Consider the following 143,660-nt stretch of genomic DNA (forward strand, 5'->3'; position numbering starts at 1 on the left):
CTACTTTCTATATGGGATGCCTACCACAGCAGGGCGTGCCATGCTGTGCCATGTGCACACCCAGGATCCGGACTGGCGAACCCCAGGCCACCGAGAAGCAGAACGTGCGAACTTAACCAGCTGTGCCACTGGGCCGGCCATGAGTGAGCTTTGAATGGAGTCTTGAAGGATGAGGAAGATGGAGCAGGTGAAGAAGAATGTTCTAGACTGAGAGGCCTGCATGAAGACTTGACAGTACAGGGCGTTGGGTGCATGGTCTGGTGTGCCCAGATGTGTCAAGGGGCATAGTGTGAGATGAGATTAGAAAGATAACTTGGGAGCAGATCACAGAGCACCTTGAATGCATAATAAGGGTTTGGATCAAATTCCATAATAACAGGGAGTCATTGAAGGTTTTGGGAAAAGGAGACTGACATGATGTATAAACTTCCTGTGTTTTCACATGATGCCACTCACAGGAGTATAATTTGCCCAAAAGATGTCCTGGATGGGCAAAAGCGAGGAGACAGGGTGGCTGGTGGGAAGCTATTGAGTAGTTCAGCAAGAGCGACAATAAGAGAAAAAGCAAGGCTGTAGACTCAAGGGAAGTGGTGGGATCAAATGAACAGGACTTGGCAGCTGAGTGGTGCAGGAGAGGGAGAAGAGGAGGGGAGTCAGGAGCAGTTTTTCAGCCTGAGTAATTGCCACGGGTGGCGGCAGAAACACAGCCGAGCTGATCTGAACACGGTCAGTGCTCTAGGTGATTTCCCTACCAGCCTCGTGGTTCTGGTTCCGGCATCTGCTCTCTGACACACTCTGGCTGGTCAACTCCAGCTTGGACCCTTTTCTCCCAGTGTTGCCAAGACCTCAGGGAGGTCCATTGAGTGCAGTGACAGGCCCTTCCTCTTAAAGGAGAATGCCAGCTACTTTCAAAGGAATGGGGCACTAATTTTTTGGTACTCCCTTCTCTATTTGCATCCTCATGGCAACAGAGAACACACAGATCGCTCCTGCCTACAGCTCTGCCCTTCAAGATTCACAGAGCTGCTGGGTGGGCAGTCTTTGAATACAGCATTCAGTTTTTGTGTTCCTTTTCCTTCTTGGCCCGGCACAACTAGTTAAATGCAGGAAATTAAGATCACATTGTCCGAGTGCTCACTGACTGAATCCTATTAGATTGACAAGCTCTAAGCCGTGATTTTGTTTTTAAGTTGTCTTCATATGCATAAAAACACATCATTACCAGCATCAAAAGGTGTGTCTTAACAGTTCATATGAGACTGGTGCTGGGTTATGCTCACTCAAGGTAGTCGTTATGAAACCGTCATACCATGTGCCACAGAAGGGATGCTGAATTCTATACAGGAAGTTTTCCAGTTTCCCTGTTTCTGCCTGTTGGGAGGGGTGGAGTAGGAGGGCAGTGTTGGCTAGAGGCTCAATAAAGATGCCTCTTCCTGCTAAAGAAAGCCCATTGAAACATTCCTCTCGTTACAAGTAGAACGAATAGAATTTTGCAGAGGATGTTGGAAGGAGCAAACCTCCTCAGCAATGTAATTACTGGAGATTGTACTTGAAGTGCTTCTAACAGAATGGGAGGTTTATTCTCCCATGGGGGTTTTGCCCTAGGCACTGTCAAAAGCGAAGCAATCCATCTTTGATCTATAGGAGTTTATGATCTCAGAAGAATAACAGAAGAACAGGTTGAGAATGTATAGAAAAAGGGTAGAAACATTAACACAGAAATTATACATAACATTCATGTTATTTGCTTCATGATAACCAAAAAACAAATAAAAGCAAATGTTTTGTGTAATCAAGAGGTTGAAAAACTGCCTGATGATTTATTTATCCAATAGCCTTTCATTGAGTGGCTACGAGATGCCAGGTAGCGTCTGATGAACTGGAGATATAAACATGTAAAAGACACAGTTCTACCTTCAGGGAGGTCCTGGTGTGCAGGGGTTATAGAAGGGTAACCATTCTGATGCTATCAAATAAGAGCAGAGGTGGAAGGGTGCCTGAGGCTTTCTGGGCGTGCAGAGCGGTCACTTTTCTATGAAGTTAAGGGAAAGCTTCACAGAGGTGGCAAAGCTCCGGCTGAGTCAGTAAGGATGAGTGGTTTAAGTGACAATTCCAAGCAGAGGCTAGTGGAGTGAAAGGGCATAGAATGAGTGAGAATATATGATTTAATCAGGAAAATTACCACTGAGGCAGAAACTATTTGTCATCATTCCCCTTCTTGCTGAGCAAACCTAAATTCCAGCCAAGAATTGGCAGCCATATGCCCCAGACGACATGAGGCCCTTCTCCAGCCCATGCGAGTCATCTTTAATAGTCTAAGCCACTCGCTGTACCCCAGCTCCCCTTACCAAGGGCTGCTTTTGGCATAGGCTGATGCTGAGTTGAACTGCGTCCCTTAAAAAAAATGTTGAAGTTCTAACCCCTGGTACCTGTGAAAGTGACCTTATTTGGTAACAAGGCCTTTGCAAATGTAATCAGGTTAAGATGAGGTCATTAGGGTGGGCCTTGATCCAACATGACTGGGTCCTTATAAGAAGAAGAGAACTCGATGTGAAATGCAGACACACTCAGGGAGAACACCATGTGACAGCAGAGGCAGAGACTGCAGTGTCACATCTATAAGCCAGGGCATGCCAAGGATTTCTGGCAACACCAGGAGTTCAGAGACAGGCATGGAACAGATTCTCCCTGGAGGCTTCAGAGAGGGCACGGCCCTGCCAACACCTTGACTTTGGCCTTCTACCCTCCAGAACTGTGAGATAATAAATGTCTGTTGTTTTAAGCTGCTCAGTTTGTGGTACTTTGTCACAGCAGCCACAGAAACTAACAGAGCCGGTTAATAAAACAAGGAGGGAAGCAGCTGGGGACTTCTGGGAAAGGGTGCCTCCCTCTCCCTCTTAGAAAGGAATCAAGATGGGGCATCTCCCCATCTGTCCACTACAGTCTTGGAGTATGGAGCAGCTGTAGCCATTGTGCAGGGGGACAAGCCTGAGGACAAAGGCCAACACGCAGAGCCTGGAAGAACAGAATGTCCAGGCCCACGATGACGTCATAGAGTGGGTGAATTATCTTGGAGTTTCCGGATTTCCTATCATATAAAATACTAAAATTTGCTCATTCCTTGTGCCATTTCTAGTGAGGTTTTCTGTTACCTGCAAACAACATCTCAACTGATACATAAAGGGTTAGCAGTATCTAGAGGAAAATGCTGAAGTCAGGAAATCTTTTACTTCCTACCAGCTTCTGACCATGGCCACCATTCCCAATAAGTCCTATGTAGACAGGATACTCCCCACAGAGGAGATACTCCTTTATTACTGGCCAGTCCCAAATTCCCATAAGGGCTTCTTCCTTGGTGAAGTGGATTGGACCACATGTGAGTGTTGATGTCCCCCTGGCCTTTGTACACGTTTCCCATCCTGGAGACACTCTCCCACTCTACATTCTCCTCCATCTAACTACTCTCTACCTAGGCTCTGGGTTTCAGCTTAGAGACCAATGCCTTGAGAAGACTTCACTGACTCCTACGTCAGGGTTAGGTGCCCCCTTCATGGCTTTCTGGGCTCCCTGGACTGCCCCATCCAAGCATTACCACCCTGGACCACCGGGTCTATTTACTGTCTTTGTCTCTCACTAGACTCTACAGTCTTGGTGGCAGAGACTGTGAGTGTCCTGTTTACTGTTTCAGGCCCAGTCTAATACCAGGCCTGCCTCATCGTAGGCACTTGATAAATAAGCATCAAGTGAAGGAAAATAAGAAGCATGGCAGTGCTGATCTTCAGCAATCGAGAGTTCATCTGCTACATTCTGACTATGGCCATGAAAAAGTGGGAACTGGGCTGGGCCTGGGGGAAACACAAAGTAGGCAAATGAGTCTTTGCCCCTGGCCCCAGGGTCCCAAATGGGATTTTGTCCACACTCCTGACCTTTCATTTTCCTCTCATCTTCTACTTCTCTCTCCAGTTCCTTTGAAAATTTTCTAGGTCTGGGCCATGCTTGACGCTATAGGTGAAAAAACCCACAAAAACCAAAAACATAAAACTAACAATAATGGGTTACCGAGAGTGATAAACTAATCTATTACTTCTCCTCGGGGAAAACACTTAAACTACATGGAATTTCGTATCCAAAAATCTCCTAAAAACTAAACTAACGTCAAGAACTTATGATAGGGCAGGGGGCAGGAAGCAAGTGGGACTTTCAGTATCTATACAACATAGTAGGCAGGTGCTTGCCTACTTTGGTCCCTAGTGTTGGTAAGAACTTTTGGACGATCATCCCATCTTTGATACTTGAAAACATTTTCCCAGAATAATCTTGGTGTGGTGTTAACTCAATCTAAGGTCATTGATTCTTTACGGCTGGCCATGCATTTGTTTTGCAGATTTTTCTCCTATAGAGGAAATTTTGCAGTGTTCTGCTAGTTATAAAAATTCTAACAGTAATTTTTTTTCCTTTATGGTGTTTATTCATTTATTGGACAAACATGTGGGTTCTTCCCATGTATGCACCAAACACTGTGCAGTACTAGTCAGTAACCGGTAAGACAGACACGAGCCCCATTCTAGAGGCGCCTATAGTCCGGTCGGAGAGACTACAAATAAATATATATATTAAAAATTTGCTCCAAATGTTGCGAATGAAAGTATAGATTGTTGAACAGACGGTAAGGTGCGGGGGGTGGGGGGACTGGAGAGGAGGTAGGGTGAACAGGGACAACTTCCCTGAGAAGGTGACACTTGGCCGGAGACTTAACGGATGAGAAGGAGCCGGTCTCGGAAACGGGGTCAAGTTCACTGTAAGTCAATTAAAAATAGCCCCCAGTCGCTCCGACAGCAAGGTGGGACCTACGGGCGAGAAGGCGTCGCCGCCAGCACTAAAGATGGCGGGCGCGGGGGCGTCCCCGCGCGGTGATTGGCCGGCGGGAGCGGCGTCACGTGGCGGCAGCCGAGCATCCGGGCTCCCGGCGGCAGTCTGCGAAGGCTCCCGGGAGCGGGTGGCGCGGGGCGAGAGCGGCGAGCGGACGGCGGCGGGGCCTCTCGGGCCGCCCGCGTGGCCGAGCGGCGCGGGTGCCGAGCATGGCGGGCTCCCTGCCTCCCTGCGTGGTGGACTGCGGCACCGGGTAAGAGCCGCTGGCGCCCGCCCCGCTCCCGCCGCGGCCCCGCTCCGGCCCCGGCGCCGAGCACCTGCCCCGCGGCGCGCCCTCTCACCTGGAGGCCGACCCGCGCCGCGCCCGGCGACCACCTGTGCAGGTGGAGGCGGCCGCCCCGCCCCCGGCCCTGTCCCGCGCGCCCGCCGGGGTCACGCGCGGAGGTCGCTCCCCTGGACAGGGAGGGAATGAGGCGGGGGAGCCCGCCGGCTCGCCTCGCCCCCGACCTCTGCCCTCGGCCGGGCTCCCCCGATCCCGCAGCCCCCCCGGGATGCCAGCTTTCAGGCGGGTTTCTGCAGACCCTCTGACATGTCTTCCTTTTACCCACCCAACGGTGCCCTTGCCTTCCTTCCAACATTCTTAAAACTGGCCCTCGTTCCGGGCCCCCCGTGCATGTCGTTTCCCCCTGCTGATGTTTCTTGACCACTTGTGGAGGCTTTTACATCCGTCTCCCCACTTGACATCTTTTTGCAGTCCAGTCTGCTCACTTCCAGTATGAATGGCTCACTCAGGCTAAGCGCTTGCTTTAATTTGCGTAGACTGGCCTTTGCACTTAAAAAACGATGCTAAAAAGACTCCATTTTGAAAAACAGTCTAAATTTGGGGAAGCCTATTTGTGGTGTAGTTTTTCCCCCCTTTACTTTTTGGGTGTGATTGCATTTTGATGTTGCTAAGATATGCATGACACCATAGGGAAATTCTCTGTACTTTGAGTGGCCCAAACTTAGCTGGTTTTAGGAAGGTGCTTACTCAATCCGTCTAGCTGGTAGTTTGGAAATTCAGGCTTACCTGCTCCCATTACAGGTGAAGTACTTAATAAAACAGCCTGTAAGTAAATTTAGCCTCGTAAAGATTTTTCAAGACGGGATTTTAATCATTTTTGCTTCAGAACATTCCATAGCATGTTCACCTTAGCCTCGATTCTTTTCCATAGAAAAATGGACTTGGTTTGGTTTCCTTGACAACCTTGTGGGGGTGTCTTTAGTTTGCTCCACTCCGTCTCCTCCTGATGGTTCTTTTCTTTTGCTGCTGAAGCCACTAGTAGTGGTTACAGGCTGGAAAAAACTGCCTCTTGGTTTGTGCTAATTCTTCTTTTTGAAATACATATTGTAGCAGAAGTTTTGTGGCTTTTTATTTTGGAAGTTGCTTTGCTACCCAGAACACAAGCCAAAATCAGTATTGATATGAACAACTCCCAATGGCTGGCTCTCTTATGCATCCCCTCCCCTGACAATCTATGTTCACCCCATGCCCGCCTGAGGTCTGCTTGTGCCGAGAGTGAAGGCACCGGCTAAAAGTGTTTTTCATTTCCACATTTGCATGTGAGATTTCTGTTTCTGTGTTTTTGGTCTTGTAAAATGATTGAAATATAAAAGCATTTCTTGGTACTAGCAGTAAGATAATGCCCACAGAGTTTGTCATCCCTTTAATATTAGTAAGCCGGGGGCGTTACTCATCATTCTTGCTATAAATATCTAAAATGTGGTGCTCAGTTTTGACCTTTTGAGGTGAGTGATAAATGTAACTGCTCACTTGGAGATATAACATCAGTATATCGTTGTTTTTTTGGCCCAAAGTCATGTTATTGTCTTCAGGCTGTCATAGGCCTTGGACTTAGAAATGCTGGCAGGGAATCTTCCAGAGGGTTTTTCCTGGACATAGTCTGTCCTGGAGAGGACTCTGGTTAACCTGAGTCCCAGTGTTCAGTGTATAGCCAGAAGGAGCAGGCGAGAAGAGCCTAAATTTATTTAGGCATATTAGTAGTTCTTATGTTTCCCAGAGAGCTAAATGGTTTTTGGGTTGACTTTTACCTCAAAATAGGATAAAAAGAGGTAAAATGCAGGTAAAAATAACCAGGACCAAGGGCAAGAATGGGCCTGGGGAGTCGCCCTCGACTGTAGGCCAGTGGTTGCTGTAGTGGGACCTCTCATTGGCCCTAGTCTTTCTGTCTGACAAAATTCTGAGAGTCGTTGTCAGTTATCTAATTCCCGTCATCTGGGAGGAAGAGAAATAGCTGTTTCTCAGGGAAAAACGCTTTTTCTAATTTTTAAAAGAAAAATTCATGTTGAATTATACATAATGGACATTAATGATTTAGTAGAAAATGCACTAAAATAGCAGATTTCATCCTGGTGGTTTAGCATCCTCTAATAAACCCTGAGACCAACTCAGTGAGCACAGGTGTGCTGGGGGCTGGGATAATACAGACAGAGGGATCTGCTTGATCCAAAGATAAAGCTTCGTTTATTTAGAGGAATTGCTAGGTTGCATAGTTTTCAGGGAATATTCCACAAATACTAGTCTCACTTCTCTTTTTTTTTTTGAGGAACATTAGCCCTGAGCTAACATCTGCTGCCAATGCCCCTCTTTTTGCTGAGGAAAACTGGCCCTGAGCTAACATCGTGCCCATCTTCCTCTACTTTATATGTGGGACGCCTACCACAGCATGGCGTGCCAAGTGGTGCCAGTTCCGCACCCGGGATCCGAACCGGTGAACCCCGGGCTGCCGAAGTGGAATGTGCACACTTAACTGCTGTGCCACCCGGCCAGTCCATAGTCTCACTTCTCTTAACCAACCTTTTTAGATGAGAACTTTTGTATTTTTTAACTACTGAAAAGCTGCAAGGAGCGTACTGAAAAGACAACCATATATTCTTCATCCAGTTTCACCAGCTATCAACCTTTGCTTTCTCATTCTCTTTCTGTCTATACCTATTATTTTTGTAAACTGTTTGAGAGTAAGTTACATTGTGCTGTTTTATACCAAAATACTTCAATGTATACTTTCTGAGAACAAGGACGTTTTCTTTTATAATCACAGACCAATCATCAAAATCAGAAATTTAACATTTCTACAATGGTGTTATCTAATATGCAGTTTGGATTCACACGAACAGTCCCTTTTGTATCTTAAGGACTCTCACCTCCCTCCCTCATCTGCCACCATACCTGTGTTTGGTTGTCCTCACATCTTTTAAGACCACTTCCTTAGCTTTTTCTTTCAAGACATTGACATTTTCGGCAGCCAGTTGTTAGGGATAATGCCCCTCAATTTAGGCTTGCTGGTGTTTCTCCGTAATAGATACAGCGTATGCATTTTTGTCAGGAAAACCACAGAAGTCAGGTTGATCCTTCTTTGTGCCTCCCATTGGAAGGCTTCCCCCGACCCTCAGCTTTGTTGAGAGGTAATTGACGGGCGACATTGTGTAAGTTTAAGGTGTACAAACACAGTAATTTGGTACATTTCTGTATCTCAAAATGACTATTGCCATAGCATTAGCTAACACCTCCAGCACGTCCCATAATTACCATTTTTTGTGGTGAGAACGTTTAAGATCTACTCTCTTAGGAACTTTCAAGTATATAACACAGTATTTTAAGTAAAATCTCTATGCCGTCCATTAGATCCCTAGAGCTTATTCATCTTCTCAGAAGGCTTAGCATAGTGATTTGCCTCATTCTTGGTGATGATCTGGATGGGGCGGCGTCCACCAGATTCCTCCACCATGTGGTTACTGTCCTCTTTGTAATTGATGTCATTTGTGGAGAGAGACTTTGAGATTGTGTATATACTCTGTTCTTTCTTAAACTTTCCCCCATTAGCTTTAGTATCTGTTGGTGATTTTTGCCCTAATTGATTATTACAGTGATGGTTGCAAAATTGTGATTTTTTTTAAAAACTCCAGCGTTACCTGTATTTATTAATATTTTACCATAAGGATGCACTTTTCTATAGCCTCTGTCATCTGAGATATGGGTTATTATTTTATCCCAAGGGTTATAATCTAGTACGTCATTCTTACTCTAATCAATGGGTGATTATCTACTGCCATTATTTGTGTTGATGCTTAAATTGTTCCAGATTTGCACAACAGAAGCTCGTTCTAGATGTTTCTGGTGTTCTTTAGACATGTCTCCATCATTTTTTGAGCATTTTGCTTTTATCGAAAGACTGCAGTGATAGCCTGTGCCATGCATACATCTTTTTGTATTTTTTGCTGCAGTGTCTTTGGAATAGATTTCCAGAAGTGGGATTTCTGGGTCAAAAAGTAAATGCATATATACTTTTGCTGGACAGTTTCAAATCCCCATTAGTAGTATGTATCTTCACCAGCAATGTATGGAAGTGATGTCTTCTTACAGACTTACCAACAGAGTATATTGCCTTTTTTAAAAAAAGATTTTTACTAATCTAGAGAGTAAGAAATGATATCTTAGTTTAGTTTTAATTTGAATTTCTTATATTATTATGTGGGAAGATGAGCATCTTTTTGTATGCTTAAAAGGTATTTGCATTTCTTTTTTCTGTCTTGTCATTTCTCTAGCCCATTTTTCTGTGGGTTTTGGTTTTCTGTTCTTTTATTTTTATTTATTTTTTAAATTTCAGTAACATTGGATTATAACATTATATAGCTTTCGGATGTACATCATAATATATTTTGAATTCTGTGTAGATTACATTGTGTTCACCACCCAAAAACTAATTGCACTCCATCCCCTCACATGCGAGCCTAATCACCCCTTTTGCCCTCCCCTCTTCCCCTATGGTAACCATGAATCCAATCTCCAGTGCTATGTGTTTGTTTGTTGTTTTTTATTTTTAGAAGCTCTTCATATATTAGGATGTGTTTAGGGTCCCACAGACCACTTCCAGGTTCAGTGATTTGCTAGGAACAATCACGGAACTATTGCAAAAAGGTACAAAGCAAAAACAGCCAAGGGAAAGGCACATGAGGCAGAGTCTGGAGGAAACCGGGAGCAAGCTTCAAATCCTCTCCCAGTGGAGTCACACAGAATGCTTGCTCAGCATCCGGTTGTGACAGCACAGCTGGGAAAGCTCTTTAGAGACTCAGTGCCCAGTATTTTTAATGGGCTGGTCATGGCACCCTCTGCCTAGCGTATACCAAAATTCCAGAGTCCCAGAGAGGAAGCAGGTGTTCAGCATAAATGGTATTGTTTGCATGGCTTAGGCAGAGTGAACCACTCTTACCATTTAGGGAACAGCAGGAACCCTCCCGAAATCTAAGTTCCCAGAAGCCAGCCAGAGGCCAAGCTTGCAGGTAGGCCTTTCTAAGGATGGCAGTCTTAGGCTTGTTCACTCTTTTCTGCACATAGGGGTATTAACCCTTTATGATATAAGTTGCAAATATATTTTCCCTATGTATCATTTGTTTTTTGCCATGCAAAGATTTTTTTTTTTAAAGCAATTTTTAAAGATTTGTTTATTTTTCCCTCATTGTTTCTGGATTTTGAGTCATAGTTAAAGTCCCCACCCCCATTCCCAGATTGTATGGTGGTTTGTAAAAATGGTTTCATTTTTTCGTTTAGATCTCCATTTGGAACTTTTCCTGGGGTATCGTATGAGGAATGGACCCAGTTGGAGCCAATTCTGTCTTTTTTCCTTTTAGCTATCCTGTTTATCTCAACATCATTTATGAAAAAACCCCCAGTGCTCGGAGATGCTGCCTTTATCTTGCACAGATTTGTCCATGCAATTCTGTTTATTTCTGGATTTTGTTTAGAGTTGCATTAATCTGTCTGTTCATACACCACCACAGAGTTTTAATTACTGAGGCTTTACAATGATTTAATATCTCATGGGGCTGGCCTCCCCTGCCCATCCCATTCTTTTTTTAGGGTTTCCCCATCTGTTCTTGCTTCTTGTTCCTCCAAATGAACTTTATAATCAGCTTCTCTTGTTCCAGAGGGAAACACCTGATGGCATTTTTATTTGGATTGTATTAAATTTATAAGTAGTTTAATGAGGACTGTCATCTTTATGATGCTGAGTCTTCCCATCTAAGACCATGGTATTTTTCCGTTAGTTCAAGTCTATTTTGTGTCTTTAGGAATATTGTGTTTACCTCAGGTAGACTTCTGAAGGAGTCTTGTGTTTGCCTCAGGTAGACTTCTGAAGGAGTCTTGTGTTTGCCTCAGGTAGACTTCTGAAGGAGTATTGTGTTTGCCTCAGGTAGACTTCTGAAGGAGTATTGTGTTTGCCTCAGGTAGACTTCTGAAGGAGTATTGTGTTTGCCTCAGGTAGACTTCTGAAGGAGTATTGTGTTTGCCTCAGGTAGACTTCTGAAGGAGTATTGTGTTTGCCTCAGGTAGACTTCTGAAGGAGTATTGTGTTTGCCTCAGGTAGACTTCTGAAGGAGTATTGTGTTTGCCTCAGGTAGACTTCTGAAGGAGTATTGTGTTTGCCTCAGGTAGACTTCTGAAGTTTACACCTAGGTATGTGGTTTTCTTTTTTGCTATCATAAATGATGTCTTCTTTTTCATTATATTTTCTGTTTTTCTTGAATACATTGACTATTAGTTTTTTTATGTTGATTTTATAACCTGCTACTTTACAAAATGCTCTTTGTTTGTATGAATTTTTCTCTTGACTTTTAGGGTTTTCCAGAAACAAAATCTTGTCATTGGCAAGTAGAAATTGTTTACCTCTTCCTTTCCATTTCTAGGGACTCTAACTGCTTTTTTGTGGACTCACTGCGGTGGCTGTTACCTCCAAAATAATGTTAAATAGGAGTGGAGTTAGTGGGCATTATTCTTTTGTTCCTTGCTTTAGTCGGGTAGCTTCTGGTATTTCCAAAATAAGTAAGATGCTGGCTTTCAGGCGGCTGTGTGTGTGTTGCATACATGCATGCATACACACAAATATACAAACATATGCATACATGTGCATATGTGTATATATAGCATGTTAGGAAAGTACCCACCAGTTTCTGTTTTTTGGAGTGTTTATAACATGAACGAGTGTTGGATATTAGATACCTTTATCTTAAATGGAATGTGGTTTTCTTCCTTAACCAGTTAAATATGATGAATTAGATTAATGAATTTCCTAATATTGAGCCACTCTTGCATTCTGGAATAGTCCCCACTTGGTCATGATGCATTATTTTTTGATGTGTAGGTAGATTCTGTTAATATTTTATTTAGGTTTTTTTTTTAGGTATTTTTTTGGTGGGGAAGATTGACCCTGAGCTAACATCCGTTGACAGTCTTCCTCTTTTTTTTTTTCCTCCCTAAAACCCCAGCACATAGTGGTACATCCTAGTTGTAAGTCCTTCTGGTTCTTCTATGTGGGATGTTGCCACAGCGTGGCTTGATAAGTGGTGCTAGGTCCGCACCCAGGATCTGAACTGGTGAACCCTGGGCCGCCGAAGCAGAGCACGTGAATTTAACCGCTCCACCACTGGGCTGTCCCTCCTTTGTTTTGTTTTTGAGTAGGATGTTAAATTCACTTTTATTTTTCCTTTATATTGAAAAGGTATTTAATACTGAAAAATTTTTGCTGTTGCACCTTTACCTTTATGGATCTGTTAGATTTGGGTATATTTTTGCATTATTATTTTCAAGAAATTTTTGTATTTCTGTTTTGAATTTTTCCCTTAACTCAATATTTCTTTTCTTTTTTTCTTTTAAAGATTAGCACCTGAGGTAACAGCTGTTGCCAATCTTTTTTTATTTCCCTGCTTTTTCTTCCCAAATCCCCCCAGTACATACTTGTATATTTTTTTTAATTGTGGGTCCTTCCAGTTGTGGCATGTGGGACGCCACCTCAGCATGGCCTGATGAGTGGTGCCATGTCTGCGCCCAGAATTCGAACTGGTGAAACCCTGGGCCGCTGAAGCAGAACCTGCAAACTTAACCACTCAGCTGCAGGGCCAGCCCCCCTTAACTCAATGTTTCTGTACCAGCATGTTTTAAAATTTTCAGATGGAAGGGCCTTTTAAAAAAAATTTTGTGTGTGTGTTTTTTTAAGGAAGATTAGCCCTGAGCTAACTGCTGCCAATCCTCCTCTTTTCACTGAGGAAGACTGGCCCTGAGCTAACATCCATGCCCATCTTCCTCTACTTTATAAGTGGGATGCCTGCCACACCATGGCTTGACAAGCAGTGCCATGTCCGCCCCCGGTATCTGAACTGGCGAACCCCAGGCTGCCGAAGTGGAACGTCTGCACTTAACTGCTCCGCCACTAGGCCGGCCCCCCAAATTTTGTTTTTAATTTCTCGGTTTATTACATCGTGGTCAGAGTGCTGTTTGCAGTTAATTTCTATTCTTTGGACTTCACTGAGTCTAAGATATGGTCAATTTTGTGAATGTCGTGTATGTACTTGAAAAGAGGTATGTTCTCTGTTAGTGTGTTCAAAGTTCAACATATATCCACATGAGCTATCTTAGTAATGATGTTGTTTAGGTCTCCCGTTTGTCTTTTGTCCACTTATCTCTCTGGGAGTGAGAATGGTGTCTTAGGGCCTCCTGTCATTAGTGCGTTTCTTGTTTATTTCTCCTTGCGTCTCTTGTAATTCTGCTTTATGAAAGTTACTGCTCTCTCACTGAGTGCCCCCATGCTAAAACTTGTATCTTCACTGAGTTGTTGCTTTAGCATTGTGAAGTGTCCTCTTTTCAGTGGTTTTTAGTGTGAATTCTACTTTGTCAGAAAGTCAAAGGATGGTCAAAAATATGCCAAACAAATGCAAACTGAAAGAAAGGAGTATTGTTTACATGCAATGCAAAAAACTTTAAATGAAGCAAGTGGCTCATTTATTTATCTTTTGATTCACTTAAAATTTGTTTATTTTATCAAAGTAATATGCACACTACTTAAAAAAGTCAAATACTGTTCAAAGGCTTTTGTGAAAATACACGGGACTGTTCTCCCTACTTTTTTCTGTCCTTCCCCAGAAATAACTACTTTTACCTTTTAATTATTTGTCTTCTGGCATTTATAGATTTCCATATTTCTAAGTAATATGCAAATAATGTGTCTTTGATTATCAGTTTTTTGCATTATGTGTTGATTTACTGTTAGCTGAGGATTTAATTCTCTTCACTACCTTCCCCCCTGTGTCTCCCTCCCCGTTCTCCCAGTAGAGATGTAGTTTTACATTTCCCAGTGAAATCTGCGATCAATGTTTACATTATTATGCTTATGCAAATGCACTTCCTTACTCATTGAAGTGCACCATAATGATTTTTTCTCTTAAATTTTGTTTTTACTGAAGTTAACAATTACCCTATTTGTTTGTGCGTTTTGTTTTCTGTGTCCATTGCTAATTATTTTCCATGTTTTCGAGTAGCCGACCTCTCAGTACAAGTTTCTACAAGGTTAGTCACATTCAAGACTCTGTCAGAGTTTGTTTTCGGAGTCATCACTTTTGCAGACATCTGTCCTTCTGTCTGGCTGGTGGCATTCCAGCCCTGCCACACAACTGGGACTTCCCTTGCATTCTTCTGGGTATTTTCTGTGCCTGTCTCCTGGCCTGAGTCTCTGTTGCCTGCTTTCCTCCCTTGTGCTGGTGGTCCCCCTGTAAGCAGCTTTGTTGGGTGAAAAAGGTGACTCAGTGGTACAAGGCATCTTGGTGGCTGTCTTTGACATGTCTGTTCCCTGAGTCTCACGTCCTGTCTGGGGCACCTCTGTCATCCTGGGGTCTCCTCCACCATCATTCTGGGGGTTCACGAACACCTCTCCTCTTTAGTTCATGTCTTCTTCTTCCCTGGTTTTAGCCTTTGTTTTGGTAGAGGGCATCCTCTGGTAACTTTCTGAGAACTGCTATGTGGGAGGGAGGTAAATTGTTTTATTTCTTGTTTGTCTGAAAATGTTTTTTTTCTACTCCCTCGCTTGGTTGATCGTTGGGTGTAGTATTCAGGGTTGGAAATAATTTTCCTTCAGAATTTTAAGACACTGATTCTTTGTCCTCTTGCCTCTGATTTTGCTGCTGAGAAGTCTGAAGCCTGTGTGAATGACTGACTCCCCCACCCCTTTCCAGAAGCTTGTAGGGTTTTTTTGGTTGCTGATTTCTGATATTTCACAACAGTGTGCCTTGAAGTGGGTCCATTTTCCTCCATTTTGCTGGGCATTTTGTAAGCTCCTTCCATCTGAAAACTAGTGTCTTTGAATTTGGGGCAATACTTTTGAATTACTTTTTCCTCTCCTCTGTGTATCTTTGTGTTGTCTTTCTGGAACTCTTGGATTCATGTGTTGAATTCTTGGGCTGTTTCTCTGATTTTCTTGTCTTTTCTGCCTTATTTTCCCTCATTCTTTCTTTTTTCTTTACTTCTAGGATATTTCCTCACTTTATCTTCTAGCCTTTCTCTTCAGTGTTTTTCATCCTTGCTCTGAATTTTTAATTCAGAGTTCTTTTTGTTCCCTAAATGTTCTTTTTTTATAGCATCTTGTTCTTGTTTCTTGGACATAATATCTTCTCATTGGCATGGATGCTAGTGGTGTTTGTGTGTGTGTGTGTGTGTGTTGGCATTGGTGGGTTTCCCCACGTGGCTCCTGTCTCCTCCAGGGTGACTTTGATGTGTGTGTTTTCCTCCCTGTGTTCCCTGGTAGAGGCCTTCCTCAGATGTTGGTAATCTCTGGCTGCCTGCTCATGGTTAAAAGTCAGGAAATTGAAAAGCTTGTTGGACTCCCTGAATGTGTGGGTTTGCCTTCTTGATTTTGAGCTTCACAAAGGGTGTTACAGGTGGGCTGTTTGCAGGGGACTCTCCTGGTCTTAGGGTCTTTAGGTGTTTCCTCAGGAACTGGCCAGTGCCCCTGCGAATATACCTCTGATCTGCTTGGAGCGGCGGGTCCGGTGCTGGTGTTCTGAGAGCTGAGTGGGGGAGAGAGGGGCCTGCGAGAGGGTGTCTTAGTTGTCAGCTTTTGTTGTGTGTTTGGTGAGGTAATCCCTTTGTTTTCAGAATGGTACTGTAGACTTCGAGTCCAAAGACACTTTGCTTTACACTCTGCAGAGAACTGACTTCTGGAGAATGCTGGGGTCAGGGAGGAGCGGTACCCTATCGGTGTGGGGCAGGGGAGGGGAATCTCCCCGAGGCTCCATGGCTTGGGCCCTCCACCCTTGCTTCTCGGCCCTTTAATCCCAGTTCCACAGGTGCAGTGCAACTGCCAATTCCGGAGCCTTTAAAGATCCCGGGTGTGTGTGGGGCTGGCTGTCAGCTTTTGCCTCTGCTGGTTTTCTTACATCTCCAAAGTCAGTTACCACCGAACCTCAACTATCCAGGGGCAAAAATTTGCTATTGCTTCATCTTCTTTTCTCTCTATTGCTGTGGTTTAATATATCTTAAAAAAAAATCATTTTGCAGTTTTAATGGGGCCTTGGGACAGAGTGAAATTAGATTGTATGTTTAATCCACCATTTTAACCTGGAAGTCTGAGTTCACTTGATAATGCTCAAAATCCACAAAGAGGCCATACCTCGTAATCTTATATTTACCAAACAACATAGAGCAAAAAATGCTGCTTATAGAAGGAGAAGTGGACAAGTATATTAGGTAATGTAAAATTTACAGATGAAATAGACCAAAAAAAGGGTACTGATAAAATAATTAATAAATTTGAACTTATACAGTGAACTCTGTGTCCTATAAACAGAGACTGCCCTTCTCTATACGAAAACCCAAGGAACATTTGAAGAACTTGATCATGCATTAATTTACAGTGTGCAGTGTAGGGAGTGTGTATAATTTAGAAGTCTATCATTGGGATCTGGGAACAATTTTAGTTGTGTCAAAATCTTATTCTAAGGCAGTTGTCACATTTTTTTTTAACTGAGAAAGTCTTGGGATGGAATAGAGCTATTCTGGTTGCAGTTTGGGGTTTGAGACTGGACCTCCTAAGGGGTCTCAATCGAAAGGCTCTCCGTGCAGGATACAGTTTGGAAACACTGTTGTTCTAAGATGTGACATTTCCACTTTCAAACATAAATTAATTGAGCTTACATTGTCACCTTCTGCTCTAAACACATGGTTGTAGGAGGAATTTCAACTGTATATAGATATGTTTAGTTGACAGTAGTCAGATTAATTCTCCTGACTGCAGAACCGAAAAGTCTATGTCTGCTGCTGTTGCAAGATAGTGGCATTTAGCACGAAGAATTAAAGAAGCTTTGTAGAAGGACTGTTGAGAATGTTTGAGGCAAATAAGGATATATTGTATTTACAGAAAGTGAAATGGGAAGGATCCACGAGAAAAGGAGGTGGGTGGAAGGCAGAAATGGGGTGGCCGGGCGTAGGAGAGCACGTGAGACTTCTTGACTCCCTTTTTATAGTGTTTTGAGGTTTGAATTATGAGAACATATTGGTTTAAAAGGAAAATAGTTGTAAACCATTGGTATTGCTTTATCAGCTGTTGATTCTGTTTCCATATCTTCTGTCTGTCCTGATTTCTATATGAGAAAAGGTCTCAGGTCAGAGGTTGCCTGGAAGGGGGCGTTGAGTTCGAGAATGTGGCTGGCAGGCTGTAAGTATAGTTTATGTATTTTTGAGAACAAAGCCTGCCTCCACCATGCTGCCTGTCCTTTTGGAAGATAGTATTCAAACAAAAAAACAAGGGCTTTTAATGTAAAAGTTGGTCTTGATTCCTTATGTACACATGTTTGGGAAAATGTGGTTGATAGAGCTCTGAGTGAAAGATATACATAGAGCTGGAAGAGAAACAATTCGAAATTTTGGTATAACGAGGGACTTCAATTTAGAAATGATGAAGGAAATTATTCAGGAAAATAATTGGTAGATTTATCACCTAAACTGTTTAAAACTTATCTTTCAGAAAATGTATAATTGAAGGTAAACCACAAAGTGGGAAAAATTAATGACACATATGAGCAAACATTAATATCCTCAGTATGTGAAAGTGCATACAAATTGATAAGATATTAAAACTCTAGTAAAGGGGCCGGTCTGGTGGCGCAGCAGTTAATTCGTGTGTTCTGCTTTGGCGGCCCAGGGTTCGTTGGTTCGGATCTCGGGTGCGGACATGGCATTGCTTGTCAAGCCATGCTGTGGCAGGTGTCCCACGTATAACGTAGAGGAAGATGGGCACAGATGTTAGCTCAGAGCCAGGCTTCCTCAGCAAAAAGAGGATTGGCAGCAGATGTTAGCTCAGGGCTAATCTTCCTCAAAAAAACCCAACCAAACAAACAAACAAAACTCTAGAACAGTTCATGCAAGAAATACAGATCTCTAGTATACATCAGATAACATTCAGTAAGTAGTAAAGTAAATAAAATTATTGAATAATGAGATCCCTTTGCTTTTTTTTTTTTTAAGATTTTATTTTTTTCCTTTTCTCCCCAAAGTCCCCCAATACATAGTTGTATATTCTTCGTTGTGGGTCCTTCTAGTTGTGGTATGTGGGATGCTGCCTCAGCATGGTTTGATGAGCGGTGCCATGTCCGCGCCCAGGATTCGAACCAACGAAACACTGGGCCTCCTGCAGCGGAGCGCGCGAACTTAACCACTCTGCCACGGGGCCAGCCCCCCCCTTTGCTTTTTGAATTAGGAAATATTGTCCAGAAGTGGTAATGTCTAACATCGAGATAGGGATCATTATTATTCACCTTTCATGGATGCAGAGAGTGAAGTATGGAGCGATTAATTTACTTGCCTGGAGTCACGTGGGTAGTGCTGCATTTTGAACTCCCTCAGACCGTAAATATATACCACTTTGCAACTACTTTCAAGCTATATTATAAGCTATTTATGGCAGTAACTATAAATTGGCTTCATTTTTGATGGTTGTATAGCATTTTATTGAATGGCTATAATATAATTTATTTAATATATCCTCTATTGATGGCATTTGAAGGTTGCCAGTTTTTTGTTGTTGTTTTGCTGTTCTGTGCTGTAGCCAACATCTGTTGTGCATATCTTAGCATACATGTAAAATGCTTCTGTGGGTAAATTCCTAGAAATGTGCTATTGGGGCAGAGGCCATATGCACTTAAACTATTTGGACTATGGGTATGTGCACTTAATATTTTGATAATGTGATACTTTCCTTTATAATGACTCTTCAACCTTTTACTAACACCCGTTTACTACCACCTTCTTCAGTATTGGCCCAGATTTTGAATGGTTTTGCATTACATTTATAGATAGATTTAGTGAAATTTGATGTTTCTTTTAACATATTGACTCTTCCTATGTAAAAGTAAGGTATGTCTCAGTTTATTTGACTCCTATGTGGAGCTTTCTTCACACATATCATATAGTTTATTCTTAAGGGTAATATTGTTCTGTGTTGTTGCCATTGTGAATGGTTCTTTTTATCCAGTATATATTCTTACTTGTTATTGTTAGGTAGGAAAGTTGTTGATTTTTGTGTCTTTGTTTAGTAACTGGCCATCTTACTGAATTCCCTGTTGCTTTTAGTTTTTCGCTTAATTTCCTTAGATGTTCCAGGTGTGAAATGATCATTTACAAATAAATTTTTGTCTCCTACTTCCCAGTATTATTCCTTTTATTTAGTTCTTTGTGATTTGTATTGTCTGGTTTTTCTAAAACAGTGTTAAATGGGAGTAATGATAGTGGGTCTCCTTGGCTTAATTCTGACTTTAATAGGGATCCTTCTAGTTTTTCTCTATCTTTTGGTTTGAGAGATTTTTTTCCCCATGATCATCTCTTCCTAAGGATTGAATGTTTTTGTTTTGCGCCTGGGTGTTTTTCACTACTCTATAGAGCCTAGTTTTTTTTTTTTTTTTTTTTTGCCAAGCATTTCCATTTGTTTCATAGGTGACCCAAATACACAGTGTTCTAAATAATAAGACTATAGTGGTACATTTGAGTACTTTCTTCTGAACTTCTGACTAGTATTAAACTTCAGTATTGTCGGTACATTTTATTTGGTAACGTGGTGGTGGTAGGTGATGTGGTTAGAACATGGACGTGAGGGTGGGGAGCTTGGATTCTATAGAACTTTTAAAGTGGTCGCATGTGGTGGAGTGCAGTCAGCGATTCCTGAGTGCGGTGGTCGACCGTCAGAACCATGTGGGGACAGGCAGGGAGTGTTAAAGATACGGATGCCCAGATTCCCCTTAGTGATTCAGGCTCAGGCCCTGGGAATCTGTTGAGAAGCTTCCTGGGGGATCTGATCAGCCAGGCTTGTTGCGTTCTTTCTAAAAGCCTAATCTTAAACATGCCTGCCAGATAAAGTAGGTCATGCTACAATGAAAAACTCCATTTGAAATCATGTTTCTAATAGGTGAACGTTTGAGGAATACTTCGAGGCTTGGGGCCATGCCCCCCCCCCCCCCCCCAGTATCCTGGGTATCCTCCCAGTATGCCTGCTACATTGTTTCTAGCTAGTAAACTGGTGGAAATAAAGAATGCTTCTTTGTTTTTATAAATGGCGTTTTGAACGGCTTTCCACATTTACAAGTTGTGTTTTACTTGTTGATTTTGTTTTGGCTCTGCTCTTCATGTCGTTGAGCTGTTGTAAGGCCATCTCTAACGAGGCACGCCAGACTCACACTGGACCGTCTGCCGAGGAGACAGTTTAGGATGAGCACTTGTTAGGTCTCATTGACAGTTTTTATTTAATAGGCTCTCAACTAAGTTTGATAGGAGCCTGTATTGATGAAGATTTATTAAAATTTTAAATTTGAATGTCTCTTTTTAAAAAATCTTGTTAGACATTGATTACATTGTGGTCACTCAAAGTAACAAAACCTCAGCTGTATTTGATGCTGTTTAAGGAATGGCACAGGAAAATTTAAAGATAGTAAATCACCATTAGGTGATCTGAATAGTTTGTGCTTTTGCTAGTGGCTTTTTTTTTGTTCTTGTTCTTTTGGTGAGGAAGATTGGCCCTGAGCTAACATCTGTTGCCAGTCTTCCTCTTTTTGCTTGAGGAAGATTGTTGCTGAGCTAACGTCTGTGCCAGTTGTCCTCTATTTTGTATGTGGGGCACCACCACAGCATGGCTTGATGAGCAGTGTGTAGGGCTCCTCACAGGATCCAAACCCCTGAACTGGGCCGCTGAAGCAGAGCATGCGAACTTAACCACTACGCCACCAGGCTGGCCCCTTTGCCAGTGTTTTTAATAGTTTCAGTTTTGCTGGGAGAGTAAGGAAAGATCTCACAGTAGGTTGTTAATACATAAGAATATTAATATATCCCAGCGTTAGTTTGCCTCAGTCATGAAAATCATTGTTTGCTTACTGTTACTGGTGCTACGGTCCCCGAGTGACTCTGACAGAAGGCCTCCTTTGAGGGCTGTGCTGTCTCAGGGGTCACTGCGGCTTCAGCATCTGAACGCCCCAGCAGCTGGTGCAGAGTGGCGGGTGGTAGTGGCATCCTCAGCATTCAGTTGAATTTTAGAGCTGTGGGGCTGAACACGCCCCCGTCCACTTCTGCAGTGTGACCGTGTGCTGCTGTGGGCCTTTGCTCATGACATCAGGGTCCGAAACTTTGAGATGGAGATGAGACGTGGTTGTTGAAGGATGTCTGGTATTTACTAGGGTCACCATTTGTGCATTTTATTTCCACCGCTTCAGAAATCAGTGTGTCTGTGGTGTATGGAGTGGTGTATGACAGAAAGACTGAACAATATGACTTGGGACACAGGGCATACTGTTTTTTTTTTAACTTTTCAAAATTTTAAATTTTGAAATATTTCAAGCACAAGAAATAATAGTAAAAAAATAATGAAAACATATAGATAGCACTCTTCTAGTTTTTTCTCTATATATTTACTTATATATTATAGATATTACTCACTAACCCCTAGGAGGTAGGTTGTATTATTATCTCCATTTTACAGATGGAAAAACTAAGATAGAGATGAGTAAAGTAACTTGCCCAAAGTTATACACCTGGCAAAATAACAGAGCTGGGATTCTAAGCCAGGCAGTTTGGTGCCAGAGTGCATGGTCTTAACAATGCAATACACTCGTTTGCCTTTCAGAAATGCAAAAAGTTATATAACAGACATGAGTGATACTTAGCACCTAATTTTAATAAATGTTAACATTTTTCTGTATTTGTTTCAGGTTTTTTTTTTTTAACTGCATTACACAAAATAAATATTTTCTCATGTGTAAGTGAGAGATTGTATTAGACAATGTCTTTGGTCTTTTCTGGTTCCATCAAATTGGTTTTCTGACTTTCAGTGTCCCCCTTTCAAAGCTGGTCCTTTCCCCAGCACTTTGACGGTGATGACCTGTCCTTACATTTGGTAACAACTCATTCAGCAGATACGTATGGAGTGTCTGCCACGTGCCAGGTGCAGTGCCAGGAGTGGAGATATAATCAAGAGAAAGGACCCTATTCTGGTCGTCATGCAACTCATAATCTAACACCCTGGGAAGGTGGATTTATTTAAGTGCAAGGTGCATACTTCTTTTGGTGAGTGGGTAATGTGGCCTGTTAAAAACCCAGACTTAGATCTGGGGTTTTTAGTGACTTCTGGCCTGCTCATTACATTTTGTAGGCTTCTTTAGCCTTGGGTCAGTAATTCAGTTTATTTATATTTATTGTCTGGAATATACTGCCAGAATGATGGTTGAATTGGGGATGATGCAGAATTTTTAAAGTCTGGTCTGTGTTGCCCTCCTGTAAAGCTCCGGTGCCCTGGGTTGGCTCTGAAACCTCCTGGTGAGTCTGGAGAGCCCTGGAGTGGGAACTCGTGGGTCTACTTGGTTTGTGTACTCTGGTAGCTTGTGGGGCTTAGGGGGGCTCTCAGATGGGTCTTGCCTTGTAGAAACTCCTTATAGGGCCCAATGGGTCTCAGGGCCTGGCCTTCCCCAGGGTCTTGTGGCACAAAGACTTCAGAGCCTTAGAGACACAGCAGTAAGGCATGATTTAAGTGGAGCTGATTTGTTCTTTTTGTCTCTTCAGACCTTACGTTCACTCTGTGTTCAAAAATAGTAAAATTAGCATATGGTAAGCTATATTTAAATATCATAAAATTAATTTATTAGAATTTGGAATGTATTACCACATCAAAACATGTAGTATCAAGCATCTTGACATAATTTGTAAAATAGAGTGAATTAATAAGTTACTTTCAACACCGCCAGGAAGTGTTTTTATCCACTGAGGCATTGCTGAAGAAGGCTGGCGAGCATGCCTGCTGCTCGGCCGGTGCGGTGGGCCTGGGAGGGAGGAAGGGCCCACGGGTCTTTTCAGTTTTTAGTCTCCAGCAGATGGTTCTGAGTGGTGGTCCCTCCCCCCCTTTTTTATATATTTAGGAGATTAGCAGATGCTTTTGGAACAGATACTAGTATTTTGGCATTTGTTTTAGTTAAGACTTTTGGAATTCATCATACAGACTGTCTTGACAGAAAATGGGCTCGTTCTGAAATGAGATGATAAAGAGATGCTCCTGTCAGATATTCTCAGGAGGTGGCAGTAGCTGTTTCTAGACATATGCCATGACATTTTAAGAAAATTATATAATCATTTCCTAACCCCCCCAAAAGTTCATGAAGTTTCAGAAGTAAGTGCACTTCTCTGAGCGCCAGCCCTGGAATTAGAGCCTGCATATTTAGATTTGGGTTCTTTTCCTGTTCACTGGCTGGCTGGCTTCGGGCAGCTTAATGAACTTCTCGGGGCCTCATTTTTTTCTTCTGCAAAATAGAGATAGTATTTACTTTCTTCACAGCATTTTTGTACAGATTATGAGAGTATAAAAGCACTTTTAAAGTTATTAGGGATACACGAATGTCATTTATGTATTAATATATGTGTGCAAGAATTTTTCCAAAAGAACCAAGCATAGTATTTTAAGTTTTAGTAACTGCTTGCTTATTTGAAATTAGTGTTTATTCTTAGTCAACAAGTGTTTTCTCTTTTTTTAAAAATTTCAAGGGACTATTATGAGGCTTGATGTTTGAGAACTTGGAGAGCTTATAATAAATGACATGAGTGGGATACAGAGGCGAGTATTATTGTCTAAACCTGTGTTGATGACTTTGTGCTTTTAGGTACACCAAGCTTGGCTACGCAGGCAACACTGAGCCCCAGTTCATTATTCCTTCATGTAAGTAAAGCTGCCCCCCGGGTTTCTCAGGGATGGTGTTTCTCGGAACTGTTCTAAGCATTCTCATTCTGTTTTTCAAGGTCTATTAATTTACTTGCCGTCTCCTTTTAGAAGATTGTTCTGGTTACCGGGGAGGGTTATTTATTTTGACACCTCGTTCTTGAATATTGCAGTAGACTGTTGCTGTTACTAAAAACCCCACCTTTGTAATCCTTGGATTTTCTCCTGACACAGCCGTCTGTCACTGACACTGGAGTGTGAGCTCGGGTGGTGAGCAGGGGCCTGTCCGTCCGTCATCAGTGTCTGAGCTGCTTTGAAGGAGTGTGTCTGGTTCTTTAAGGTTGATTTGTAATTTTAAGTACGCTCAGTTTTTTAAGTTAGCCGCTTTGTGGACTGACCGTCCATTGTCCTGACTGTTTACTCTCTTGAAGGACTTTTTTTTTTTAATTGAGAGGGCTGATGACTGTTTTATTATGTTCAGAAGTGTTCTGTTTTTGTTTAAATTTTAGTCAGTAGAGAATGATAACCTTAAAAGAAGAAATGTCCTCACATTGGCAGGAGTGCACCCTACCCACTCCTTATTTCCCACAGGAGTCTCCAAGGTCAGGTCAGTTTTTTCTAGGGTAGAATGCTTCTCTGAAACTATTTACATTCTGGGTCACTATTTGGAGACAGTTTACCGAACAGTAGTGTAATCAAGAGTCAAGTGAAACCCTGCCTCCTAAATGTACCTCTGGTAAGATAAATCATGCTCTTAGAATCTGTAAGCTGTTATAGGGCTGGTGACATTGTAATGACAGGCTCTTGTGACCAGTGTGGAACCTGGACAACTGAGGAGAGGCGGAGGGAGGGAGCTTAGCAGGTATTTATTCACGGGAAGACCGAAGCCTTATTTGGTGACTATGGGTGTTCAGATCACTAGAAAGTGTACTCCAGATTCCTTGAGAGCATTTAATTCACCTCATTCCAGTCCTTTCTTGCCGGATAGCTGATCCTGAATTTGATTTTCTAGATCTGAATGCTTTGATCCTCCACAGCAGGCATGATGGTCTGCTGCATTTTAAATTCGTGGCTGGGTACGTTAGTTGCTAGGGCTGCCGCAGACTGGATGTCTTCAACAACAGAAATTTATTTTACCACAGAATGGAGGCTCCAAGTCCAAGACGAATGTGCCATCAGGATTGGTTTCTGGTGAGGCCTCTCTCCTTGGCTTGCAACTGGTGCCTTCTCACTGTGTCTTCATGTGGCCTTTTCTCTGTACAGGGCCGAGAGAGAGCTCTCTGGTGTCTCTCCCTCTTCCTGTAAAGACATTAGTTCTGTTGCATTGAGGCCCCACCCTCGTCACCTCATTTAACCTTTATTACTTCCCGATAGGCCTTATCTCCACATGCAGTCACACTGGGGGTAGGGCTTCAGTATGTGAATTTTGAGGGGACACAATTCAGTCCGAAACAGTTGGCGTTCTGTAGGAGAGATCAGTCATTTGTGAGTTTTATTATTGCGAATGTCACAGAACTTGATCATTCCACAATGAATCGATAAGTTGGACTTTCTGACTTTTCAAAGCAGATGAGATTTTAACCTTGTTAGGGCCCACAACTCTGAAAGGCTGACCTTGCACCTTTTGCCTTAGTGCTTTGCTGTGTAAAACTGTCAGCAGCGTCAGCTGGCTGCCCCATTTACCCTGTCATCATTAATAGAGGGGAACCGAAGTCAGTTATTAGCAGGGTTTCATTCAGTGTCAGGAGGCACGGCAGCTCTCAGATTGGCGCTGTCAGAACTTCAGCGGTGGCAGAAGCTGGGAAGATAATGAAAATGTCAAAGAGGTGGGAGTAAAAGAACAGTTATGTTGTTGGCTGAATTTGTTACAAGAGATAGAGAAGCCCCAGGAGGCAGGGTTAGAAGACGTTTGGGCAGAAGCGGGGGTGTTGGCAGGTAGGGGGCCCTGGTGACCTTGGGCAGTTGTCCACTGCTTGTCCTCGTGCTGAGAGCTGAACCGTTTTTCTGGTTATGAAGGCTCTGTTCGCAGTGTGACGGTCAAGACGTATGTGCTAAAGTGGCATCCACGGAGAAAAGGTGGTGCTTTTGTGGATGTGTGGATGTCTGGCAAGTGCTGGAACAAGACTTTTTTTTCTTTTTTAAAGATTTTATTTTTTACCTTTTTCTCCACAAAGCCCCCGGTACATACTTGTATATTCTTCGTTGTGGGTCCTTCTAGTTGTGGCATGTGGGACGCTGCCTCAGCGTGGTCTGATGAGCAGTGCCATGTCCGCGCCCAGGATGCGAACCAACGAAACACTGGGCAGCCTGCAGCGGAGCGCGTGAACTTAACCACTCAGCCACGGCCACAGGGCCAGCCCCAGGAACAAGGCTTTTTGACTCCCGTGGGCATGGAGGCGAGGTGCACCCGGGGCATGTGAAGAATTGCCACACTCTGACGGTACCGGACTCACGGCTCCCAGTAGAGAGTGGCAGGGGATGTGGTTGGAAACCTGCGGAAGGGCCAGATGACAAAGGCCTTGGAACTGTCCTCTTAAGGAATTTTAATTTCATTTTGCATAGCAGGAATTTTCCTGTTGTTTCTGAGGCTCCCTTGGGGGCCTGGTCCCCAGACCAGAGAGGCGCTGAGCCCCGTGCCGCCCCACCAGGGCAGCTCTGCTTCCACCTGATTTCTTGAGCTTCTGTGCAGAATTCGCTTGATTGTTTTGAGAAAGTTTTTCCCTTCCTTTTTTTTTTTTTTAAAGTTGTTGGAGAACATTAGGAGTCGTTGAGAAGTTTCAGGCAGAGGAGTGTGTGTGTGTCCACAGAAAGAGGATGTGGGGGGCAGGGAGGGGTCAGGAGAAAGGAGGGACACTTTAGACGTTGAGCGTTTGAAGAGTTCAGGAGAAAAGGTCCGGTGTGCAACCGGATGAAAGGCTGAGGGCTCTGGACAAGGGTCTAGGCTGGACATGGAGGTTGAACCCAGAGGCATTTGTGTTTTTTTTATTAAACAGAATTCTTTAAAATTTTTGTTCTGGCCAAAAAACAAAAGCAAAAGATAATGTAACAAAGACCCACGTACCCCTTATCCAGAATGAACCAGTGTTGACATGATTCCATCTTGTAAAGGGTAAACACATGTGTCCATCGGCATGGGTGTCAGCCCCGTCTCCATCTCCCGTCCTGCTTCTCTGTCGCTTGTCTCCCTGCCCTGGTCGGTGTCTCCTCTGTCCAGTCCGTGTTGTATCCTTACCTTCCAGATACGAGCCCACAGTCATGATACGTGGCATTGTTTTGTGAGTTTAAACACTTCCAAAGTGATACCATACTGCAAATAGTTTTCTGCATTGTTGTTTTAAAAAACCCTCAGTAGTGTGATTTTCAGACTCATCAGTGTTGATACAGATCTGGATCAGAATTCTAATATGTGAATCTGCAACAATTTTTTTTCACCTGGGCATTTTCCAGTTTTCTCCATTACCCAGATAGTGCAGTAACTATCTCCTTGTCCACGTGTGCTAGTTTCTAAAGAGAAAATAATGAGAAATGGGGTCGTTTCGTCTTTCAGGTGTGCACCCCTTCAGCTGTATCGGGTGTTGCCAGGTTGCTCTTCCCGGTGCCTGCACTGACTTGAGTGCCTGTTGCAGTGGATGGGAGCATCTGTTTCCGCACCTCCTTGACAAATGGATGTTGTTAGACTTCAGTTTCTGTCAGTCTAATGAATGTAAAATGAGGTCTCATTTTAGAAATTTGCATTTCTCTGATTACTGGGAAGATGGAGTACCTTTCATTGCCTGTTCATGTCTTTGCACATTTTTCTAACACATCTTTTGTCTTTTTTATGGAGTTATAAGAACTTGTGTACTCTGAATACTAATTCGTGGCAAATATCTTCTATTCTGACATCTTTTTTAAGTGATTTCTTTAAATCTAGAAACTTAAAATTTTGATATAGTCAAAATTTTGTAATATATTCCTATTTTAAAAAATGCATTTCTACTCCAAAGTCATAAAAACTTTGTGTTTTCTTCTAAGAAAATTTGAAGTGTTTTTGAATGTATTGTGAGAGAGATAGTTAATTTTGTTTTCCAAATGGAAGGCCAGTTGTCCCAGCACCATTTATTGAAGAGTGCATTCCAATTTGACATGCCTCTTCAATCATATTGAGGTACTGTATATGGTTGGGAATATTTGTGGTGTTTTAATTTTGTTTCATTCATGTGTTTGTCTATCTCTGTTCCAGATTTGCACTATCTTAAGTACTATTGCAGTAGTCCCACCTTATCTGCAGAGGATATGTTCCAAAACCCCCAGGAGGTCCTGAGACCACAGATAGTTCCGAAATCTACGTATACTGTTTTTTCCCATATATACACACCTGTGATAAAGTTTACTTTATAAATTAGGCACAGTAGAGGATTAGTGGCACTTTGGGGCCATTATTAAGTAAAATTAGGGTTACTTGAACACAAGCACTGTGATACCTTGACAGTTGATCTAATAACCAAGAAGGATGCTAAGTGACTAATGGGCATGTAGCATATACAGTGTGGATACGCTGGACAAGGGGTGATTCATGTCCAGGGTGGGACAGCAAGGCATGGAATGAGATTTCATCCTGCCACTCAGAATGCCACGAAATTTAAAACTGATTGTTTATTTCTGAAAATTTCCGTTTAATGTTTTTGCACCCGGTTGACTGCAGGTAACTGACATTGCAGAAGGTGGAGCCTTGGATGAGGGGGGCCTGCTCTATGTTAGCATGTGGCTCGAGATCTGGGATGGCCGATACCTCCTCCCTCCTCTTTCCTTCTCAGAACAACCTTGGCCACTCATAGGCCCTTACTCTTTATTGTAAGTTTTAGAATCAGTTTAAGGTCCATGAAAAATTATAATGGGGTTTTGATTAAAGACACATTCAATTTATAGATGAATTTGGGAAAAATTTGACGTCTTCATGAATTGTTTTCCTTTCCATGAATACGATAATGTGTTTTATTGTTTATTCATGTCTCTTACGTTTTAGTGGTGTTTTGTAATATTCTTCAAAAAGCTCACACACTCCTTTTGCTAGATTTGTTTTTAGGTACCTTTATGTTTTTGATGCTCTTGTGAATTTTTTTAAATTACATTTTCTAATTAATAGTTGCTAGCATGTGGGAATGCTAGTGAGTTTTTAAAGTTGTTTTTGAATCCAACAACCTTGCTGACCTCTCAGTTTTGTTGTAATAGTCTGCAGATTCTCTTAAGTTTTCTATGCAGACTATTGTATTAACTGCAAATAATGGTTATTTTGTCTCTTCCAATCCCGGTTCTTCATAACTTTTTCTTGGTCTTTTTGCACTGGCTGGAACTTCTACTGCAGTGACTAAAACTGGAGGGAGCAGGTGCTTATCTCTCTGACTTTAAAGAGAATGGTGTTACTGTTTCTCTAGTGATTGCTCTAGGTTTTTGTGGAAATGCTTTTTTCAGGTTAACACAGTGCTCTTCTGTTCCTAGTTTACTAAGAGTTTTTTTTTTTATTGAGTTATTGATAGGTTACAATCTTGTGAAATTTCAGTTGTACATTAACGTTTGTCAGTCGTGTTGTAGGTGCACCACTTCACCCTTTGTGCCCATCCCCCACCCCACCTTTCCCCTGGTATCCACTAAACTGCTCTTAGTCCATAATTTTAAATTCCTCATATGAGTGGAGTCATACACAGATTGTCCTTCTCTCGCTGGCTTATTTCACTTAACATAATTCAAAGAGTTTTTTTTTTTTTTTTTAAATGATGAATGGATATTGACATTTAGGGCGCTCTGTGTATCTATTGAGATGATCATATGGTTTTGGACATTTAAACTCCTAATATAATGAATTACATTAATATACTTTCAAATATTGAACAGTCATTTATTTCATTCTTGAGGTAAACCCTACTTGGTTATGAGATATCAAGTACATGCTGAATTGTATTTTCAAGTTTTGAGGGGGGGATTTTTTACATCAGTGTTCAAAAGTGGATTGGTCTATAATTTTCCTTTTTTGTACTGTTTTTGTCTGGTTTGTATATCAAAATTGTACTGGCTTTCTAAAATGAGTTTGTTAGCTTGCTTTTTCTCTTCTCTGGAACAGTTTATATAAGATAGGAATTATTCCTTGAATGTTTAGTAAAATATATGACCTTTTTTTTTTTTTTACTGAGGAAGATTCACCCTGAGCTAACATCTATGCCAGTCTTTGTCTGTTTTTTAGTATGTGGGCTGCCAACACAGCATGGCTGCTAACAGGGGTGTAGGTCCGCGCCCAGGAACTAAACCCGGTCCATTGAAGTGCAGTGAGCGAACTTAACCACTTGGCCAGGGGGCTGGCCCTATACTGGATATTTTTATTTTAAAAATTAACATTATCTGTCAACTGCTATAACAAGTGTTCTTAACATACAGAATTTATATCTAAATCTTTATGCATGCTCTTCCTTAGATATGCTCTCCCTGATAGTCTTCTTTAGCTTGCCCTCAGGTGAATTTTTAGCATTTGGAAAATACCCTGTCTCTTCTGTTGCACACATTTCTGTACCCATACAATTTTTTTTTTAATCTGTAGAATATTTACATTGTTCTTTATTACGTTTAATCTTGTTATTTTTGATTCATAATTACAGCTAATGGAAATGTTTTATTTTTTAATTTGTTTATTTACAAACTATATTCATCTTTAAACTATTTTATTTTGAAATAATGATAGATTTACAGGAAGTTGGAAAGACAGTTTAGTGAGGTCCTATGTACCCTTCTTCCTGCTTCCTCCAGAGGTCACATCTTATACAGTTATAGTACAATGTCAAAACCAGGAAGCTGACATTGGTGCAGTGTGCACGTGCAGTTCTGTGTCGTTTTGTCCCATGTGTGGATTCCTGCAACCATGGCTGCAATTGAGGTTAGAACTGTTTCATCACCACAGAGATCTCTCCCATGCTGTTTTCTTATAATTACACTTACTCATCTCCCCTGCCCCATTCCTACCCTCTGGCAGCTACTAACCTAGTTCCATCTCCGTAATTTTGTTATTTTGAGAATGTTATATGAATGGAATCATACAGTATGTACCCTTTTGAGATTGTCTTTTTCATTCAGCATAATGCTCTTGAGATCCATCCAAATTGTTGCATGTGTCAATAGACTGTGCCTTTTTATTGCTGACTAGTATTCCAGTGTGTGGATGTACCGTAGTTTGTTTAAACATTCATCTGTTGAGGAACATCTTAGTTATTTCCAATTTTCAGCTGTTAAAAATGAAGCTGCTATAAACAGTTGTGTACAGGTTTTTGTGTGGATGTAATTTTCAATTCTCTGGGTAACTACTGTGTAGTGCAGTTGCTAGGTTTAGTATTTTGAGGAAATTCCCATAATGGCTGTACTATTTTGCATTCTCACTGGCTGTGTAGGATAAAGCCAGTTGCACCACATCCTTGCCAGCATTTGGTAATGTCACTTTTTAATTTTAGATGTTTTAATAAGTATGTAGTGACGTCTCAGCGTGGTCTTAATTCTCATTTCCTTAATGGCCAGTGATGTTAAACATCTTTTCGTGTGCTTATTTGCCGTCTGCATATCCTGTTCCGTGAAACGTCTCTTCATTTCTTCTGCTCATTTTCTAATTGGATTGTTTGTGTTTTGCTGTTAAGTTTTTAGAGTTCTTTATGTATAGTAGATAAGAGTCCTTTGTCAGGTATGTGGTTTGCAAACAATTTCTCCCAGTGTGTAGCTTGTCTTTCATCTTCACAGGGTCTTTTACAGAGCAACAATTTGAACTTTTGATGAACCAGCTTTTTGATTCATGGATTTTTCTGTTTTAAATTTTATTGATTTCTTCTCTTTATTTCTTTTCCTTTTTCTTGTTTTGGGTTTGTTTTGCTCTTTTTTTTGGGTTCTTAAGGTGAGAACTTAGGTTATTGATTTGAGACTTTTTCTCTTTTCTAAAGTATGCATTTAGCATTAAAATTTTTCCTGTTAGCACTGTTTTAGCTGTGTCCCATACATTATGATATTCTCTATTCTCATTGTCATCCTGTTCATGTAGATTTTAGTTTCCCTGAGACTTCCTCTTTGATCCATGGATTTTTTAGAACTATGTTGTTTAGTTTCTAAGTGTTTGGGTGGATTTTCTCGTTATCTTTCTGTTACTGATTTCTGGGTCAATCCCATTGTAGTCAGAAAGCACACTCTGTGTGACTTCAGTTCTTTTAAACTTTTTGAGGTTGGTTTTATGGCCCAGTATAAGGCTTATTGGTTGCATGGATGCTTGAAAACAATGTGCATTCTGCTCTCGTTGGGTGGAGTGTTCTATACATGTTGATTAGATTCCGTAGTTAATGGTGTTGTTGAGTTCTTCTGTGTCTTTGCTCATTTTCTGTTTATTTGTTGTTTTGATTGAGAGAGAGGTGTTGAAGTCTGCAGCTATAATTGTGGATTTGTCTTTTCTCCTGTCAGCTTCTGATTCATGTATTTTGCTGCTCTGTTCTTTGGTGCATACACATTTAGGATTGCTCTGTCTTCTCGATGGATTGACTTTTTATCATTATTTAGTGTCCCTCTCTATCAGTGGTAATTTTCCTTGCTATAAAGTTTACTTTTTCTGATGACTGTATAACCACCCATGCTTTCTTTAAGGTTTGCATAGAATATCTTTTTCCATCTTTCTACTTTCAGCCATCGTATGTCATTACATTTGAAGAGAGTTTCTTGTAGACAGCGTAGAGTTCAGTCATTTTTTTTAATCCCCTCTGCCAATGTCTGTCTTTTAATTGTTATGTGTAGACCACTTATGTTTGTTGTAATTATTATTATTATTATTTTAAAGATTAGTATCTGAGCTAACAACTGTTACCAATCTTCTTTTTTCTTTCCCTGGTTTTTCTCCCCAAATCCCTCCAGTACATAGTTGTATATTTTAGTGTGAGTCCTTCTAGCTGTGGCATGTGGGACGCCGCCTCAGCGTGGCCTGATAAGTGGTGGCATGTCCACGCCCAGGATCCAAACCGGTGAAACCCTAGGCTGCTGAAGCGGAGCGCTCGAACCCCACCGTTCAACCATGGGCCAGCCCTGTTTATTGTAATTATTGGTCAGTGCTTTTTCTGTTTGTTCTGTTTTTTATTTCTTTGTCTTGTTTTACCTAACTTCCCGTGGATTACTTGAGCATGTTTTAGAATTTCATTTTGATTCATCTGTGGTGTTTTTGGATACATGTATGTATAGCTTTTTAAGTGGTTGCTCTAGCTATCACGTTAAAAAAACATAACTTCTTAGTCTGCTGGTGTCAACATTTTACCAGTTTCGGTGAAATATAGAAACCTTACATCTCTTTATGTCCCTTTCCCCTCCCCTATTTCTGATATAATTGACTTTATTTCCTCTGCATATGTTGAGAAGCACATCAGTGTTATAATTTTTGTTTCAACTGCCAGACGTAATTTAGAAAACTCAAGAGAAGCAAAGTAATTGTGATTACCCATTTTTTTTTTTTCTTTTGCCGAGAAGGATTAGCCCTGAGCTAACATCTGTTCCCAATCTTACACTTTTTTTCTCCCCAAAGCCCCAGTGCATGGTGGTGTATCGTAGTTGTGAGTCCTCCTAGTTCTGTGTGAGCTGCCACCACAACATGGCCACTGAGAGGTGGTGCCGTTCCACAACCGGGAAGCGAACCCAGGACTCCGAAGTGGTGAGCGCCCAACTCCAACCACTGGGCCGTCGTGGCTGGCCATGATTACCTGTATTTTTGCTCTTTCCATTGTTTGTTCTTCCTTCCTGATGTTCCAAGATTCCCTTTTTTTGTTTTTTTATCATTTCCTCCCTGTTTAGAGAACTTTCTTTAGCCCTTCTTTTAGAGTTGATATGCTGGTGAGAAATTCTGTTAGTTTTTGTTGTTCCGAGAACGTCTTGATTTGCTCTTTACTTTGAGGGATATATTTGCTGAATATGGGTTTCTGAGTGGCAGCTCTCTCAGCACTTGGTAGATGTGCCCTTTCCTTCTGGGCTCCCTGCTTTCTGAGGGAGATTTGCAGGAGGCTTTCAGAATTTTCCCCTTGGTCTTCAGTTTTTAGAAGTTTGACTGCAATGCATCTTGGCATGGATTTCTTTGGTTTTATCCTTTTTGGGGTTTGTTCAGTCTTGAATCTTTAGGTTTATTTATTTTTTTTTCCAAATTTGGCAAATTTTTAGTGAGTATTTCTTTGAATACTTTTTCAGCCCTGCCTCCCTTCTCCTCTCCTGGGACATGGAATGTATGAATGTTAGAGCTTTTGTGTAGACCCCACATGTCCTGGAGGCCCCATTCATTTGTTTTTCAGTCTGTTTTCTCTTTGTTGTTCAAGTTGGGTAATTTCTCTTGTTCTGTCTTCAAGTTCACTGATTATTTCCTCTTTTTCTGCTGCTGAGCCCATCCATTGAGATTTGTACTTTAGGTATTGTGTTTTTTAGTTCTGGAATTTCCATGTGGTTTTGTCTTTATATCTTCTGTCTTGGCTGTGACTTTGTGTTTCCTTCCTGAGACTGTCTTTTATTTTCCATTTGTTTCAAGTGTGTTTGTCATAGCTCATTGAAGCGTTTTATGATGGCTCCTGAAATCCTGTTTGGTAATTCTGTTATCTGTGTCATCTCAGTGTTGGCATCTGTGGATTATCTTTTATCATTTTAGTTGAGATGTTCCTGGTTCTTCCTATGGTGAGAGATGTTTTTTTTATTGAAAGCTGGATATTTTGGGTATTACATTATGAGATTCTGGATCTTATTTAAATCTTATGTTTTAGCAAGTCATTTCTTTTCTGTTTTTGGATTGCTTATTTTTAATTATTTTTTAATTGAGGTATAATTGACATACAATATTATGTTAGTTTCAGGTGTACGACATAATGATTCAATATTTGTATATATTGTGAAATGATGACCACCATAAGCCTAGTTAACATCCATCACCATACATAGTTAACAGAAATTTTTTTTCTTGTGATGGGAACTTTTAAGATTTACTCTTTGCAACTTTCAAATACGTAATTCATTATTATTAACTATAGTTGCCATGCTGTACATTACATCCCTATAACTTATTTATTTTATAACTGGAAGTTTGTACCTTTTGACTCCTTTCACACATTTTGCCACACCCGACCCCCTCCCTCTGGTGACCACCAGTCTGTTCTCAGTATCTATGAGCTTGTTTTTCTTTCTTTTTAGATTCCACATATAAGTGAGATCATATGGTATTTGTCTTTCTCTGTTTGACTTATTTCATTTAGCTTAATGCCCTCAAGGTCCATTGATGGTGTCACAAATGGCAATATTTCTTTCTTTTTCATGGCTGAAGCAAGTCATTTTTTTTGTTGTTGTTGTTTGAGGAGTTAAATCTTTATTTTCCCCAATTATTTTATTGAAATCATAAAAGTTTGTAACATTGTGTAATTTTGGGTGTTCATTATTATTTATCAATTTATGTATAGACTGCCTTTTGCTCATCACCAGTAGTCTAATTTTTATCTGTCATCATACACATGTGCCCCTTTACCCCTTTTGCCCTTCCTCACCCCCTTGCCCTCTGGTAACCACTATTCTCTTCTCTTTATCCATGTGTTTGTTTATCTTCCACATATGAGTGAGATCATGCAGTATTTGTCTTTCCCTGTTGGGCTTATGTTGCTTAACATCATATCCTCAAGGTCCATCCATGTTGTTGCAAATAGGATGATTTTGTCCGTTTTTATGGCTGAGTAGTACTCCATTGTATATATGCACCACATCTTTATCCAATCATCAGTTGATGGGCACTTGGGTTGCTTCCACATCTTGGCTGTTGTAAATAATGCTGCAATGAACATAGGGGTGCATAAGTCTCTTTGGATTATTGATTTCAAGTTCTTTTGATAAATACTCAGTAGTGTGATAGCTAGATCATATGGTATTTCTATTTTTAATTTTTTGAGAAATCTCCATACTATTTTCCATAGTGGCTGCGCCAGTTTGCTTTCCCACCAGCAGTGTATGAGGGTTCCCTTTTCTCCACATCCTCTCCAACATTTGTTTTTTTTTTGTTTTGGTAATTATAGTCATTCTGATAGGTGTAAGGTGATATCTCATTGTAGTTTTGATTTGCATTTCCCTCATAATTAGTGATGTTGAACATCTTTTCATGTTCCTGTTGGCCATCTGTGTATCCCGTTTGGAGAAATGTCTGTTGATATCCTTTGCCCTTTTTTTGATCAGGTTGTTTGTCTTTTTGTCATTGAGATATATGAGTTCTTGATATATTTTAGAAATTAACCCCTTGTCAGATATATGACTTGCAAATATTTCCTCCCTGTTGGTGGGTTGTCTTTTCGTTTTGTTCATGGTTTCCTTTGTCTTGCAGAAGCTTTCAGACTGATCTGTATCATTGGGATACTGGTTGGGATTACATTGAATCTACAGATTGCTTTAGGTAATATGGACATTTTGACTATGTTTATTCTTGCAATCCAAAGCATGGAATATCTGAAGCAAGCCATTTTTGATATGGCTCCAGCAGGGGAAGGGGGATGCCCCTTGTTAATGCCATGTTGAGGTCGGAGTTCTAGTTCTCCACTTGGCCTTTGTTGAAACTCAGTTGGGGAGGGGCTCCATGTTACTGCTGAGTGGGAGTGGGAGTTTAGGCTCCCCACTAGGCCCCTGCAGATAGCATCCTGGCTGGAAGGCGAGGGGCGCCTTGTTCTGCTGGTGGTGGTGGAAGTCCCGACTTTCTGCTAGACGTGCTCTGACAGAACCCCATCGTGGAAGCAGAGGGGCAGATTGTTTCTGCTGGGTGGGATGAGTCCTGGCTCCCCACAGGGTATCCACTGGCACCGAGGGTGGGGCTTTGTTTTTCTGTGGTGTTTGACTGGAGTCTGGTCATTGTTTTAAAGTTTTCTATCTTTTCAGGGTGCCCCTTTCATCTCCTTTGGCTGGAGATAGGCTTTTTGGGGGACCTTTTTTTGGGTGCTCATTGGTGTTCCTGGGACCCAGTATAGGATATATGAGACAAAAAGAAAATCCAGAGAACTCACCACTGTGTTGTTCCTAGGGTCCTGAGGTCCCTAGTCAGTCTGCCATCTTCTCTTCACCTCTCAGCATCTTTTTATGTTCCTTTAATATATAAAGTCCAGGGATTCTAGCTGTACTTATTGAGAGGAATAGGGAAAAGTGTGTTTATTCCATCTTTCCAGAAGCAGAAGTCCAAATTTAATTTATATTGAGTAGGTAATATATTCATGTGATAGAAGAGTGAAATGGTAATAAACAATGAAAATTAACTTTGTCCCATCTACTTCCCCTCTTGGATGGCAACTGCTCTTTCTGATTTCTTTTGTATCCTTCCTTAGATATGCTCTGCATACACCAGCAAACATGCAGACACATGTTTTTACCCAAGCAGTGGCATACCACAAGCACTGTTTTCCACCTCGCTTTTTTCCTCATACCACATCTTAGTGATCCGTCTAGGTTAATACAAGAAGAACTGCTTCGTTCTTTTTCATGGCTTCGTGATATCCCAGTTCATGGAGATGCCACATATATGTGGCCAGTTGGAAGGTTTAAATGTTGATTCTGTTATCTGTTATATTTATTGTCCTTTCCATCGTAGTATCCTCCGTACATTTTTTGTCTTCTCTGTTTATACCTGAGTCAGAGTTCTGTAGTGTGCTGTGGTGTGCTGGAGATAGCTGCTGGAGTGACATAGGTCATTATTCTGTGATGAGTCATGTAATCTGTGAATGCTGTTAGATAGTCATTGGTAGCTACCCTCTTAGACACGTCTCCATCAAGCTCGTAAGGACTGTTTGGACTACATTTTGTTTTTTGTAGGTATAAACAAAATATTTTGAATGTAAGCTCTCTGTATTCCTTTACTCTCTTTCCTGGACTCAGCTACTTCCTGTATAATAGTTAAAAGAAGTATACTTTATGGTTTTTTGTTATTTCTAAGGGCCACTAAAACATAGATCTACTATGATTTGGGATCAGAGTACTTTGATCTACCTTTTTGGGAGGGATGAGGTTTACTTTGTTGTCATTTAAATTTTGTGGTTGTTTAGGGGCCGGCCCCATGACTGAGTGATTAAGTTTGCACACTGTGCTGCAGGGGGCCCAGTGTTTCGTTGGTTCAAATCCTGGGTGCGGACATGGCACCACTCGTCGAGCCACGCTGAGGTGGCGTCCCATGTGCCATAGCTGGAAGGACCCACAACTAGAATACACAACTATGTACCTGGGGGCTTTGGGGAGAAAAAGGAAAAAAAAAAAATTTGTGGTAGTTTCATTCTCAATAAGTTTAGCATTTTTTTCTTTAAGGTGGTGATTTTTCTTTTGGTTAAATATATTGCCCTCAAATTCGTGGTAAATGTGAATGATGTCATAGATGGCAGAATCTTTTTGCCTTTGTCTCTTCACAATCTTTTATATTTGACTTGACAGTTTAATTCTAAATTCATCCATAATTAAGTTTGATCTTGCCTAGAGGATAGAATCTGTGACTTGTGCCGGCACACTGTGTCAGGATTTTTGAGGTCTGCTGCAAGCCATCTGTCCAAGGGCCCTTTGAAATACCTAGTTTGTGCGTCAGATGATCCTGTGTGGTGTGGTCAGTTTTCAGAGGTGGGTTAATTTATTTCTACAGATTGCTTTGGTAAGTTATGGCCCACCAGACTTTTCTGTCCCTATTCTCAGCCTCATGGCCCCTGACACGCTCACTGCTCCTGACTCGGACGCTCTCTCTAGGCTCGGTCCCCAGCATTTCCACGTCACACCTGCTTCGTCAGTCCTGCAGAAATTTTGTCCTTTAGGGTTTGTGCCACCTTTTGTAGCCTGCAAACTTCAACACTAAATGTGGCAGTGAGTTGAAGTGAGAAAAGGATGTCCGTCCTGCATCTTTTTCTTTTCACCTCTTCAGCCTGTTAGTTCAAGATGCCTTTCTGGGAAAAAGGATTCAAATTCACTCTTATACCATTGTTGCCATTCTTCATTTGGGTTAAACAGGGATTTCAGATAATTTACTTTTAAAAATAATTGTACGTGTTTACTAATTTGTTTTGGAATAAGTTTGATGAAGGTGAGTTTATGGGAACTCAGAGTGTGACCAGGAGTTAGGAATTTAAATGGAAACTTGAATCTTCGTGAAGCTTTCTACGTTTCATTAGATGTTGAATTCTGGAGTGAAGTTTTATATGATTATTTACTGCTAAGTATATTCCCACGTATCAAGATGAAGCTCTTATTAAAATAATGTATCATAGAGCCACTAATATTTTTACATAAAACGGTTGCTTGATTATTGCACTTTTCTTTTTGCAACAGATGTAAGCCAGCATCCTCCTAGTTTTCCCTTTTAATGAGAAATCACTTTCTTTTCTGTAACAAGACTAAAAATATATTTTAAATCTATCTGGTGCAGAGTTTTATTAAAATGAGAGCATATAGGCCTTATTTTTCAGTTTACTCTCCTCTTCTGTGTTATATTTTTAATTTTGTCTCCTATATTGTATTTTAAAATTTGGAACCTGCTTATGCTCCTTGGGTGTTTCACTTACTGTCCTAAGGGATTTTTCCAGGTGAATCTGAGAAATTTAGTTGTGTAGTTTCTGTCAGCATTAAAAGCAGACCAGCCAAATTCCTTTGTGCCGTTCTGAAAATAATACTGCAATGTAATGACTTGTTTCTGTGTTATTTTATGCGCTCATTGATAGTGGCTTTTCTGTGAACAGCCTTGACCACAGATAAAACCCTAACATTGCAAACTTACTTGTATATACACAGGGAATATATTATCCTTGCTTGATCCTTCAGATGTGGATATTGATGGGCATCTTGTGGTGTTTTTTTTAAGGTATTGCCATCAGAGAGTCGGCAAAGGTAGTTGACCAAGCCCAGAGGAGAGTGCTGAGGGGCGTTGACGACCTGGACTTTTTCATAGGGGATGAAGCCATAGATAAACCCACGTACGCCACAAAGGTAGACCTCTGACGGGCATTGCTTCTTTCCGTGTATAGCCAGGAACAGAGCAGTGGAATGGATAATGCAGAATGGTAGATTATCTAGAAATTGTGCTTGTGAGTTATGGAATGTATTTTCATTCTTAGGTTTGGAAGGAGGTTTTGTTGTTGTTTTTGAATAGGGTATTTTTGATGTGGGGAATCAAGCAAATTTACAAAGTCCTGGAATGCAGGATTCGCTCAGGCAGTGCTGGGTTAACACGTGACAGCAAGCCCTGCGCCTGGGTAGAGTTGCAGGTTGACTGATGAGTCTGTCAGATACGGAAAGTTGCAGATTGATTAATTAAAAAGAAGCGCTAAAGTTATTTAACTAGACATTTTTTCTAAAAAAAAATGCTCCAGATTGAATGGGATGGTAGATTAGCTGCACTTTTCCATCTGTCACCCATTGTTAAGACGATTCTTTGTACTCAGAAAGGGGTGGAGTAGAATATAAACAGTAATATAACTTGACCTTTCTGGGAGGGTGCCTGTTGTTTCTGTACGTGAGTTAACATTCACTTGGTGCGGAGAGGACCCTATTCTCTGATAATTCAGCTTCTTCCAGGCCAGCGCTGGTAAACTGTTGCTCTTGCTGTTGTGAACTGGACCTTGACTGACTTTGGTTTCTCTTGCTTCAGTGGCCAATAAGACATGGAATAATTGAAGACTGGGATCTTATGGAAAGGTTCATGGAACAAGTGATTTTTAAATATCTTCGAGCTGAACCTGAGGATCATTATTTTTTAATGGTGAGTAACTGGGTCTAAGGGGAGTATATCTCTGTAAATTCCAAATTGCTTAGATTTTAAACTCAAGATACTCTTCCCTGGGGAGTTTTAATTCCTGCTGAAGCTATTTCTGTGGATCAGGATGCTTCTTTGGCAAATAACAGAAGGCTCAACAAAAATGTCTGAAACCAGAAGGGGTTCGTTGTCTCACAAGGCAGGAGGGGCAGAATCAGGCGTTTCCAGGGCTGGTTCTTTCAGCAGCGTGGCAGTGGAAGCAAGGACCCCGCTTGTGCACTCGCTGGCTTGGCCTCCTGGGTCAGTTCCCCTCATGCCCCAGAGATGGCTGCCCAAGTTTCTCTACCACCTCTTGGTGTATTTGCTTTCAGAGGTAGAAGCACTTTTTAAGAACTGAGAATCCGTTTCTCAGAAACCTTCCCAGCAGATTTGCCCCGTCCATCCATGCCTAACTCTGTCACTAGCAAGGGGAATGGAATACCTTAACAGGTTTAGATTAATCAGGATCCTCTCGCTGGGGCTGGGGAGGGGACCCTCTCTGATCACCTGGCCCCAGGAGGGTAAGCACCTACACAGGTCTCCAAGAGCAAGGAAGATGGAGGAGCAATAGATTGGGTAGGAAACCAGCCTTGTACTCTGATATCCTCGTGAAGTAGCTGGGTGCCTATGACTTTATGCTTCTTATAGCAGAGGAACCCGAGTCAAGGTGTTATTTTGCCAGGGTTTAAGTCTTAGTGTGAAATACGCTTGAGCTGAGTTACGAGCCCTGATTATGGTACTGTAGTCCCCCTCATCCGTGGTTTCAGTTACCCGTGGTCAACTGCGTCGGAAAAGAACGCTACATCACAGCGCTCAGTCATCCATCTCACTTCGTCTCATCACATGGGCGCTGTGTCATCTCACTTCACAAGAAGAAGGGTGAGGACAGTACAATAAGGTATTGTGAGGGAGAGAGACCACATTCACATCACTTTTACTGCAGTGTATTGTTCTAATGGTTCTATTTTATTATTAGTTGTTAATCTCTTACTATGCTAATTTGTGAGCTAAACTTTATCGTAGGTATGTATATGTAGGACAAAACATAGTATACATAGGGCTCGGTACTATCCGTCATTTCAGGCGTCCCCCGGGGGTCTTGGAACATGTCCCTCGTGGATAAGGGAGGACTAATGAACTTAACTGGTCTTGTTCAAACAAAATAAAACATTACAGAGCACAGAGAAGAAATATTTCTTGGTTGTGGAATCTGTTCTATTGTTCTACTCAACGTAATGTGTTTCCTTCCATGAAATGTTCTTTTTAAGTTAAAATTAATTACCTGTACACAGTGCTTGCTTTATAGAGAGCAATTGCATGTAACATAAGCTGCATATTAAAACCTCCATAATTTAGCTTTGGATTTTTTCCGTGCAAGTACATTGTCAAAGGGTCCCCGATCCAATTATGTAATTCTTTCTAATGTTAAATATCGAATGTCTCTTTAGACCTCTCTGGCTTAAAATATGTTAATCACAAGGCTATTAGGGTAGTTAGTGGAATCCATGTATTTAATATCTATTAAAACAAGTCCTTGAAAGTGCTCTGATCTGTTTTTCTGGCTATGTCTTCACAACTGGAAATTGCCCAGTATGAGTACTGCGTTTTATGCGCCCCTGTGTCTTTTCTGTCCTGTGCTTCTGCAGTGGGTTGTGTAGAGTAAACGGAGCCAGGAAGCTGGCAGTGTGTCTGAGTGGTTTTGTCTTTATAGCCAAACAAATCACAGATTCCCACCTGTCACATTTGGCATTTTTCCTTCTCCAGCACATCACATAACTACCTGTTGTTGGATAGGGTTTTAGGACCAGGCACCATGCCCAGCTGCTTCCTTCTGTCTGCTTCAGCTCGCCTTGCTAGGAGCTCTCCCTCTTAGTCCATGTAGAGGGATGTCTGATCTCAGGCCTGTGGAGCAAACGCACACCACCAGGACACAGCTCAGAGGAAATTTCTCCTGAAAGAAAGGTTTTTCTGATTTAGCTGGCATACATAGGCTAGTAAGATAAAACCACTTGCTAGGAAGGAATTGGAGATATTTGGTGTGAACATGGAAAAGCTGAAGTCCATTTGCCAAAAATGAGTACCTGCAATGAACATTCAGAAAGAATCAAATTTATTAAATTAAAGACAAGAAAATATTCTATTATATGTATTGTGCTTTGAAGTCTGCAAGTCAGTTCATTGCATGATGTGATCGAGGAGGTGATGAGAATGGTGAATTTTTCAGGTTTACACCCTTAATTATCAGTTAATGGAGTAGTTAAAGGGGAGTAAAGCAGGTGTACAGATTTGTGGCCAGTCATAGAAGTTAACTGGAGGCATTTACTGACCTGTACGTCAGAGGAGGCCTCTTGGTAGAAGAGAGTCTAAGAGGTCTGAGTTATAGGTCCCTTAGTAGCTCACAGAACTGTCCTTTCTGACTACTGTGACTAGCCATCTGCACATAGAGGGGGAGAATGAGCTCATTACGGCTCATACTTTTCAAAAAGTTTCAGAGACTCAGTTCATACTGGTCATGTGGCTCGAGCAGATAGCAAATGAGAATCATACTATTTTCTCCCATACTGAACTGCCAGAATCATATATTTGAAAGAATTGCAGTGCTCTTAAATGAAAATTGAGTTGTAACTTCAGAAGAGATTTGTAAACTTTTGAATGTGAATCAAGCAAGAAAGAGCAAATGGCGTGTGCTGCTCAAGAAGGCTCGAGAACCAGGAGCTCCAGTGTCCGAGAGCAGGAAGGATGGATGTCCCAGCTCAAGGAGAGAGAGAGAAAATCCTCCTTCGTCTTTTTGTTCCATTCGGGTCCTCAGTGGATTGGATGATGCCCATCCACACTGGTGAGGGCAGAACTCTTCACTCAGTCTACTGAATGCTAGTCTCTTCCAGAAACACCCTCACAGACGCACCCAGAAATAATGTTTTACCGATTATCTCTAGGTCGAGTCAAGTTGACACATAAAATTAACCACGACATGCAGTATGCCCTGACTTACTATAATAGTTCCCTTCCTGGTTCCTTTTTTTTTTTTTTGATTCTTCTTTGTCTTCCCAAATCCCCCAGTACATAGTTGTATATTCTAGTTATAGGTCCTTCTGGTTGTGCTGTGTGGGACGCCACCTCACGTGGCCTGGTTGAGCGGTGCCACGTCCATGCCCGGGATCCAAACCAGGGGAACCCTGGGCTGCCAAAGTGGAGTGCACGAACTTAACCACTTGGCCATGGGGCCGGCCCCCCACTTCCTGGTTCTTGAGAATGATTTAGACCTACTCTGCCTAATTCAGTAGCCACCAGCCAGTGCAGAGGTTACTAAGTTAATTACTGCTGGCCCATGTGCTTTCCAGCTTCTAGGATATTGTCATCTCCTCTCCTGTTCGCCCTTCCTTGAGGATTTATATTTTTAAAGGGTTTCTTTACCCTTTAAAAATGTGAATGTAGGGGCTGGCCCCGTGGCCGAGTGGTTAAGTTTGCACACTCCACTGCAGGCAGCCCAGGGTTTCGTCAGTTCGAGTCCTGGGCGCCGACATGGCACTGCTCATTGAGCCACGCTGAGGTGGCGTCCCACATGCCGCAACTAGAAGGACCCACAACTAAGAATATACAACTATGTACCTGGGGGCTTTGGGGAGACAAAGGAAAAAAAAATAAAATCTTTAAAAAAAAAAAAAAAAAGTGAATGTACTCAGTGCCACCAAACTGTGGAGTATGGGAGTGGAGTGATATTAGGTACATGTGTTCTGCTTGCTGTCTTTATCTAGAAATATGGATTGGTTTTTATGATACTGATTATTTTTGAATCAATATCACATGATATTTTACCATTGTTATGAATAAAAATGTTTGTGTAGCTTGCAGTTGTATGTTTTAATTGTGTCATTCAGTATTGAGGAAAAGTAAGAAACTCAATACCTCTAGTTTAGACCTTATGATAAATAATGGTTTGGGAAATTTTTGTTTAAATCGGTCTTCTAAAAGAACAGTTACTTGTAGTAAACATAGAAGAAATGGAAGATTGAGGAAGAAATGGATTTATGGTTATGGTTCTCAGAACCTGTGAGGATATTCCCGTAATAATGCTGAGTTTGATTCAAGAACCAGGAGAACCTAATTATATTGTAAATGTTCCATTAAATGGAAGTACATGGATTTTAATGTAAATTCTTGACAGATGGTGAATTGTTTGGCAGCAAGTAATGGAAGTGTAAAAAACAGTAGTTTAAACAAGTTAGGGGTTTTATTTTTCTTAAACAAATTGGTAGTAGGGAGGCCAGTGCTGGTATGGCAGCTCTGTGCTCCAGTGTCTTTAGCATATGGCTTCCATTCTAAGGATGCCCCACAATCACAAGTTGGCTATTGCAGCTCCAGTCATCACCTCTGTTTTCCAGGAAAGTAGTTAAGGGCAAGAGGGAGTCTATTACTTGAGTCTGCTAACCTTGTAAGGAGCTTTTCTAGAAGTCATCAGCTTTTGCTTCTTATTGGCCAGAACTTACTCACTTAGCCATCTCTGTCCACAAGGAATTCTGGGAAATGCTTTTCCTCAGGGCCTGTTGCCTCCTCCTGTGATTGACTTGTGGTTTATCAGTAAGGCAGAGGGAGAGTGGATACTGGGTAGGTAACTTGCAGTGCCTGCCGTAATGATGGGCCCCTAGATGTGAAGACAGTGGCAAAACAAGCATTCAACCGTTTTTACAACTCAGACTGAATTCTGCCTGCGTGCAGAGTGTCATCCACATTGGGGAGCCGACAGGCCAGGGAAAAGCTGTGTCAAGGGCTGCTGCTGTGTGTCCTGCTCTGTGTTGCTGTCTTGCTTCTGTCAAGTTTCTTTCTCTATGGATAAACAGGTCAGAAAGTTGTATGAGGAGTCTCTCTTGTCCTTTCCCACAGGCCGTAACCTACCCCATGTAAAGACTTTTTCTCATTATAGAACTATTAGTATGATAGAGGAAATTTGGAAGCTGTTTATGGGACTTTTCACAATCCCATCACGTTAATGTGATTGTTACTAACATTTAGTAATTTTCATTTAAATTTTCACCCATGTCTCTGTATGATTTCACACTCAATATTGTATCCTCCATCCATCCCCCCATTTTCATACACAGTCTTCATAACCCTCATTATAATGGCGGTACAATCGTCTACCCAGTTGTCTACCCAAACAGACAGGAAATATCCACTGTGCTCCACTTCGGTGGCCCAGGGTTTCTCTGGTTCGGATCCTAGGCGTGGACGTGGCACTGCTCATCAAGCCATGCTGAGGCGGCATCCCACATGCCACAACTAGAATGACCCACAACTAAGAATATACAACTGTGTACTGGGAGGACTTTGGGGAGAAAAAGGAAAAATAAAATCTTAAAAAAAAAAACTTTCTTTCTAATAAAATGTACATACCCTAAAATTTACCTTTTAGCCACTTTTGAATGTCCAGTCTGGTGACATTGAGTACATTGATATTGTTGTGCAGCCATCACCACCATCCATCTCCAGAAGTTTTTCGTCTTCCCAAACTGAAACTCTGTCCCCGTTAAACACCAACTCCCCTTTCCCCTCTCCACGCCGCTGGTGCCCTCCATCCTGCTTTCTGTCTCTATGTGATGTAAGTGGAATCATAGTGTACTTGTCCTTTTGTGACTGGCTTATTTCGCTTAACGTAACATCTTCAAGGTTCATCTGTGTAACATGTGTCCGAATTTCCTTTCTTCTTAGGGCTGAGTAATATTCCACCGCATGTCCGTGCCACGTTTTGTTTATTCTGTGAACTCTTTCCTGTGATACGTAGGAAGCTTGTGTCAGCAGCAGATTTTTTTTCTCAGTTGATTTTTTTTTTTGCCTTTGTAGGTTATATTTTGCACATCTATAATAATTTTAAATTTTTATGTAGTAAACCTATTTTCCTTTCATGTTTATACTTAATCTTCATCCATCTAGGATTTATTTGGGACGTCACTTGATGATGGACTTAAACCCATGGAGCATCCAGGGAGCCGGGGTTGATCTAATCCTGTTGGTAATGTCTTTCTGTAGGCTCGCTTTTTGCTTCAGACCAAGCAGGCCGCTCTTGGCTGCAGGCAGGAAGCGTTCCTGACCGTGCTCTCACTTTCATTCCTTTCCACCTTTCTCTCTCCATCCTTCTCCCCTCTGCTCAGTTTAAATGCTTTGTTTATAAAGTTAACTTACTATTAAGGTGCTTGGGTTCCTATTCAGGGTGAGAAAACTTTCTAGATCCCTACAGTCAATGTGGGAGGTCCACTGTTGGTAGTTACGGGGATGTGGACTGAGTGCTTGCTGTGTGCCCAGCCCATGCCCTCCCCGGGAATTCACTTGCCTTCACTCATGCCTGTAACCCCACCGATAGCCCTGCGGAGGCAGCTGTTAGGCTTGCTTTTCATATTCATAGGAGGGACCTTGACAGTTTATCGTAGCCAATGCTGTGCAATCTCATGCGCTTTAAATGAAAGGAATCGAAAATCATTGCTAACTCTTAGAGTGCTAACTGTGTCGGGCACTTTACAGGTATTAAGAAATTTAATCCCAACCCCTTGAGGTAGGCGCATATAAAATAAGTAATACGTGGTTGAGTGGCTTTGAGATCTCTTATTTACAACATGCTTTTGAGTGTGATGTCATTGTTCCTCTCCCATGGTTTAAGATTGCTTCTCTCTCCCATCCAGGGAATATATTCAAATGGTTAAAGCCTCCTTGGGGCCCTGTGGTTGAGCTTAGCATCAGTTGCTACATGAGAGTCCAAACTAAAGCATAAGCTAGCTGATGGCCAGGTTTGTCTGTTTGACAAGATAATACACAGACAGCACAGAATTCAGAAGGTGCAGAAGGATTTCCAGGGCAAGTCTGCCTCATCCCACCTCTGTTCTGCCTCCCAGATCCCCTTGCTAGAGGAAACCACCTTTACCACTTCTTGACGGGTTCACGATTCGTCTTTCCAGACATAATTGTGTACAGGCATATGGATTATGCATAAACTTTTGTTTTATACAAATGATAACAAAATATACATACTGTTGAACACCTGTTTTTTATTAAAAAAATTGTGTGGTGGCACATTGGTTAAGTTTGTGCGCTCTGCTTGGCGGCCCGGGGTTTGCCAGTTCGGATCCTGGACATGGAGCTATGTACTGCTTATCAAGCCTTGGTGTGGCAGATGTCCCATGTATAAAATAGAGGAAGACGGGCATGGATGTTAGCTCAGGGCCAGTCTTCCTCAGCAAAAAGAGGAGGATTGGTGGCAGATGTTAGCTCAGGGCTGATGTTCCTCGGAAAAAAAAGTTGTGGGCTAGTCCAGTGGCCTAGTGGTTAAGTTTGGTGTGCTCCACTTTGGCAGCCTGGGTTCGGTTCCTGGGCACAGACCTATACCGCTTGTCTGTCAGTGGCCATGCTGTGGTGGTGGCTCACATACAAAAAAGAGGAAGATTGTAAACTCAAAATGGATCAAAGACCTAAAGATTAGGCCTGAAACAATAAGTCTTCTGGAAGAGAATATAGGCAGTACACTCTTTGACATCAGTTTCAAAAGAATCTTTTCGGACACTATAACTCCTCAGTTGAGGGAAACAATAGAAAGAATAAACAAATGGGACTTCATCAGACTAAAGAGCTTCTTTAAGGCAAGGGAAAACAGGATTGAAACAAAAAAACAGCCCACTAATTGGGAAAAAATATTTACAAGCCACTTATCCGACAAAGGGTTAATCTCCATAATATACAAAGAACTCACACAGCTTAACAACAAAAAAACAAACAACCCGATCAAAAAATGGGCAGAGTACATGAACAGACATTTCTCAAAAGAAGATATGAATATTGCCAATAGACACATAAAAAGATGTTCATCATCGCTAATCATCAGGGAAATGCAAATCAAAACTACACTAAGATATCACCTTACACCCGTTAGATTGGCAAAAACATCCAAAACCAAGAGCGACAAATGTTGGAGAGGTTGTGGAGAAAAAGGAACCCTCATATACTGTTGGTGGGAATGCAAACTGGTGCAGCCGCTATGGAAAACAGTATGGAGATTTCTCAAAAAGTTAAAAATAGAAATACCCTATGACCCAGCCATCCCATTACTAGGTATCTATCCTAAGAACCTGAAATCAGAAATCCCAAGAGTCCCTTGCACCCCTATGTTCATCGCAGCATTATTTACAATAGCCAAGACGTGGAACCAACCTACATGCCCATAAACTGATGATTGGATAAAGAAGATGTGGTATATATACACAATGGAATACTACTCAGCCATAAAAAAAGACAAAATTGGGCCATTCGCAGCAACGTGGATGGACCTCGAGGGTATTATGTTAAGCGAAATAAGCCAGTCAGAGAAAGATGAACTCTATATGACTCCACTCATAGGTGGAAGTTAGTGTATTGACAAGGAGATCTGATCCGTGGTTACCAGGGAAAAGGGGGAGTGGGGGGAGGGCACAAAGGGGGAAGTGGGGTACCCACAACATGACTAACAGTAATGTACAACTGAAATCTCACAAGGTTGTAATCTATCATAACATTAATAAAAAAAAAATTAAAAAAAAAAAAGAGGAAGATTGGCAGTGGATGTTAGCTCAGGGTGAATCTTCCTCAGCAAAAAAAAAAAATTGGTAAAAACCTAATATGAAATTTACCCCCAACCATTTTTAACTGTATAGTTCAGTACTGTTAACTGTATTCACATTGTCATGTAAGAGATCTCCAGGACTTTTTCATCTTGCAGAACCAAAGCAATAGAGATTATTATAGAGACTGTTTTCATATCAGGACATACAGAGCTCATCCTTTTTAATTGCTGCAAAGTAGTCTATTTTATGGATGTGGCATAATTTCTTTAATCAGCTCCCTAACGATGGGCATTTAGGTTGTTTCTGGTCTTCTGGTGCTTGTAGACAATGCTGACTTCTGACCTCTGCCAGCCCCTGGTTTGAGACGTCTCTTGCCTGTAGAATGTCATTTGATTTTGTTTCTTGGTCTTAGCTGAGAGACTTTTCCTTTTCAGTTGGTGAGTTTCTCACTTGTGTTTGCTGATGATTTTAGTACCAATAACCCTCCTTCATCGAGCACATTCCGTGTGCCAGGTGCTGCTGGGAGCACGTAGACCCCCTTCCTGTTTCCACCTCTGTGCATAGGTGCTGATCGTACACAGAGACGAAGTCACTGCCCAAAGTTAGTGAAGTCGAAGGCCGCGATGTGACCCAGCGGGTTGGACTTCAGAGCTCCCGTGCTGACCCCCGGTGTTGCATGCCACGTGTGGCGGACATGCTCGGTTTTAGTGCAGCCATTTTACTTTATGTCGTGCTGTTTGTTTTTACTGTGTTTTATTCATGTATTAGTATTTTTAAATTCAGGCTTGGTTTTCTCTTTGCTTTGTATTGGGTGTGTGTTCTTTCTGATAATTTGGTGGTTTTTTTTTACGTGTTTTATGTAACTATAATTGCATATAATATGTTTACCATATATTTGTTTAGGGGTGATTAACTACTTTCTGCTGTGATTAGTGACCAAGTGGGTACATTTCCACATTTTCTTTTCTCCTCTTCCTTTCTTCTGCCACCTGCTTTTTGTTGATTATGTTACTAAACTGATGGTCATTTTAACATTTATAAATTTGTGTATAGTGGTGCCTCTTATATAACAATACCTTTTGATTCCACGATAAGAGGATATCAGTGTCTTTCTATTCTCTCCTCCTTTCCGTCTACACGTCTCAACTTGATATTATTTCTACTGTTTTAATTTATTACATGTACATTCTGTTCTGTAACTTTAATTCCCAGAAAAGAGAAATCTTTGGTCTTACATCTTAGATGGGCTAATTGCTCACTCTAAGTCTTTGGCTATACTTTCTGCTTTCTTCTTGTTTGGTTAAAGTTTGTCTTCTAGTAGTTAATTCATGAAAGGCTCATGGAAACCAAATTCTCCAAGGTCTTGTATATTTAAAGATGTTGTGTTTTTGCAACATACTGGGTTGGCAGTCCGTCGAGATGTAGACTTCTTAGGTCAGGCCTTTCCGCCCTGAACACTGTAAGTGTGGCCCCAGGGGCCCGGGGCTCCAGGGTCTGTGCTGATGGCCCGCGCTGCCTGTGCTTCTCCCGCTTTAAGGTTGTCTCAGCTCTAACTGCGGGATTGAAATACCATCGGCTGGGGGCTTAAACAACAGATGTTTGTTTTCTCACAGTGCTGGAGGCTTTGCGGCCCACATCCAGGTGCCGGTGGAGTTGGTTCCTGGTGAGGCCTCTCTTCCTGTCTTGCAGGTGGCTGCCTTCTCGCTGTGTCCTCCTGTGGCCTCTCCTCTGTGTGCAGTCCCCTGCCGTCTTCTCGCTGAGTCCTCCCGTGGCCTCTCCTCTGTGTGCAGTCCCCTGCCGTCTTCTCGCTGAGTCCTCCCGTGGCCTCTCCTCTGTGTGCAGTCCCCTGCCGTCTTCTCGCTGAGTCCTCCCGTGGCCTCTCCTCTGTGTGCAGTCCCCTGCCGTCTTCTCGCTGAGTCCTCCCGTGGCCTCTCCTCTGTGTGCAGTCCCCTGCCGTCTTCTCGCTGAGTCCTCCCGTGGCCTCTCCTCTGTGTGCAGTCCCCTGCCGTCTTCTCGCTGAGTCCTCCCGTGGCCTCTCCTTTGTGTGCAGTCCCCTGCCGTCTTCTCGCTGTGTCCTCCCGTGGCCTCTCCTCTGTGTGCAGTCCTCTGGTGTCTTTCCCTTTTCTTACAAAGACATCAGTCCTGTGGCATTAGGACCCCACCCTTATGACCTCGTTTAACCTTAATTATCTTCCTGGAGGCCCTGTCTCCAAATGCAGTCATGTTGGAGGTTGGGGCTTCAGCATAGGAATTTTGGGGGCACTGTTCAGTCCATAATAAAGGGTAATGTGGGCTTTTTTTTTTTGCCAGAAGGCCTGGAGAATTTTTATTCATTCTTTTGTTTTTGTTTTTGTTTTTGTTTTGCAGCTTTAAATATGTGATGCGTATCCATATTTATTGACATGGAAAAATGTCCACAACATATTGCTGAATGACAAAAAGCAGGTTTATTTATTCTTTTAATCTTTCTGTAATCCTTTCATTTCCTCCTATTTGATAATGGTTATTATTTAAAAATAGACGTTTGAATTTTTTGAAATGCCTTTGGTCACGATTTCCTTCTGCTTTGTTTTTATCTTTTTCTGGGTGTATGTTTTTTGTCTGCCATTTGTTTTCCTATTACTCTCCTCTCTCCCCTCTCTTCTTCTTTTAGTATTTCATATGGTCTCTCGCTGGTTTCCTTATGCTCTTTCCTCATCTTTGAACGAGGGGCATTCTTCCTGGAATAGCAATGTTCGAGAGTTCAGGCCTGAGGGCAGGGTGGTATCTGGGTGAAGCTGCTGCTGCCCTGGACTCTGCCTTGTGACTGACGGCAGAGGTCTTCCGTCTCACCTTGCCTTCTGGGCGCAGGTGGCAGGTGGGGAGTGGGAACGCTCCTGCAGCTGTGCTGCTCAAACTGATCTTCTCGTCCAAGCACGGGCTCACTGCTTTTGCTCTTCTGTGGAGAGCTCTAATTCGCCTGGGATCTGAAGTCGCCAGTATTCTGTTGCGGTCTCCTCGCTTGTCTTGGTTGGGTTTTCGCTGCCCTTGGCAACTTGCTGCAGGTCTGTTCAGTTTCAGGGTGTTGGTGTTATCCAAGATAATTTTCTTTTCTGTGACTTGTTCTTGTTTTGGGGTGATTAATAAGAGCAGAAGTGTTCTGAGAGGTCTTTACTCTGCCATCTTAAAGCTTTTAAGACTCACAGCCAGATTTCTTTAATTAATCACTCTGAGTTTATCTATAAAATTAGGGAGTTGTACAGCATCCTGATTAAACTGCTTTTAGCTTAACTTTTTTATGATTCTAATGTAATTACATGAAATTTGGGTGAATGGTAAATATAGTGAATTTTTGTTTTCTTATAGACAGAACCTCCACTGAATACGCCAGAAAATAGAGAGTATCTTGCAGAAATTATGTTTGAATCATTTAATGTGCCAGGACTCTACATTGCGGTTCAGGTAAAATCAAAGTGAATTTTACGATTCCCAAAGGACCATCTACTGGAAGAAATGGTGATTCCAGAGGCTCTCTGTTAAGATCATGCTGTGTGGTCTTCCTTTTTCCACTCCCTCAAAACACGCACACACACATGCACTCCGCCCCCCATTCCGGTTCAAACATTTATACTGTTGGTATAAAATTTGTCCGGCTTTATCTTTTTATGTACATTAAAATCTAATGCACTTTTCTCTGGGTGATAAGATCAAGATGTAAAGTGAAAGCTTCTTTCACTTCTGATCATAAAAAAAAAGATACTGTAGAACCTGTTAAAAAACAAAATAAAACAAGGTTGTAATCTATCATAACATTAATAAAAAAAAAAAACAAAAAACAAACAAAATAAATACCTGTAGAGAGGTCCTCCGTATGGACTTTGGGCTCCTGTGGGTCCATGAGTTTGCAGACCTTCCTCTGAAGCTGTTTGTTCTCTTAGTCTGGGGATTTTTGTTGGTTTCAGTTGTTACAGCTCTGCCACCCTATATAAGGGAATGGACTGAAATATTTTGGAATAAATGAAATAGGTGTTTTCTAAAATGTTTTCTGTGTAACACTAGTTCCTTACTCTTAAGAAAAAGGAGGAGTTGCATAGGAGGATGATTTGGGAGACGCCCCGTGCGGTGGCCCCTGCATGGTGATTCACAGTGCACACGGGCATAGTAAAGGTCTGAGAATGCCTGCATTAGAGAAATCTGTTTATTCCAACACTTCCAGAAATCTTCCCCCTCCCCTAGGTTGTTTACCTTCCTCAGAATAGGGAGACACTTTAGAAAACACTGGACCTGTGGTTCTCAAAGTGGTCTGTGCATCGTCACCTGAAGAGAGTGTTTTAAAAGTACAGATTCTCAGGCTTTATCTCAGACCAAGGTTTTCCAGCGTCAGTACTGTGGATTGGGCAGTTCTTCGTGGCGGGGGCCATCCTGTGCATTGTAGGGTGTTTAACAGCATCTTTGGCCTCTTCCCACTAGAGGAAGCACCGCCTCCAGCCTGCCCTCCCCCAACTGTGACAGTCAAAAATGGCGCCAGACATTGCTGGATGTGCCCTGGGGGCCAGAAGCTTGAGGACCACTAAAGTAGACCTACCAGATTAGAGTTTCTGGGCGTGAGGCCTAGTAATCTGTCTTCTTAGAAACTCCACAGATGATCTTACTGCAGCCTGTCTGTGGGCCCACAGTGGGAACCAGTGGATTAGAAATTAAAATCTTCTTATTCCATAATAAAATTCCTTTGTGGCTTTTCTTTGTAAAAATTTGCTTTATTTTATTGAAAACTTGACTCCTGCAGTTTTAGGTATACTAAATTTGTGTGTTAGGTGTTCATCTTGGAATTTGAATTTTCGGGAGAAGATAGAGGTTAGGGAAGGGAAAGAGTTATGCAGACTTAGTAAGAGAGAAAGAGCTCATTGACTGAGTCTGAGAACGAGCAGGCAGAATCCTCCAGGAAAATTTCCCCGTATGCTGACGGTTTCTGTGTCTTTTGTCCAGGCAGTGCTGGCCTTAGCGGCATCTTGGACGTCTCGACAAGTTGGCGAACGTACGTTAACAGGGATCGTCATCGACAGCGGGGATGGGGTCACCCACGCTATCCCAGTGGTAAGCAGAACGTTCAGTGCTTCTCTCTCTCTAGGCCTCACCTGACTTGAGGTAAGGGAAGAAATTAAGAAAATACCCTTTTACAACTAAAATACCGCATTAAAGGCATATCTCTAGTTAGGAAATGTAACAAGAACTTTTAAGCCCAGGTGTGTGAGAAAGAAAAAGCTGCTGAGCGCCCGTGGTGTTGACGATGTTAAATTCCAGTGGCACATTCTGCCGTTGGGGTGCCAGCGGTCATTTGGGGTCTCCGGGGCCTCTGCTTGATCCCCTGGGGTGACATCCCCAGCAGGACCTCCCTGGCTTCTGTTCTGAGCTGTCGGGGTAGACATCGGCTTGGGTATCAGATATCTGGGTGTGGTGCATGCCCACTTGAAGGATGATCTGTGTGTTCTGCGACAAGCCGTGGATAGCTCTCACCAGCTCATGCTTTAGAGAATTGCTTCTTGCTTTTAAAAATATATTTAAGAGCCAAGAAGGAGAGTGTACATTTCAACTTGCAGAATTCTCTGCAATGTCACTTTTTGGTTTTAATTTTCAAAATATTAGAGAAGTGATTCCTAATTCAGGCTTCAAGAGACATCTCTATTTTTCTGTCGGTCCAATGGACTGCATACCTAAATGCTATTTAAAGTTTTTTTTTGTGAACATTAATTGAAACTGTCCAAATGGGGGTGTACAGTGGAAGGTCAGACTTGCTCTCTCCTGATCTTCCTCCTCGAGGTCCCCTTCTCAGGCATCCCTGTTACTAGTTAGTTATGCATCTTACAAGTACGTTTTCTGCATATCTGACGTGTATGTGTGTAGCTCCTGTTTAAAATGCAAACTAGGGTTTTTTTTAAACAATTCATTTACTTTAATTGAAAAAATGGTCACCATTTCAGTTCTGGAAGTTAAGGGAATGATATACTAATATGCTAATGATTTGGTTCCTTCAAGGTCAGAAATCACTGGAGGGGAAGGATTAGTGGTTGATGTGCCTACAGACAGGAAGGAAAAAGCCAGATTCCTCCCAGGCACCATCCTTGTGCCCCTGCCGGTGTGCCCTTTGCACAGGGTGGGGCAAGGAAAGGGGGCAGGTGTGAGTGATGCCCTGCACAGCGTTCTCCATGCTGGGAGCACCCTCAGGCGGGTCTCACAGCACCGCCACCTCTTGTGGGTCACTGAGAAGTGTTAGTGCCCTGACATGTAATGCTCACGGGGAGATTCCGGCTTCTGGCTTCTTCCCTGAGCAGTGCAGACGAGATCCAGGGAGAGGGGCTTGTGGGCCTGCCCCTCTGCCCTTCTCCTGTGTCTGATGGAGGAGAAGGAAAGAGAACAAATTTCACGGGGTGTACAGGCTCACAGAGAAAGTTGTTTTTAAAATTTTCATCTGTATCTTAGTTCAGTTATTTTCCTGATTATAAAAATTACATTTGTTGTACAAAATTTGGATAAAATAGAGAAATGTGAAGAAGAAAATAAAACGACCTGCAAACCCACCCGGAGAACTGTGTATTGTACTTTTGGTCGTGTAGCTTTCTAAGCTTTTTTTCTTAGACACATGTGTGTACACGTTGTAAGCAAAATTGGAATATCCTACGTCTGGTTTTGTATTCTAATTGTATAATATAATCCTAAAGTTGTATTTTGTGTATTGATTTATCCCTGATATTTTTTCTTATGGTTAAATATTCTGTGAAAAAAAATTTAATAAGTATATAATAGCCCATCATGTGGGTGTTGCATAATTCACTGAGTTAGTTTCCTACTGTTGGACATGTGGGTTGTTTTAATGTTTTTGATGCTGTGATGAAGCTGATACTTATTTAACACTGGTTGAATTAATTATAGAAATGTTATATATATTGCGTAGAATGTAATAATTGTGAATAGTTTGTGGTGGAGAGCTAATATTCTTATGAGTTTAAGTTGATCTTTACTATTTCAATAATTTGTGCATATCTTTTATCTCCATCATAAAATATTTTACAAATAATTTGGACTCTGGAAAGGCCAATTCTTCTCTTACTTCCAGAAGTTGGCTACATCAGAAAGAAAGATGAGAGGAATTCCGTAACTTGTCCTGCAGCTTTATAATCGTTAGAACTAGTGCGTCTGTGAGGTGAAGCCGGCAGTTCCCTCCAGCGCCCGCTGTCCCACTGGACGGGTGGCACAGAGGCCAGTGCTGTATGTGCGAGACCCGAGTGTCTCCTCTTCATCTGATGAAACTGTGCTGGGAGTTACCCCCTCTGCCCCGCAGCCCCCATAAGCACGCTGGAAGTGTGCCAAGCCTGTGGCTATCGTGGTGTGTTGTGCCCACAGGAAGGTGGTGCGGGGGCTCGGGCCGGCTGTGAGCTGCAGGCGCGTGAACTCATGGCCCCAGCCCGCTGGCGGTCGGCCCCAGCTCGTTTCCTGGCTCTGGGAGGGCAGTGGAGTGCAAGGAGCTGAGCTCGTGACCTACGAGGTCTCAGATAGCGTGCTGTGTAGGTTAGCTTCTCAGAGTTGTTGCTAACAATACAGCACCTAATACAGCCAATGGAACCATTTCTCGAGTCGTTTGTACCTGCCAGACAAGTGCTGTGTGCTTGACCTACTGCATTTCACTAATTCTGTATTGGAAACCCACGGGGTACTACTACTTGCCCCGTATTTTTTTTTTTGAGGAAGATTAGCCCTGAGCTAACATCTGCTGCCAATCCTCCTCTTTTTGCTGAGGAAGACTGGCCCTGAGCTAACATCCATGCCCATCTTCCTCTATTTTATACATGGGACATCTGCCACACCAAGGCTTGATGAGCAGTACATAGCTTATGTGGGACGCCTACCACAGCATGGCTTGCCAAGCAGTGCCCTGTCCGCCCCCGGGATCCGAACTGGTGAACCCTGGGCTGCCGAAGCAGAACGTGCGCACCTAACTGCTACGCCACCAGGCTGGCCCCACTTGCCCCGTATTATGGGTGAAGGTACTGAAGCTAAAACATGTTAACAGACTTGTCCACGGTCACTCAGCCGACAGAGGTGGAACCGGGATTTGAATCCAGGTCGTTAGAATCTAAGTCATGCATACTTAACCAAATTGTTGACTTTTACAGATAAGTAGACTTATAGTTGGTTTAACGACTTACAGATAAAACATTTTCCTTTTTGTTAGAGGAGCAAAAAATTCGATTGGATTCTGTGTTCTGACAGACAGCATTACTGTTTGGAAGTGAACTGTCCTGAGTGGTTTTCCTCCTCATGTTGCTCATAAGTGTCAGTTTGTTTCTGGAGAGTGTCAGGTTACAGTGAGGGATTGTGTGCTCCAGTCCTGAGCTTTGCAGAGCGGGCTTCGGTGCATGCTGCCAGTGCTGGGTGCCGGGAGGGCAGAGGTACATGCTGCTGGTGACAGTGCCGAGTGCCGGGAGGGCGGGTCCAGCTCAGAGTCCCGGGAGTTGCTCACGCGGTCCCTCTGCTCCTCTTCTTCCCCAGGCGGAGGGTTATGTAATCGGAAGCTGCATCAAACACATCCCCATTGCAGGTAGAGATATTACGTATTTCATTCAACAGCTGCTAAGGGAGAGGGAGGTGGGAATCCCTCCTGAGCAGTCACTGGAGACCGCAAAAGCCATTAAGGTAAAAACAGATGGGAAACGGGCCGGTTTGGGGGTGAGAGAGAAATGGTGTCTGGACACTTCCCCTTGCTGCCATCACCCTGCCCCCACCTTCCTTCCTCTCCCCTCCCCGTGAATGTGGGTCTTGATCTGTTTACCACTTGAGTTAAGGGGCTGAAGGACTAAAGCTTCGCCTCTTCCTCTGAACGTAAATGCTTGTGGAGGTTCCAGCTGTAAATGAGAACAGCCTGACAGCCGGTGTTGAGCCCCGGCTGCACGGTACAGAATCATTTAATTGGAGCCTAATTGGATAGGACCTTCAGTTAACTGAATGTGTCTTCCACATCTCCCTCCGTGCTTCATTTCTAGAATAGGGAGCAAACAGCAGCAGCAACTGTGACTGTTAGGAATCCTGGAGGTGACCAGTATTCAAACTGACTTCCAACATCTGTCGTGTGCAGTTCTGTACCCTGAGAATTACACGGCAGGATAGTGCCATTCTAGGATCCAGAATCACTAAACAAAATACGCCAGTGTTTGCTAGACTCTAGTTACCATGCTCGAAAAGTTACAGGAAGTTTTAAAATTAGAGAAGTGAGAGAAGGAGAAAAATGGCTGTTGGTCCTGATTTAAAATGTTCACCTGACTAGTCTCTGTATTGCTCTGTACGTAGCAGTTGACTCTTTCTAAAGAACTTTTATTTTCAGGTTGCAAAATCAGGGCAAATGATTTTTCTTTTAGTTAGAATGTAAGAGATTCTTAGTAATGCAAGGATAATTATTTATAGGTGAAGAGGGAAGGATTTTGTTTGTTTTTGGAGGATTTAAGTGTGGGGTGTCACATGTGACCCCAAGCATCTCCTTCTCTTAGAACACACAGTTTTTGAGCTGCAGAGGAGTTTAAAGGGAGGCGAACCTGACTCCCCACCCCGACTGCTTTCCTCCCATCCCAGCCCCCGTAGCTGAGGCTGCTTGAAGGAAAGGAAGCATCAGAGATGACGCCCGCACTGTGCATGACACTCTTGGTAAAAACGGGTATTTTTAGGACAGGGTGCACTGGTATAGGTAGGGCTCCTGCGGGCAGGGTGGCAGCTGCTCCGGTGTTCCCAGGCCTGGAGTTTCCAGGGATAGGGCACTCTGCGCTGGAACGGTGCAGTCCTGGGCACGCTGGAAGAGCTGGTCCTTTTCCTCTTGGGAAAGTTTACAGAAGTATCAGAAGACTTTCTTTTTAGACTAAAATATTTGCCAGGATTTCCCCTCTCCCTTTCCTTCCCTTTCTTCAGTGAAAGAAATTTGAATATTTGATCCGCGGTCCCTCGCCGCCCCAAATCTGTTACAGATGTGAATCAGAATTGACCCTCTCGTTCCGATGCTCGAGTCGATCGGGGGAGCGCGAATGTTCCCCTTTTCAGTAAAGATTCCTGAGTGTGGTCACTCGTGGGGTTGCTTTCCTGGTCCTCTCGTGGCATATACTTTACTCACTGGCTCTCTGGGCTCCAATTCTGACCCTGAGTTCGGAGCTGGCCCATTCAGGTGATGACAGCATATCGCTCAGCTGTGGAGAGACTCCTTGTCTACTCCACACATCGGCTGCACTGCCCCTGCTGTGTGGGCTAGCCTTGCTCTCAGTGCTCATCTCACCTCTTTCTGTAAAGGAAGACATCCTGGAAAGAGCGGTTTAGAGTTACCCCTGGGTCATGTTACCACCATGGCCGTCTCCTGTGGTCGTGAGCAGGGCTGAGGCCGCGTAGATCATGGCTCATGCCATCCTTGCTGCATGAGCCCGGAACTTAAGACTAACACTGCTGCACTCCACTCACCGTCCTGGAGGCACTTCCTGCCATCAGCTAAGCTGGTGGAGATGCCATAAGAAATGGACCAGGGCTCTCAGACAACTGCATGTTTTTGTCTCCAGCCTGGTAGATTTAAAGTTGTATCGACTGACTTGCTGTTATCAGGGAACACAGGGTTGTGTAACACATCTTGCCCATTAATCTTATAATTCTGCTAGAGTTTATCAAGGATGGTATTAGAATGTTCAGGGATTCTAAGAAACTTTTAATATCACAAAAACACCTTCAGAGGTACTTCCAAAATGTGTTATGAGCACCACTTATGTGCCTGACAACAGTGCCAGGTGTTGAACAGAACCCCCCTGGCTCCTGCCCACGGGAAGCTTGCTTTCAGAAGCTGGAACCCAGGTGCCACCTGCTGCTTTGCTGAGGTTAGCTCTAAGGACAGATGGTCAACCCAATTAAGCATCACCTGATGCTGAGGAGACAGTTCGCACATCTCAGGCTGGTTGCTGGTGCCCAGGTGAAAACCATTAGCAAATTATCTTGCAGGAGCAACTCCAGTACTCCTACCCAAGTCTGCCTTTGCTTTTTCCCGTGGTCTCTAGAACCTTAGAACCTACCACGTCATTTACTTATTTGTTGTGGTTGTTGCTTACTGCCCGCGTCTCAGCCAGAGCTCATGCTCCAGTGGGCAGGGGTCTGGGTGTGTTTGTCACTTATGCATCCCATGTGCCTAGGCACTTAGTAAATACTTGTTGTGGAGCCAATGACTGTGCTGTGTCAGACTGCACAGCAGGTTAATGAACAGCTGATAGACTGTGCTGGGCGTCAGGATGACATCTCCCACATTCAGTGGATTGGCTGTGTGCAGGTCTGCTGGTCCAGAGTGGACGGCAGTGAGTGCCTGGGCAGGGGCCACGTGGGGGCCTAAGAGGAATAAGGAAAGAGGAAATGGAGACAAGATAATTAGTAGATCTCTTTAGACATTATTTCAGATAATATGGCAAAATAATTTGATAGAGTAAGGCTGAGATTAATAGCCAAGTTGCAAAGAAAGTAGACTTAATGTCCAAAATCAGAGCATGGTCACGTCTACTGTGACCATGCTGTCCACACTGGAGTTGTGGTGTGTGGATGGGACTCGTTCCAGGAGTGTGTTCAATGCTTGGGGTTACTGGGTATTTATCCGAGGGAAGAGACTCTGGGTAGTTATTAATGACTGGTGACGTCTTTGTGTGTGTGCATGCAGGAGAAATACTGTTACATTTGCCCTGATATAGTCAAGGAATTTGCCAAGTATGATGTGGATCCCCGGAAGTGGATCAAGCAGTACACGGGTATTAATGCGATCAACCAGAAGAAGTTCATCATAGATGTCGGCTACGAAAGGTTTCTGGGACCTGAAATTTTCTTTCATCCAGAGGTAAGATGTTTGCTTTTTGTGTGCTGAAGTATGGCATCTGTGGAGTGATACTGCCACCTGGTGTGCATAAAGATCCGTTCTCTGTGAAGGTCGCTGAGCAAGATAACTGCCTTCGGTGAGGACGACTGGTGTGGGTCACTCTGCAGACTGGTACAGCCTGTGGGCGACGTCTGCTTGATTGATTGTTTCCATTTGCCTCTCCGTAGACTTATCTGTTAAATAGTTAACGATTGATTATACCACGAGTGGTTAGGAAGAAGTTTTAAGAGCAATAGAAGATAATGGAATGGAAATTAATCTCATGTTAATATGAAAACTAATTAATCTCAGGGGCCAAATGAAAGTTGCCTCTGTATAAAAGGGGATAACATAGAACCTTTCCGTCTTTTCTGATCATCCTTCCTCATCCCACTTGTTACGTGAGGACAGTTGGTCCTGCTGTGGTCCCTGCTGCAAGTTAGTTGAAGCTTCTCTCTGAGGACCAGCCTTTCCATTGTTAGTCTTCAAGAGTTACAGATAGCATCACTGTAACTAGTAATCAGAAAGAATTATTGCTACTTTTCCAGAAGTGGTAATTGAGGCAAGATTTTAAGGTTTAAATAAAATGCATTTTATTGGTATTTTGTATTTTCCTGCCTAATTCAGTTTATATTCAATAGGTGGGTTACAAACTGCTGCCTGTTTTTAGATGTGTATGTGACTGTTTTGTACAGGGAAGTGGTACAGAATGTCTGCTGTACTGTAATCTAATATACTCATTCACTCATGCCTTTGCTATTATTGATTTAAAACAGACATAAAACCGACAATGGCCAGTCAGCAACTGGATGTTAGCTTCTTCCCTCCAGGCTATTGTACATTAAAGCTTTCCTTGATTTTAAAATGTACTTAAAATGTCATGTAATTGAATTGTTTATGCTTTAGCTTATTTAACTTAAGGAATTGAATCTAAGGCTATTGACTCAGTAACGTGATAGTTATCCTGTTGATTGTTTCATTTGAAAGCCGCCACCATCGAATCCCCCTCCCCGAGTCTTCTAGCTCAGCTTACAGTGATTTTGCATTGATTGTTTTTTTCTTATATCCTGGCTAATTTTTTCATAATATTAATGTTCATAAGTGATATACTCAGTGTTTCTCATCACATATCATGTACATCATGCCTGTGCTTTTTACAGTCTCTTCTTGGCATGATTCACTGCAGATTCATGACACAGGGCTGGCCTGTCTTTGTTGCTATTTGATATTTTTCCTTCACAAAACCCACACGTTTCCATCTCTTGAGGGGACATATGTTATCACTCCATGCACACATATTCTCATGGGATTCATTTGACTTATCGTTCATTCCAATGTGAAGTTTTTAAAGGTATAGTAAATTCTGTATTTGTTAAAGTTACTTTTTCAAAAGAGTTTTGTCTTATTGAGAGAAATGTGTCATGTTTCTTTTATATTTGTATATTAGTTTGCCAACCCAGATTTTATGGAATCCATCTCAGACGTTGTTGATGAAGTGATACAGAATTGTCCCATCGATGTGCGTCGCCCGCTGTATAAGGTATAAGCTGCCTGGGTAAGGTACTTTGATCTCCTTCCAGAGCTGAAGGCCCGTCATTCTTAACTAGGTTATTAACGTCAACATGCAGACTGTCCTACTTTACCTCCTGTTTCGTAGGATTGGTTAAAGGCCAGTGTAATGGTAAACTGTTTTTCTTGGGGTGCGGATGACTTAAATCTTTGGAAATATGACTCAGTTAACTAGAAGTGTTTAATTTAAATCTTCTAGTATCTTTTATTCTTATCTGGCAAACTTTATTTTAAATTGGACAATTTTAGCCGTATGTATTGACTGAGATATCAAAGTGATACTTCCCCTCCGGCTGTCCACGAATTCCACTGGTCTTGTTTCATGCATATTTAGGTTCACTGCCAAATGTGGTGTTGCCAGAAAGGAGTTAGAGCCTGAAATGAAACAATCAAATAGAAAATGCTCATGTAATATTCTTTCCAGAATTCTTTGATTGCAATGAATTTTGAAACTTGAAATGAGAAAAAGCCAGTCCATGTCATTGTAGGATCAAAGGAAGTAGTGCTGGCAGCCAGATATCGAGGGCAGAGCGTGACGCTCAGTTAGGCTTCCCTTGTCCTTCCTTAACCTCTGCCTGAGTGAGTTGTGTCGTCAGCTCTCAGCCTCGGGAGTTCGTCTTACCTCCCTCACACTCAGGTAGCTGAATTTTAAAGAGAGAGAGTCAGGCTTAGTAAAGAGGGCTTAGTAAATTTTGTTTCATCTATACAGTGGCATACTATGCAGCCTTTAAAAAGAGTGAGGTAAATCAATGTAAATTCAAATGAAAAGCTGTGTATCCTATATATTGTTAGTGAAAAATCAAGTTGTAAAATTTACACGGCATTATTTCACTTTATGTAAAAACATAGTTTGCATATATGGAGATAAGAAAAGATTTGAATGATAAATGTTAAACTCTTAAATAAAATATCTTTGGGGGTGGGAGATGGATAACTTTTACTTTCTACTTTTAGTGTTTTAAAATTGTTTGAAATTTTATAGTTAAATGTTATTTTTATTATTGGAAAAAATTTTCCTATAAAGCCAGCTTTTTATGGATGAAAATGAATTATAATTCTACTTTTATTTGTTGCATATCCTTTAATTAATTAATTAACACCTCTTTCCTCCAATAAAATGTGCATGAAAGGGAAACTAAAGACAGACTGGAGTGTTAAAGTTTAGTAAAATAGCGTGTCTCGTTCTCCACATTTCTTAAATCTCACTTTAACACTAGCTGTGTCGTCTTGTCCCTGAAAGCAAGGGACAAGTGTACACTGCTCAGTCTTCATTTCATCATAATGGATGCGAAACTTCTGCCAGCGGTTACCGATTGCTCATGGTGGGTTGAGATTTTTCTCATTTGACAATTTAGTTCACTTTTGGTGGATTCGTAGGACTCTTGAAGTAGGGAGTGCCTTGGAGAGTGTGTAGAGTAGATGACGACAGTGAGCCCGGAGATGGGAAAGGAGGCAAAACTAGGGTGCTGGGTCAAAGGGAGCAGACTGGTCTTGCACTTTTGTTTGGTCTTGCTTTCTCTCTTGTCACTGGACAAGTTCCTTCACCTCGGCGATTTGGACTGGTAGATTGGGCAAGCCCACACAGTCTCTGCTCTTGGAAAAGATGAGTCTTTCCCTTTGCTGTTCCTTGTGCAGGGTACCCTGAAAGAGGCAGCCTCGCGTGTCTTCCCTTGTAGGGCATCCACTCCTTCTTGCCTGCCTGGTAATTCCACTGCAATGCCATTTTCAGTCTTGGACTGAAAGACTAAGTCATATTCTCTCCCCAATTTTAATCCTTCTTGTCTCTAATGACTCTTTCCCAGGTTTAGGTACCAAACCCAATATACGGCCTTGGCCTCAGGTGGCTTTCTACCACGCCTACATCTGACATGATGAATTGCACATGAGTGCAGTTTCCACACTGTCACATTTTTCTCTCGTTTGCTTGCCTTGTCTCACTAGTTTATAAAGCTTCCTTGAGTTCAAGGTTAGTATGTTTCATTTTGCAGTTAGCACAGTGTTATTAATAATTTAATAAGTCCAAGAAGGATTAAAAGTGGGGAGAGAATATGACTTACAGGGAGAGGAGAAAAGAGGAGTTTTGGGGGCCTAGAAACGAGAAAGTCTTCTGCAGAGGCTGCTGAGGTACGTTACTGTGCCTGAGTAGATTTCCCTCTTCACCACTCTTGGGACATCTAGCCTTAAATTTCCATCTGCTTCCTAGACACTTCCCAGTGACTGCCTTGTAGTCACCACAAAAGCTGTACAGGCATACCTTATTTTATTGTGCTTTGTAGATACTGTGGTTTTTACAGATTGAAGGTTTGTGGCAACCCTGCGTCGAGCAGGTCTGTCGGTGCTGTTTTTCCAACAGCATTTGCTCACTTTGTGTTTCTGTGTCAAATTTTGGTAATTCTCGCAATATTTCGTTCTTTTTAAAGATTGGCACCTGAGCTAACAACTGTTGGCAATCTTCTTTTTTTTTTTCCTGCTTTTTCTCCCCAGATCCCCTCAGTACATAGTTGCATATTTTAATTGTGGGTCCTTCTAGTTGTGGCATGTGGGATGCCGCCTCAGCATGACCTGATGAGCCGTGCCATGTCTGCACCCAGGATCCGAACCACTGAAACCCTGGGCTGCCAAAGCGGAGCACGCAAACTTTACCACTTGGCCACGGACTTTACCACTTGGCCACGGGGCTGGCCCCTCTCACAATATTTCACACTTTTTCATTGTTACTGTATTTGTTGTGGTGATGTGTGATTAGTGATCTTTGATGTTACTATTGTAATTGTTTTGGGGTGCCACAGACTATGTCTTTATAAGACCGTGAACTTAATAAATGCTGTGTGTGTTCCGACTGCTCCATCGGCCAGCAGCCCCCGTCTCCCTCTCCTTGGACCTTCCTATTCCCTGAGACACCACAATACTGAAACTAGGCCAGTTAATAACCCTGCAGTGGCCGCTAAGTGTTCAAGAGGAAGGAAGAGTCGTCCATCATTCATTTTGAATCAAAAGCTAGAAATGATTAAGCTCAGTGAGGAAGGTATGTTGAAAGCTGAGATAGGCCAAAGGCTAGGCCTGTTGTGCCAATTAGCCACATTGTGAACGCAAAGGAAAAGTTCTTGAAGGAAATTAAAAGTGCTACTCCAGTGAACACACAAATGATAAGAAAGCAAATAGCCTATTGCTGACATGGAGAAAGTTTTAGCGGTCTGGACAGAAGATCAAACCTGCCACAGCATTCCCTTAAGCCAAAGCCCAGTCCAGAGCAACGCCCTAACTCTCTTCAATTCTGTGAAGGCTGAGAGAGGGGAGGAAGCTGCAGAAGAAAAGTCTGAGGCTAACAGAGCTTGGCTCACGAGGTTGAAGGAAAGAAGCGTCTCCGTGACATAAAGGTACAGGGTGAAGCAGCAGGTGCTGACGTAGAAGCTGCAGCAGGTTACCCCGAAGATCTGGCTGAGAGAATCAGTGAAGGCGGCTGCACCAAACAACAGATCTTCGATGCAGCTGCAACAGCCTTATATTGGAGGAAGATCCAGCTAGGACTTTCACAGCTGGAGAGGAGAAGTCAATGCCTGGCTTCAAAGGACAAGCTGACTCTCTTGTTAGGGGCTAATGCAGCTGGTGACTTTGAGTTGAAGCCAGTGCTCATTTACCATTCTGAAAATCCTAGGGCCCTTGAGAATTTTGCTAAATCGACTCTGCTTGTGTTCTGTAAATGGAGCAACCAAGCCCGGATGACATCACACCTGTTTACAGGAAACATGGTTTCCTGAATATTTAAGCCCACTATTGAGACTTACTGCTCAGAAAATTCCTTTCAGAATATTATTAGTCATTGACAATGTATCTGGTACCCAAGAGCTCTGATGGAGATAGACAATGAGATTAATGTTGTTTTCGTGCCTTCTAACACAATATCCATTCTGTAGGCCATGCATCAAGGAGTAATTTCAACTTTCAAGTCTTATTTAAGAAATGCGTTTAGTAAGGCTGTAGCTGCCGTAGATAGTGATTCCTCTGATGGATCTGGGCAAAGTAAATTGAAACTCTGGAAAGGATTCACCATTCTAGATGCCATTAAGAACATTCATGATTCCTGGGAAGAGGTCAAAATATCAACAGTAACAGAGTCTGGAAGAAGTTGATTCCAACCCTCATGGATGACTTTGAGGGTTCAAGACTTCAGTGGAGGAAGTAACTGCGGATGTGGTGGAAACAGCAAGAGAACTGAATTTAGAAGTGGAGCCTGAAGAGGTGACTGAATTCCTGCAATCTCATGATAGAAATTTAACGGATAAGGAATTGCTTCTTATGGGTGAGCAAAGAAAGTGGTTTCTTGAGATGAAATCTACTCCTAGTAAAGATGCTGTGAAGGTTGTTGAAATGACAACACAGGATTTAGAATGTGACATGAACTTAGTTGAAAAGCAGCGGCAGGATTTGAGACGATTGAGTCCAATTTTGAAAGTTCTACTGTGGGGAAGGTACCATCCAACAGCATCGCATGCCACAGAGAAATTGTTCGTGAAAGGAAGGGTTGATCGATCCTGCAGACTTCACTGTTGACTTATTTTAAGAAATCCCACAGCCACTCCAGCCTGCAGCAACCACCACCCTTACCAGTCAGCAGCCATCAACATGGAGGCAAGACCCTCCACCAGCAAAAAGATACATCTTGCTGACGGCTCAGATGATGGTTAGCATATTTTAGCAATGAAGTGTTTTTTAGACATAATGTGATTGCACACTTACTAGAATACAGTATAGTGTAAACATAACTTTTATGTGTACTGGGGAATCAAAAACTTTGTGTGACTTGCGTTATTGCGATATTCGCTTTGTTGCGGTGGTCTGGACCCGGGCCTGCGATGTCTCTGAGGTGTGCATGTATGTACGCGATCCCTGCTTGTCATTTCGTCTCTTAAATTCAGTGCTCTTCTCCCAGCCACCCTAACTAGAAACGTTCGGCTCCATCAAAAGCGGCTGCCCAGGGGTCGGATCTAGAGACACTCATGGTGTTACGTCGTCTATTTAGGGGACACGAGCTAGTGGTTAGTTAAAAACGTTGCTTCAGAGTCATTCTTCTAGTGGGTGTACAGGAGAGAGGAGGAAAGGGGTGTGGCTTGTCTGCTTCCCTTATTTGGAGTAATTATTTTGGGCACCGATGGATGTGTACATTAGCAGGTTCCTGTGGTTCGTTGGCTGTAGGAGGTGAGAGCAGAATCCAGGGTAGAGAAGGTTGAGAATGATGGGATGAAGAAGCCAAAATGAAAATGTGGTTTGGGCGAGGATCAGGAACGGCAGCGTAACAAATACATGGGCATTTAACCCGATTGACTTCATTTCCTAGTATTTTTAAAGCCTTAGGTTTCTATCAACTCTATACCTAGGAAGTTGGAGAAAATGACCGAACTTCTAAATGTAAATTTTTAATTTTTAAAATTTTTTTAAACGTTTTTTTCTTTTTTCCCCAAATCCCCCCAGTACATAGTTGTATATTTTAGTTGTGGGTCTTTCTAGTTGTGGCATGTGGGACGCTGCCTCAGCGTGGCCTGATGAGCGGTGCCATGTCCGCACCCAGGATCTGAACCAGTGAAACCCTGGGCTATCGCAGAGGAGCATGTGGACTTAACCTCTCGGCCACAGGGCCGGCCCTTCAATGTAAATTTTTCAAATGATAAGAAATTTCGGATTTGCTTTTTTGTGATCACTTGCTCTCCAGGTGCCTCATTATCGTTGTTCAGAAACAACCTTAAGTGTCTCCATTTCTGAACAGGTTTTCCTTGAAGAAATCATGTTGTTATTCACAGACTTTGAAAAGATCCTTTATTAAATAGCTAGAATTTATTTGAGTGTTTGTATGTGCCAAGAACTGACGGTTTCCTCACCACCGTCTCATGAGGGAGCTGCTGTTTCTGCCCGTTTCCCGGATGAGACTGATGGACACTGCCTGAGGTGCGCTCCGGTCAGCGCTGCTGTGTCTCCTGAGGCCTCTCGTGTGCAGGGACTTTGAGAGGAGCTTGGAACGCGTTGCGTCTTTTAATCCTCACACACGTCTGTTGAGGTTGAGGTTGATAATACGCTCCTTCTTTACAGATCAGGAAATGGAGTTTTGAGGGGTAAGTGCTAGGTGAGATCACAGCTAGCTGCTGGGTGGCCCAGTAGACCGTGAGTCCATTTCCCACATAGTTGAAAACTCACGCTTTGTCCACCACGTCACACTGGAAATGATGTAAAATGTAGAAGGAAGCTGATTCTCCAGAGAGGGAAGCCCTGACTACTTCACCGTTAGGATGGTCATTTCTTCGCTATGGTTTTGGAAGAGTGTTAGCCTTGCCCTGGTTGTCAGGTTTGTGCCAGTAAGTCTCGAGCTCCATCAGCTGTAAGAACTCGTCTGTGGGGCCTCTGCAATGTTACTGCACCCCGTAAGTGACTGAGGACTCCAATAGATTGAGAGGGGAGGCCTGAATGTGGGAGTTGACCATGTTTTTCTCCTTGCCACGTGGCCAGGCTCCGTAGCCCGTGGGAAAGGAGGGACACAAATGGGACCGCCCCCTTTGCCACCTTTGTAAGAAAGCAAGTGGACTAGAACGTTACCGGAAAAATGAACCCTGACATCTCTGTGCCTAACAGTGGAGGTGTGCTTCCTCGCTCACGGGACAAATCCATTGTGAGGTGGCACCCCCAGAAACGTCACCTCGTGGGTCACCCTGCTGGGGAGCCAGCTGGCAGGCCACCTCAGCTGTCCTCCCTGGGCGAGCACTGTCACAGGGCCCAGCCGCACTGCCGGGCCCCGGGACTGGGGAGGTGACAGAGCATCTGCTGGGCACCACTGCCTCGGCCACAGCCACCACGAAAGGGACTTGTTTCCAAAACAAGGGGCTTGATTTGCTCAAATTTAAGTTTCATATCGAGGCCTAGAAATGGCTTTTTCTGCATGTTAACCTGCCAATAATGGCTGTTGTCATAGTGCTTTTTCCCCAGGTGATTTTAGATGGAGGATGGCCAACCTTTTCTGCGAAGAGCCAGATGGTCAATATTTTCGGCTTTGCGGCCTGTTAGGCCTCTGTCACACTTACTCGTGCTGCCGGAGTGGCCGTGGACGACATGTGAGCGACCAGGAGGGGCTGAGTTCCTGGGAACTTTAGTGACGAAAGCAGGCAGCCTCTTGTGGACCTGTGAGTAATGACTTCGGGAACCCAGTTCTACCACTTGCCAGATTAGGCCTCATTGAGGCCGTGCGTGTGAAGGCAGGACCTCTGTTCATCGCCCGCGGTCCACGCTGCTTTCAGGAAGGACGGCCTAAGAGTTACTGTCGGACTCCTTTCACTTCGGATTCGTGGCTCCGCCAGCAAAGGGCAGAGTCACAGACTGCTCGGCCAGCGCCCTGCCAGCTTGCTTTCCAGAGGCCGTCCCCCTTTTTCCCAGACGGGTTCACACTGCGTGGGGTCGTGGAGGGCGCTCCTGGGGCGTCTTGGGCTGCGGCTTCGTTGTAGGATTCTCTCTGTTCCTTTGGTCCTGTCTTCCTGACTCCGACTCCTCCTGAGCGTGGACGTGAGCTTGCCATGGAAAGAACCTTCCACTTCAGCTTCTGTGTTCGTGAGGCCTACAGATGTGTGGGTTCGTGGGGTTTTTAATAATTCTGAGCCACTCTTCTAGTTAGAAGATGTGCTGCGATCTGCTGCGGAGCGTGCGTTGCCACACTCCATAGAGCTAACGTTTCCGTGTCTTCAGGTGGCATATCTTTCCTTTCCAGTCCTCTTATCACTGTCACCCTTGTCTCTGTGACTGATGTTTCTTCCTACCTGCCAGGCCCACTCTTGTCAGTGGCCCTAGCACCTGCCACCGCTTAAAAGGTACTCAGTAGACCAGTAGAGAGTCGGAAGCATGGTCCCCGTGCCCAGATACTCGCAATTGAAAACGGGGAGCAGCATGCCTGCTGAGCCTTGATGCATTCCCGGGACAGATGAGGTGCCCCCCAGGAGTGTGGAGGCGGCTTCCTGACCTCTGCCATCGTGTGCGACCCCAGGTCCCCACAGCCTGCTATGAGAAGGTGTGGTGGCCAAATGGGCTCGAGTGGAACCCCAGAGACCCCACAGGAGAGATTTCTGAGCCAGCTCCTTGGTGCCCTGAGGGACTGCTGTTCGCTGTAAGGGAAGTCGTCTCTGCTTTGCAGAGCCTGCTTCTAGAGGCACCGTGTAGACAGTTGGGCCAGGACGTCTTAGATTTTCCAGACTCCGTCTCCGTAACTGTTGGTGGAGTTTGTTAGGATGAGGCTATCGGAGGAGGCTTGCTTTAGGCTCTAATGGAAACTTCTGAGACCTTCCTGGTCGTCGCGTTAACCTCACTCAGGCTAATAGACAAGAAAGCGGAGGTGGTGGAAGAGAGAATAAAAGGTGGCTTTGGGGCTGGCCCCGTGGCCAAGTGGTTAAATTTGCATGCTGTGCTGTGGCAGCCCAGGGTTTCGCCGGTTCTGATCCTGGGCGCGGACATGGCACTGCTCATCAAGCCATGCTGAGGGGGTGTCCTGTATGCCACAACTAGAAGAACCCACAACTAAGAATATACAACTATGTACTGGTGGGCTTTGGGGAGAAAAAGGAAAAAAATAAAATCTTAAAAAAAAAAAAGGTGGCTTTGAAAATTTAGAATCTTTAAAAAAGCAAAAGAGTTTTTTTAGATGAAAGTAGTCATAATCTAATTTTTACTTCAGTCTGGCCCGTAAGTAAGAAGGATTTACATGCCTCCTTTCTCTGTTCAGCCTCTCAGTATATTGGAGGCTGGGGCTGAGAGGACTCATGTGTGAGGGCCAAGTCTTGGTAGGCCTGTAGTTTCCCCAGGAGGCCCAGTCATCACAAGGAGCAGGTGCTGCTGGAATCCAGGTCTTTTCAGCCTGGCCGCCCATGGGCATCACCCCAGGAGATCTTAAAAGCTCCCTGGATGATGCTCATGTGCAGCTAGATTGAGAACCACTGTTAGCAACTAGTTCACTCGTGGATTAGTCGGTGTTTGGTGGCTTTCCTGCGTGTGAGGGCAAAGCTGATTCTGAGCTGCTTGGTAACGCAAGTGGGTGTCTTTTCCTGAGTTCGGTTTATCAGGTATTGGAGTGCTTACTAAACACAAGACACCATTGTTGTTAAATGAGAGGATTTAAGTATGTATGAGAGGCGGTTCTTGTCTTTAAGAGCTTATAAAAAAGCTAAAAGTAATACCGAAATAATTCTAATGGGAGCCACTACAAGCTAAATGTCACTACAGCGAATTATGCAAGTCACGGTAGCTGAGAGGAGGGCAAATGTGTTTAATAGAGCGGATTGGGAAAGGCTTCCAGAAGGCCGCATCTGAGCTGAGTCTGAGGGCTTGGCCTGCAGAGCTGAGGTGGGGAGACAAGCCAGGTGGAGGGAACTTGATGAGCACAGGTGGCGGCGGAGCAGGGCAGCTGTTCCAGAATCTGTTAAGGTGGAGCCTGAGGCGTATGGAAGGTGGTGGGGACCAAATCCAGGAGGGAGGGTGCGGCCAGCAAGGAAATATTTTAAACACTGCTTTAACTGTGGGGTGGGAGTTGTTGAAAATTCATATTCATTATGTTTGTCAAGCAGATGTGAATACATCTTGATATAGTTCAAAGATTGATTTTTTTCTGTAAGCAATTGCTTGAATTAGGTATATATATTGTAATTATGTTAATGCCTTTAAATCAGAAAGCATGTTGCAAGGTAAATGACTTCTGTTATTTTTTCTTAATGTTGATAAGTTCAAATCTCTAATATTTGAGAGAGAAAAATACATATTTTAAGATATCATTGGTTTTTTCAGCCGTTTTCAAAATAGGCCTCTTATTCAGATGGAATCCTGATTAGAGCCTAGTGTGTGAACAGGTGAGAGAGCTGCTCTGTGTGGGGGGTGGACAGAGCAGGTCCAGAGCTCTGCTCGTTCAGCCCCGACTCCATACTCGTATTTTCCCCGTAACTCTTAACTGACGCTTTCCGCTGCTGGAGCCAAAAGTGGCCCGATCTTTGTGTTCCTGGGGAGGGAGAGTGCGGCTGACAACTGAACGCTGACTTGCCAGTTGAGAAGAACTTTCAGGGCTTGCTCGTTGTTAGTTGTGACATCGCCCGTGACCAGGCTGCTGTTTAGAGCCCGCCCTGAGGTCCGCGGACTTTCCTCTGGGACACCGTGGGGCGTCACACAGCCCACATTTTAGAAATAGGTTTGTTCTAACTTTGCTGGGATTGTAGGCCTTGGGTTAGTTTCAGAGTAAAAAAGCTCTTGTCCCTAAAGAGAGACAGCCTTTCCAGAATACGGTATAGAGAGAGTTACCAGGAGCTTCTGATGGAGTTGTCTTAGCCTGTGGCGAGTGTCACGTGGCGACTTCTCCGTGAGCAGGTGACATCGCGCCTGCAGTTAACTGCGGGGTCCGTTAGAGTTGCACGGGGTGCTGGGTAGGTGGTACCGTGCGTCCGTCAGATTGGGTTAAGAATGAGAATAGAGCTTCCAGCACCAAATATACTTGGCATTAAGGAATGGGAATTTGTTATTTTTAATACCATATTAGGTATTAGTTAAATGAACTTACTATTAATATAGACCTTATTGTAAGTCTTTCTGACTAGACATCAGGTGACTGACAGGCTGTGTGTAGTGTTAATACTGTTGTGTGCTACGGCATTCCTTACTAGCATAAAGACAGGCCCTCTCCGTTTTTAGAGGTGGTTTACAGTTGAGACTTTCATTTGACATAATGAAGTAAACACTTGTCCTGTTGGAATTGTCGAGGGCGACGGAGGAGTCCAGTCGGCCCGTGAACTTGAGTGACAGGTGGAGCCGTGCGCGGAGTGAAAGGCGTGCTTGCAAACAGGCCCGCAGCCGTTCCGCAGGTCGGGGGAAAGCAGGGAAAACAGTTTACTGCAGAAAGTCTGGACTCTACAGATGAGCAGACTATTGTTTCTAACTTAGAATGCATTTAGAAAATATGAGCATTACCAAAATCTTTGATGAAGAAAACAGAAGTCACTCCTCTCTAATCACTGCATATCAGTTATGACTTTGACTGTCTTTCTCTTTGCTTTTTGAAATATAAATAGGTAGATATATCATGCTGTGTTTATATTTTGTATCCTATATATTAACTTAGCATTATGTTGTGAACAGTTTCTTAAGTAATTAACATTAACATTCTTTTTTTTTTTTTCCTGGTGAGGAAGATTGTCCCTGAGCTGACATCTGTGTCAGTCTTCCTCTATTTTATTTGTGGGACACTGCCACAGCATGGCTTGACGAGTGGTGTGTAGGTCCATGCCTGGGATCCAAAACCACGAACTCAGGGCTGCTGAAGGGGGGCACTATGCCATGGGGCCCAGAAATGTTCTTTTTTTTTTTTTTGAATTTTTTTCCAGCTTTATTAAGATATAACAAACATATAATAGTGTGTAAGCTTAAGGTGTACAATGTGTTGATTTGATACACAGATATTGCAAAATGATTACCACCATAGCATTAGCTAACACCATCAAGTTACATAATTACCTTTTTGTGTGTGTGGTGAGAACATTTAAGATCTACTCTCTTAGCAACGTGCAAGTATATAATACAGTATTATTAACTATAATAACCATACTGCATGTTAGATCCCCAGAACTCAATTGTCTTATAGGCAGAACTTTGTACTCTTTGACCAACATCTCCCCATTTCCCTCTAGATCTATCTCCAGGTTGGATTTCCTTCTTTCTTGTGTCTGAATAATATTCCCTTCGTGTGTGCATACATAGATACATACATACATATGTGTATATGTATACATATACCACATCTTGTTTGTCCGTTCATCCATCCACGAACACTTGTTTCCATGTCTTGGCTGTTGTGAACAATGCTGCAATGAACATGGGAGTGCAGATATCTCTTCAAGATCCTGTTTTCTTTGCCTTTGAATATATACCCAGAAGTGGAATTGCTGGATCATAGAGTAGGTCTATTTTTTTTTTTTTTTCAAATTTTAATAATTTTTTTTTTTTTATTAATGTTATGATAGATTACAACCTTTTGAGATTTCAGTTGTACATTTTTGTTAGTCATATTGTGGGTACACCACTTCCCCCTCCGTACCCTCCCCCCACCCCCCCTTTTCCCTGGTAACCACCGTTCAGATCTCCTTCTCAATATACTAATTTCCACCTATGAGTGGAGTCATATAGAGTTCGTCTTTCTCTGACTGACTTATTTCGCTTAACATAATGCCCTCGAGGTCCATCCACGTTGTTGTGAATGGGCCAATTTCGTCTTTTTTTATGGCTGAGTAGTATTCCATTGTGTATATATACCACATCTTCTTTATCCAATCATCAGTTTCTGGGCATGTAGGCTGGTTCCACGTCTTGGCTATTGTAAATAATGCTGCGATGAACATAGGGGTGCAACGGACTCTTGAGATATCTGATATCAGGTTCTTAGGATAGATACCCAGTAATGGGATGGCTGGGTCATAGGGTATTTCTATTTTTAACTTTTTGAGAAATCTCCATACTGTTTTCCATAGTGGCTGTACCAGTTTGCATTCCCACCAACAGTGTATGAGGGTTCCTCTTTCTCCACAACCTCTCCAACATTTGTCGTTCTTGGTTTTGGATGTTTTTGCCAATCTAACGGGGGTAAGGTGATATCTTAGTGTAGTTTTGATTTGCATTTCCCTGATGATTAGCGATGATGAACATCTTTTCATGTGTCTATTGGCCATATTCATATCTTCTTTTGAGAAATGTCTGTTCATGTCCTCTGCCCATTTTTTGATCGGGTTGTTTGTTTTTTTGTTGTTAAGCAGTGTGAGTTCTTTGTATATTATGGAGATTAACCCTTTGTCGGATAAGTGGCTTGTAAATATTTTTTCCCAATTAGTGAGCTGTTTTTTTGTTTCAATTCTGTTTTCCCTTGCCTTGAAGAAGCTCTTTAGTCTGATGAAGTCCCATTTGTTTATTCTTTCTATTGTTTCCCTCAACTGAGGAGTTACAGTGTCCGAGAAGATTCTTTTGAAACTGATGTCAAAGAGTGTACTGCCTATATTCTCTTCCAAAAGACTTATTGTCTCAGGCCTAATCTTTAGGTCTTTGATCCATTTTGAGTTTATTTTGGTGTGTGGTGAAAAAGAATGGTCGATTTTCAATCTTTTGCATGTGGCTGACCAGTTTTCCCAGCACCATTTGTTGAAGAGACTTTCTTTTCTCCATTGTAGGCCCTCTGCTCCTTTGTCGAAGATTAGCTGTCCATAGATGTGTGGTTTTATCTCTGGGCTTTCAATTCTGTTCCATTGATCTGTGGACCTGTTTTTGTACCAGTACCATGCTGTTTTGATCACTGTAGCTTTGTAGTATGTTTTGAAATCTGGGATTGTGATTCCGCCGGCTTTGTTTTTCTTGCTCAGGATTGCTTTAGCAATTCGCGGTCTTTTGTTGCCCCATATGAATTTTAGGATTGTTTGTTCAATTTCTGTGAAGAATGTTCTTGGGATTCTGATTGGGATAGCATTGAATCTGTATATTGCTTTAGGTAGTATGGACATTTTAACTATGTTTATTCTTCCAATCCATGTGCAAGGAATGTCTTTCCATCTCTTTATGTCATCGTCAATTTCTTTCAAGAAAGTCTTGTAGTTTTCATTGTATAGATCCTTCACTTCCTTGGTTAAGTTTATCCCAAGGTATTTTATTCTTTTCGTTTCGATTGTGAATGGGATAGAGTTCTTGAGTTCTTTTTCTGTTAGTTTATTGTTAGTGTATAGAAATGCTACTGATTTATGCACGTTAATTTTATACCCTGCTACTTTGCTGTAGTTGTTGATTATTTCTAATAGTTTTTCTGTGGATTCTTTGGGGTTTTCTATGTATAAGATCATGTCGTCTGCAAACAACGAGAGTTTTACTTCTTCGTTACCTATTTGGATTCCTTTTATTTCTTTTTCCTGCCGAATTGCTCTGGCCAGCACCTCCAGTACTATGTTGAATAGGAGTGGTGAAAGTGGGCACCCTTGTCTTGTTCCTGTCCTCAGAGGGATGGCTTTCAGCTTTTGTCCGTTGAGTATGATGTTGGCTGTGGGTCTATCATATATGGCCTTTATTATGTTGAGGTACTTTCCTTCTATACCCATTTTACTGAGGGTTTTTATCATAAATGGGTGTTGGATCTTGTCGAATGCTTTCTCTGCGTCTATTGAGATGATCATGTGGTTTTTGTTTTTCATTTTGTTGATGTAGTGTATCACATTGATTGACTTGCGGATGTTGAACCATCCCTGTGTCCCTGGTATAAATCCCACTTGATCATGGTGTATAATCTTTTTGATGTATTGCTGTAATCGGTTTGCCAAAATTTTGTTGAGGATTTTTGCATCTATGTTCATCAGTGATATCGGCCTGTAGTTCTCCTTCTTTGTGTTGTCCTTGTCAGGTTTGGGGATCAGAGTGATGTTGGCTTCATAGAATGTGTTAGGGAGTTCTCCATCTTTCTCAATTTTCTGGAACAGTTTGAGGAGAATGGGTATTAAGTCTTCTTTGAATGTTTGGTAGAATTCTCCAGAGAAGCCGTCTGGTCCTGGACTCTTGTTTTTGGGGAGGTTTTTGATTACCGTTTCTATTTCCTTACTTGTGATAGGTCTATTCAGATTCTCCATTTCTTCCTGATTCAGTTTGGGGAGATTGTAGGAATCTAGGAATTTGTCCATTTCTTCCAGGTTGTTCAATTTGTTGGCATATAGTTTTTCATAGTATTCTCTTATGATCTCTTGTATTTCATTGGTATCTGTTGTGATTTCTCCTCTGTCATTCCTGATTTTATTAATTTGCGATTTCTCTCTTTTTTTCTTGGTGAGTCTGGCTAGGGGTTTGTCAATTTTGTTAATTTTTTCAAAGAACCAACTCTTTGTTTCATTGATCCTTTCTATTGTCTTTTTTGTTTCAATATCGTTTATTTCTGCTCTTATTTTTATTATTTCCCTCCTTCTACTGACTCTGGGCTTTGTTTGTTCTTCTTTTTCTAGTTCTCTTAGGTGTCGTTTGAGGTTGCTTACGTGAGCTTTTTCTTGTTTAGTGAGGTGAGCCTGTATTGCAATGAATTTCCCTCTTAGGACTGCTTTTGCTGCATCCCAAATGATTTGGTATGTCGTGTTCTCATTTTCATTTGTCTCCAGATAATATTTGATTTCTTCTTTAATTTCTTCAATGATCCATTGTTTGTTGAGAAGCGTGTTGTTTAGTCTCCACATTTTTGCACCTTTCTCTGCTTTTTTCTTGTAGTTGATTTCTAGTTTAATAGCGTTATGATCAGAAAAGATGCTTGATATTATTTCAACTCTCTTGTATTTATTGCTGTTTGCTTTGGTTCCCAAAATATGGTCAGTCCTTGAGAATGTTCCATGTGCACTTGAGAAGAATGTGTAACCTGCTGTTTTTGGATGAAGTGTTCTATATATATCTATTAAGTCCATCTGGTCTAATTTTTCATTTAATTCTATTATTTCCCTGTTGATTTTCTGTCTGGATATTCTGTCCATTGGTGTTAATGGTGTGTTGAGGTCCCCTACTATTATTGTATTGTTGTTGATGTCTTCTTTTAGTTCTATTAAGAGTTGCTTTACAAATTTTGGTGCTCCTGTGTTGGGTGCGTATATATTTATAAGTGTTATGTCTTCTTGGTGGAGAGTCCCTTTTATCATTATATACTGTCCCTCTTTATCTTTCTTTATCTGTTTTGCTTTGAAATCTACCTTGTCTGATATTAGTATAGCGACACCTGCTTTCTTTTGTTCATTGTTAGCTTGGAGTATTGTTCTCCATCCCTTCACTCTGAGTCTGTGTTTGTCTTTGGGGCTGAGGTGTGTTTCCTGGAGGCAGCATATTGTTGGATCTTGTTCTTTGATCCATCCTGCCACTCTGTGTCTTTTGATTGGGGAGTTCAATCCATTTACATTTAGAGTGATTATTGAGACGTGGGGGCCTTCCACTCCCATTTTGTGTCTTGTTTTCCGGTTTTCTTCAGTTTCCTTTGTTTCTCGTCCCATGGTTTAATCTGTTCTGATGTAGAGCTGCTACTCTCTGTTGTTGTCCTTCTACTTATCTCCTCTGCTCTTGGTTTTGTAGCCCCTTTCCTTTTTTGGATTTTTCAGGAGTGAGGGTTTTCCTGAGGATTTCCTGAAGAGGAGGTTTTGTGGCAATGAACTCCCTTAATTTTTGTTTATCTGGGAAAGTTTTTATTTCTCCATCGTATTTGAAGGATATTTTCGCTGGGTAGAGAATTCTCGGCTGTAGATTTTTGTCCTTCAGATTTTTGAATATATCATTCCACTCTCTTCTAGCCTGTAAAGTTTCTGCTGAGAAATCTGCTGATAGCCTGATGGGGGTTCCTTTGTAGGTTAGTTTCTTTTGCCTGGCTGTCCTTAATATTTTCTCCTTGTCGTTGACTTTTGCTAGCTTCACTACTATATGCCGTGGAGTTGGTCTTCTTGCATTGATAAAGTTTGGAGATCTATTGGCTTCTGTCACCTGCAGATCCATCTCCCTCACCAGATTTGGGAAGTTCTCAGCCATTATTTCTTTGAATAGGTTTTCTGCCCCTTTCTCCTTCTCTTCTCCCTCTGGTATACCTATAATCCTTACGTTGCATCTCCTAATTGTGTCTGATAATTCTCGGAGAGTTTCTTCATTTCTTTTAAGTCTTGCTTCTCTCTCCTCCTCTGCCTGCAACAATTCTATATTGCCATCTTCCAAATTGCTAATTCTTTCCTCCATATTATCGGCCCTACTGTTCAGAGCATCTAGATTTTTCTTAATCTCCTCTATTGTGTTCTTCATTTCCAATATTTCTGTTTGGTTCTTCTTTATCGTATCAAACTCTTTTGTGACATAGCTCCTGAACTCGTTGAGTTGTCGGTCAGAATTCTCTCTTAACTCATTGAGAATCTTAATGATGGCTGTTTTGAAGTCGTCATCATTTAGGTTATATATCTCATTTTCTTTGGGATTGTTTTCTGTGTATTTGTTACCTTCTTTCTGTTCTGGAGATTTAATGTATTTTTTCATATTGCTTGATGTTGTTGATTTGTGCCTCCGCATGGAGATAGAGTTTAGTTGCTCCTTTCACTTATTTCAGCTGCTGTGGTGGGGGGAGCCGCTGTTTATACTTCACCAACCAGGAACCCTGTCCGTAGTTGCTAACTGGGCCTGGGCCCCTCTTCGTAGCCACAGTGGCCCTTTGTATTCCCTCCTCTGCCGTGGGGGCCGTCACAGGGGGGCTTCAGGCTGCAGGTGCCTACTGTTGCAGCCCACCTAGATGTGCTCTCTCCTTGGGGTCTGCAACGGTGTTATGGGCTTTTCCAGCGGCCAGGGGTGGGATCACTTATATTTGTTGCTCCGTTGCTCTCTGCACCCACCAAAACTCACTTGTCCTCTATGGGTCGCAGGAGAGCTATTGGCATCTTCTACAGTCTGTGGTTAGTGCACCTAGCTATGCTGCTTTTGCCCTGGGGTCTTCCAGCCTTGTGGCTGGCGGCTGGGTGCCTTCTACTGGTGCTGTGCAGAGGCTTTCCCTAAGGCTGCTGTGAGCCTGTAGGGTTTCCCCCTAGGCTACTAAGCTGGGTCTCTGGAACTCTCTCCAGCCCCAGTCCTCTCCAAGATCTCCGGCAATCCCTAGCCTCACGGGGCAGGCAACGGCAGCTGGGGGTCGCCCCGCCCTCAGGGCTTCTCTCCGGGCCTCTGCCGGGAGCCCTGAATGCTGGGCGTGGCCCCTCTGCTAACGGCAGACAGAGAGTTTTGTCTGCTGCCTGGCGGAGCTCCGGCGCTTCCCCTCCGGGTCGCAAAACCGGCCTTTGAAAGTTCCCCCCGCCCCGGTCCTCTCCGAGATCTCCGGCAATCCCTAGTCCCACGGGGCGGGCAACCGCAGCTGGGGGTCGCCCCGCCCTCAGGGCTTCTCTCCGGGCCTCTGCCGGGAGCCCTGAATGCTGGGCGTGGCCCCTCTGCTAATGGCAGACAGAGAGTTTTGTCTGCTGCCTGGCAGAGCTCCGGCGCTTCCCCTCCGGGTCGCAGGACCGGCCTTTGAAAGTTCCCCCCGCCCCGGTCCTCTCCGAGATCTCCGGCAATCCCTAGCCCCATGGGGCGGGCAACGGCAGCTGGGGGTCGCCGCGCTCTCTGGGATTCTCTCCGGGCCTCTCCCAGAGCCGTGAATGCTCAGCGTGGCCCCTCTGCTAACGGCAGACAGAGAGTTTTGTCTGCTGCCCGGGCGGAGCTCCGGCGCTTCCCCTCCGGGTCGCAGAACCGGCCTTTGAAACTTCCCCCCGCCCCGGTCCTCTCCGAGATCTCCGGCAATCCCTAGCCCCACGGGGCGGGCAAGGGCAGCTGGGGGTCGCCCCGCTCTCTGGGATTCTCTCCGGGCCTCTCCCGGAGCCGTGAATGCTCAGCGTGGCCCCTCTGCTAACGGCAGACAGAGAGTTTTGTCTGCTGCCCGGGCGGAGCTCCGGCGCTTCCCCTCCGGGTCGCAGAACCGGCCTTTGAAACTTCCCCCCGCCCCGGTCCTCTCCGAGATCTCCGGCAATCCCTAGTCCCACGGGGCGGGCAACGGCAGCTGGGAGACCTCCGTGCCCTCCGTGTCTCTCTCTGGGACCCTCCGGGCGCCCGGAGCACCAGGCTGGGTCTCCCCGCGGGCTCAGGTGTGCACCTCCAAAGTTTCCCTCTGCGTTTAGGAGTAATTGCGGGGGGTTTAGGTAGGGTTCTGGTCACCTGTTTCCACCGTCGCTCCTCTGTTGTGTTCTCGCTCCTGGCCTAGATGTGTGTGGATCCTCTGGGGGCGTCCGTTGGAAGAAAGCCGCTTGCGGGTACTAGGCTGCCCGTTGGGGTCGGAGAGTTTTCACCTATTTCCACATCCTCCCGGAGGAAAGTCCATCCGCCTTCCGATGTATAGTCGCGTGGGTGTCTCAGATGTCCTGAGATGTTGTCTGGATATCCTTTGTCAAGCGATAAGTGTCCAAATAATTGTAGACTCGAAGGGCGAGAGACAAAGAGGACTACTCACGGCGCCATCTTGTCAATCCTCCCCCAGAAATGTTCTTTTTAATGAGATCTAATGCTCTATCCTATGTGTGTTTGAGTAGCCAACTCTTCTCCTACATTTAGATTTGTGATACTTTTCTAGCTTAGGTCAAGATTTCTTTCTTCCCCAGGGTGCAATCCGACGCCCATGGCAGTGTGTATTTCATGATGCTTTTGGGTTGGCTTGTTCTGATTTGCGAGTTTGCTGACTGACTGGAGCATGCTTTCTGGCTGAAATGCTCACCTGGGTCAGCAGGTCTCTGAGCACTTTTGAATTTCCGGTCAAAAACCCTAAGTGGGCTTGCCAGAGGAATAACCTGGGGCATTGGGAGAATGTCTTTCCAGAGGATTGCTGACTGCTAGAACTCTCACCCCGCAAGTATACTGGCTGCTGTCGTTCCGTGTGATCAGGAAGCGCTGGTCTGTTTTCTAAGTAAACTGCCTTTAGAATGAATCCCATTGAACTTTGGCTTTTGTTTAAAGTTCCTTGAGAAGTATTATTTTTATATCATAATGCTTAAGAGTATAGGTTCCAGAGCCACACTGTGGGGTTTTCTTCTTGCCTGAGCTACGTACCAGCATGGCGACTGTGTGGGGTTGTGCGGGCTCTTGGAGCATCTGCTTCCTGGTGCGAGGTGGGGTAATTAGCGTAGCTGTCTCATAGAGTTTCTGGGAGGATTCACTTAGATAATCCTCACTGAGGCAAAAGTGCGGTGCTGGTGCATAGGAAGTCCTAAGTAAATATTATTGTTACTGTTTTATCATATTCTGTGAATCCCATGGCCACGAGCATGGGCTCTGAGTCAGACAGATGTGCAGTTTACCAGCTGTGTGGCTTTGGGCACGTTATTTAATGCTGAGCGTTGGTACTTTAATCTGTAAAATGGGGTAGTAAGTTTACAGCTGGGAGGCTTAACTGGGACAGTGACTGTCAGCATCGTAACTGGCACCTGCTAAACGTGTTATTGTTGTTTATAACTGTTCATAGTGGGATAGACCAGGAATTTGAAATGACGTAGTATCAGTTTAGGTTTAATTCAGAGAAAATGCTACAGTTTTATTTTATTTTATTCCAATAAAGTAGGTTATGAAATGTGTGTTTTTCTTGTTTGAATTCAGTTAGGAGAGGAGTTCTGCGATTTAGTAAATCAGTAATCAGATGTGATATGACTCTCAGTGGATTAGTGCATTCGGAGTTTTTCCTTCTTATTACGCCATTCTAGTAAAGACTATGCATTTTGAAAATATAGGGAGAGAGACCTCCCCCAGCTGAAGTTGGTTTATTGGGGTCCAGGGCAGGAGTAGAGGCTCTTGCTGGTGGAGGGAAGGGTTGTTGAGGCGAGGGAAGGGCCTGAGCGCAGACATTTAGTTGGAGTGAGCATGGCTTCTGTGTAGGCCCTGTAAGGTCCATCAGTTCATTTACTCATCGAAAGTGTTTATGGGGAACCTGCTGTGTGCTGGTCGTTGTTCTGGGCACTGTGGGGTTAGCTATGAGTAAAACTGGAAGAAAATCCCTGCCATTGTGGGATTACACTCTTGTGGGGGCAATAGACAAAAATAAATGAATGAGTGAAATACGTAGTATAGCGGTAGGGAGGAAAGTTGCCAGGAAAAGGAGAAAGGGAGTGCGGGGGTTTGGGAGTGTGGGGAGACTCAGTTTCCCCTAGGTGATGGGCAACATTTGAGCAAAGACTTGAGGGGGTGAGGGAGGAAGCCATGTAGATGTTGGGGAGAGGGCAGTCCACACAGCATCTAGGCAGAAGCCTCAGCAGCCCGGAGGCCTTGAGGTAGGGGCAGGCTCATGTGTTCTGGAAGTTTCAAGAAGGCAGTGTGAGTAGAGCGGAGTGCCTAGCTGGAGACAGGAAGGAGACGAGATTGGAAGAGGCAGAGAGGGCCTTGTGGGAGCCCCCACCCTCGGAGGGCAGGGCCACCACGGTCTAAATCCAGGGCACAGGGCCAGATGGCAAATGTCGTCGACTGCCTGAGCAGGGCTGTCTTCAAATGAAACTATTTGTGGACACTGAAATTTGAATTTCATGCAGTTTTCATGTGTCACAAAATATTCTTCTTCTGTTGATTTTTTCCTCTAAACTTTTAGAAGTGTCAAAGCCATTCTTAGCTTATAGGTTGTACTAGAAGAGTGAGTGGCCCAGATTTGGCCCATGGGCGGAGTTGCCAAGTCCTGGTCTGAGTGAATGGCAGCCCTGAATTGTGCAGTGTGGCCTCTGTGGTGGCTGTGGGTCTTGTGAGCTGTTGGGAGGGCTTCGGCTATGCCCTGAGACTGGAGAAGCCGTGGGAGGGGTTTGAGCACAGGAGTGACGTGCTGTGACGTGTTTTACAGTGATAATCATGGCTGCTCAGTTGGAAGTAGATTGTGGAGGACAGAACAGAAGTAAGGAACCAGCTGAGGGTTCTCTCAGTAATCCAGCAAGACATAGTCATGGAGGCTGAGAGAAATGGTCAGATTTTGCTTGTATTTTGGAGATAGAGCCAACAGGATTTGCTGAAGGAATAGAAGTGGTGCAAGAGAAAGAAAAGAGTGGGTGTGACGCTAAGCGGTAGGAAGGCTGCACTGTCATTGACTAGATGTGGTACCAGTGGCTGCCTCGCTGGTGAGAAGTCCCAGAGGGGTTCATGTCCCCTTCCAGCTGTGGAGGCCGATGCCGTGAAGTGTTGTTTCACGCCGTCACTCTTCAGAAGACCTGCCTCTAGCTCTTGTTGCTCAGGGCACATAAATTACTATCACACGTTAGAAAAATCTCTTGGTATTTTTGATTATTGATAATTATATTTCAGCATAATTGGCTTCCATATTTTATTTTATGCATTTGAGAGCATTACTGTGGGAAGGGGTCCTTGGCCCACAAAAGGTCCAGACCTCCTGTTCTACCAGCCCCTCATGCCCTTACCTAAGGCTGGCCCTCCCTGGGGATGCCTGAGGATGCCTTCCCTCCGAGCATTGCTCCTGTGGTCCTGCCCTCTGAGCATCGCTGCTGCAGTCCTCCCTGCTGAGCATCGCTCCTGCGGTCCTCCCCTCCGAACATCACTCTGGCAGACCTCCTCTCTGCCTTCCTCCCTGCGACCCACCCTTCTGGCTCAGAGGACCTTTGCTGGCTGTCTCCCTCTCCCTCGCTGCGTGCTGGTCCCAGTGCCCTGTGCTGCTTCCTCCACGCCACCTCCTCTTCCTCTTCCCCTGGGATGCGTCAGGACTGTCCCTGACTCTCTTTCTTCTGTATCTCTGTCTGTTCCCTTGTGGTACCATCCAGTCACATTAAATATAAATGCCCTTTGTCCTCTGAGAACTGCAGACTTGATGTCTCCAGCCCAGACTGCAGGCCCCTAGGTCTGGCAGTCTTCTTCCATCTCTGGGATGTGGGCTAGGCCTTCCAACTCCACATGCCCTGAGCTGAATGCTTCATCTTCCCCTACAGACCTGTTCCACCTGTGGTTTGTGGCACCTCCACCCTTCCAGTTAGTTTTTAGGCCAAAAGCTTTGGAAATTGTCTTCTTGACTCCTTATTTCTCTCATACTCTACGTCAACCCTGTCAGCAAGTTCTGTTGGTTTCATTCTCAAACATATCTAGAAGCTAACCATTTCTCATGACCAAACCTGCTGCTGTCCTGGTTCAAGCCACTGTCGTCATTTCCTGCTAGTGTTCTTCCTGCCGCCTCCTAACCGGTCCCCTCAGTTCTTCCTTAGCCCCTCGGCGCGTAGCCAGAGCAACTCTGTTTTCTCAGTCAGCTCAGCCCTCCAGAGCCTTCCAGCTCACCCAGAGTCCAGCCAGTGCTGTGAGGGGCTGCACTGCCCGGGTGGGCTGATCTGTTAATTCAGGACCTCACCTCCTGCTCCTGTCTGCCTCCCTTGTTTCCTCTCTGCTGTTCCACAAACACACCAAGCTCAGTTCTGCCACAGGTCTCTGTCCCTGCTCTCCTTCTGCCTGGAACGCTCTTCCAAGGGCCTGCCTGGCTCACTTCCTCGGTGCCTTAAGTCTCTGCCCGGATGTCATCGTCCCAGGAGGCTCCCTGACCAGCCTGTTTAAAAGGCGTCTCTGCCTTGTCCGTTTCACTCTGTGTCACCATGACTTGCTTCAGTGTTTCCTCTGCATGTTTGTGGGCTGTGTGTCCCCTGTTTTGATATGTTAGGTTCAGTGCTGATCAGCAGGACCCAGAACGGTTCCTGGCACTTGGTAAGCACTTGATAAATATTGTTGAATGGATGGACAAGAGTGTGGGGTGCTTCGTGAGCTCTTACTCCTCACACATGAGGCAGGGAAAGAGCTGTTGTAGATCTGGAGAGACGCAGAGCGGCAGCCTGTCGGGCACAGGTGACATCGTGCGCCAGTGTGCAGCATCTGGAAGAACCTGGGGCTGTAGGGCCAGGGCGTGGCCAGGGAGAGGGAGGACGCAGACTGGCTGGAGAGTGGAAGGGCCTGTGTCTGCTGTCCCAAGGAGTCTGGGCTTAATTAAGACCAAATGTAGGATCTTAGTGAAAAAAATATTTTGAAAGGTAGGCTCAGAGCCCGCCCTGGTGGCCTGGTGGTTAAAGTTCGGCACGCTCTGCCTCGGCAGCCCGGGTTGGGTTCCTGGGTGCAGAACCACACGCTCCTCTGTGAGTAGCCACGCTGTGGCAGCGGCTCACAGGAGAATGAGAAGGACTCACAACTCGGATATACAACTGTGTACTGAGGCTTTAGGGAGGGGAAAAAAAGATCTTAGCTCAGGGCAAAACTTTCCCAGCAATAAAAAAGTAAAAAGAAAGGAAGGCTCAGTAACTATTTGTTAAGCTGTTAGAATAAACAATCATTGAGTTCAGAGTCCTATTTTAAGAGATCGCCTTGCCTGTGCTTTACACACAGTGAAATAAAATGGTGGTATACACAATTTTTGCATTATTTTGAAAACTGTTAGATAAATAGGGCATTTGAAAATGCTTTCTCTGTGCTGGGCTTTCTGCTGGAAGCTTTCTCTACGATTCTTGTGATAATCTGCCTCGTGAGTCTGATTCTTTTCTGTAAGTAAGGGGTTTGTTTTAGAATATTGAAATTTTATTATTTGTGATATCTTGTTTAAAGGCTTCCTTAGGAGGATATTTACTTACTCTTCCATGTGGAAACTGCTTGAGAATACTATTAGGCTAGCTGTTCATATTTCTGAGGTGCAGAATCATTAAAGTAAGCACTGTTGCTTTACTTTGAAAGAAGACGAAAGAATACATTTATTGATAATTTCACTTATTTCTCTTTTTCTGTTTCTGTTTTTTCCCTATTCTGAAAGTGAAACAATCATGGGTAATGAAAAACCAAAGCAGATGATGTCTATAAATCAAATTTAAACTGTCAGGATGTTTCTGAACAGTCACCGGGTTGAAAATAATAAGTTCAGGTAACATTTTAATGCTCACAAAGACTGGTTCAGAAGCCAGTTGTATTAAGCCCGTCAGAGAGGAGGAGGATGAGACAGTGGTGGGCGGGGCAGACGGCCTTCTCGCTCCCTGTCACCCTTCCTCCTCTCTTGGGCGTCTCCAGAATCCAGTGAATGCCCTTTAGGAGTGAAGGGCGGACTCTCCACCCTGTCACTTCTTGGAGAAAATGGGATCGTGGTTGGTAGTGACGCCTGTGTACTGAGGCTGGTCTGTGGTGGGCACAGCTGGGGGCTGGGGACGGGCTTCGTTGTGGTTTGTTTTGTAATCTGTTCTTGTGTTTTCAAGCATAGAATAGCATGCTGTCGGTGTAGGGGGCCAGGAGGCTGCAAAGTGGGGCTGTCTCCTTTCGTTCCTTTGTGTAACAGAACTTTTCCACTGAAGTTTTGTGTTGAGATGAGAAGGTTTTCCTTGCTGAGTTACTGTGACACTTTGTGTTTGATTTCCTGTTTGTGACGTGCGCCCTGGCTGGTGCCTGTCAGAATGTGTTCTGTCCCTTTTCCCCAAAGGGACTTTAAATGGAGAAGTGCTTCCTCTAGTTCCCACTGCCTTGGAAGTCGTGCTTTTACAGCCGCGTTTGTTTTGCATATTGGAGATGGTGGGTCATCTGACCTCGATTGGCCCCGGGGCAGGATTCCCTTTACCCAGCTGGAGTTTGTTTATATTGTGAGCTGCTGTACTCTGCTGCCTTCCTGGGGATGTGTTCTGGGGTGGGGTGTGAGGGCACGTCCTGAGAGCTTGTTAGCACATTCCGCAGTACATCCAGAGAAGGGTTACTGGAATACCGGGAGGTCTTGGGGTGGCTGAAGGAAATGGCATTGTGTGACTTGAGAAGACTGATTAGGGAGCACGGAAGGGCATTTTGGTGGAAGAGGGTGGGCAGTAGTGCCAAGTGGCAAAACCAGGGCCAGTGGGGGGGATTCAGCTCAGCACAGCGGAGAGCTGTCCGTCCAACCAGGTGGGGTCGGAGTTCTCCGTCACCACAGGGGGCAGTGTGTCCAGTGCTTAGAGTGTGGTGGTGCGCGCACTGCGGGGTTTGAGTGCCTCTACTCTGCTTGTTGGCTGTGTGACTGGCAGGTTGCCTCATCTCACTGGGCCTCTAATCCCCATCAGCAAGTGGGGTAATGGTGTCTACCTCATGCCACCGTTGGGAAAATCCATGGGTTGATCCATGGCAATGCTTATGACAGCGCCAGGCAGACAAGCAGCGTCATCCTGCATTCCATTAAATGACTGTCAGTGACGTTCTAGATGAGGTTCTGCATCCAGGGCCACGTTACCCAGGGGGCTTCCAGCTGATTGACTTCTCTATTCTTTAAGTTCCCAGGGATTTTGCTGGTTTCCTTTGCTGTCTTTTTGCAGCAGCCGCTGCCAGTTGGGGTTGTTGTATGTGCAGGGTTGGCTGCAGAGCCGTGCACCCCTTCCCTGGCTCCTCGTCTTGGCTGGTGTACAGGCCCGCCCGGGCAGGGCTTGGAGCTGTCCACGTTTGGGCCAGGTTGTCCTCTCCTGTGGGGCCAGCCTGTGCGCTGTGGGAGGTTTAGCAGCAGGCCTGGTGCAGCCAGTGGGTGCCAGGAACACCCCTCCCCGGTCTGATGGTCAGAAATGTCTCCAGGCGTTGCCGAATGCCCTCTGGAGGGCAGAATCGCCCGGTTGAGAACCGGTACACTAGGGGGAAGCATGAGGAGATTACTAAGGTTCAAGAACTTACTAGAAATTATTAGTTATTCTCGTTTGTGATTCTTGAATTACTTTCAGGGATCCTTTTTCCTTTCCTTTCCCCCCTCTATTCCAGAGTCCAGTAAATCAAACCTCTGTTGGCTATTGGGCCCCTTGTTCACCCACAGACATTTGTCGAGGACCCACGGCTTACCGTGCACTGGGCCGATAGATGGGGAGGGGAGGCAGATGGCGGGGGGTGGGCGGGCCTGCCCTGCCCGGTCCTGTGTGGTGTGGGTGGGTGCTGGGTCCCCCCAGGGTGTTGTGAGGACTAAACGAGAGAGTGCCCACTGCAGATGCCCGCCCTGTGCTGGGCGCTGCCCGTACGTTGCCTCCCTAGTGTCCTCAGAGACCCTGCGATGTGCCTGGCACTGTTCTTTCACAGACGAGGGAACTGTGGTCCGGAGGGTGAGAGGGTCTGCCGCCTGCTCAGGTCTCGAAGCAAGTAGGTGGTCGGGGGGTGCAAGCCCCCTTTGGACTGTCCCTGCGCTAGCGTAGTGGGGCAGAGGTCAGGGTTCAGGTGGGGAAGGGTTTGGAATGCTGTGTCAGGAAAACAGGATTTTAGGTCAGTGTTTCTTTATCTTTTTAAAAGCTGGTCGTCTTCTTGTTTTCTTGCTCTTACCTCATATTCCTGGCAGGCAGGACGATTTCACAGAGCCTGGCTTTCTGCAGTGCCTTTTTTTTTTTTTTTGAGGAAGACTAGCCCTGAGCTAATTACTGCCAATCCTTCTCTTTCTGCTGAAGAAGACTGGCCCTGAGCTAACATCCATGCCCATCTTCCTCTACTTTGTACGTGGGACACCTACCACAGCATGGCATGCCAGGCGGTGCCATGTCCATACCCGGGATCCGAACTGGCGAACCCCGGGCCGCCGAGAAGCGGAACGTGCGAACTTAACCGCTGCGCCACCAGGCTGGCCCCCCTGCAGTGCCTTTTAACAGGAGCTACGTTCCTCCTCCCTCCCACTCTGGGAGGTACCCTCTTCCCGTGAGAGGCTCTGCTGGGTGGTGGGAGTCTGGGAAGGAGTCACACAGGGCCAGAATGAAGGTGTGTGATGGGCGTCAGGCTTGGGCCACCCAGGGGCAGCAGAGGCCTCATCAGTGGGACATGTCAGCCGGGCAGCTCTCTGCTCTGACCAGCCTTCCCACAGGACTAGTCACCTTAGGCCATGTCCATGCAGGGACCTTTCTAGCCTGGAGGCTGGAGTTCTTCTGCAAATAGAGCTTACATTCAGAGGGTGAGCCAGAATGGCAGCATGAGAGAAACAAGAATAGTTTGCCTAGTTAGGGATGTGCAGGAAAAGTGAGCAATTCTGTGCTGTTGCCAGGCCCCAGACCCACTGATTCTGTCACATATGTGTGGCCTGCGCACATGTGGATGGAACCACCGTAGCTGCGGTGTCCAGCAGGGGCCAGACCTGAGAGCTTGACCTGTTGCCTGGCCTGGCACCGGAGGCTTGGGCCTTTCTCCGGGGTTTCCTCTGTCGTGAGTGTGTGGGAAGGAAGGTGCTTGCTGGTGGAGGCGTTAGAGCAGAGGTCCAGGACGACAGGTGTGTGTTTGGAGGCAGAGGGGCGGGGTGGGCAGTTACTGTGCAGGCGAGTGAGTCGAGATCGAGGGTTGTTCCTCCTTCAGTCCTAAAGAGTCTGGTGAGTTTACTGGCTCACGTCTGAATTTTGGAACCCAAAGCAAGGCTTGGACGTAGGGTGAGCGCTGAGCTTGTTTCTGGGGAAGGCCTGGCCTGTACTGCCGCTCTGTTCTTCTGTTCTGCACAGCAGCTGTCAGGAGGTAAGTGTTAAAATGTTAGTACATTTGGACCATCTGGCTCTCCGCTCACTCCCTCGTCCAGGTGGAGTACATTAAGAAAACAGAGTCAGCGTGTGCCGTCAGCGAGGGTGAAGGCCCTCCTTCCGCTTCCTTCCCGTCGTCTGGGCTCAGTTCAGCTGTCACCTCTTCAGTGAGGCCTCCTCCATCACTTCTATTGTATTGCCCTGTTTTTAAAAGTTCAACTTTGAGATATGATTTACATACAATAAAAGAAGCCCATTTTAAGTGTACAGTTTCGAGAGATTTGACACATTCCTATATCCATGTAATCACCACCAGTTAAGATACAGAACATGCCATCACCTGCAGAAGGTCCCCTTTGATTCCCAGTGATTATTAAGGCAAAACAGCTAACGATCCAGTGTTACTTTGACCTTGGATTTCTGTGACGAGTCAGCGTGTCAGTGTGTGCAGTGTGTTCTGGCCTCCTGGTCGCTGACGAGCTTCTGCCTTGCCCAGAGGGGGCACGCGGAGCAGCACTGCTTCAGGTCCTCACTGGGTTACGACCGAGGAAACGTGCAGTTTGTGACCCGGGAAGATCAGCAGGAGGCGCACTTCGCTGATAGCGTTAATTTTGCTGCGATGGTTCTCGTGGAGGTTGAAGGGCGTTGTTCCCACTTGCTTGGGGAGGGTGGGAGTTCTGTTGTGGGCGGGTTCCTGGAACAGCGTGGGAGGACGATTCCGTCAAAGGAAACCCTGCTTTGTGTCTTCTAGAATGTCGTTCTCTCAGGAGGCTCGACGATGTTCAGGGACTTTGGACGTCGACTACAGAGAGATCTGAAAAGGGTGGTGGATGCCAGACTGAAGCTCAGTGAGGAGCTCAGCGGGGGCAGAATAAAGGTAGGAGGCTGGCCGGGCCGTGAGGAGGTGGCGTTTCTGCGCCCGGCTGGCTCGGCTGACCCTCCCTGGCGCGAGGCTGAAGGAGCTCACTTTGTGGGTAGTGGGGAGTAACAATGAGCAGGATCGCTCCCAGCCACACTGTGAGGTGGCTTTCCGAGGTGTGTGGCCTGAGCTCGCAGGCCTGGGGATGCAGCAGCAGGTGTGCGCTCTCGCTGACCCGCGTTTCCAGCGGCTGCTTTTGTGCTGTAAGGGATCAGGCGTGTAGTGTGGCGCCCACTGTCCCGAGGAGATGGGATTGTTTATGGTGAGAGTCTTCACTGTCCTTTGGAAATGTTCTCCTTAAACTACACTAACCGATATGAGCAGGGAGTTACAGTGTGTTCCTGGCTGGTGATCCAGCTGGGCTTGTAAGGGAGATGGCGCGTTGGGGTGGGGTGTGAGGAGCAGCGTGTGTCCTCACCTGGGGAATCACACAGTTGGCAGATGTAGTTTCTTGTAGTATTTTGGGGACACTTACTGTTATTTGGCGTTATCTCTACAATGCTGAACATCTAGTTAGTTTAGTAAAAAGATCAGTTGGGTTAGGTGCTTAGACTTTTGAGTCTTTCAGTGCCTCTAGTTGTGAAAGGCGCCCCTCGGTGATGCGCCTTGTTCTCTGCACGGCCCGGGGTGGGGCCGGGGGTATTGGCATTGGGAGCGGCTGGGAACCTCCCTTCAGAGGTGGTGTGTGGCTGATGCCCCACAAAGGGGTGTTGGGGGGATGGGCCAGGATGGGGGCCCGTGTTCCCAGCGTTTCGCTGGGCTGCCCTCTGTGCGCTGACAGTGATGGCCGTGGACATGCATCTGCACCGCTGAGTGACACACGTTCCTCTCTTTGCAGCCCAAGCCTGTGGAGGTTCAGGTGATAACGCATCACATGCAGCGCTACGCCGTGTGGTTCGGAGGCTCCATGCTTGCCTCGACCGTAAGTCCTTTTCTGGGTTGTTCTGGACCTTCATTTCTGCGTTCTCTGTTGAGTCTGAATAAACATTGTCTTACGAAGGTTAAATAGTGTGTGTTCTGATTGTGTATGGCTCTAGACGGTCACACATTTAATTCTGTGAGATATAAATATTTTAGTGATCATTTAAATTGCATGGTTAATTCGTACATATCCTGGCTAATTAGGGGTTACAGAGAATATAGATAAGTGAAATCCAAAAATAACCTAAAACATCTTGCATTAATCATTAATGCCGGTGACTTTTCCAAGTAATTATTACTTTTCCTCCTCAAATTTGTGGATAGCTAACGAAGTGCTAAATTAGGGCCAGCACATAGTTGGTCCTAAATGAAGGCTGAATAAATTTTTAAAAAATGAAGTAAAGTCTCATTTAGTAGTTCAGTCCTTCGAAGAGGTCAGAATCTTACAACAGAAGTCAGGAGAAAGAGTGGAGGTTTTGGATAAGGAGAGTTTCTCGTTTGCCCAATAGTTGACTTCACTTTGTTTCCTTTCTGGAATGTTCACCTGTCCCTTCTCCTCGTCGCCTCCCTCAGCCGGAGTTCTTCCAGGTCTGTCACACCAAGAAGGACTATGAGGAGTATGGCCCCAGCATCTGCCGCCACAACCCCGTCTTTGGAGTCATGTCCTAGTGTTTGCCTGACATCCTCACCCGGTCGTGTCCTGCTGGTGAGCAAGTGTCCTTCAGAGCCCGGAGAAGACCGCAGCTCCTGTAAATAGTGGCATCTGGTGTTGGTGTCGAGAAGCGTGCTTGTGTCGCCGAGTGCATGAGGCACCACCGAGTCAGTTCAGTCAAAGCCATTTATGTGCCCACGTTCGATGCCCATTCCTTCTTCCCCCACTCCCCTCCTGTTGCCCCGCTCTCTCTCCTCCTCGCCTCCTGAGCTTCTAGCTGACAAATATAATTCTGAAGGAATTCAACTGCGACTTTGAAAACTGTTAGGAAAAATCCCTAGAACACGGCGCAAAATAGATCCCCCCGGAAGGAATATGGGGCTGTGAACCCTCTTCCTCCCAGCCTATTTTTGTAAATAAAATGTTATAGACTTGAAATACAAATTGATGTTTATATTTCCTATCATTTTGTATTTTATGGTATTTGGTACAACTGGCTGATCCTAAGCACGAACAGATATCGGTGTCCGGAGTGCTGTCATAAAACGTTTGTAATCGTGAGGCATGTTCTGATGTGTTTGTAGGCAAAGAAAACAGAGCAAACTTTTTTGCCACGTTTGCTAGAACATGATTACACTTTACTGGAGTGACATGAAGTTTAAACACTAAACAGTATTGTATGAGAATTATTACAGATAATGTATCTTTTGTTTTCTTGTTTGAACTTTCTGGAACTGTTTTATAGAAGATGTTGGTTTGCTGTTGGTGAGTGTTGGATGAAATGCCACCTTGCACATAATAATAAAAGCAGTGAGACTCTTTATACGGACTTCCTGGTGTGGTGTGCTGGCCTTTGGATTTTGTGCCTTGTGCCTGTACTTCTTTTAAAGAATATTGAAATTTATTTCACAGTGGATGACTGCATGATTAATACCAAGTTTGTGGAAGGAAATTTCCTAAAACGGTGTGGACTGCCTGTCCTGCAGTGACAACTCCGTCACTGGAAGTGGTGTGGCTGACCATGTGAGAGGTTTGGGGGGACGGGGTAGGGGTGGGGTGCTCCTGATGATTTCCCACGTCCTTCTTAGAAATTCAGAATTTGTTACTTTAAGCTTTCAGTAACTACTCTGACATTTGCCATGTAGATTGCTGGCTTGAAAGGTAATTCACTAAATTAAGAGATTTAGTTTTATTCCATTCTTCATATAATACTTGTTACTTTTTAAACTGTTATGTCTATGGTATTTCTTCTAAGTCATAAGTATGTTTTATTCTCTGAAATTCTGCCTTCATAAAGAAATATTTGGTTCTGTTATTTAAGTTTAGAAACAAGTGTAGGAATAATAAATTCTCCCCTCAGTATCGTGAAATCGGGGTTTCCCACACTGTAGGTGATCCCTGCCCCTTTCTCCTGATTGTGAGTGACCCCAGCCCTGCCATCTCCCCACTGGAGGGTCTCAGACCACTTGTTATTCCTCTGTCCAGACTGACTATTTCTCTGCTCTCCCTCTGGCGTTTGCTCATTCTCAGGATCGCTGGACTCTTGGTTTCTCATGGTCTTCCAGCTACTTGATCCAGGCAACAAGTTCTGGCCCCGGCCTGTCTGCCTTCAGGCACAGCCGTGCATCCTACACGTGGTACAAGAGTAACCTCTCCCAACACCGCTTTCATCTTCTTCCTGTTCTCTTCAGGAACCGTGGTTCCAGCCTGGGGCCAATCTCGCTTTGTGCCACCTTCCCATTTGGCCCTTTGCCTCACCGACCTGAATGTGCTTTGTGTTTTCTGACAATGAATGCACCATTTCTGCCGCTGTGCTCTGCGATTCCACTTTCTTTTTTTAACTTGGTCAGGTGCTTTGTCAGCAGGTGCATTTCCCCTAAACTCCTAGAATAATGTGCTCCTCGTTTGTCGGTACTGGTAACAGGCTTCAGAGGCGACGTGCTCACTTCCCGTTTTGGGCAGCTCTTCAGATGACCCTGTGTCAGGGTCCAGTCTTACCAACATTGGCCAAACTAGAACTAATATAACCCGTTCTTGGACCAGATTGCTTCTAAAACTTCCATTGTCCTTGTTTAGGACAAGATTATCTTTGAGATTGTACTTATGTTTGTCAACCTACAAGATCTCGATCAGAGCATTTTGTTTTAAGCATAAAAATTTATGTAACAAAATGACACAGTAGAACGTGACCGGTATGGTGCAGGGGCTCCTGCCTCTGGCTGGGGCCCGTCCCAGCTCAAGTGAATCAGAAGGGGGCCCATGGGAAACAGGGAAGGCACCTGTAGTGGGGGCTGAAAACCCTGGTGAGCAGAAGGAAGGGCTTTGAATGGAAAGATCTGAATCTTGAGTTCTGGCTGTTCCTCAAGAAAATGATGTCTTCACCTCTGTTTCCTTGTCTGAGAATTGCATTGGCCCTATTGCTGTTAGTAGATTGGAGTTATTATAATTTTTTGTTTTCTCAGTAAACCTGCCAGATTATGTAGAAATGAGTTGTGATTCTGCAATGTGCATTGGTTACTCTATATGGAGGAAAAATGCCTAGGATTATGTTAGTAATTTTAAGAAAATCTGCAGATCCCTTTTCATCTAGATCATAATAGAGTAATGAGTTAAGTACTACTAGAGTTGACAGGTAAATTCAACCCTCTGTGATAAAATGCCTTACAACTCTCAGTGAACAGTTCTCTGTAAACAACATTTTGACAAGTGCACACGTTAACAAACATTCTAAAATTATAAGTCAATAGTTTTTAGAATGGTTAAACTTTAATAGTATAGAAAGTTGCTTCACCCTATTTAACAGGTGTCGACATAAACTCAATTTTATGATGATAAGAATATTATGGGGAGGCTTTAACTTAAAAAAAATCTGGTAGCTGGCCTGTGGATATTTGTCAGTGTTACCTTTCTAGCAAGATGTGGCGGCAAGCTCCGGGTTGCCCTGTGTGATGCATCTGTGGCAACAGCTGCTCATTTTTACCTAGGGATCTTTGCAACTGCTCCTGAGGGCTTCAGCTTCTGCCTTTATTAATTTTCTAGCCAAGACTGGATTAAAGAACAGGAGGCTTATGATTTTGTTTCTGCATGTGTGGAGGGCAGGGGGAAAAACACAAGTGAGAGAAATTGAAGCTGCCGAAGGGGGAGGGGTCGATAACTCTTCATCAAGGCCCCTGAAGAGGTGAGAAGTGATACGGTCTAGAGCAGAGGGGAGGAAGGAGAGACCCGGCAAGCAGCAGGTGCTTGTAGTGCAACAAATCCACGTGGTTGCAGGGTTCTCTCCAGTTGCTTCCATGTAACCCAGATGGAAGAGGGAGGAAGGCAGCGAGTTGGCCTTCTTCGTATTTTGCCAGGCAAGTGTGACACGGCAGGTGTCCTGGGGGTACTCTGTAGATAGGGGGTCTCTGCAGTTGAAGTCTCTATGAAGTCGGGATAGGGTGGGGAGTAAAGGGAAATGAGAGGTTGGGAAGAACAGAGGGGCTGAGGCCTGGAGGACCTGAACTTCAAGGTTGGGAGACTGGGGTCACAGAGAAGGAGATCGGTGTTTAACAGTTCAGAGGGGAGCACTTCTCAGTGATGACAGGATCGTTGAAGTAGAGAGGTTGAACTTGTCGCAAATGAAAGAATTTAGGGAATTTTGAGACAAGGGTGTTGGATATATTGTCCGGTGGTGCGGGTGTCATCCAGATGGGTATGGGACCTTGGAGATGAGAGCAAGACTGTGTTCCAGTCGGCAAGGTCCTGAGTCACTGTGGGCAATGGCCGTAGCTGAGCACTGACCGTGTGCCGGGCACTGTGCTAAGTGCTGACTACACATGGCCTCATTTAATCTTAACAACAGCCCTATGAAATTGGCATTACTGCCATCCCTGTTTTCCAAATAGGAAACTATGGCTGAAAGAAACTCAATAACTCGCTCAAGATCACACAGCTAGGAAGCAGAGAAGGCATTATTTGGTCTGTTCTAGAATCTGCATTTGGAGCCATTCCTGTAGAAGTAGGTAGATAACAGCATCCAGGTGGGAGCTGTGTGGTCAAACCCAATGATACGAGTCTGCAGAATGGTTTCGCCAGGTAGTGGAATAAAAACAGCTTGGAAATGGCAAGGAGGGGCTAGAGGAAATTCCCCCTCTAATCCAGATCCCTTGGTATGGAGTGTGCTCTAGGAAGCTACTGATAGAAGATGTTTTGATGTTGAATTATTTTTGTTCATAAGGCTTTACCAATATATGTTTTCTCATGTGTACTGACTTTATTGTATGTTACAAGGAATAAGATAAAAGACAGTTGTTAATGTGAACACTTAGAGCCATAATGGTCCCATAGTAAGCGTTCAATAAAGTTTAGCCATTATTATTCTGTTATAAAGCAATTGTGTCCTAAGAGCCCTAGTCATCAAAATTGTATTAAAAAATAGTTTCAGGGGCCAGCCCCGTGGCCAAGTGGTTAAGTTTGCGCTCCGCTTCGGTGGCCCAGGTTTTCACCAGTTTGGATCCTGGGCGCAGACCTAGCACTGCTCATCAAGCCATGCAGAGGTGGCGTCCCACACAGCAGAACCAGAAGGACCTACAACTAGAATATACAACTATGTCCTGGGGGGCCTTTGGGGAGAGGAAAGAAAAAAAGATTGGCAACAGATGTTAGCTCAGGTGCCAATCTTTAAAAAACAAGGGAAAAAAATAGTTTCAGTGGGGGAAAAGAGAAGTTTAGGTTCATGAACTATATGGCCTTTAGGAATTTCAGTAAAAATATTTTTAAAAAGGTATTAGTATATAGTTGCAGAATCTAAACCTCACTGGGCCTTTTCTTATCATGACATTGCTGGTATGATGGAATCACTGTTATCATCCACATAATACAGAAAGCCACCCTGTGTTGCCTGCGCAGCAGCTGCTCCCCAGCTAGCTCCATGCTGTGAGCCGTCCTTTTATAACCAAAACGAGGATATCTGCAGTTTGGGTTATGCATGTTCCATAGACATGCTTCAGCTGAACGCACTGGAATTTCGAAAATTGCTCTTGGGTGTCACTCTGTTATTTCGGCGACAGGATGGTGGATGGTACCCTCCAGCGATCAGCCTCCAGAGGGGTCCCTTCCCCTGGTCCTCCCTCACCTGTGTGGCGAGTTCACCCTCGTCTCCAGCATCACCTCCGTATGAAGCCGCCTCTGACCTCCCCCACCGAGTCAGCCTCCCCTAACCCATGCACCACTCATGCCCTATGTCTTTCGCCAGATTGAGAATATACGGAGCTTATCCTTGTACGCCTGGGACCTTCGCAATGCCTGGCACATGGTAGGTGCCCAGTAAGTATTTGTTGGATTAAATTCCTATTCATACGGAAAACTCCATCACTGGTTTTTCCAGGCTGTGTGCTCTGTACTGAGAAGCATTGTGTGTTTGGTGAACCTTTGATGAAAGCTGTGTCTGGGATCTTAACTGTCATTACCTTAGGACTTCTAATGGTATAACATCTAGCTCTGCAGTTGTGACGTCAGAAGGTGTTCCATGTCCGTGAAGGGTGGATGTGTTGCTGTAGCCCATCTAGTGTGAGTGCTTCCCTCCACTCTGGGTACTGTCTGCATCTGATCAACAAGAAAACCCAGCGGAAGAAATTACCCCGCAGAAATCTTGAAGACGTAAGTATATTTTATGGTAGTAACGGCCACTTCATTCTCCAACTTAACTAATATGAATAACGAGCTCGTGTGTGACTGGAGTACCGATCGTTTTGTGATTAATCTTTCTTTATGATCCCTGCGTTCTATCTCATTGTAAAAATTACGATTGTGCTAAACAAGCTCGTGAGGTTAATCAAGTGCACAGCTTATTTAAAACCACGGGAGAGCCCCATTAAGAATATTTATCTGTTAGATAATTCTTTACTAAATTGGAGAATATTTCACAGTGTTTCTTTTAAAAGTAACTGTCAGCCTTTTTAAATAGAAATATAAATTGATTAGCAAAATAATTGTGTGGGGCTCTAATTGGCAATTACATCAATTTCACGTGGTCAGATGGAAATAAATCTTTTTAAATAGGCAAAAAACCCCACTATACCTTGATATTGGTATTGTGGAAGGATTTTTCTGATGTTAAAATATTAGTTCTTTCTACCCTGTCTCGTGTCTCAAAAGTAAGCAGCTGTTTCTTCCCTGTGGGTTGACTTCTCAGGGTTTACTCTTTTGTTTTCAGCTTGGGGCACTGTGGATTACAGTCACGTGTCGCTTAGCGATGGGGATACATTCTGAGAAATGCGTCATCAGGCGATTTTGTCGAGCGAACATCATAGCGTGCACTTACACAAACCTAGATGGTACAGCCCACTACACACCTAGGCTCTATAGTGCTAGTCTTATGGGACCACTGTTGTATATGTGGTCCATCCTTGATTGAAAGGTCATTATATGGTGCATCTTGACTGTATTTCTGGTTATGAGTGTGTGTACAATCATTAATATATTTTTCTTAAGTTGGTAGTTGCTACTAAGGATTTCAAAAATTTTTAATTGATAGAATATAGCATTAAATTATTAATGAATTAATAATTACAAACCTAAGGGTTTGTGATGTCAAATTTAAAAGATATGCTGTTGGCTATATATTCAATATTAAGGGGTCAGATCAGCTGTAATAACTGATCAGAGCTCCGTTTAATTCACTCTTGGCTACGTTAGCAGCTACTGCAGATAAATTCCGAACAGTTTCACATCAGACACACTTTGGCCTTGAGTAGTCTGTCTCCATGCTTCTCGTTTTTGATTGGCAGTGGTGACCAGGTGATGTTTTTCGGTGAGTTGCACTTTGCGTCATTTGTTCATCATAGTGTAGCAGAGCTTGGGGGATAAGCAGAGAACAGGACATCTGGAATCCTGCCTTCAAACTCTGGCGTGCTATGGGCTTGTCATTGGTCCTTGTTAATGTCAGTTAATTTCTATCTCTGTCTCCTGTCCTTCTCTTTACCTAGTGAGAGAATGGTAATACATGCCAGTGGAGTCAATGGTCATGGGATCCTATGTTACTGAATGACTCAGCAAATGAGAGTTTGGAGGAAAGATGAGATGTGAGGAATGACTGAGGGAGTTGGGATGCGAAGGAAACTGGACACGAGGATGTAGTACTGCTCTCATTGGACAACTCCAGGGGAGCCCTTCAGACTGTAGTCTGTAGAAACCACACCCTCTGGATTGGTGCAGTTGATCCTTCTTGCCTCAAGTTTTTGTTTCTTTAAACTGAGAAACACCCTCATTTGTTGAATGCTTGCTCAGTTCTGGGTACTGTGCGAAGCCCCCATTTCATCAAGGCACATTTGCTAAGTGTCTGTGAGCCACGGTGTGCCAGTCTGAGGTGCACTGTCCACGGACACAGAGATTCTCTTCTTAGTGGGAGAGATGGATGTGAATCGGATAACCACATGTGATTACGGATTGTGAAAGGGCCATGAGAGAGAAGTGCAGGTGCGCTGAGACACACAACGGGGCTCTGAACGAGGGTGTGAGCCAGTGGAGGGGTGGTGCACAGGCTTCCTGAGCAAGGGACGTCCAGCTGAGATCACAAGAGTGTAGAGGCTAGCCAGGAGGAGCGCGAGGGGGAAGAAACGGCGACTTCAGATGCTTCACTGATACCAGCGCCTGGTGTGGGGGGCAGGGAGGTAAGGGTGTCCAAGACGGGGCTGTGTTAAGAATTTTGGTCTTCCTCTTAAGAACAAAATCCTTCAGCATATAAAAATATTTTAAACGGAAGAGTGGTGATCAGATTTGTGCAGACATGCCTAGAAGTTTCTACCAAGAGCTGTAGCTTTTCTCTGGAGTCTCTGAGCCGACCTGGAAGAGGAGAGATGAAGTCAGCTAGCTGTGAATGCCGCTCTGGAGCTTTCCGACGGGCAGCTCCAGGAAAGTGTTCCAATACCTACGAGATCAGACAGTCTGGTAGCTATTGCCAGGGAAGACAAGGTGGAAGTTTTGTGTCTTACTCTGTCAAACAATGGGCAAAATTCATAAGGAGTGTGAGGAGGGAATCGGAAATCAGGACGCCGGATACTAGGATCTGTAGAAGAAGGGAGGGAATGGACTTCGTGAAGTTTAGTATAATAAAACGTATGGCTAGTGGATGCAGTTTTCAGTTTTGAAATGGAAGGACAATTTCTCCTGCTGAATTTAGAAGTAGTAGGTCTTTTTTATTCTTCTTAGCACTGTGCTTTATTTCTTTTGGAGAAAAAGAGCTACTGTGATTTGCCCATAATCAGTGGTATTTGAGAACTATTAGCGAAGAACTTACGATGCAGCACAGTGTAGAGAAAGTGCTCTTAATAATAATTAGAAATAAGCTATCTAGAGACAGAAGTTTGTGGGCTGTGAAGGTACAAATGACTAGTTGATATTTTCCACTGACGTGTCTTAATTAGGGTGGTATACTGAACTTGCATTTCTGATCATATAATCATTTTCTTGAGCTGAATTAGTGTGTTTTAACCCTTATTCATTAGGTCTTATATCCATGATAAATGAAACTTTATAGGTAATCAAAACATTGTGTGATATAATTACAGCTCTCTGAATTAGAGTTTAAGGATGTTACTGCAATGGTATATACATAACTTAAATCTCCCCTAATGGCAAAGATTAATAGCAGTGTAAACATTCTGGTAACACGCAGTTCATGTCCGGGTTGGTTTACAGTTGGGTCACTTTTAAAGAGCTGACAGCACTTGTGCTGAAACTTTATAAGCAGCATCATTTCCAGGTGGGAACGTCCCCTTTAGTGCTGATCACTAAGCCACTCACAGTGATGTGTGTGTGAAGTGTGTTGTGTCAGTGCCTGGAAAAGTCATTATATTCATGACAGAGTAAAGCAGGTGCCTGCTTTCACAAAGACACATCAGGAAATTAGCTACGTGGAAATGGAGTAGCAATTTTGGTAGGGCTTAATAGCCATACCCCAGGACAGTTTTTCAGGGTTTTTGTTTTTGCTTTTCTTTTAAAGAAATCACTGACACCTTCACAAAAAGGGACATACATTTTTGAGCATTTTTTTTTCTTGAATCTTAAACTCCCCATTACAGTGGATTGCTCTCGAAAGCCTTGGGCTGTGAATATTGGAATTACATCTATGAGTCCCTTACTCAGAGGTGATGCTCATGGCCAGTTTGAATAGAGCAGGACACGGACCTGGTGTTCTTTCCCCAATCTTAGAGATGGATTTGCAGGGATGACAAAGTTACAGACCCTTAGACCAACCAAGTTCACCTCCCCCCCACCCTCCCCCATTACTAGGACCTCTTGATGACATGCGGTGAGAAGTGGCTGATGGCGACCAGAATTCCAGTCTCTATCCATGGGACTGTGTCAAGCTTGCTGGCTTATCCAGGGATCAAACCAGTGTCCCCACAGAGGAGGCCAATGAAAATCATTGAGTCCTGCTCATGAGTGAACTTTGGCTGAATACTGAGCAACTGCTCTGAGTGTGCTTGGCACAGCAGACAGGTGAAACACAAGTTCCAAGGTCGCATATATTTAGGGACCCTTGCATTAAAGGAGAACCCATTTCTTTACTCGGAGTTGATGAGAACTGTTAACACGCTGCGCTGCTTCGTGTCCGTGTCAGCGGGAACACAGAGTGACGTGGTAGGCAGCCTTTCACATCTGCCACTCCCTCCCACCAGTAACATCTCTTGGCACCAGTGGTCCAGAAGACAGAGTTCGGGAAACCTGTCCTAATGGGATCCCTCTGAGACGGCTGCCTTCAGAGGGCTGTCGATGGAGGAACGTCTGTATTCTTGCTCTTGATAGACTGTGGTAAGTGAGAGAGAGAAGTTAAGTTTCTAAAAAGGATTTTTGTTTTTGCTTTGGAATATTACTTTATCTTACAGTGAACTGAAGAGAAATGATAATTGTGCTTCTGAAGGCCATTGGTGATAAATAATTAGGGAAAAGTTACAGAGGGTATTTGATACTTGCAGAAAGACTGTAATGAACACAATGGGCCGTTGGCGTTTCTTTTTGTAATTTTTCATTTCTCATGCTCACACACATCCTCTGAGATGATGCAGACATTCAATCTGTTACTCTCTTCAGACTGCAGCGAGGCAGACGTTTTTCCTCAGGACGTAATTGCCCTCTGTTGGAATTCTGTTTCAAATCTATTCACATGCCCCTCAGGGAAAGGACTTAGAGGTGCGGCCGTCACTGCCGTGTGACCCGGGTGGACATTGATGGTGTGGCCATCACTGGGACATCTCATTTCTGTTTTTTACGGAAAACAAACTCCTTTCATGAGAACCACAAACCTTAGAGTAATGTGATGCTGTACTGGCATCTCTTTTGTCCTCGAGTGAGAACCCCATCACTCTGTATGCCTTGGGGAATATTCTTAAAGAGGAAGATAATTTCTGTTCCTTTAGTAGTTTTGGTGGACATCATATCTGTGGTTAGGGCGCAGAGTTTCCAAATGTCAGTTACTCCCAGACGTTGTCTTGAGTCAGAACTTCAGAGGTGCGGTCAGTTCTCAGGTGTTCAGGCTCTTTCAATCATCCAGGTGGAACTCTGATCCTCTGGCTACCTGCCCTTAAGCGGTTTTACTTCATGGCAGCATCTTTTCTGGAGAGTGCAGGAGAAAATTAAAGATGAAAACTGCTTACCTTTTAGTTTTGGGAAAAATAATTTGTGGTAGAGAAGATAAAGCTATGGTGTATGGAAATAAACGAAGAAGCAAATGAGAACAAGGGGAGGCTGTTCTTTCAGAGGTCGCTGGAGCACGGGGGTCGCCACCATGCCCCGTGCTTGGCAGGGACTCAAAGGCAGGCGGGGGTGGGACAGCTTCACAGTGGGAAGGTGGGGGGCTCGGCTGTGCCTGATGGAGGCTGTGGACCGGGGAAGCTGGGCGGCTATCTAGAAGCCGGGCACCTGTGTGATTGGTTAGGGGAGCATCATTAGCTTCCTCCGCTCCTAAATTGGAGGTGGTGGCAAAAATTAGGAAGCTGGCTGATACTGATCAAGTCCTGACCATTTGGGACCACTTACTACAAATTACGGTTTGGCTTCTTGGGCTGGTTGCTGCAGGCTGTGGTCAGAGTTCTGCTGTCACATATGGTCTGGCTGTTGTCCCTTCATATAGTCTCCCAACTGGAAACATGACATTTTGAATGAAGTGTGGATGGTCCAGTTATGTTTTTTATTACCCAAAACACAAAAGTTGGCCATCGCAATCCTGAGTCCATGCTGTCATGCTGCTGTTCTTTTATTTAAATAAACCTGTGAAGCATTTCTACTATATAACACATTTTTCCATAAAGGTTCCCAATTACGGCCTCAGGGGATTGCGAAAAGAACCTCAGATGAAGACTGAGTTCTAATCCCCACTCTGCTCCTCGTGGGCTCATGGTGCCAGTGAATCCTTTCACTTCCCTGGGCCTAAGGTCGTGTTGGCGTGGATATGATGAGGCCCACTCCTCACTCTCCCTGGAGTATTGTAATGATACAACAGAAACCTTGACAACAGTTGAGGAGACCCTGTACCAGTCTCCTGCGGCTGCTGTCACAAAACACCACCAACTGCAAGGCTTAAAACAACAGAAACTCATTGTCTCCTGGTTCTGGAGGCCAGAAGTCCAGGATCAAGGTGTTGGCAGGGCCGGCCCCTCTGAAGGCTCCAGGCAAGGATCTGCCGGCCTCTCTCCTGGCGTCTGGTGGGGCCTCGGCTGTGGCAGCAGAGCTGCAGTCTTCACACAGCGTTCTTCCTCTGCGCCTGCCGGGGGCCACACTTCCCCTTTTCATGAGAACACCAGTCACGTTGGATTAGGGGTCCTCCCTAATCCCGTGTGAGCACATCTCAACCAATTACATCTGCGATGGCTGAAGCTCCAAATAAGGTCACATTCTGAGGTCCTGGGGTTAGGACTTCAACACATGCATCCTGGGGAAGCAATTCAACAGTTCAACCCATAACAAGATCTCTGAACACACGGTGTTAATAGCAACCACACAAGCCCTGTGGTTCCTTGGAACTGATGGTGCCCACGTGCTCCTGGGTGGACTGAAGCCACAGCTGGGCAGCTCTGGCCACACCAGCCACTCTCTCAGTGTGTTTCCTCACCTGTAAAAGGGGGGTAATGACGCATACCTCAGCAGCTGCAGGGATTAAGCGGGAATACCGGGAAAGGGCTTAGCACACTTCCTGGGACGTGACAATCCTGTTATTATTAGTTATCAGAAATGCACCTGATACCCACCCTCTTCATCTCGAGTTCATGGGCCCAACGCCAGTAAGCCAATGGCTGAGACACTGGTGCTTGGAGATGGAGAAAACTTTATTCAAACTGGCCAAAATGAGAAGGTGAGAGGATGAGTTCTCTCATATCTGCCTTAATGAAAGAAGAAATTAGGGGGTTTATAGAGCTAAGGGGCTTGGCAGAAGGAGTTTCAGAGAAACAAAGGGGTAATCCTGTTTCTTTCACTCCAGATAAAGCCCTCGGGTAATCTGACTTCTGGGCCTCGACCTCAGCAGGGGGCTGGTTATCTGTGATCCTAACTTCCTTGAGGGCATTCTCTTCTGTAAAGCGAGCTCATAAATCCTTGTAACCCTTGAGTCACCCCTCAGGTTAAACAAGAAAACAGCAAATTGACAAGATTAACTTGCTTTCATAACCAGGTTGAAAGGTAATCTTACTGAAAATTTGCAGTCACCCTCAGGTGCCCGGCTTCACGGCCAGAACCCACCAGTCAGCAGGGCTGCGGGGATAATACGGGGAAAGAGGGACACGCGTGTCTGAGGAAGGCACTGTCGAAGTCGGGGGGAACCTGCTTCCTGGCCTCTGCCCGCCTCCCTGGGGGGCCGAGCCCGCCCTTCTCGGCCTCTCTGATAAAGCTCAGCCACGTGGGGGGCTCAGCTGGGGCCTCCTTCTCCCCGGCGGTCTGCCATGTTCCTGGAGGCCTTCCGGCGCGGACTGGCTGCCGTGGGGCTACCTCCTTGTGCCTCTGCTGACCCTCCGCCTGGGGCCGTCCACAGGGCAGGCCTCGCTATGAGCCCGCCCCACGCGCCCCACTGCCCACCTCGTGGTCAGGCCTCGGGACAAGGACCCGTGGACCCGGCGCAGGCCCAGTGCGGTCCCGATGGAAGGGCGGGGCCCCTGCGCGAAAATCGTGCAGAATCGCGGGCGCCGGCAGCGGTGGTTCGGCCCGAGCGCGGGGTCCTGCGTGTTGGCGCGGCTGTTGGTCCAGGAAGCCGGAGTTTCCCAGAAACAAACATTCGAGGATCCTTAACACCCCAGGGTACAGAGGAGCTGCGGGGACAGGAGGCGGCAGCTCCGGGCTGCGCCCGGGCCTCTCCCCTCGGGGCCACCGACGCCAGGGACCCCTCCCCAGAGGGAGGCGGCGCGCCGGGACCCCCGATCTCCTTGCGGTTCCCGCGTTCCCCTCCGAGGAGCCGGCGGGGGCACCAGCAGCCCGTGGACGGATATGCCGCGCGGCCGTGTTTACTGAGTCCTGAGTCGTCGCGTGAAGCAGAGGAGAGCAGCAGCGATTATGTGCCGAACCACGTTTTAACTTCTCAAGTGTGTCCGTGAGGCTTCTGCGCGTGAAGAATCCGAGCGGCGCAGGGAGGAGCCTTTGCTGTGCTGCCCGCTGCTCGGTCCTAAGTCCAGGGCAGCGCTCTCCGCACCACCTCCGGGACAGCATTCGGCGCCTGCGTCACACCATGTTTGCTTGTTGTGCGCAGGCGGAGGATTGACCCCGGAGGGCCTGGCCTTGCCCGGGCTCCTGGTGGGGATCCCCAGGCCCCTGGCAGGTCCTCCTGATGGAAGGTCTTGTTCTCCCGGGCCCTCGGGCCACACCAGACGCTGGGTGCTAACAAGGGGATTTAGGGTGGGGCCTTGGGTCACAGGCATCAGCTGACCTCCGAGCGGCTGAACCGCCGCGGGTCACGCCTGTGCCCCCGCCCAGCGGAGTCTCCGGACAGCAGGGCTTGGGCGGCCTTCTGGCCGGCAGCAGGCTGTGGTATTGCCCCACGTCGGTGCCAGGGGTTGGCACTGTCCGTCTCCACTGGGCGGGGACAGTGGGAAGCCCCACACTCGGAACTGTCCTGGACCCGGCTCCCTGTGGCTCTTCCTGGCCGATTTTAATCTGCATCCTTTCACTGGAGTGAACAATGGCTGGGAATATAGCAGCTTTCAGTGGGTGCTGTGAGGCCTTCCAGTGAATTATCAAACCTGAGGGTGGTCTCGGGGACCCCTGAACGCTTCAGTAGGTGTCAGAAGTGAGGGTGGTCTTGGGGACCCCCCTGAACCCCGCAGTGGGTGTCAGAAGTGAGGGTGGTCTCGGGGACCCCCCAGCCCTGCAGTGGGTGTCAGAAGTGAGGGTGGTCTTAGGGACCCCTCACACGTCCACATCTCCCACTGGAGAACGGGCATCTTCCCCCAGCTCTAGCACAAAGTGGGCCTGGAAACGTGCAATGAACGTGTGAGAAGGAGTGAGTGAGAAGCTCTTTTTGGAGGGAAAGCCTGGAAGAGAGTCAGTGGTTCTGGAGAGGCTTTGCAGCAGAGAGAAGGGGCGCCCGCTCTGCACGGCTCCGGGAAGCCCAGGCTGTCGTCCTCTGTGACCCACAGCGTTATTCTCACACCCCTGAGGTCGGGGATGCCAGTACTCATTGAGGCCCGTCGTCCCAGCCTTGCCTTCCCGCTCTCGCCCAGATTTCTCCAAGTTAACGTGGCTGTTCTTGAGCAGTAACAGGTACGAGTTCAGCCCGGTGGTCCTCGACCATGGGTGTCATGTACAAAGGGACACTCTCGTCTCCAGGCAGTGAAGCAAGGACAGGCTTTCAGAACAACTGTGTCCACAGATTTCAGGCAAGAATTTTTCTAACCTAGTGATAAATTCAAACAACATTTGTCTACCTTTTACTGTTGTAAGGTGGTCTTTTATCCCCAGGGTCTTCTATTAATAAAGGTTAGAGTTTCCACAGCGCGTTGGCCAGAATGGAGGTGGTCCGTCAGACCTGGGCAGCCTCACTTCCCATTTGCGAAGCACTGGTTGTCTACAGATAGAATACGTTGAAAACGCACGTTAATTCAACAGAGTTAGGTTGGAAGGGAGTTTTAAGAAATACCTGCTTTGAGGCTTGCTTCTGCTCTTGCTACTTTCAAATTTAATTAAGATCCAACTGCAGAGAGTTTGAAGAATACGGAGGTTTAGTACAGAATTCCGGAAGGAAGGAGGCTGAGGTTTGTGTACAAAATACAGCATCCTAATATTCCGTTTTCCCGTGTGTCAGGGTTTTAGTTACAGACCACAGAATCCCAGTTAGCTTCCTAAAGGAACAAGAGCGTGAGGTGGCCTCAGAGTACCCGGAAGGGATGGGGACACAGCACATAAGCCAGAGCTAGGAGCACAGTCACCAGGAGAATGTCCGGCATCCATCCAGAAATGCGGTTCCACCGGCCTGCTCCCCACGCGGCTCCCAGCCCTGCCGCCGCGCTGCCTGAGAAGAGCCCAAGGCAGCTGCCGGGAGACCCTGGCACCATGTGGAACGCCTGCCCCAAGGCCATGAGGGGAGATGGACCCTTCTGGGGAGATGTGTCCTCCTGGGGGGATGTGTCCTCCTGGGAAGATTTGTCCTCCTGAAGAGGCGGGCTCTCCTGGGGAGATGTGACCTCCTGGGGAGACATGCCCTTTAGGGGAGATGGACCCTTCTATGGAGATGGGCCCTCTTGGGGAGATGGGCCCTCCTGGGGAGACGGGCCCTCCTGGGAAGATGTGTCCTCCTGGGGAGATGGATCTTCCTGGGGAGACGTGTCCTCCTGGGATGATTTGTCCTCCTGGGGAGACGGGTCCTCCTGTGGAGATGGGCCTTCCTGGGGAGATGTATCCTCCTGGGGAGATGTGTCCTCCAGGGGAGGTGGGCCCTCCTGGGCAGACGTGTCCTCTTGGGGAGACATGTCCTCCTGGGGAGATGTGTTCTACTGGGATCATTTGTCCTCCTGGGGAGATGGGTCCTCCTGTGGAGATGTGTCCTCCTGGGGAGATGGACCCTCCTGGGGAGACATGTCCTCCTGGGGAGATGTGTCCTCCTGGGGAGACGGGCCCTCCGGGGAGGTGGTGCCCTCCTGGTAGCTCATGCTGCTGCCTCCTGGAGAAGGCAGGTGAACTGTCCCAACTCTCTTCATGCTTCCTCAGGCCCTAGCTCTTTTTTTGGCTCCATTTGCCACCAATCTGCTCCTTTGCGCTGTGGCTGCATTGGAAGTCCATCCCTGCAGCCATCTAGGTGAGGCGAGTCTCTCCAGGAAGCTGCGTGTGCACGAAGGCAGTGAACTCAGGGACAGTCGGAATCGTTTGCGAGGAGACCAAAGAACTGAAAGAACAAGAGACACGACTGTGTGGGGAGGAATTACCTGGGCCCACCTCTCCCCTTCGTCAGTGGGTACATGCAGAATAAACGCTAGTTCCAAATTTAGTTAAACTGCATTTTCATAGAATCAAGTTCTTGGGATAATTTTAGAAATCAAAATGTTGTCCAGTGACTAAGAACCAGGAGTGGAAACCACCCTGGTCAGCTGAAGACAGAGGTTTAATTTTACTATTAGATGGAAGGACGAGACGCATCTGGGTATGAGAGCCGTAAAAAACCAGAAGGAAATAATTTAAACTCCTCCTATTACAGCAGCTTTATAACCTCTCCTTCAGGGTGAGTAATGACTCCTGTCTGGCAAGGAAGAAGATATTCCCATTTCATGAATCTAATTATCTGCAAACAAGCTTTCCAGGAGTAGAGGAGGTTGGTCAAAAGTAGTCGGTGTAGAGGCCTAATTTTTTTCCATCCATCTATTTATTAGGCTTACGGGAGAGTGGAGTTTTTATTTGTAAATACGAGAATCCTCTTATTTTGACTGCATGTGCCAGAAAACCTGTATTGATTGTAGTTTCGATACATAAGGCTTTATTTTTTCTTGTAGGTGGGCTCTCCATGGCTGGCGTCACAATTTCCATGAAGACTTTAGGGACCCTTGGTCCTTCCAGTGTTTCTGGCGACCATTCCTAGATTGTGGCCCTAGTCCTCGTAGCCCAAAGTGGTGGCAGGAGCTCCTGCTGACACACCTGCTTTCTGGCCAGCAGGATGAAGGAAATGACAAAAGAGAGTGTTCCTCCTCCCTTTTCAGGGTGCTTCAGAGAAGCACCGTCCAACACTTTCTAGAACTGGGTCACATGGCAGCAACTAATTACAACGGATGGTGGTAGATGTTGACATTTAGCTGGGTGGCGACGGGCCTAGCCAAGAATCAGTGTTTTATTGTTAAAGAAGAGGAGCGAGGGCGTTGGGCAGTAATGAGCAGTCCCTGCCACAGCTGAGTTGAAGATCAATTGTATAGATTTTTTACAGACAGGGTGGGCCGTTGACTTCAAGGACAGCAGGGTGGGGCCTCCTCTCCGGCCCGTGCGCTTCAGGGCCGCCCTGCCCTGCTGTTTCACGTGTGCTGACCTTACAGGCCGTTTCTCAGGAGCTGGTCCGGTTGGCTTCAGGTGCACCAAGGGGGCCCGCACTCTTTCCTTTGATCTCAACGTAAGGAAACGGAGCACTTTTCTGGGTGGTGCTCGCTGCTGGCCTTTAGTTCCCCGTGAACGCAGCCCATTCTGTCCTGTCGGCCCATCGAGAGGCGGAAGGAGAAACAACTGGAAGCATCCTTCGCTTTAACCTCCTAGTAACCAACTCCTTCCTTACCATGCTTCCGTCCGACTACTGTGTGAAACAAACCAAACAAAATGAAGCGAGCACCCGTGTTCGTTTCCCAGGGCTGCTGCAGTGAGCTTCCATGCTCTGGGGGCTTAAAAGGACAGGCATTTATTCTCTCTCGGTTCTGGAGGCTGGAAGTCTGAGAGGAAGGTGTGGGCATGGCCCCGCTCCTCTTCCAGCTTCTGGGGTGGCCGGCAGTCCTCAGTGTCCCTGGGCTCGCTGCTGCATCCCTGCAGTCTCCACCACCTTCCCTCTGTGTCTCTCTGCACGTGGCGTCTCCTGTGTGTCTCCTCTCCTTATAAGGACACCTGTCATGCTGGATTAAGGGCCCACCCTACGCCATCTTAATTTACATCTTAATTTCATCTGCACAGACTCTGTTTCTAGATAAAGTCACATCCTCAGGCACCAGGAGTTAGGACTTCAACATATCTTTCTGGGGACATGTAACATGGACCGTAACGGCACAGGTGCATGCTGGAGGCTGGTGTTCAGAGCCCTCGCCGGCCGGGCCAGCGGCTTGCGGACGGCGTCTGGTCCGAATGGCCGTCTGTGGTGCTGGTGTTTAAGTGCATCCCTGTATGCACTGGAGCTTTTAAATTCTCTACTGGTTCCAGCAGCCTAGGGATCTTGAAAGAGGAGGAGGAAAATAAATAAAAACATCCAGTTTTCCCAAGCTATTGGTTATGAGGCCCAGAATAAGAGTTGACCCTGAACATGAGTGTCCAGAGGAAACTGGATCCTTGCCGCTCACGGGGCCCTCCGTGGACCAGCAGCATCGACATCTCCCAGGAGCTTGTTAGAAATGAAGAGTCTCAGGCCCTGCCCGAGCCCTGCTGAATCTGACTGCACGTCTTAACAGGCTCCCGGGTGGCTTGTGTGTGTGCACGTTCAAGGTGAGGAACTCGACTAGAGCACCAGAGTGGGGAGGAAGAAAGAGAGAGCGAGCCACGGTTCCTTGGGCTTGATGCTAACATGCTTTGATAGTTCCAGCAAAGTCCGACCCTGGTTAAATCCAGAAAGGCTGTTGGTTTAATGGTTGAGAAGTTCTCACGAGAACCGACTGGAAGGTCTAAACTACGGACGGATGCGTGAGGGGCCAAGCAGTGTGCTGCCACTGGCCTGACCTGCAGCTCTCGGTCCAAGAGGCACAGAGAGGTTGTGGTTCCTGGGGGCACCTGCACGGCTGAGTTGCGTTCCAGCAGGGGGAGCGTGAGAGAGAAACGTGGGGACAGTGTGCACCAGGGTAGGACCAGGAGAGGGCCAGGGAGTCGAGGAGGAGCCCCCCTCACAAACCGACACCCCCCCAGATTAACTACCTACTTTGTTTTTTTGTTTTTTTCCAGATTTATTGAGATATAGTTGACATACAACATTGCGTAACTTTAAGCGGAACCTTAATAGATCAAGGTTTTAAATTTTACACTTAGAAATAACTCATTTAAAATGTGAATGTCCCGTTGAGGCAATTAGCTTCTTGAAATAGTGGACTGAAGTGACAAATGACAGATGTCCTTTCCCCAGAAGGAGAAGGAGGGGACATCCTGGCCGACGTCTGGTTACTTCCAGTTCTACGAAGCTGCCACTCGCAGGCTTCTGCGCTGACCCCTCTGCGCCCGCTGCCCACTCGGAGCTGGGCGGGAACAGAGTCCTCGCTGCTTCACCTGAAGCAGCAAAGTTCAGAGAAGCCCCGCGTGGACACTCGCAGTTCGTGTGACTGGAGGCCTGATACTCAGGTTCCCCGCTGACAACACGAGAAGTCTAGTTCCTGACCTCGCAGGGAGGTCGGGAGAAGCAAGCAGGATGATATGGAGAAGTGCTTTGTCAGCTCTCTGCAAAATCACTCTTGTTCTGATGATGTTTGAAACTTGGCAGATGTCTGTATAAAGCAGCGTCATGCTTGGAGCATTTGGTAACCAAAAAAAAGGGATATGAGAAATGGCTGCTGTTTAAACATTTGTGGTTCTGATGCAGAGACAAGACCCCCACGTGACGTGCTAGGTAACCCCAGGCAGTGGAGGAGTGCCGAACGGCGCTGTGGGTCAGGGCTCCGAGCGTCAAGGTAACATGAGCTCACCTGGGCTCCATTCTGGGGGAAATGAGACTTGAGGCACCCTCTGGGAGTCAGAGAGACAAAGTTAAACGAACGGAGAGGCTTGCTCACCGGCTCTCAGCTATCGGTCAGCGGATGGAAATCTGTGGGTGTCTGCAAGGGTGACCTGATTATACAGACCTGATGGAAGGGTGTGTTAGGGGACCAACCAGAGCGGCCGGTGCATAAATGTGATTAAGAAGATTAGAACATGACCGAGTTGTGGGTGATCCGTCTTTACAGCAGTGTCTCAGACATTCTAATTAGGGCAGCAACTGGGTTCTGTAATTTTTTCTTCTGTGCAGTCTCAACAAAACCAATTAAGTCTTATTGCATCGATACATTACCACCTGCACAGGCCACGAACGAGAGGAGGCCTATTTAGTCTAACTGTTGCCTTTTGTGTTTTAATGGAAAATCAATATATTTCAGCTTATTAAACTATTAGTGCCTATTGGATATGAACTCTCACTTTTTCCTTAAATGCCTCCCCTGCTTCCCCTTGCTGGGCATAGGGAGGAGACTCTTGTGACTTTATTGTGTTTTTTTTTTTTTTTTGAGGGAGATTAGCCCTGAGCTAACGTCTGCCGCCAATCCTCCTCTTTTTGCTGAGGAAGACTGGCTCTGAGCTAACAACTGTGCCCATCTTCCTCTACTTTATATGTGGGACGCCTACCACAGCATGGCTTGCCAAGCGGTGCCGTGTCTGCACCTAGGATCCAAACCAGCGAACCCTGGGCTGCCCAAGTGGAACGTGCGGACTTAACCGCTGCACCACCAGGCTGGCCCCTCTTGTGACTTTAAAAATGGTGAATGGGAGAACTCCAGGAGGCAGAGGAATGGACCAGGGGCTACAGGATGTTTCTTTGGCCCCCAGGGAACTTTCTGATTGAATTATGAAATTCCCCAAGGCTCCTAAATTCTACCATCAAACATCAATTTTAAAATTCCATTTTCTATTAAGAAGTGGTACCATTGAGAACCTGTTGGATGCAAGGCCTAGGCCTCGTTCTTAGGGTTACACGAAGGGATTGGCAGATTAGATGAGGCAGCACTTTCTGAGACGGGGAAGGAAGATGCATGGTACCCGAGATGGCTAATTTTGTGTGTGCACTTGGCTGGGCTCTGGCGCCCCGTTGTTTGGTGGAACACCGGTTCAGATGTTGCTGTGAAGGTGTTCTGTGCACGTGAGTAACATCTACGATCAGTTGACTTTAAGTAAAGGTCACCCTCCATAATGTGGGTGGGCCTCATCCAGTCAGTTGAAGGCTTTAAGAGCAAAAAGGCAGGATTTTCTGGAGAAGAAGGAATTCTGCCTTGAGACCATAACTTAGAAATCCTGCCTGAGTTTCCACCCTCCCAGGCTGCCCTACAGATTTCGACTCAAGATTGCAACACCAACTCTTACCTGTCTCCAGATGGCCAGGCAACCCTATATGTTTCAGACTTGCCAGACCCTACAATTGTGTGAGCCAATTCCTTAAATCTCTCTCTGACCGCCGCCCCGATACGTATATATCTCCTATTGGATCCATTTCCCTGGAGACCCCTGACCGACACACCGCAATCCCCAACCCGCTCTCTACCCAGGGTGTTCTGGGTAATTGCTGACATTGCTCTTTCCTCCCAGCCCAGATTCGGCCTCAGAATCACCTGGGAGAGGCCGTGACTACAATTGTCCGAAGTCGGCACTAGAGAGGGAACCTGTTTGCTGTTCTAGTTCTAGACGATTTTCTTTGTGGATGTTGGCTAATAAAACAAATGATTGTTCTTATATTAAGTATCACCTAATTGATCTTTCAACTAAATTTGTGGGCTTCTGATACCAAAGTATTGTGTTTAGCCTTAAGAGGATAAAACATGGACAAGACACGGAGCAATGGAAGATCCGGGCTGAGCATCTCTCTTCACCCACCTGGCTGGGAGCTCACTGCGGCAGAGCGGAGCAAGCGGCCGAGGCAGGGTGGCCTCACGGTTCCGTGACCGCCACCAATTACTGCATTTGATAAGCGGCAGAGACAGCTGGGGGGCAGGGCCACATTCGCTGGTGGGGCAGTGTGGGTGGACCCCACGGACACCTGCGAGCTTGAGGCCAGAGCCCCTGGGTTCACAGCAGAAGAGGACATGCTCCCTGCCCCAGTTTCAAATGCTGATGTTGATCAAACGACCCCTTCAAGTCAACTGGAGACCACAGTGGCAACGGTCACAGGGTGCGTGAAAGAATCGAGTTTTTAACCAGAAAGGAGAGAGGGCAGGGGAAGGGCTTCTAAATCAGTGATGCGTCTGCGCGCGTGCTCACCCGTGCTGGCGATGGTGGTTGTGGGGTGTGACTGAAATAACAAATGATGCCATTAATAAGTGAGGAGGAGCTATTAAATTAACGGCAGCCCAAGATTGGAGATTAATTTTTTAAATGTTTCCTAACAAGAAAAATGAAGCAAATAAATTCTGACAATTAGGAAGTAATGAAGACCTTGCGAGAATAGCTTACTGCCAAAGGCAGATAAGGGAATTCGCGGCGGGCCTGCAGCCAGTGTAGATGAGCAGGCGTGGGTACACCCACCTGCAGGCGTTAAGGGAAGTTGCTTGCTCGCTTTTTGAATCCAAGTAGTTGTTTTTGAAGCATCTTTCAGAATGTGTGGAAAAAGGCAATCATGGCCACGGAAGTTGTATTCTTGCCCTCTCTCACCCCCCACCGACCCCCTCCTCCCTGGCTCTGATGGGGGCATCAAGGGGCACATGATAACGAGCTGGGTCTGCATCCATCTGATGCTCCCGGGATGTGCGGACCTCCTGCACCACCCCTGGGAAGTATGAGTGGGGCCACTGCCAACTTGGACAGGGAGCAAAGACCTTAGGAGCCTGGACATGAGGGGGATTCTGGGGCCTGCAGAAAGTGAGCAGTGGGGCGGGGATGCACCACAACTCACAAATCAGGAGTGTTCTGGACGGTGAGCTGCTAGCTTCTGCATTTTTTCAAAGCACAGACTCATGAAAATTTCCCCCTAACTTGTTCAAGCATGCCCTTTCAACCCTGGTCAACGAGCATGGCCTCTTGTTTCCTGACGTCCTCAGGTACCTTCCTGTTCAGCACAAACCCTCCTCCAGCTTCTGGACACCCGATGCCGATCAGGACACCTCTCCATGCACAGCCTCCTGTCGCCGGATCCTTTGACCCAGTTTATCGTGCCATGAATTTACTGCTTGACTCCCGGCTGTATTAAAGGCTGTGATGGCTTCAATCGTCTTGTGTTCCACTTTCTAAGATCCAATAATAATAGTAGTCATAATCATAGGTAACATTTACGAAGCATTTACAATGCGCCAGGTCCATAATGAATCCATTTAATCTTCATTATGAGCGGAGGGCAGGCCCTGCATCTATTGAGTGCTTTCTGTGTGCAAGGCACTGAACCAGCCCATTCGTGGAGTTTGATTATGTCGTCCTTAGCTGCACACCGAGGGCCGGGCTCTTGTTCTCCTTCTTCAGGTGAGGAAGCAAAGAGGTTGACTGAGGCTCCGTCAAGCAGGATGTGGAGGGGGAGGATTTAAATATACCAGATCCGCTGCACAAAAACACAGCCCCCTCCGCCCCAGGGTGTGGCAGGGTCTGCAGACGCCTGTGACTGTGGGGTCGGGGGTGAGGGTGTGAGCCGTGGGGCATGAGCAGGGAGGGTGGCGAACTGAGGCAGAGGCTCTGCAAGGCCTTTGTTAGGGGTCGAATTGTGTCCCTCCAAACTCATATGTTGAGGTCTTAACACGCAGCATCTCCCAATGTGGCCTTGTTGGGAAATAGGGTCCAAATGTAATTAGCAGGTGTAATTAGTTAAGATGAGGTCATGCTGGAGCAGGGTGGGCCCCAATCCCATATGACCGGTGTCCTCATAAGAAGAGGGACATTTTTTGGGACGCGTGCACAGGGAGAAGGCCCCGTGAAGAGGAAGGCGGAGATCAGGTGATGCTTCTACGGGCCGAGGGACACCCAGGATCAGCAGCGAGCCCCCGGGCACCGGAGAGAGCACGCCTCTCCCTCATGGCCTCAGAAGGGACAGCCCTGCCCACACCTCGATCCTGGACTTCCGGCCCCCCCACCTGTGAGACGATGCATCTCTGTTGTTTAAGCCCCTCAGTTTGTGGTACTTTTTATGACAGTTCTAGGAAATTAATACAGGGCTCATACGTAAAGTCTTTAAAAATGCCGGTGGCTCCCAAACCAATCAAAACGGCCTGTGCTCTGACTTTGCCACCGCGGCCCGTGGTCTGTGCAGTTTCGGATGCTCAGTCACTTCGTGAAAACTTTCCACGAACTTTCTCCCTGAATGGACCAGTGATCTTGGAGGCTTCTCGATATTTGCCTAGCCAGCTTGGAAAAGAAGGAGAAGGCTACAACTTTGCTTAAACTTGGAACAAATATCTTGTCCTGGACATCATTGGTGCCCTTTAAACAATAATAGCGACATTGGCTGGTTCGAGCTCTTGCTCTGCCAGGCGTGGTTCTAGATGCTTCACGGGTATCAATATCGATTCCTCTACTTCTCACAAAACCCCTGTGAATCCCCGTTGTCATGCCCTGCTGTTACAGGTGAGCGGACCGAGGTGGGGCAGGTCCTGTTGACTAGCATATACTTACCAAACAAGGTGGATCTTATTAATTTTCTTCTATATGAAAAGCCCTAAGGATCAGCATTTTGTTTTTGTTTTTTTTTCACTATTGAAGTGAAATAACTCTGGTCCTCATCTCCAATATTTGTGGGAGGCCTGGGATCTCCCTGAGATTTTGATGATTTGTGGGCAGAGCAAATAACGCTGACCTTCTTCCATGCATGAAAGTGGAAAAATCTTACTTACTTTTAAATTAGGGACGGGGATAGAAAGGAAGCTGGATGGAGACAAATCAGTTAAGAACTTAGAAAGCCAGCTCAAGTGGTCTGCCAGATTTATATTCTTCAAGATCTTGCCCCAGCAAAGATAAGCTACGCTCAATGTAATGCTACTGTTCACGTTTGGATCAAGGGTGCATTTGCCAGGAAGCTGCCTGGGGCACTGATCTATGATATGTATTTAGACAAAATTTGAACAACCCAGAAACACCATGCCACTTTCCCCATGTCCCCATCTAATGAACAAAAGATATGTTATTAGCCCCATTCATGCAAAAGTAGATCCATAAAAAGATTCCTTACCATCAATTCCAAATAGAGTGAAACACTATATTACATTCAGGGTGTTTAACAAATGTCTTATTTGGAATATAAAGAGGTATGAAGTGTTTACTAATAGAAAAGTCATTTCTTCCCCCCTCCATTGAGTGTACACTGGTCAGATATTAAAGTCTATTGCTCAGAAGGAGCACCATGTGACTAGTTTTCCTGGTGTAGCCTCATTTCTCTGTTTTACATCTGAACCAGGCTGGCCCCCACGTATGTGTGTGTTTATGCTTTCTCTTACGTCTCTTTCTGGACAACTCCCACGTTTGAGGACTGCCCATGTCTATCCCTCACATCCCCATTTGCAAAAGCCAGCTTCGCTCAGTGGTTTGGGGTCATTTCCCGGAAGAAAGGGGAGTGTGTGTGTGTGTGTGTGTGTGTGGTGGAATTGTCTGACTCACTGATGGTTGGGTAGGTTAATCTTTGGTTTATAATTTACCATAGAAGCATCTGTCTCATTAGTGAAAGCAGAAATATGGTGCCTCCACTGCACAGAACACCTTCTTCACATGAGACATCATTTAACACTTTTCACAGCGCTTACAAGGAGGTGCTCTTCTTTTCCCTTCATTAGTGAGCACCAGGAAAGGTCAAGTGCTTGCTCCACCAGGTCCACCTCTCCAGACCACAGGAAGCTTTCTTTTGGTTCCACCCACTCATGCTTTCCATTCACTCCCGCGATCAATTAGTTTATAATGGTGTTTAAAAGCCCTGGCCTGAGAATCGAGACCACGATTTCAATCTTGAGTCCTCATTTATTAGTTGTGTGAACCTCAGTGTATTTCTTAACCGCTTTGACTCTCGGTTTCCTGGTGTCAGAAACGGAGGATGCAAACTGAGCTGTCCACGTAGCTGGGCGGCAGACAGGTGACAGGGATGGAGAGGTCTGAGTGGGACATCTCTGGGTACCCGGTCCTTCGCTCCTTCCTCCCTGTGCTCTCTCACTCCTTGGGTTTCCAGGGAGGGGAGCGTCACCTGTCAAGGTGCGCCCACGTGCTTCCGGATGCCCGCGGCTAGTGCCCACGGTTAGCGCCCAGGGTCAGTCTGACCCTTGCAAGCGGGTTTCCGGGCCGCCTGTCCCAGAGGCGGACGCCAGAGGGCGCCGCAGCACCGCGGACCGCCCTGGTTCTGGCTCGCGGATCCTGGCTCCGGGCTGACGGCCGAGTGTGCGGAGCCGGTGTGATTGAAAGTGTGAACTCACGACCAATTCCCAGAGGTCAGTTCCGAGCCGAAATCTGAAGGAACGGAGGACAGATTACCTACATGAACCCCTCCAGGTTATTTTAAAATCGGATCATTGCACGGAGTGGAAATGAACCAAGCGGATTTGGTTGACGGAGCAAACTATTTTGCAATTTTACCTACAGAGCAAGTGTGCCCGTATACCCTCTCGGTTCCTTGGAAACACGAATGCAGAGGCGCATGCAGAGCCTGGGTCCAGGGGCGCCCGCCTCTCTGCTGCTCGTACACCAGCAGCCTCAGCTGTGTGCAACGTGCCTGGGAGGTGGCCCAGGCGCCCTGAGCCCCAGAAGGCTGAGTGAGGCTGCTCACCAACCCGCGCTGGGGGGTCGGGGCCTCCCTCTCAGAGCCAAGATGTCTTCGCTCTCCTCTGACAGGTCTGAACTCCGGCCTCTGAGCCCATCAGAAGCAGCCAATCAGAAGGCGGAGGAAGGGGGTGCTCTCCACCTGTAGGAGTGACCGTGATGCCTGATGCCGAGGAAGAGGCGGCTGAGCACAACAGGTGGTCTCCACAGCGATCCGTTAGACTCTGAATGACAAAGAGGAAATACGACCAGCACTCACTGTTTAAGGCATGAAGATGCATCCTAAATTTACAAAGCTTTTAGGTTAAAGTGGTCCAAATAAGATTTTGGTGAATGAATAAACGGAACTGATTGAATCATCTAGAAATGGTACTTAAGGTGCCATCTTGTTTATTGATGACGCCCAGAACACTGAGAACCTGCTGTCTTGATTTGTAATGACAAGGGTCTCATACAGGTCTTTTTTGGTTTGCAGGCTTTGATGGACGGTAATGCTTTTAGAAATTTTCCCCAAGGCCTTCTGGTTATTGGTGAGTGGGCCCGTGTGTGCTGTGTGGGGATGGAGCGGTGACACGATGGTGAAATCAGGGGTTGGGGGTTATGGCAGTGAACATTCACGCTTTCGGGCACGTGGGGCTGGGGGTCTTCGCTGCTGTTGCCAGAGCCTCTGCACCCTGAGACTCCCCAGGAGGAGAGGAGGGGCCAAAGCCTTGGGGACTGAAAAGGAAAACAGTCCAGGACCATGTGGAAGCCACCCGTGGGCAGCTCTGCCCATTTTGTGTGATGCTTGAGGACCGGTTGTTCTAGTGATGCAAACAGTGGAGGGCGAGTCTGCGAGGAGGTAGGCTTGTCTGGTGAAGGTTGCGCACATGGCTCTTCCTGGGTGGGGGTCTCTTCGCTGGGTTTCTCCTTCCCCTCTACAGCCCTGGGCTGCGCCCCTGAGTGGATTCTCCAGGGTCTGCTAGTGGACCTCAGTACAGAAGGCACAGGGGAGAGGGGTGATGCCCGGATGGTGGGGTGGAGGGCACAGGGGCCAGGGTGAGGGCTGTCCACTCCCCACACGCCCTGGCCTTGCAGCCCACACCGCAGCTCAGGTGTGTCCATCTGGTGGAGTCCCTCCCCGCCCTCTGCCTCTGCCAGAGATGCTCCTCTCTCCGCTTCTGTCTCAGTCATCACTTCTCCATTCGTCCTGCGGTTCTGACTGACAGTCACTTTGCATTGCGGTGTGTGAGCATCTCGAAACCCGTCCTCTGCCTGTGCCTTCCAGGGTGCCCGTCACTCTGCTAACAGAGGGGCACTGCACTGCCATCTCCCGGGAGTTGACCGTGCACTCAAACTGGCCACACCCTGTGTGTCTAGGTGCCCAGCGCTGAGCTAGGTACCGTGGGAGATGAAAGAAAATATTAGACACGTTCTCTACCTGGAGGATTTTGTAGTCTTGTTGGAAACTATATAAGTTAATATGTAACCATGGTTAAGGCCTCTGATCTAGCTATAAAGACTGTAGGAGTTCAGAGAAGAAATGAGGGTGAAAAGATAGTATTTGGTTGGGCTTTGAATATTGGGTGAGAATTTTGGAGGGGAGCCCTGGCGTGGAAGTTGGCGTTATTCTCATTATCCCGGTTCGAGAGATGGGGAGGTGGTGTGCCCTGCTAGTGCGACGATCCAGGGAAGCCACGTCCTTTTACTCCAAGAGCTTTCGACGCAATGGGAAAGCTGAGAGCACAAACAACTCCCTCCCTTTCAGAGACTAGACCAGCACATAGACATGTGCACACGTGTTGCACAAATGCTCCCCCGTGTGCATACACACCCACGTGTCACACAAGAACAGAGGTTGGAGAGGCAGAGGTTGGGGGCTCCAAGGAGACTGCTCCTCTTGGGCTATGTGAATGGTACAGAGCGTTGTGGATGGAACAGCAAACTGACAGACAGACGGATACTGACGATGCTGGCTTTCCTCAGTCCACCACCGGCCCGGACCCAGCTCCTTACTCCATGGAGGCAATTTATAGCTTTGTAACCTGGGGTCCACGTGTTACTCTGCAGAGCGCTGCTGACGACAAAGTGTCGGGCTGTGGTCCCACGGCCTTCTCCCTTCGCCTTCCTGGGAGCCTAAGGAAGATTTCACTGAAGTTTCTCAAAAGAGCATATAATCTGCATCAGGTTTTAAACATGAAAACAGGAAAACTTGGTGGGGTGTGTTCTCTGGACTTTTATGTCACACACACACCTCAGGCACGGAGCTGTTGCCTTGGAATATAGGCAGCCCGCCTGCCTCCTGCCCGTGGGTGGTGCACACTCTTCCTGGGAGATCTGGGGAAGTCTGAACGCTCTTCACTACCAGTGGCTCTGAGGCCAGAGGCTGCGGGCGACAGACGAAACCCTGCTGTTCCTTCGGCTCGGCACTTGGAGATAAGCTGTTTGCAGAGCTCATTGCAGGCCACAGGGGATGCCCCGGAGAGCAGAGGGAAGTTCTGTTTTCCTGAAGATAATGGGATATTTAATTCAAGGCAACAAAAATTTATTTTTTAGATGCCACTTTTAGAGGTATCGTGCCTAAGTCACGGGTGAGGGCCGTGGGACTGTACCACTGGGAGGGTGGTGGGTGCCGCGATGCGTCACCTGCACCCTCGCGGCGAGAGACTTACTCCCCGCAGACAGCTCTCAGCTGCCGGCCCCACAGGGCTGTCTGGACTGTGAGGGTGTCCCCCAGGCCACGCCCAGTTCCCGGACCCCCTTTCTCCCTCCTACTTCCCTCCAGTGTCTAACTGAAGTTGGGGAGAGGGGACAATAAAGTCAGTGCCCTCTGACCTCAAATGGGGGCAACTCTAAAGGGTGGTCCCTGTCTCAGACCCCACCCAGGGTGGGCTGACGTCTCTCTTCAGACCGCATCACGGCTCCGCTTCTCCCTCTGCCCGGTGCCCTCCTTCCCTCCCTTCTGCACGTGCAAATCTCAAGAGCAGCCCCCGGTAAACCCCCTGCATGCTCACCTCCATCTCTGAATCGGCTTCCCGGGATCCATCCTGACAAAGCAGCTCGTGATTTCGCAAAGGAGACAGACCTGTGGTCACGTGATGGCACGTGGACTGCTGGTGCAGAGACGTACTCGCCAGAGAGCAGCGGGGCGTGAGGAACTTCCATGGGTAAGGAAGCATCGCTCAGCGGGCCACGCTGGCTGAAGCTTGAGGGACTTCGAAGGATGCAGGAGTTTCCTGGGTGGCCTTGTATGAAGAGGCAAAGACACAGGACTGTGTGCAGAGGGAGGTGAGCCCTGTAGTCAGAGCCTGGGGATGCTGCAGCCGGAGAGACGCGTGGAGAGACCAGGCAGGACTTGTGTGCTGTGCTCTGGCATCGGGATTTTACCCCGCAGCTGGTGGAGGACCATGGAAGGACTGCACGCAGCCCAGGAACATGAACCTATTTTTATACAAGAAAGACCGTTATGATGAGCACAGTGCATGAACCAGGGGCGTGGGAAGACAAGGTCCCATCTGGAAGTCCCAGCTCTCTCTTCTCTGCCTTCAGATGCCCCCAGGCCTTTGAGGTCCAGCGGAGATGCCATCTCCTATGAATGGGTTTCTCCGGTCAGGAACACCGCCAGACCTCCCAGTGTGTACCACACAGCTCTGCAGGTACCCTGTGGACTCGTGTGCCATCCCTGTCAACCTGTCGGTCACAGGGGGTGCCGTTTTGGGGGCTGCCTCTGCTCTCTGGACCAGATCATACTTTGACTTCTTTTAATCGTAATGAGAAAGAAATTTTGACGCCAAGATGTAAAAGCTGGCTAACACGTGTGGACAGCCCTTTATGCCCTGTTAAGGGCAGCGCTCAGACCATTTCTGCCTTGTTCTGCTTCTCGGCCCTGCCTCCGGGCGGGGACCTGCAGGGGCCTGAGCGGCGCTCTGCCCCAGGGCACACATAAGACACACAGAGCAGCGACAGAGGGGCTGCCACCCAGGACAGCAGACAGGGCCAGGCCACCTTTCCAGCAACAGCAAACAGGAGTTAGAGACTGGATGTGAAAGCCAAGGACAAGGTCCCTTTGCTGTATTTGGAATACAAAGGTGCATTTCTCCCTAATCTACTACTTCTCTCAGGGCAGAAATGGTCCATCTTGAAGAAATCCAATTATAGGTTTCTTTTCTCGCGAATCTACACGTATCAGAATGAACCCAGCAGGATTTCCTACTGAAGGGATGGCAAGCGGGAGATAAGTGGGTGTTAGAGATTTTTCCTTGGGTGACGACGTGGGGCCTCTCTTCCAGGAAAAGCTGGCACCTGGAGGGGACCTTCTTTAAGACACTGGTCGGCTCTGTTGGTCTCACCTGCTCCGGAGGAAGGAAAAAGAATTCATAGAAGTTGGGGTCGTCTGTCCTTTGTGGGAGTTTCCCAAGTAGCTACAGTATATTATTTATTTGGTCTTCAAATCTTTGTGAGGGACCCATGAGATGCCAGGGGCTTAGATTGCTAGGGCGGGAATAATAAACCCCACGAACTGGGCAGTTTAAATGACAGAGATCGGTTGTCTCACAGGAGGAGGCTGGAATCCCAGATCAGGCTGTGGGCGGGCTGGTGCCCCGAGGCCTCCCTCCTGGGCTCGTGGATGGCCGTCTTCATCTTCACAGGAGCGTATCTGCATGTCTTGCACGCACGTCCGTCTGTGTGTCCAAATTTCCCCTTTTTATAAAGACACCAGTCGTTTTGGATTGGGGCCACCCTAATGACCTCTCTTTAACCTGATCAACTTTGTAACGACCCCATTTCTGCATGAGCTCACATTGTGAGGTCCTGGGGGTGAGGACTCCGAAATATACATTTTGGGGTGGACGTGGTTCACCCATAACAACTGGCAAGGGGTGCTGTCCTCGTCCCCTTTTCCTCTGTGCGCCTGTGTGCGTCTATATTTACGTCTCCATCTATATCCCTCTAATTTGCGATGAATAGTGGCCTGCTGCCCCAGACCACATCCGGGAGGTGTGGCATCTCATTACCATCAGTGGGTCAGTCTTAGGGAGTGACAAGCATGGAAAGAGAGAAGGGGGAGGTGGGTGTGAGCCAGCACCACTGGGCGGAGGCTGGGGGACGTGTGTGCCTGGCCTGCCTGTCCGCAGATGCACACTCAGCTCCAGAGTCTCCCTCGCGAGAACGTCCCTTCCCTGGACCTTTGTCCTCGGGGAGCTGGAGGCGCTGTGCTCAAGGTCTCTGCTCCAAGTCCTCAAGCCCGACTCAGGTTGCTCTTCCATGTTCTTTCCTAAATAGAAGCCCTCCCAGTCAAGCCTGGAGTTAGCCACGTCCTTTCTGGTGGCAAAAGATAAAATACATACGGTGTTTGCTATCAGAACGTGTGCTCAGTGAAATACAGACTGAGCACTTGCGCCGGAGAGCTGTGCCCAGGCACGGCCCACGGCGGCTTTCCAGAAAGGACTTTCCCCATGGTGGGGGGTGGGGAGGGCCTGCGGGTGCGAAAGGGAAGGGGCCTGCTGGCTTTCTGAATATGTTTGCAGATTTTCTTTTCTCATTTTGGAAACCATCTGGCAGTGTTACCTGGACTGTTTTTAAAATTAAATTACCAGTCCAAACTTTCTAGTCTAGAGCTGCAGATGGTGTTTTGGATTCTGAATGATTTATTTGGGACCGGATCTATAAGAACCAGTCGGGGCGCACCTGTGAGGCCCGAGCCTTGCACGGGACTCAATCAGCTGTGTTTACTCGGCTCTCTCCTCCACGCGTCACCCCTCTGCTCTGGGACGCGGGGGACCGCCAGCATCATCAGAGAGGCTCATTGTGTCTGAGTTTCTGACCAGACTGTGAGTCTACTTGACCAGCTCCCAAACCAGACAATCTGACAGCTCCCTTGCAGAACTATATGCTTCTAGAGTTTTCTCTTGGAAATCTGAAAGGATTCTGAGAACTAACACTAGTGCAAAGATTCTCACCAGCCTGGTCCTTCCCTCCTCGCCATGAAGGATGACGGCCATAAAATGAAAGGTGATCCTGTGTGTGGCTGTAGTCACCCGGTTAAAGCGCTGTTCCATCGGGGGAATCTCTCTATTGATGCTCAGAGACCCGCTAAGTCACTGCACAGCATATTCTCCACTCCCTTCTTTCCTGTGTTTAGTTATTTGTGTCCCTCAAAATGGCCTCCAGGTTCCCTGAGTCTCAATCACTCTATTCACGTCTACTCTTGGGGAGGGAATAGAGAAAGAGACAGATGTGGGATGGGGAGCAGAGGTGGCGGGAGGAGCAGGGAGAGGGGACAATCAGTCCTGTTGGACCTGAAAGTGGGAACTGGTGTGGGGATGGGGAAGGGGTCAGTGTCTCCCTGTGGAGTCGAAGGGGATAGAGAAGGTGTCAGTTCCGTGTGGCTGGGGGATCTGTCCTCGGCAGCTGCGTGAACCTCTGGGTAGCCGGAGGGTGCAGGGCTGGTGGAGGCGTGGGTGTGGGAGTGGAGGGGAGAGCGGGTGTGGGTTAGGAGAGCAGTGCTGCAAGGAGGTCGGGCGCAAAGCCCTGGTGCACTCTGGCATGATGTGGGGGCTGCACCAGGCCCCGGGGAGCCACGCCTGCCCACTCGGGGGTGAAATGGGTCTGGGAGGATTTGTGGGCAGATGGGGAGGGGATAGAAGGATGGGGCTGAGGGGTGTGTGGTGACATGGGGGAGAAAGGGAGTGGGTCCCCAGCACCACCCTTGCCCGGGCCCCTTGACCTGTGCTGGGTGGCCAGGCCCTGCCCGCCCTGCCTCGGCTCTGGGGGACTGTGGGGCAGGCGTGGTGCCTGCTTCAGGGGCTGGCGCATTCCAGGAGGCCACGTTCCAATCAGGTGTGGACCGCCGCTCCAAAAATACAGTTCATGGACGCCTCACTTTTGGGGAGCAGTCACACCCCAAATGCCTTCTGGCCTGTTCTGGGTGACATAAAACATGTTGAACCTCATGCTCTCAGCAGTCTGACATCCCGCCTCAGGCCCCACACTCCTCGCCGCCGCCAGCCTTGCCCCACCTCTGTTTGCGCCCCTCCACAGCTTTCTCTTCAAAACCTACCTGTCGCCTGTTCGCCTCAGGACGCCACCAGGTGGGTAGTGAGCCATGTGACGGACTATGAGCAGTGCTGACCTTCTGAGGCTGGTGTTGGGGCAAATGGGCCCAGTGGCCTCGGGACAGCCACCTGGCTGTGAGTTTGGCTTTGGTTACGCTTTCAACTGCTGTGTGCTGTGTCAGCGAACACGTGGCTATTCTGACAGTCCTATGTTGCCAGGGCCTGTCGCTGTGCCAAGAAACCCAAGGTCGTCAAGACCCCTGTCTGGCCCTGACCGGCAGGTTGGCAGCAGGACTGAAATGCAGATACTACTGGTTCTGCTTTACATGACAGATATGTTCCTGGAACTCTGCACGTTTCGACAGACTTTCCCATGAAAAGTGGTGGCAGTGGGGCTGTCTAGATGGGGCCCTCTGTATTCTCCACTGTCTATCAATAAACTATTTTCAACAATCATGCATGATAATAACATACACCAGATGACAATGAAAATGTGGGACACACAGGGTGGGCCAAGAGTTAGGGTTCTGGGGGGGACTGCGATCCCATCCCAGCTCTTTTCTTAGTAGTTGAGAGATCTGTGGCAGCTTCCTCCCTCTCCTCCACGCCTCTGCTTCTTCACCTGCCACATGGGGGTAACAACAGTGTCTACTCCCTAAGGTTGTTTGAGAGTTAAGGAGCGTACAGGTCGGCCAGTGCCCGGCTCATCACAAATGCCCAGTGACTTTTAGGTTAAGATGTCCTTATCAAATGAAAGGGATAAAGAAATACACGTGCAGCTTCCTGTAGTCTAGGTCTATAGGACTTGCCGGAAAGACAGAGATGACCCTGCTGAAGATGGCGGTGGTGATTGGTAGTGATGAAGGAAAAAGGCACAGAGAAAGGAAGGAGGAATAGAAGCAGAGAAAGGCTGCCATGACATCATCAAGACATCATGGTGACATAATCAAGACAATGGTGTTGCAGAAGGAGACAGTGCTGAGACTTCTCGAAGCTCAAACATGCCCACAGAGCAAAGATGAGAGCAAAGTCTTCTCTTCAGGCCACTCCCTCACCCTGTCAGGGCCAGCAAGCCTGCCCGATTTCTTCTTGATCACATATCTTTGTAATATCAAATTGTTTTTTGTGACTAAGATTGGCCCTGAGCTAAGATCTGTGCTAATCTTCCTCTGTCTTGTATGTGGGATAGCCGCCACAGCATGGCTTGATGAGCAGTATGTAGGTCTGTGCCTGGGAGCTGAACCCATGAACCCCAGGCTGCTGAAGCAGAGCATGTGAACTTAACCACTATGCCACCAGGCTGGCCCTTAACATCAAATTTAATGGCAAAGAGAAAATTTTTTGTACTTTATGTCACCAGAGTCTCTTGAAGAAGATTTTCTGACTTCTTGTCAGACAGGCAGCACGATAGGAGAGTAACCAGGCCACTGTGCAACCCCAATAAATCAGATGGAGCCTGGGGACCAAGAGGGCAGGAGGGACCTGGCAGGGGTGGGGGGCATGAAGGGGGCAGTTCTCACACTCTGAGCATTGTAGCACCTTGCAGCTCTAATGTCCTGTGGACCAGCCCGTAGGTGTGAACTTCATGGGGCTCCAAAGTTTAAATGGAAACTGCCTAATGAGAGAGGACTCTGTACCATTGGATCAAGATGCTTCCACTGGGTGTCCATTTGCAAGGTGCATGCTGTGAAGAAGGAGATTCCTCTGTGCTTTCTGAAATGAACAGTCAAACTTCCCTTTTAATTTTACTTGTATAGTTGACAAACAGAAAGATCCAGACCCATAATCTGGGATATTTTGTAAGCTAGCAAGAGAACTTATTCAGTTTATATAGAGGCAATTTTACTCAAAAGACATCTGTTAGGTCAAAGCTACTGGGTTAATTATAACAAGTTGGCAAGTGAATTCAATTTTCTATGTCAAGCATTGCTCATAACTCTAAGAGAACAGGCATGATTTTCTGTAACAAACATATTCTAACACATAAAATTTCCCATAACAAACATTTAAGGGAGAGATGTCAAGATGATGGCATAGGTGGGCTCTGAACTCACCTCCTCCAGTGGACACAACAAATTTACAACTACTCTGACAGAGAACTGAAAACTGTATAAAAAGAACAACTGAAACAAGGAACAGTCCTGACTGAGGTGGAAGAGGCAGAAATTCCTTTCTGGAGAGAAAAAAATAGCCACCTTCACAAGCCGCAGCACCTCACAGCATGCCAGGAGCAACACTAAGGTATGCAGCCTTCCCTGGAGGAGTGGGGGACCTGAGCAGGGAGTGTTACTGCTATAAGCATCCTTTGGACTCAGCACAACCAAGATGAATCTCATAATATTTGGCTTTTCTGGCTACTAACAATGACAGGGGTACCCCCAGAAAAGCTATCAGATATAAGGGCAAATAAAGCCGACTCTTAAAGGACCCACACACAAATTCACCCATTTCAGAAAGCAACCTAAAATGACCAGAAAGAAAGGTGCACAGTCTTTTGGTTAAAAGAGACTCACCTGATAGGCTCTGGGTGCATCTTGGTGAGAAATGAGACCTCCCCAGTGACTGAGACATTGGCAGCAGCCATCAGTGTGACTTACAACATGCGTGCTGACACAGATGCTGGTGGATGCCATTGGAATTCTTCCCCTGGCCTGATAGCATACGGTCTGCCCCACCCACTAGAGTGCAGATTTAATCCAGTTCAACCAGAGCAGGCACCCTACCCTAGGAACTGGCCCCACCCAACAGCAAACCCTTGGGTAACTTGTGGGTCAGCATGGGCTGGGTGCCTGGATCCTCTGTAGTCAGGTGAGTGGGTCTGCCTCTGTGGGCCAGGGTGTGTGCAAAGAGTGGGTGGCGTATGTGGGGCATTGATGGAGTGTGTGCGGCCTCTGCAGGTGGACGACTGGGTCTGCTTCAGGGGGTTGGAAAGAACTCATGGGCAGGACTGTGTTGATGGCGTATGTGGCCCTGTGGGCAATAGGATTTGTCAGCTGCAGGAGACTTGAGCTTCTCAAACAGCCACATAGGTGATTGATCCCACCATCCAAAGCTTGAAACAATTGGGTGCTTCTGTGCCTGGAGCCAGCCCCACTTGGCTGCAATCTTGAGAGAGCTGACAACAGCCTTGCAGGCCAGAGGCCTACAGCAATTGTAAGCCCCTGAGCATAGCAAGAAGTCATGCTGGAGGGCTACCCACTTAACAGAAAAACTGCAACAGGAATGTGCTATTAAACCTTACAGTCAACTGTGCTGGGGCTCCCCATGCCCAATAAAGTGACTGAGGGTCCATAGCAGCCACACACAGCTGAGCATTACAACCAGCTGGCCAGGGAACAGCCTAGCCTCACTGAGCATCTGCAGCAAGAGCAACCCTGCCACAACAGAAGGACACATGTATCTCACACAGGGGTTGTTCCTGGAACATTTGAAACTAGTGATGAGAGGGTAGCACACTGCTGGGCCACATAAGACATCTCTTACATAAGGCCACCTCTCCAAGATCAGAAGACGTAGCTGACCCACCCAATACATAGAAATAAGCACAGAGAAAGAAGCAAAATGAGGAGGCAAAGGAATATGTTCCAAGAAAGGGAATTGAACAAACCTCCAGAAAAAGAGCTAAACGAAACAGAAATAAACAATCTACCTGAGAAAGAGTTCAAACAAAAAGTCATAAGGATGCTCATTGATCTTCAGAGAAGAATGGAAGAACTCAATGAGAATGTCAACAAACAACTGGAAAATATATAAAAGAACCAATCAGAAATGAAGAATACAATACCAGGAATGAAAAATTCACCAGAGGGACTCAATAGCAGAGTAGATGATACAGAAGAATGGATCAGCGAGCTGGAAGAAAGACTAGAGGAGATCACCCAAGTTGAACAGACAAAAGAAAAGAGAATTAAAAAGAATGAGAACAGTCTAAGGGAACTCTGGGACAACACCAAGTGCAGTAACATTCATATTATAGGTGTCCCAGAAGAAGAGAGAGACAAAGGGGCAAAGAATCTATGTGAAGAAATCATAGCTGAAAACTCTCCTAACCTAAGGAAGGAAACAGACATCCAGGTGGAGGAAGCACAGAGAGCACCAAACAAAACAAACCCAAAGAGGCCCACACCAAGACACATTATAATTAAAATGTGCAGAATTAAAGATAAAGTAAGAATCCTAAAAGCCACAAGAGAAAGGCAAGAAGTTACATACAAAGGAAACCCCATAGGTAAATTTTCTCAGCAGAAACCTTACAAGCTAGAAGGGAGTGGCACGATATATTTAAAGTGCTGAAAGGATAAAACCCACAGCCAAGAATACTCTATCCAGCAAGGTTATCATTCAGAATGGAAGGAGGGATAAAGAGCTTCCCAGACAAGCAAAAATTAAAGGAGTTTATCACCAAGAAACCAGTTTTACAAGAAATGCTAAAGGGACTTATTTAAGTGGGAAAGAGAAGACCACAAATAGGAATAAGAAAATTATCAAAAAAAGGTGATAAAATCATTGGTAAAGGCAAAAATACAGTAAAGGTAGCAGATCAACCATCTACAAAGATATTATGAAGGTCAAAAGACAAAAGAACTAAAATTACCTATTTCAATGATGAGGGTAACAGATGCACACACACAAAAAGAGGTTAGATATGATATCAAAAACATGAAATGTGGGAGGAGGGGAGTAAAAGAGTAGAGCTTTTAGAAAGAGGTCAAATTAAAGAGACCATCAACTTAATATAGATTGTTATATACGTAGGTTATTATATATGAACCCCATGGTAATCACAAACCAGAAACCTATAATAAATAAGCAAATAATTAAGAGAAAGGAACCCAAACATAATGCTAAAGAAAGACATCAAACCACAAGGGAAGAGAGCAAGAGAAGAAGAAAGGAACAGAGAAGAATCACTAAAAAAGTAACAAAATGACAATAAGTACATACTTCTCAATAGCTACTTTGAATGTCAATGAACTAAATGCCCCCGTTGAAAGGCATAGGGTAGCTGATTGGATAAAAAAAAAAAAAAATGACCCAAATATATGCTGCATACAAGAGACACACTTCGGACTTAAAGACACTCACAAACTGAAAGTGAAGGGATGGAAAAAGATACTCCATGCAAATGTCAATGAAAAGAAAGCTGGGTAGCCATACTTATATCAGACAAAATAGACTTTAAAACAAAAACTGTAACAAGAGACAAAGAAGGGCACTACATAGTGATAAAGGGGACAATCCAACAAGAAGTTTTAACACATGTAAATACCTATGCACCCAACATAGGAGCACCTATATAAAGCAATTATTAACAGACATAAAAAGAGAAATAGACAGTAACACAATAATAGTAGGGGACTTTAACACTCCACTTACACCAATGGATAGATCATCCAAAGAGAAGATCCATAAGGAAACATTGGCCTTGAATGACACATTTGACCAGATGGACTTAGTAGATATATACAGAACATTCCATCCAAGAACCATAGAATCCACTTTCTTTTCAAATGCACATGGGACATTCTCCAGGATTGATCACATATTAGGTCACAAAACAAGTCTCAAGAAATTTAAGAAGATTGAAATAATACCAAGCATCTTTTCTGACCACAAAGGTATGTAACCAGAAATTAATTACAGGAAGGAAATCAGAAAAGCCACAAAAATGTGGAGATTAAACAAAACACTACTCAACAATGATTGGTTTGATGAAATCAAAGGAGAAGTAAAAAAATACCCGGAGACAAATGAAAATATGACATGCCAAAATCTATGGGATACAGCAAAAGTGGTTGTAAGAGGGAAGGTTATAGCAGTACAGGCCTACCTCAACAAACGAAAAAATCTCAAGTAAACAATCTAACAGTGCATCTAAAGGAATGGGAAAAAGAAGAACAAATACAGCCCCAAGTCAGTAGGAGGAAGAAAAGAATAAAAATCAGAGCAGAAATAAATGAAATAGAGACTAAAAAAGCAATAGAAAAAAATCAATGAAACAAAGATCTGGTTCTTTGAAAAGATAAACATAATTGACAAATCTTTAGCTAGATTCACCAGGAAAAAAAGAGAGAAGGCTGAAATAAATAAAATCAGAAATGAAAGAAGAGGAATTATAATGGACACCTCAGAATACAAAAGATTATAAGAGAATACTATGAAAAGCTAGACGTCAATAAGTTGGATAATCTAGACGAAATGGATAAGTTCTTAGACTCATACAATCTTCCAAAACTGAATCAAGAAGAAACAGGGAATTTGAATAAACCAATCACCGGTAAGGAGATTGAAACAGTAATCAAAAACCTCCCCAAAAATAAGAGTCCAAGACCAGATGGCTTCCCTGGTGAATTCAACCAAACTTTCAAAGAAGACTTAATACCTACCCTTCACAAATCTTCCAAAAAATTGAAGAGGTGGGGAAGCTTCCTAACTCATTCCATGAAGCCAACATTACCCTGATAGCAAACCCAGGCAAAGACAACACAAAAAAAGAAAATTACAGGCCAATATCACTAATGAACATCGATGCAAAAATCCCCAGCAAAATACCAGAAAATTAAATACAACAATACATTAAAAAAAATCATACACCATGACCAACTGGATTTATTCCACGGATGCAGGGATGGTTCAACATCTGCAAATCAATGAACTTGCACCACATTAACAAAATGAAGAATAAAATTTACACGATCATCTCAATGATGCAGAGCAAGCATTTGACAAGATACAGCATCCACTTATGATAAAAACTCTAAATAAAATGGGTATAGAAGGAAAGTGCCTCAACATAACAAAGGCCATATATGACAAACCCACAGCTAATATTCTCAGTGGAGAGAAACTGAAAGCTATCCCTCTAAGAACAGGAAGTAGACAAGGATGCCACTTTCACCACTCTTATTTAACATAGTATTGGAAGCCCTAGCCAGAGCAATCAGGCAAGAAAAAGAAATAAACAGGATCCACACTGGAAATGAAGAAGTATAACTGTCACTATTTGCAGATGATATGATTTTATATATAGAAAATCCTAAAGAATCCACCAAAAAACTTTTAGAAATAATAAATGAATACGATCAAATTGCAGGATACAAAATCAACATACAAAAATCAGTTGCATTTCTATACACTAACAATGAAGTAGCAGAAAGAGAAATTAAGAATACAATCCCATTTAAAATTGCAACAAAAGGAATAAAATACCTAGCAATAAACTTAACCAAGGAGTTGAAAGATCTGTACACTGAAAACTAGAAAACATTGAAAGAAATTGAAGAAAGCACAAAGAAATGGAAAGATATTCCATGCTCTTGGATTGGGAGCATTAACATAGCTAAAATGTCCATTCTTCCTAAAGCAATCTATAGCTTTAATGCAATCCCTATCAAAGTTCCAACAACATTTTTCACAGAAATAGAACAAAGAATCTTAAAACTTATATGGAACAACAAAAGACCCTGAAAAACCAAAGCAATCCTGAGAAAAAAGAACAAAGCTGGAGTTATCACACTCCCTGATTTCAAAATTTGCCACAAAACTATAGTAACCAAAAAGCAAGGTACTGGCACAAGCACAGACACCCAGATCAATGGAACAGAATCGAGAACCCAGAAATAAACCCACAAACCCATGGACAGCTAGTTTTCTACAAGTGGGTCAAGAACAGACAGTGAAGAAAGGAGAGTCTTTTCCATAAATGGTGTTGGGAAAACTGGACAGCCACATGCAAAAGAATGAAAGTAGACCATTATCTTACACCATACACAAAAATTAACTCAAAATGGATTAAAGACTTGAATGTAAGACTTGAAACCATGAAACTTCTAGAAGAAAACATAGGCAGTACGCCCCTCGATATTGGTCTCAGCAGCATATTTTCAAGTGCCATGTCTGACTGGGCAAGGGAAAAACAGTAGAAAAAATAAGCAAGTGGGACTGCATCAAACTAAAAACCTTCTGCACAGCAAAGGAAACCATCAACAAAATGAAAAGACAACCTAACAATTGGGAGAAGATATTTGCAAGCCATATATCTGATAACGGGTTAATAACCAAAATATATAAAGAACTCATACATCTCAACAGCAAAAAAACTAACAACTCAATTAAAAAATAGGGAAAAGATCTGATCATACATTTCTCCAAAGAAGATATAGAGATGGCCAACAGGCATATGAAAGGATGGTCAACATCATTCACTATCAGGGAAATGCAAATCAAAGCTACAATGAAATATCACCTCACTCATGTCAAAATGGCTATAATTAACAAAACAGGAAACAAGTGTTGGAGAGGATGTGGAGAGAAGGGAACCCTCGTACACTGCTGGAGGGAGTGCAAACTGGTACAGTCACTATGGAAAACATATGGAGATTCCTCAAAAAAGTAAAAGTACAGCTACCATATGATCCAGCTATTCTACTACTGGGCATTTATCCAAAGAACTTAAAACATGAATGCATAAAGATACATGCACCCCTATGTTCACTGCAACATTATTCACAGTAGCCAAGACTTGGAAGCAACCTAGGTGCCCATCAAGGGACGAATGGATAAAGAAGATGTGGCATATTTACACAATGGAATACTACTCAGCCATAAGAAATGGTGAAATCTGGCCAATTGTGACAACATGGATGGACCTTGAGGGTATTATGCTGGGTGAAATAAGTCAGAGGGAGAAAGCCAAATACCATATGATCTCACTCGCAAGTAGAAGATAAAAACAACAATACACACATAGCAATAGAGATTGGATTGGTGGTTACCAGAGGGGAAGGGGGGAGGTCGGAGGGTGAAAGGGGTGGTTAGGCACATGTGTGGGGTGCTGGATTGTAATTAGTCTTTGGGTGGTGAACATGATGGAATCTACACAGATTTTGAAATATAATGATGTACCCTGAAATGTATATAATGTTATAAACCAACGTTACTGCAATAAAAAGCATAAATTAAAAAAAACCCCAAGAAACTAAAAACATTGAAGGGAATCTGGAGTTAATCTAGATTGGAGGTCATAGGTAGGTCGTGAGGACAAATTCTCTGAAGATGGAGGCTGCGTGTTGCAGAGCATGCAGTGATATTGATCAGACATGGAGCATGTTACATTTGACCCCGAAGGAAACTTTGTGCCCCTTGGCAGAGAGTAAATTTTTATTGTCCTGCAGTGGGTGTTGCTGTGACACGAGTGAGCCACGTGCAGGCAGCTAAGAGGAGAAAGTTTCCAGTACAATGCGACGTCCCATTTTCATCAGTGCTTCTTCCTGGACACAAACCAGTAAAAGAAGAGCAAATGAAACTCAAATGAAGCAGAAGAAAGGCGACAATAAAGATGAGAACAGAAATCACTGAACTAGACAGCAGATGAACAATAGAGAAAATCAAAGACACCAAAAGTTGGGTCTCAGAGAAGATCAAGCAAATTGACACATCTCCAGCAAGACTGATGGGGAAACAGAGAGATAAGGGGCCCAAGTTACCCCATCGGGAACGAGAGAGGAAGATGCTACAGGTTCAGCACTCACGGAAAGGATAAGAGGGTGTTCTGGAAAATTTATGCCGGCAAATCCCACAACTTAGAGAAAACGGGTGCATTCCGTGAAAGATTGACTATCAAAACCCACTCAGAAAGGGCAGATATACTGAATATCCTTGTATTGATGAAAAAAGTTGAACTTTTAATTAAAAATCTTCACATAAAGAAAATTTTAGCCTTGTTGATGAATTCTGCCCAAATTTAAGGAAGCTGTAATGCCAATTAACACAAACTTTCAGAAAACTGAAGGAGGAGAATACTTTCCAGTTCACTTCCTAAGGCCAGCAGTACATTGATACCCACGCCAGAAAAAGACAATACCAGGAAATAAAACCATAGAACAATATCCTCATGAACTCAGGTGCACGTATTCTTAGCAAAATTTTAGCAATTAGAATGTAAAAATATATAATACATTATGGCCAGGAGGGGTTTATCTCAGGAACGTGAGGTCGATTTGACATTCAAAAATCAGTGTAATTCACCATATTTACAAATTAAAAAAGAGAAACCAGGGGCCGGCCCGGTGGCGCAGTGGTTAAGTGCGCACGTTCTGCTTCGGCGGCCTGGGGTTCGCTGGTTCGGATCCCGGGTGCGGACATGGCAGCGTGTGGCAAGCTATGCTGTGGTAGGCATCCCATGTATAAAGTAGAGGAAGATGGGCATGGATGTTAGCTCAGGGCCAGTCTTCCTCAGAAAAAAGAGGAGGATTGGCAGATGTGAGCTCAGGACTAATCTTGCTAAAAAAAATAAATAAATAAAAAAGAAAAGCCATATGATCATCACAATAGACGCAGAAAGAGCATTTGACAAAATCTGTTCCTGACAAAAACTTACAGTGACTATTAATAGAAGGAACTTCCTCAACCTGACAAAGAGAATCTGCAAAATATCTCCAGCTAGCGTTTTACTTAACAGTGAAAGAAACTTGATGCTAATACACTTGAATATTTACATGAAACATGAGCTCCTAGAAAAAATTACTACTTACAAAACTGACAAAGGAATAGAAAACAATAAATGACTGCTATTGAAGAAGTGAAAGTTAGAATGAAAACCTTTCTAACAAAGACAATGCCAGACCCAGATGGCTCCACTAGTGAATTCTACCAAATGTTTATCAAAGAATTAACCCCAATCTAAGCTCTTTCAGGGAATGGAAAAGGAGGAAACTCTCTTTGACTCAAGGTCACAATAGCGTTGGTATCAGAACCTGACAAGACAGAGATGAGAAAGAAAACTTACAGATCAATATCACTCTTAAATGTAGATGCAAACATTCTTAACAAATTTAGCGAAGTAAACACAGCAATACGTTAACAGGATAGCACTTCACAAACCAGTTGGTTTATTCCAGGAAGGCAAGATTGGCTAAATATTCAAAAAATCAATTAATCTAATTTATAACATTAACAGAATAGAAAGATCAAAATCATATGATCATCTCAACAGAGTCAGAGAAAAATGTGTGATAGATTTTGATAAAATCTCTTTGCAAACTCAGAAGTATGGAAGGCTGAATAGTGGCCCCCAAAGATATCCAGATCCTAATCTCTGGGACTTGTGGATGCTAACTTATACGGCAAAAGGGACTCTGCAGATGTGGTAGTTAAGATATTAAAATGGGGAGATTATCCTGGATTATCTAGGTGGGCCCTAAATATAATCATAATGTCCTTATATGAGGGAGCCAGAGGGAGAGCTGGCTGCAGAAGGAGGCAGTGTGGTGAGTGAAGCGAGGTGCTGCCCTGCTTGCTTTGAAGATGGAAGGAGGGGCTGGGTGGGTGGCTCCAGGAGTGGAAGGAATGAGTTCTAGAAGCCTGAAGAGGTGAGGAAACAGATCCTCCTCTTAGAGGCTCTGGATAGGGCGTAGCCTTACCTGCACCTTGATTTGGCTCAGCCCTGGTTTCCAACTTCTGACCTCCAGACTGTAAGAGAATATGTGTGTGTTGTTTTAATTCACCAAGTTTGTGATAATTTGTTATAGCAGCCACAGGAAACTAATACAGGAAGAGAACTTTATAGGAGAGGAAAGCCTCTATCTGAGAGGGGATCGCTACAGCAGACATCCTAGCTGTATCAGTTCACTGCGGCTGCTCAACAAAGTATCACAAACCGGGCAGGTTAAGGAAGACAACAGATCGTCTCATAGATCTAGAGGCTGGAAGTCTGAGATCAAGATGTCAGCAGGGCTGGTTCCTCCTGAGGCTGTGAGGGAGAGTCTGTTCCAGCCTCTCTCCTAGCTTCTGGTTGTTTGCTGGCCATCTTTGGCGTTCATTGGCTTGTAGAAGTGTTGCCTTCATCTTCACACGCAGGTGCTGCATGGACTACATGACAGATACCCATAAAACCCCTGACACTACTGCTTGGGTGAGCTTCCCTGGTTGGCAGTATCTCACGTATGTTGTATTGTCACACATTGTTGCTGGGAGAATTAAGTGTGTCCCCATGCAACTCCACTGGGAGAGACCTCTGCATGCTAGTGGCTGGCTCCTCCTAGAACTCAGCCACAAGCCTTTTCTCAGTGATGACTTTAATCTGTATCATTTCTTTGTAATAAACCATAACCATGAGCATATGAGCTTTTTTCTGAGTTCTGTGAGTCCTTTTAGTGAATCACCAAGCCCCAGGGTGGTCTTGGGACCCCCGACACAGAGTTATATCACACACACACATCTTGTGAAAACTGAAATTGCTTGGGTAAGAATGGAGTTCTATAGGCAATAATGAGCATCATAATCTTTGCCTAGGGAGTGCATGGTGATAATGGTGTGTGGGTTTTGAGAACGGGATGGGAGTGTCAACAGAATTGGCAATAGATGCATCAGCATCATGGCCCGGGTGAGGCTGTGTCTTGGCGCTGCAACAGAGAAAGGATGAGAAGTCTGGTTCCTTTCCCTGAGATGGTTGCCAGGGGGTCGTCTATCAATGGGTTGTGGGGGTCTCTCTTCCTGCCCTGTGATAGTGGCCACAGGGGCAGGTAATGTCCTGGGTTTGGAGCTGGCCAATGGATCCATAGAGAATTTGGTTCCTTCTACCACTTCAGGACCCTGGTAGAGTGCCGTGCTGTGGAGTGTGGGATCCGTCTTCCCTGATGGCTGCCCAGGGGCACCGGTCATACAGCTCTGAGAAGGGAGGAGTAAATGCCCCAGGGGATGAATTTGATCAGCAATGGAAGGCAGGTGGCAAGGAGCCAGCATCCTCTCACTTCCTTCCCCAGATGACTGGTTCCAAAATGCAGAGGTTCTGTACCTTCCCATGACATCTCTGATGAATGAGCAACTGTGGGTGTTTTTTGTGAAGATGTGGTCAGTTCCTTAAAGCACCACCTTCTATTTTCTCTCCCTCCTTCCTTGCCTCACTCTCCTTCCCCTTCCCTCCTGCTTCCCTCAGACTACAACTGCGATCCAACATGAGCATGTACTCTGTGCTCAGGCTCTGTGACTGAGAAGCTTGGTAACACAGCAGCTGTGAAAACCGGTTGGATCATGGGAAGTTGCGATGAAGTGAGTTTCACAAAACCACTTGCCTCCATCAAGGGAGAGAGGCTGTCCTGCCTGAGTTGTCAAAGAACATCCCAGGGGTTGGTGGAGGGATAGCCTGGGCTTGGCAAGGGGCTCAGTGTTTCCCTGTTCGTATTTCACCCTGATTTAGGATATGAGAACCCTTTTTAACATAAAAGTGTCCTTCTTTGCCTCTCCAGATGACTCTGCCTTTCTCCACCTGCTCTGAGCCTTGGGAGATTGACCTGCACAGACTCTCTGGGTCCCGGGCACTGGGCTCCCCTGGAGGAAGCAGGCAGGGCTGGAGGAGGGTGAGGTGTCGTGTGGATTCCTCCCACTCCGCCCGCCCAGGGCATGGCTGCTGCCCAGCGGCTGCTCTCTCCTGCAGCTGTGTCTGCCCTCTCCGGGTGCTGGGGACAGCACCTCCTCTGGCCCCTGTGATCTGGAGAGGGGAAAGCCCTTCCCTGATCCTGGCTCTGGGGGGCACCCCTATCTTTGCTTGATTTCCCTGAATTAATCGTCCTTCTGTTAAACTCCTCCCTCACCTGTCCTGAGGGCGCCATTTATTTCCTTCTGGGACCCTAACTGAGACAGTCTATCTCGAAACAACTCATAAAATCAGAAACACACTCTATCTTTAGGAATGTGTTTAGTGCATCTATATTTTATAAATCACAATAACATTGCATATATTTCCATAATTGTATGCACGGTCAATACTATTTATTCAGTATCGAGTCAATGCTCGGTTTGCGTACAGATTTGTAGACCCTTTGTCATTATTTCTCAGGCTCCCAGCAAGGATCCAAAGCCCTGAGCTTGGGAACCCCTGTCATAGATTATTGGAAATCGGGGGCGTCAATCACCAACTCCTTGAAAATTACTTGTGACTTAAGTCATGGTCCCCAACCTGGCTGGTTAACAGAATCACCTGAACCTTTTGTCTTTTACACCGTATCTCTCTGAGTTTCCCCCCAGGTGCCTCGGAGGATCAGCCGTGTTTGAGATGAACGACTCAAGGAACTGAGTCCCCTAGAGGGACTAGGGAGTGTGATTCATAGAAGTTTGGCTTTTGAAAATAAAGGTCAGCAATGGGAGGCCACAATTCCCTCAGGGTAAAGCCAACGTACGGCACGTGGCGTCAGGGCTCCCGGGGGCTCCGGCGCTTCCTCCCTTCCTGCACACACGGAAAACCCCTCCCAGCGCCGTGGCAGTGCATTCTGGCCACCAGGCTGGGAGCAGACGCGGCGTGTGTCCCTCTGGAGGAGCAGCTAAAAGCTGCCCTGGGGTCCTGCGTAGGCTCCTCCCCCTCTGCAGTGACCCTGACCGCACACTCAGGAGGGGCCACAGTGTGCGTGACCCTACGCGGAGGACAGCTGCCTGCACGGTCTGCAGACCCATGGGGACTTGGAGTGAGCACAAAATAAACCTCATTGGGGAAGTCTGGAATTGATTGTAATCACAGCAAAACTCAGCTTACCCTAACTGGCTTACCATCGTTGAGAGATTGCTCAACTATTGTGAGCTCTAATTCTAAAAACTATAGAGCATCGTGGGGGACTGCTTATAAGACAAGGTTGAAACAATTGGGCTACAAAATTGCATGTCGTTGATACATAGTTATGTAAAAATATCCATGCATGTGGGCCCTTGCTGGACAGGAATGTACAAAAGATAAAACACTTGTGTGAAAGTGATGGGAATTATGAGGTATTAAAATGGAAAATAATTTTACTTTTGAAATGTCTTTAAAATCTTTAAAAGGATTATCATCATTTCTCTTCCTCTTTCTTCTTTCTTCTTCCTCCTCCTCCTTGTTTTTATTTTTGAAAGAACTGAGAAGGGGGTCTTTCTTGATGGCAACGGCAAGCTGAGCATGGGCACGGCTGCTCCCACGTGAAGAGCTGCAACAGGGGTCAGGGAGGCCCCGCGAGCTGTGCTGGGGCAAGGGTGTCTGGACGTCGTGAATTCTCGGAGGGCCAGGCTGAGGTGTCCGTGGGATGTAAACCTGGACTTTTAGATTGCTTATGTTGATGCTCTTTACATTTTCTATAATTACTATTTTTATTTTTTTATCAGTGTTCAGTTATTTTCCATTTCAAAACAATGATCCAAAGCAGTGGTTCTCAACCAGAGACAGTTTGGCCTCCCAGGGGACATCCAGCCACATCTAGAGACATTATTGGTTGTCATGACTGGGTCGGGGGTGTTATCTGGTGGGTAGAAACCAGGAAGGTGCCCCCACCCTACAAGGCACAGGTCAACCCCCACAACAAAGAATTACAGGGCTCAGCGGCTGGCCTCGTGGCGTAGTGGTTAAGTTTGGCACACCCTGCTTCGGTGGCCTGGGTTCGTGGGTTTGGATCCCTACCCCATGCATCAGCCATGATATGGCGGCGACCCACATATAAAGTGGAGGAAGACTGGCACAGATGTTGGCTCAGGGTGAATCTTCCTCAGGAAAAAAAAAAACAATTATAGGGCTAAAAGGCCAATAGTGCTCTTGGGGAGGAGCCTGGCCAAGGGAAAAGAAGGAAGGAAGGGTCTTCTGTCTTTTCCTGCTCTGCAGCTTGCAGAGGCTTGACCATTCAGCCTGCTGTGGGCAGCTCTGCAGGACACGGAGGCTGGGCTACTTGGCCCGCTGTGGGCAGCTCCAGAAGGGACTGGAGCGTGAGACTTACTAATGGAAAGAAGCTGCTCAGGAATGCAAACCTCAAAGCCATTTGACACGAAGGCCCTGGAAACGCTGAGACGGCGGGTCTGGTTCGGGCTTCTTCCTGCGGCAATTATTCATAGCAGGCCATTCATCTCCCGGCTCTGCTCCCCTGACAAGATGAAGTACATTCCTGACATACAGAATTTCCCAATAAAGATTTCATTGTCTCGTTCCCCTGTGAGGAGTGATGAGTGAACTTGATATTTCTCTGTTCAACCTTCATCAATAAAAAATTGTTCTGGTTGGGTTATTCCTGTTGATTCTTAATGAAGTGGCGTTTTATGAGGTGCCATTCAGTTCTAAACTTCAGAAAGAGTCAGGGATATATGGCATGGCCAAGTGCAGGCATTAAACGTCGAAATGTGTATTAATGGCTGTGTGCATACATAACACGGTGGAATAAATACACAGTTCTCAGAGATGTAATACACCTCATCCAGAAAGAGATACATCACACATTAAAACATAATTACTGGCTGGAAATAGAAATAGATCACCTGCTAAACCAGATCCATCAACCTGACTCAAATATATCACCCACTGGACTCGAGAGCATACTGTTGGGGCTGACAGATCGCCGCCTCGCCCAGACACGCGGCAGCTGATTTAGATTCATCGCGCTAATGGGCTAAATCGGTGGCCACCCCTTGACCGAAATATATTGTCACCTAGTGAGAAATATCTTTGTGATGGAGCACATTGACTGAAGATTAAGTCCTGCCCCACGGTCTGGTAAACTCATCGGCCGCCTGGAGCAGGCGGTAGTTGTGTGTGGCCTGGCTCTCTGGGGCCCCGGCGGAGGCTGGTCTGGTGGAAGAGGGGCAGCTCCCTGTCTGTAAGTCAGTCAACGATGGTGGCCAGCAGGAGCCAGGACAGCTCCCTGCTCAAGCATCTCTAGGGACGTGGAGGAGGCAGCCGCAGAGCCCGCCTCCCTCCCCGTGGTTGCGGGTGGCTCCCTATGCTGGCCGAGGGGCACGGGGCCAGGAAGCTGGCTGAAGATGGGGAGCAAGTTTCGCTGTGTGTTTTGTATATAAATTCAGCTTATGGTATCCCCTTTCTTTTTTTTTTTTTAAAGATTTTATTTTTCCTTTTTCTCCCCAAAGCACCCCCGATA

At 45.4% G+C, this 143,660-nt stretch overlaps 1 protein-coding gene across 10 annotated transcripts; it reads left to right on the forward strand.

The window, feature by feature from the left end:
• Nucleotides 1-4,935: 4,935 nt before the first annotated feature.
• ACTR3B (actin related protein 3B) lies at nucleotides 4,936-94,028 on the forward strand. Of its 10 annotated transcripts, XM_070516768.1 has the most exons (13): nucleotides 4,989-5,122; nucleotides 23,872-23,927; nucleotides 32,826-33,012; nucleotides 39,775-39,899; nucleotides 40,561-40,671; nucleotides 52,629-52,724; nucleotides 54,249-54,356; nucleotides 57,807-57,950; nucleotides 60,973-61,146; nucleotides 62,612-62,704; nucleotides 91,459-91,584; nucleotides 92,465-92,548; nucleotides 93,121-94,028. In XM_070516768.1, exons 5-13 carry the CDS (start codon nucleotides 40,600-40,602, stop codon nucleotides 93,214-93,216), a joined length of 993 nt encoding a protein of 330 aa, XP_070372869.1. In that variant the 5' UTR covers nucleotides 4,989-5,122; nucleotides 23,872-23,927; nucleotides 32,826-33,012; nucleotides 39,775-39,899; nucleotides 40,561-40,599; the 3' UTR covers nucleotides 93,217-94,028. The 10 variants fall into 10 exon arrangements, with proteins under 10 accessions (XP_014684443.1, XP_014684440.1, XP_044621619.1 ...); XM_014828954.3 differs by lacking the exon at nucleotides 32,826-33,012 and having other exon boundaries at nucleotides 4,944-5,122; XM_014828957.3 differs by lacking the exons at nucleotides 23,872-23,927; nucleotides 32,826-33,012 and having other exon boundaries at nucleotides 4,936-5,122.
• The last annotated feature ends 49,632 nt before the right edge of the window (nucleotides 94,029-143,660 follow it).

This window comes from Equus asinus, chromosome 1 (assembly GCF_041296235.1).
Source record: "Equus asinus isolate D_3611 breed Donkey chromosome 1, EquAss-T2T_v2, whole genome shotgun sequence".
Lineage (NCBI taxonomy): Eukaryota > Metazoa > Chordata > Mammalia > Perissodactyla > Equidae > Equus > Equus asinus.

Coding starts and splice junctions, on each gene's coding strand:
- ACTR3B (XM_014828954.3), top strand. CDS start 5,079: ATGGCGGGCTCCCTGCCTCCCTGCGTGGTGGACTGCGGCACCGG. Junction 91,585..92,464: donor TCAGCGGGGGCAGAATAAAG/GTAGGAGGCTGG, acceptor CTCTCTTTGCAG/CCCAAGCCTGTGGAGGTTCA. Junction 92,549..93,120: donor GCTCCATGCTTGCCTCGACC/GTAAGTCCTTTT, acceptor CGCCTCCCTCAG/CCGGAGTTCTTCCAGGTCTG.